Here is a 144,179-nt window from a genome sequence, read left to right on the forward strand (position 1 = left end):
TTCTGGAACTCAAGTCCTCAGGTTTTACGGATTATCTGCTCAGACCCTCTAAATACCTTTTTAATGACAGAGAGACATCCAACTGTTGGCAGCTGGCCTCCAGGGATGCCCTTGCCTTGGACTCCATGTCTCTTCCCATGCAGTGCGAACTTGATGTGTCCGGGGTGGGGCAGTACATGTGCTGAGGGAGGAAATGTGGGGCCAGGAGCCACATGAGCAAGTCCGTAGTCTGCCTTTCTCTGCCCTTCTAAGCACACCCTCGAGGCCTGTAGCTGTACCCTGCTGCTAGCCCGCAACGGATCTGGAGCCCCAAGTCATTCCAAGAGCCTGGAAGTCCAACCTTCAGAAACTGGAGACAACAAAGGCTGGTTTAGGTCACTACCTTTTGAAGGGTGGGGGATGTCGTGACACAGCAGAAGCTGACTGGCACAGAGCTCATGACCAGGGAACATCCCTGTCTCAGAACATACCCCTGGCATGACCCAGGGTCCAGCTCCCACCACCCTCCGGCAGCCTCCCTACCCTAAGATGCAGCCCACTCTCTGCCCCAGACAAGCATTCAGAACAGCCCCCTTTTCCTCCCCAGCCTGAGCATCGGCCAGAAGAAGAACGCTTCCTAACCACGGACCCCAGTTCCACAAGCTCCACCTGCTTCAGTCAGTCGCCCCAGCAGGCCAACTTTCCCACAGATCCAGTCCTGCTGGGGTCACAGACTCAGGAGGCAAAGGACCTAAGTCCATGAAGTGCTTAGCAGTGGTCTAAGATGCAACAAGATCAAGCCTTTTTTTTTTTTTTTTTCCAACACAAAAGGCCAGCTTCTGTCTTTGTTTAAATTCTCCTGATTGCTAAGGGGAGGTGAAACTCTTATGGCTGCCCACTTCCTCACGAGGCAGGGCGGGGGTGGGGCATATAGAGAGGTGAAGGGGCTTTTCAGGACGCTTTCTCGCATGTTTCTTTCGGGGGACAAGTGTTTGTGCCCTTTATCAGACTACACAGGCACAGGAATGCCATCTCTCCCTGCCACCAACACATCCTATCCCAGCAAACACGAACTGTTGACAGGGACATGAGGAACCCATCTCTACGTAGTCTTTAAAAAAATCCCAACAGCCTGGCTGGTTTGCGGTCACACTTTCAGTAGGAACAGAAACCATGGAAACGGGGTGAGTGCACCCCATAGGGCATCAGAAAGGGGTGCAGAAGAGGGGCTCTCTGACTAGAGTATGGGTGGGGTTAGTGAGGGAGGGGTTTGGAGCCCTGTACAACCAAATGGAAACTGAAAAGCTGCCAGCAAAGCTCTAGTAGAGAGAGCCAGAAGGCACACGGGACGCTTGTTGAGGAATTGGAAGGACTGAGGCATCATTAAACTAACTTGCCTGGGCTTCCAAGAGACAATGGGATTCATTTAATGAGCGAGGCCCCAACACTGCAAAAATCTAAGTTAATTCTTTGCTCAGCAGCTCACAGGGGAGGATGAGAAAGACGTCTTCAGAAATCAAAAGAGTTCTCTCTCTCTCTCTCTCTCTCTCTCTCTCTCTCTCTCTCTCTCTCTCTCTCTCTCTCTCTCTCTCTCTCCCAAGATAAAAGTCAGAGGGGAAAGAGGAAGGGGTAGAAAAAAGAAGGAACCAGAGTGGTGGGAAGTGGTGTTTTTATTCTTGAAGTGGGAGTGAGAATTTCTCAGTCACAAACAAACTTTCAAAACCAGCCCAGCCCTGTGCTCCCCCAGGATTCGTGCAGAAGTCTCTGGGGAAAGCTGTTTCTTGGGACCCCTGAGACTTCCATCGCCTGCGGCTGGCCTCGTCCCCCAAACTCTCAGTTCAGCTGGCCGACTCTCTGGCTGGGTTTTCTCCTTGTGATTAAAAACACACTCATCAATCTTTTCCAGATGCCTGCTGTTGCTTTACTGTGATTTGGGGCTTTCCTTACCAGGCGAACAGAATCGAGATGAAATTGAAACCTGCCAACATGGGCAGGTCCCCTTTCAAAGAGTCTAACTCATAAAACACGGGTGCAAAGAATACTCGAAACAGCTGGGATGGGTTTCTGGAGCCACGGGTTCCTGGGTGTTAGAGAAGAGGGTGGGCCTGCCCTGCAGGATTCTGAGGGTTTCTGTGTGATTTGTGCCTTCTCAGAGGAGTGGGTTCAGGTATACACACCTAGGATGAGTCAAGCTCACCTATGGACTGGATGCCTTTACTGTCTGGACTTATACACAATACTTGCCACCCACAGTGCAATTCTGATTGAAGACAGAAGACATTTTCCAAAAGTGAGCCACCAGTCCCTAAGGGTATTGACACCAGTCCTCCCTCTCCTGACTTCCTGCCTTGCCCTGGCCTATCCAAGGCTTCCAAATACAGTGCCTAGGCTGGTCCCTCCTACTCCCTTCCTCCCTCCCCCAGGTTGTTGCTCTGGGCAACATCTTCCCAGGCAGGCCTCTCTTGACCTCTGTACTCTGCATCCCCCCCCCCACATACACACACATACACACATGGCCTCCAAGAGACCGCAGAGCTCAGATTTCTCCAGTTACAACAGAACTTCAGACATCAATCCGCTCTTCTGAAGTTTCATTTCTGCTCTGCATAACCTAGAGGCCAAGCAGCTACACATGACCACTGAGAAATACATGTGTCGCTCAGCTGGCAGAGTGCTTACCCGGCATTTCCAAAACCTCCTTCAGCACAATCCAGGCATGGTGGCTCACGCCGGTCACCCAGCACTAGAGAGGTACAGGCAGCAGGATCAAGAGTTCAAGGTCATCCTCAGAAACTTGGCAAGTTTAAAGACAGCCTTTAGAAACCTGAGAACCTGTGTCAAAAGAAAGAAAGAGGAAGGAAAGAAGGGAGAGAGAAAGGAGGGAAGGAGGGAGGGAAGAGACTTAAGTTCCCTGAAGGCTGAAGCAGTGGGGAGATACTAACTCATCTGGAAGTGTCTGCTGCCTCAGGCTGCCTCCACCCACCTCCAGAGCTGCCCTCTGCCCTGCTCCACCTCTGTCTGACTCCCTGGCTCCCACGCCTTCCAGCTCCAGAAATAGAAAGCCCGGCTTTTCCCTATCCCTGTGCACACTGGGTGTGGCTCTTACCTTTCTGCACTCCCTACCCTCCTTGCTCTGGATTCATCCCTTCACTTCTGTTTTTGAGCTGAGCATCTTTGCCATTGTTCTTTCCAACCTACAGGGTTATTTAAAACCCTGCGTGCTCTACTGAGTTCGTTCCGGCTTTGGCCACGGCCCCTGGGTTTGTTTTCCCATTTGTGGCTTCCAAGAAGTCCTTGTTCCAGCTGTGACTTCTAGGACTGAGCATCAACCCTCTGGATCACCCAACCCTTGGATCGAAAATGAGGAATTTACTCCTGGCCAGGGGTGGTGACATGTGCCTGAAGTTCCTGCTCTCGGCAAAGCCAAGGCAGTTAAGAAGATGATGAGTTTGAAACCAGGCTGGGTTTGGTGGCTCATACCTGTCATCCCAGCATGAGGGAGCTGAGGCAGAAGAATTGTCTTGAGTTCAAAATCACCCTGGGCTACAGAGTATGAAAGACCCTATCTTTAAAAAAAAAAAAAAAAAAAAGCAGGCTGAGTTGGTAGACAAGTGTAGCATGCACACGGCCCTGGGTTCAGTTCCTATCACTACATAGAACTAGGCATATGGGGCCAGGCGGTGATGGCACATGCCTTCAATCCCAGCACTCCGGAAGCAGAGGCAGGTGAGTCTGAGGCCAGCCTGATCTACAAGAGCTAGTTCCAGGACAGCTAGGACTGATACTCGGGGGAACCCTGTCTCGAAAATCCAAAGGGGAAAAAAAAAGAAAAGAACTTGGCATATAGTATACTATATATACTTCAGCATATATAAGCTGAAGGCAGGCAGATCAGAAGTTCAAGGTCATTGTCATAGCAAGTTTGAGGCTAGGTTTTGTAGCACAAATTCTAATTAGTCTTAATAAAAACCCGGAGTTAGAGATCAGGGTAAATGCTGAAAGGTCAGAGAAGTAAAGGAATCAGCCACTTGAGAGACCTTTTATCTCTACCAAATCCTCAGACCAAAGCAGGCAAAATCCTGTCTCCATGAATCCTCAGACTCAATGCAATGAGCTCCTGTCTCCTCCTGCCTTATATTCCTCTCTCCAACCATACCCCTTTCTGTCTCCACCTCCTGAGTGCTGGGCATGTGACTCCCAAGTGCTGGGATTAAAGGTGTGGGCCACCACTGCCTGGCCTCTGTGGCTGACTAGTATGGTTAGCTCCACACTCTGATCTTCAGATAAGCTTTATTTGTTACAGCCCAAACAAATATCACCACAAGGTTGGGCTACCAGAGACCTGGGCTTTTAAAAGAAACAACAAAACTGAAAGCAAACCTGACAACCAGGCAGGGCTACACAGCAGACCCTGTCTCAGAACAAGTAATGCCTCTGCACTGAGCACATGGAGACTTCGCCGTCTTATGTGACGGCCACCACACAGCGTTATAGCTGAGAGGGGAGCTGAAAAGGGGATTGAGAAAAGTTTGCTTTCACAGTGCCTACTTACAATAATTCTCAGCCTACGAGGAGATACCAGTGGACCATCCTTCTACAGGGAATGCTCAATATTCCCACCCTGTGCCAATGCTTTGTAAATCAGCCATTGGAAATAATGTGCAAGCAATTTCCTAAGTCTATAATGTGCGGGCCAAACGCAAGCACAACACCATACACACAGTAGACTTGAGCACTGGCCTACAGCCCATTCCTCATGCACACCAAGGCACTGCCTGGGACCCTGCCAATAAAACAAGGGCCTAGTTCAGTGAGTTTTGACAAAGGTGTCCACCTAGATAAATGACCACCCGTTTGGAGACACAGAGCCTTGCTCATCTTTAAGTTAAGTGATTATGATCAGCACACAGCCTGTGATTTCTTCTGAACTCAAAAGAATACCCACCCAAAAGAACTATGTTTGTCTTTTGTTTGTTTTGTTTTTTAAGAAGGGGTTGGATTGACTTAGTGAGTAAAGGTGCTTGCTGTCAATCCAGATAATTCAACCCCCAGGACCTACATAGTAAATAGAGGAAACCAAATCTCAAAAGTTATCCTCCGGCCTCCACACATGTGCCATCATGTGTTTGAGGGGGGTGATTACACACTCACACACACACACACACACACACACACACTAAATAAAAATAAATATAATTTTTAAAGCAACTTAAACCTCCCCCCAGGGAAGATGTGCTGGGGAGATGGTTCTGAGTCTGGATCCCCAGGAGTCATGTGACAAAACCAGGTGTGGTAGGGTAGGCAGAGTTTCTCTATCCCACCAACTGCCCCCCAAATAACCACACAGAGACTTAACATTAATTATAAATACTTGGCCAATAGCTTATGCTCATTTTTAGCTAGCTCTTATAACTTAAATTAACCCATTTCTATTAATTTATGTGCTACCCGAGGTTTGTTTACCTCACGTACATACTTCCTATCCTGCTTGCTCTGTATTTCACGGTGTCTCCTCAGACTCCACCCTTCTTCTTCCCAGCATCCTCCTAGTCTGGCTCTCTTGCCCAGCTATAGGCCAGTGGCCTCTTTATTAGCCAATGAGAGTAGTACATATTCACAGTGTACCAGGATTGTTCCGCAGCCTGGTAGCATGTGTCTGTAATCCCAGCACCAGGGAGGCAGAGACAGGAGGGTCCCTGGGGCCTGCTGGCCAGCCAGTCAAAAGGAATCTATATGTGCCAGGTTTAGTGAGAGACCTTATCTCAAAAACTAAGGTAGAGAGCAAAAAGAAGGCGCCTCACGTTAAGCTCTGACCTCCACATATACACATACCCCAACACATATGTGCCTATACGAGTGAGCAAGCACACCACAGACATACACACAGCATCCCAGGTGGCTTTCTTCAACCCACCACGGACTCTGATTGGGCTGCTTGCCCTGTTGTCAGGCATTTTGTGCCTGCCCCAACTCTCCTGCCCCCAGCACATGGTCAGTTTGTGGCAGGGAGGGCCCCATCCTCTGGTTGTCAGCCTCCCTGGGTGGACAGTCCTCAGTGTGGTACCACTTCTTCTTGCTGACTCCAGGTAAATAGACTCTCCCTCCTTGGGCCCTGGGAGCCCACACAGATGAACACATGATTTAAGGTCCCTTGAACTAGGGCTCCTCTATGCAGTGGTACAGTTCAAAGAAAGATGAGTTAGATTGTCCTTCAAGTCCCCCCCCCCACTCCCCAACACCTATTGACCTTTCTGTCGGGGGGGGGCTTGAAATATGCAAATTGCTGACAACAGGAAAAGAACAAAGAGACAGGAAGTCGATGGGTTCAGTCAGGGCAGCAGGCGTGGATGCAATGGGATCCCAGGGCAGGGCACGGTGTCACTGCTTCTTCAGGCTGACAAGGGCCTGAGGTCCAGTCCAGAGCACTTCCCAGGGGACATGGGCTGCAGTCCCTGCCATGTTGCTTGTCTGTCACTGAGCCAGCAGCAGCCCCTGCTGAGGGATGGACAGGTAGCTTTAACACAGAGATAAATAGATACTCAGTCTCCTCACATCCCAAAAGCTGGGCCTTGGAGGATGCACAGCGCACCTGCTGGGAGGGAGGACCAGATGCCACACCACCATACAGTGAGAAAATACTGTCCTGTCCGGCTGGGGCCGCCACACTCACTCCAGCACTGGTGGGCCCTTCTGGGCCCCCTGGGAGGTTCTTGCTCTGGTTTAGAATTGGGTGTGACTGGGGGCCCTGAAGGAGTCAGCCCTCTCTGTCACCTCCACCACCCTTCGTCCCAGGATACTGGCTTCTTGCTGCTTGTGTGGGCCAGGCATTCCCTGCCCCCTCTCCTCCCTGTGTGTTCCTGTTCCCCGACCCCACCCCCATCCCCTGCCTTTCTCCAGCCACTCCAAATAACAAATGCGAGAAGACCTGAGAGAGGCCATGAGCGCCACGGAACTCTCCTCTAATCCTTTCTTTGGCCTCAGTTGGATACTAAAGTACCTTTTATACCCACCAAACCAAGCTGATCACCCTCTCATAGAGGAAAGGGACAGGCAGGGGCTTCTCGTAGGCACAGCCCCTGTTTAGGCCAACTGTTTTCATTTCTATGGTTACCTCAGAGCTGCAGTCCGCTGGCTTCCTATTTACCACGGTGATGGGGTTTTGTTTTCAATAGAAGTGATTTGGTAAGGACAAAAACAACCTTATTTAAAGAAAAAAGAATGCAGCAAACCATCATCCAAGGGATGAGTAAACACAGGGCATGAAGAAATGAGACCAGGGAATGTTTTCACTTAGCAAACAGTGAGTTGTTCTTGGAAGCGTGGACCCCAGGTGCAACCCAGAGGCTACAAGCCCTCCTCTGACCACCAAGCCCTGTCTCCTGACTGAACCCCAGCTACCTTGGCTATGAAGTGAGAAGCCAGACCCCTCTCGCGGGCTCCCAGGAAGAATGATGAGGTGGTGTGTGAAAGACTCCGCACAGAACCACCAGCCAGGAAGCATCCTCAGGACCACCACGGGGCAGGTAGGAAGAATGTCCCTTAACAACGGGGTGGAAGAGGCTGGGGGGACAGGACTGCTCACAGTCCAGAGACATGAGACTATGAAGCCTCTAGGCTCGGAAAACATGGTCTTAGGTCGAAATAAACCCAGAAAGCCAGGGGTACTTTGAGAGTTGGGAGGAGGAGGTGAGGTTTAGAGAGGGAGGGAAGATGGGATGGGGTTGCTAAGCAACACATCCTGAAGCTGGAGTTGGCAGAACCGGCTGGGAACCAGGACGCCTGTAAAATCACACCCCCTGTGTTGCTCCATTGTCACCAGTAAGGGAGCCCCTCTGGGACCCTGGGAAGGTTGAAAACCAGCGAAGGGAACTGGCTGGGATGGAAGGAATCTCGAGCAGGAGGAAGTTCAGGACCGCCTGCTCTCAGACCAGCAGCTCGCTTGGTCTTGCATATGGGCCAGGCTTCCTTACACCGTATTTTCAGTTCTCTGAGCCAGTAGTTCTACCTCCGCCTTAGACCACTGGTTTTGAATTTTCTACATTTCAGCACACAAAAGAATCCCAGCTTCCAGAAACCAGAGCACGTGAGCGTAATTACGCTCTCGTTTAAGATAGGGAAATGGGGCCCCACCTTGTACTCTTTGAGTTTTGATGCCGTTTACCTTCTTCCTCCCAGATACAGGGTACTTGTTCCCTCCCCACCAATGAAAATGTAAAAAGAGACAATGCTTGTACTCGATTGGCTGCATATTAACTACAAAGCAGACTGGGAAATGTAGTCTAATGATGTAATATAGTAGAAGCCCCTGGGTTCCCCGACACGATGACACATGGAGGGACATTCCTAGAAGTGCTAAGAACCTCAGCCATGAGTGGGAAAGACGGCCATTAAGTCCCACAGCAGTGTGACAAGGCGTGCCTACCACACTAACCTGGATGGCCAGGTTCTTCCTTAGGAGGGCAGAGCCTGGCTCTGGTGGGATCAAGCGCTCTGCAGATGATCAGGTGAAATGGGTTTAGACCACAAGTAGCTATGGGATCAACATCTCCTGGGGCCCCTTCTTAGGACATCCAGGGAAACTGGGGTCCTCTTCAGTGCAGCTGGTCCTCATCATCCTGAGTACCTGAGGCAGTGCTGACCTGAGGAGACACTGAGCAGCCGCTCTGGGTGTGACTGGAGGCTCCAACCTCTGCATACTGTGCCCCTGGATGCCTGCTAAAAACACACCTCTCCTCCATCCACAGGTGTGGCCGTCAGGGACCCGGGCTGTTTTCAGCACTGGGCAGACAGGTGACAACTGACTTCCAGATCCACAACCTGTCTGGCTGCATATCCAGGAGGGCCACACATGGACAGCAGGCCAATCAGAGGAGGTGCCCTAGCCCACAGGCTGAAGGGGGCTCTTGTCAGATGGCCCAAGATACCCAGAATAACAGACATTTGACACACAGACAGGAGGAGCTGTGATGGCAACCGAGGGGGAGGGGGCATGAGACAAATCCACCCAAGAGGGAGGGGCAAGGAAACAGATGAGAGGGAGGAGGGGGTGGTGGGTCCTGGAGACAGTGGGGAGACACCCACAGGCTCTGAAAGATGCCATTCATTCATTCATTCATTTACTTGAGCCCTACACTGTGCCGAAGTGGGGTGTCAAAGGCAAGCACGATCTCTGCCCTTGTCCCCTTGGCCCCAAGTCAGCTGGGTATTCAGCCAACACATCCTGAGCCAGCACCTGCCTTGGCATGGGGCACCACAGGGAGTGTCACTCCTTCCTTTCTGGAGCTGAGACTGTAATGAGGGACCCAATGACCCTCTCCAAGAGCAGATGGGCATGAAATAATGACGAGCGTTGAGCTGAAGGTTCTGGAGACCTTAGGAGTCAAATCAGCTGCTCGGTTCGGTTAGGAGAAGCCAGGCCCCTTGGAATTGGATCCATTTGTACCCCTGGGTTTTGGCGCCAGATGTGTGCAAGGGGACGCACATCATGTCAACATGTCTTCTCTATGGTATGGTTAAGAGAAGGCTTTTATTGGGCAGAATAAAAAAATAATCCAGAGACATCAGGAAGCATCCATATCAGAGAGAAAAGAAACAAACTGGACATAGCCAGGGCTGTCTGCAAGGGGATGGGAATAGCAGGAAGGGAGAGACAGAGACAGAAAGAGGCCATAGAGAGCTCTGAGGTAGAAAGAGGAGAAACAGAATAGCAGGGGTGGAGGGAGGGGGAAAGCCTTGCCTTGCCTTTATAAAGAGAATAATTGGGTATCTAGGAGGAGGGAAGCCTGGGGGGCTAATGTGAACTTTGAAATGTATAACAAGTACTTGTGAGTAGGGACTGAGGGAGCCTGGAGGGTGGAGTAGACTTTGATATGCAACCACAGGTATATGTGAATGGAGCCATGTGTCCCTTCTGTCAGAGGTAAGGGGAATGACTTCTTTTAGCGGATGGGAACTGGTTTTAAACATTCCTGAGGAATCTGGCTTTTATCTGACCACAGAAGTCAGAGTACATCTCTAGACATATGGAAAGCCTGTGAGACCTAACAGTGACTTTCTTACCTGGCAACATTTTCTTGCCTCCTCAAAGCTTAGGACAAACATGGTCATTTTTGTCACTGCAGCTTTGGTTTAGGTTTGAAAACTGGGAAGTGTGGGGCCTCCAGCTTTGTTCCTCTTTCTAAGACTGGCTTTTGGGAGTTTCGTGAGATTCTGTATGAATTTTAGGATGAATTTTGTTTTTCATTTCTGCAAAATGCATTGCGGGTTTTTAGTGGGGAAGCTGCTGGATCTGTCACCTTATTTGGGAAGCGTGACCTTTGCCAGGCTATGTCCTCCTACACAAGAGAGAACGAGGGATATCTTTGAGTTTGCTGTGTCGTCTTTAGCCTCTCTCAGCACAAAGTAATTTTGTTTTTAGTGCATAAGCCTGTCCCTCCTTAGAAGATTTCCCTCGGTGTTTTATTCTTGTGGATGTTTTTATACACAGGGTTGCTTTCTTCGTTGCCCTTATGAGCTGTTCATGGTTGGTTATAAAATGCACTGTGTGCTTGCGTGCGTGTATGTGTGCGTGTGCGTGCATGCATGTGTGTGTTCATTCTGTTTTCTACAATTTTTCTGAATCTGTTTCTTAGTTGTAATGGATTTGTTTGTTTGTTTTAATAAATGGAATAAAGGTTTTCTGTGTATAAGATCATATCATCTAAGAGGAATATTTCTTAGACGAGCCTCTCTGCCAATGCAAAGAATTCCAATCAGACAGAATTAAACCGAATTAAGAGACACCCATATTTAATGCAATGCTCCCGGGTGGTACAGGGAAAGCATGGAGAAGGAAAGAGAGAGAAGGGGAGACCACACGAAACACAGAGACCACATTCATTCTCTGGGGGGTAGATTAAGTAGCCTGTGGGAATGGTCTTGACCTTCCCTGGGGAGGGTTTACCATTTGGCAGGCCTTCTTGACCCTCCCTGGGTAGGGTTCACCATTTGGCGGGCTTTCTCAGAGGTGGAGTTTGGACTAAGGCAACTCCCAGGGGAGGGGGCTTGAAATGGAGTTTCCTGCCAAGTATTCCAAAGATGGATGCCAGGGTCTGGGATGAAGCCCCCGATTAAATATCTCAAACACTAAGAACAGACAATATTTCACTTCCTCCTTTCCAATCTGCATGGCATTTATTACCTTTTCTTGCCTAATTGCTTAGGTGAGGATGTCCAGGATTATGTTAAATAAAAGCAAGTACTCGGTAGTTGTTGGTTTGTTTGTTTTCTTGGTGGATTCCTTTCCCTCCCGTCTCTTTGCAGAGGGCTATCCTCTCTCCAGGACCCCAGCCCTGCTCCCACGACTGCTCCGTCCATACACTCCATTTCATACTCCAGATGAGCTGAGCTTGTGTGATTTGTTTAACTGTTCACTTCCCGTCTCTGCCTTCTGAATGTGGGCTCCACACACACAACATCTGTTGTTCTTGATACTCAGTGCATAGATTTTCCTTGATACATGCTAATTGAATAAATTGGCCAAGAGTGAGCCTGAGCACGGGCTGATGGAAGCTCCCCGCCCCCTGGCAACACTTCCTGTTCTCTAGACTTGCTTTTCTGCCCCCACACCACAAAAGGTCTCATCCAACCAAGTTGGTCTCTCACCATATCCTGCAGAAGCCCAGCATGATGAGGTCAGCCATCTGAGGACTGTGTTACTGTGGCTGGGACACAGCAGAATAGCGTTGTCATTGTCGCATCTACCACCTGCCTCCCCGGAATGAAACAGCATTGTCCCCACAGAGGAAGATAAACAGCCAGGAAGGGGGAGAAGGGAGATTGCGCAGGAGTGTGGGCTAACTCTGCCAACAAAGCAGCGGCTGATGCTGCTTCTGGGTCGGGGACCAAAGAGGAGATAGAGAAGAAAACATGCACAAATACGGCAGTCTATTCCAGGACACACTGCCTGGCTCCGCTACACTCTCGATGAAAAATCTGGTAGGAAGAGAAGAATCAAATCAACGGGTCTGACCTGGGACTTGAAGCAGGCATCTTCTGAGTCTGGCCACCGGGCAGTGCTGCCATATGGGCATGTCACAGGGGAAGTGAGGAATGCCCTTCCTCCCACGGCACTCTCCACTTCCTTTAGGGATAATTGGCATTTGACAGCCTGTCTCTTGAGAGCAATTAGAAGAAGAAAAGCTACTGAGCACAAAGCCACAGCCCCAAGGACCTGCAGAATCTCTCTTCCTTAGGCCCAGGGGTGACTCCACAGTTGCCTGTTGGTGGGCCCCTGACACTTGCTGCATGCTGGGACTGCAGGCCCCAAGGCTCCAGGCATGCTGGCTCCCTTACTCCTCACTCCGATGAGGACAGATGGACTGCTGGAAACCCCAGCCTCAGGATGAACTGGGTGGACAGAGTAGGACTGGTTTCACTGGAACAACAGCTGCCGCACAGTGGAGCCGGAGTCCTGGGCTACTAGCGGGCATTGGCCACTAGTGATAGGTTGCTGGTCACTGACTGTGCTCAGTCCCTTGGTGATTGGAAGAGAAACACAGCAACATCTCAGACAATAAGACAGGACCTCCCCCCCCACCCACAGGCCTCTAAAAGCACTGTTCCTTTCAGCCAATGGATGCAGGGACATTGAACCAGACCAGAGCAGAGGTAGCAAAACCTTTGTATTAAGTATGGGAACAGGGGCTGGAGAGATTGCTCAGTAGTTAAGAACACTGCACTTCCAAAGGACATGGATTTGGATCCCAGAATCCACATGGTAGCTCATTAAGTGGTCTGACACCCTCTTCTGTACTCCGTGGGCATCAAGCATGAATGTGGTGCCCAGACATACATCAGGCAACACCCCCAGTATGGGAATAGCACCACCCAGTAGAAATGCAATGCCAACCAAGCTCAAGCACCTCTACATTTCTTAATAGGAGCCAGACGTGGTGGTACGTGCCTTTCATTCCAGCTCTTGGGAGACAGAGACAGGTGGGAGCTCTGTGAGTTCAAGGCCAGGCTCAAACTACTATATAGCTAGTACCAGGCCAGCCAAGGCTACATAGCGAAACATTTTTTTAAAAAAAAAAATCAACTTGCCAATAAATACAATATGGGCATTTTATTTTTTTAACCCTAGGTACCTCTAAAATATCAATTTCACATTTAGTAAATATAAAAGTTCGGGTGTCTTGCTCTTTTACAGGTCTGCAGTACTTAGTGAGAAGTTCCTAGCCATCGCCTGTCTGTACTCATCAGATGTGAACTGAACCCCCTGCTGCTTTGGTGGCTGATGCTGAGGGTGGTGCATGTCCTACCGCTAGGCAAGCACTCTACCACTTGCCGGTGCTCCAGCCCACACGCCCTGCATTCAGACCTCAGAAATTTCCAGGTGAAAACGTAGACCCACACAAAGAATGGGTCATACCCATCTAAAAGTTCTCCAGTGGAGGAGCCACACGTCCCCTTTTGTTCACGTAATGAAGATTAAATGAATCTGAAAGTCACTCTCAACCATTAGCTGCCTTCGATGCACCTGTGCCATGTGGTGACAATATGGGGCTGTGTTGTCCCAGATGTTTCTGCCCTGCCAACTCTTTCTCAATGACGTGGCTTGTCATGAGGACAGACGCTTCCCTGTCATCAAGCTGCAGTCGTCCCCAGGCTCGCCCCTTTGTGAGGTGGTTGCCGGTCTGAGCACAACCGGAACGGACAGGTTTGGCAGAAAACTTACTCGCTGAGCAGGCCACGCCCTGCTGAGCTCAGAGGCGAGCCCACTGCAGGCTGCAGCTCCTGGGGCTACGTGCTCCCGGGGCTGGCTGAGTTTTGTGCTCAGGGTCTGAGTTCAGAGGTTTGCCCTGGATGCCCACTCTGCACCAGAGCTCTCAGGGCAGAGAGCTGCAGACATGGCTGCTCTCCCTGTCACTTGTGCATGTCTAAAGGCATACTGACACCCCATAGCCCTGCCCAAGAGACTGTTACACCTCTGTCTTCAGACTCATAGAAGCCTAACCAGGTTCTTGACCCCACATCCACGCAGCCCTGTGGTTCAGGGGACACCATCAAGGTCCTCAGACCCAAGCCATCTTGATGTCATTCACGTCTAGAAATCCCCTGGCTGTTGTGAGTGGTCCAGGCATGGACGCATGACCTAAGGAGGCTAACCTACCCAAAGAGAAAGCTTCCTGTAACTTCCATTGCTGCCGGTAGTCATGTGACTGAGAGGGAGCGTGACTTGAGAATGAAACCACAGCAGCTGATGGATAGCAAACCAGGCAGCCCAGGCAGCCGGGCTGCAGAGTGCTGAGTTAAGCCCCCGTCTGTCACGGGAAAAACAACGTCTCTTACCCTGTGAACCGCACTCACTAGGGACTTTCGTTATTATATCCAAAAGCAAACTAGTTCATACACAACCATCCCAGAAGCCCTCTCTAATGCACGCCCTGGAACCTCTCCCTTGGCCGCCAGTGCTTACATTTGTGTGTGTGCCTCCCCAGCAGCCAACAGGTCTCCTGAGAGCAGAGTCTCATCCATTCTCTCCTGCTTGTCAGATGTCACTAGGGTGAGGAGGGGATGGCTCAGCAGTGGGCCTGGGACTGTTGTGAGACCTAAGACTACCTTTTTCACGAGTTGCACAGGGATCCTGAAGCTGCAGAGCCAGGGGCCACAATGAGAGACACAAACAACCAGGAGCTACCCACCTTGAACTGGCCATGGAACACCTGGGGGAAAATAAAAACAAAACCTCAGGTTTCTCTGAGCAAGGAGGGGGAACAGGGAGAGAAAATGGCTGAGGGCTTCTGTCACTAGCTCTCGGTATCTTTTTTCCTACTACACTCTCAGCCTTTGAGCAGGGGTTAGGAAAGTCACCTTTTCAGGCCTCTGAGTCTGAAGCCTATCCTGTGTAAGTCTCCCTACTCACTCATAAGAGATCTGTCAAATGAATAAATGTCTCATCAAAGCTGTCGTCCACAGCTACTGGCTGCCCCGGCCACCTGATCAAAGTTCTTTCCCAAAAGCTCCCCAGGCAGGCAGCCTCTGGGCCCTGGAAGCCCCCCTCCCCTTTCCTGACTTCCCGCTCTGAAGTGACAATCTGGGATCAGCGGGATCAGCGCAGTCTGTGGGTCACCCCAGAACAATGCTTGCTTAGAGGTCTTTGTGCTATCTCCACGCTGGTTGAGGCAGACAGCCTGTGGCCACTGATCTTCACAGTGTCTGCTAATGGCTCACCACGGGTGGCCTCTGTTGAAGGCTCTCAATTCACTAACTGCCTAAAGAGTCAGCGCCAACTGGGAAAGCCAGAGCGGGGCTTCTGCATCCTTATGAACCTACAGGAATGCAGCTGCCAGCAAACCGCACACACTCTCTCTGCCTTTGCCACGGGGAACTTTTGGAAAACCGCTGGTGTGGAATCTGATGGATGAAGGGGAGGCTGGCCCTGCCAGCATAGCTGATCCTTCTGTGGATGCTGCAGGCCTGTTTGAGCCACTGGACAGTTCCAGAGGTAACCAAGAAAGAGACAATGTTGGTAGCCATGGAGAAATGGAGGACCAAGGTCACACAGCAGAAGATGGAACCATCAGCTCCGGTCAGATCAGTTCTACTAGGTGGGCAATGGCCTCCTGCTTTCTGTGAGAAGGTCAGAGTGGGACTTTGATCTTGCAGTTACAAAGTCTGCAGAAACATTGCACAGGCTGTGACAATGCATTGCTACTGCCATGTCTGTCTATGAACATGAGCCTGTGTGTTGAGGACTCACTCTGCTGCCTTAGCCACATAAGTTCACTTGGGATTGAAGCCAGTCCGGCCCAGCATCAGGGCCCCCAGGAGGCAGAGGCTGGGGAGGGAAATCTATGTCATTTTCTATGCAGTTCTGCCTTTGGAAGGCTGGAAAACATTCTAGAACCTCCAGCAAGTCACTTGCCCACTCTGTTCTGTGGTTCCCTAAGAATAAGCAGGCCTAGGGACAGGGAGCCGTGAGTGCCCTGGCCAGGGCTTGTGTAGTTGTAGGATGTTTGAAAGCAGCCATTGTTTTCTCTTGTGGCCACCCGATACCTTCACTATACATTGTCCTGTCTCCACGACGGTCCCTACCTTCCCAGGCCAATTGCAGAAGTTCAAATTCCCAGAATTCCTCTGTGAATGGTTGTGGTCACCTGCCCTGGATGCTTCCATATAAGATGGGAATGTGGAGCCTTGAAAGGTGGTGGCTGTGCCTGAGCGAAGGCTTGGGGAGTGGCATGGTGGACGTGGTGGCCCTGGCGTGTGTGTCAGGGGTCCTCGAAATGCAGCTGTAGGCCTTGTGTCTACACGACTAAGCCAGACCCTGATCCTCCAATAGACAGGCACTGATCAGGTCCTGCTTTACCCAGCCATGGCCAGTTTACTGTTGGCAGGAGTTCCTCGGCACCGCAGTGAGTGGTCGGGATCATTCTCATTCTCGTGCCGCTTTCTCCAAGGTGATGAGGACTGAGTGGGCTGAGCCTGGCTTGTCCCAGGAGCCTCTGATTCAATCCTGGCCGGCTGCCCAGCCCTTGTGGGCACCAGTGCCAGACAGAGCCACTGCCAACCAAAAGTAAGCCCAAATGATGAGTCACCACGGGTACTTACAGGGCCAGGGTGGGCCCGAGTGCAAGGTACCCTCAGTAGATCTCGGGGCTATGTAGCCTTGGTCCACAGCCTCCAGAGCTTAGGGACGCCAGCCACTGGGTCCTGTTCAGCCTTGCTGAACACTCTCAGTGTGTTCCTGCTCTAGCAAGGGACTCACACAGGCCTCACACTGAGTCCCCTCAGCACCCTCCGATACCCACCATCAACTCCAGTCACTGTCCAGGGCAGAAAGACTGCATACATGTACCGAGAGCACTCACACAGAGTTCCCTCGCAGAAAAAGGTGTGAATCATGCCCGCCATCCCATGAAGGAGCAAAAAAAACTCCTTTTTGGGAAAGAACACCATTTTGGATAGGACCTAACTGGGGGCGGAAGGGTGGTGGTAAATGCAGTCCAGCAAAGTCATAAACACTTCCAAGACACTGTGCCTGCCTTGGTCAAAGTGACCCACCAAGGTGTCCAGACAACATCTGCTTGCTTCAAATGTCCTTGCAGGTATCTGATTAACCGCTGTTCTGAAATTTTTATCCGCTGACAGTCACTGTTTTGAAATTCTCCTATACCTGCTGGGCAGTGGTGGCGCACGCCTTTAATCCCAGCACTCGGGAGGCAGAGGCCAGCAGCTCTCTGAGTTGGAGGCCAGCCTGGTCTACAAGAGCTAGTTTCAGGACAGGCACCAAAGCTACACAGAAAAACCCTGACTTGAAAAAAGAAAAAAAAAAATCCCCTACACCCCAACCAACGAATTCAAACTCACAGAGATTCTCCTATCTCTGTCTCCCAGGTGCTGAGATTAAAGGTGTGCACCACCACTGCCTGGCCAGAATCTATGGTTTTGAGTTCTGGTTAAGATCCTTGTTCAAGTCTTAAGAGGAAAAGGGGGTGAACGCAATGACAATTATCTCCACAATCCTTCACCACTTACCAGAAGAGACTTGGCTTCACTGTGAGCCTGTCTAGTTCCCAGAGAGGAGCTGTGTGGCCCCACTGTGAGCTTGTCTGTTTCCTAGGACTCCAGTAACGATGACCACATGCAGCTGGCTTTATCTCCCTTCAGTGCTTTAGGGACCAGAGTTCCCAGAAAAGCCGTGGTCAGCACCACCTCCCTCTGAGGGCTTCAGGAAGGAGCCTTCCTGCCTCTTCCCACTCCTGAGGTCTGCAGGAGTCCTGGGCTCCTTGGTTGTAACTGCATGGCTCTACTATCACTTATCCTTAGCTTCACAGAGCTTTCTTCCTGGGTCTCTCTAGGTCCCTACTTCTTCCTCCTATGAGAACCCTGGTGGTGGGATCAAGGCCTACACCAATTCTGAACTCATCTTAATTATTTATATCAAAGATGATTTTCAAGTAAGAGTGCCAGGTTCTGGGTTGGCAGAAACTTGAGGCTGAGCAGTTCTGCCAGCACAGTGGGATGAAGGATGGGGTTGAGCCTATCTCGCCTCACAGTGCTCCGTCAGCCCCCAGGTGAGACACCATCTCCCTCACGGTGCCACTGTGAGGGACCACGGACACTGTAGATGTGAGTGAAGGGGAGCCCCATCCATCATCTATATTAGGTGTCTGCTGCCACAAGAGTCATTCTAGATAGAGCCAGAGATTTAGAGAAACCCAATGATTCCATCCCATGATCTGACCCAGCAGACCCAGGAGGCTGCCTCACCTGGCTGTGAGTTTGCAAGGTGGGAAGGGACTGTTTAATGGACATGCCAAGAGTCATTGGAAGCCCTGTCTCTGGCCAAACATGCCCACAGCATTGCATGCCAGTTCATTCGATTTCATAGCTGCCTTGAGGGGTGAGTCCTCTCAGAACCCCCTTTCTACCTAGGGAATGTACCTAAAGTCCTGGCACAGGGTCTCAGACGATCAGGGCCAGAGCTGAGGTTCAAGCACAAGCATTTGCCTCCAGTCTGTGTTCCAAAACAGAGTGAGCCACCTGCAGCCCACGGGCCGGATCTAGCTCCTCTGCTTCCTGTGGCTCAGAGCCTAAGAATAACATTGCCATTTTTAAATAGGTGTTGAACAGAAAAGGAATATGTACAAAGACTCTCTGTGGCTGGCAACACATACCATTTACTACGTTGTGGAAAATGTGTGTCAGTTCCCTCCAGTAACCACACTATCCAGGCCCTGGAGTGCCCAACAGAGGTTCCAGTAAGAGTCCAGAGGCTGTAGGCAGATGTGTGCCCTTACAGCTTCTGTGTAGGATGTCTGCTTTATGAGTCACAGTAGACACAGCTCACGGCTCAGTCCTAGGACAGAGAGGATCCTAGGCTCAGTGAGTAGCTATTTAGATTGAGCATGTGAAATCGGCCATTTATGGATGCAAGCCTGTGAATCTGCCAAGAAACAAGGCTTAAAAGGGGGTCTATAGGTAAAAGGCATCCGGAGCAAGCATGAGAATCTGAGTTCAAATCCAAGATCACAAGGTGGAAGGAGAGAATGCCTACTGTGATGGGATATTCCTTTACACGCTGTGAGGATGCATAGCTGTGGTTGGTTTAATAAAAAGCTCAATAGCCAATAGCTAGGCAGGATCTCCTGGCAGAGAGAGAACTCTGGGGAGAAGGCAGAGTCACCAGCCAGACATGGAATAACCAGGATAGGCATAATAGAGATGAGGTAATAAGCATGTGGAAGAATGTAGATTTAAAAATATGAGTTAATTTAAGTTATAAGAGCTACTAGGACAAGCCTAAGCTATAGGCAGAGCTTTCATGATTAATAATAAGTCTCCATGTCATTTTTTTTGTGAGCTGACAGCCCAAAGAAAAGTCCAGCTAAAAACGGCACCCAACATGGGGCATGAACCCATAACCCTGAGACTAAGAGTCTCAAATTCTACTGGCTGAGTTAGCCAGGTGGAGAGAGAGACAGACAGACAGACAGACAGAGACAGAGATACAGAGACAGAGAGACAGAGAGACAGAGAGACAGAGACAGATGCAGGAGGAGAGGTAAAAACCATGAGTCTTGTAGCACCACACAGATGAATAGAAATGGGTTAATTTAAACTCTAAGAGCTAGGAACAAGCCTAAGCTATAGGCCAAGCTTTCATAGTTAATATTAAGTCTCCAGGTTGTTTTCGTGAGCTGGCGGCCCAAATAAAAGTCCAACCACAGCCTACAAACCTGTCCTCTGACCTCCACATGCCTAGCACCTATGTACACCATACACACACATAGTAATAATAACTAATAAGTTTTTAAAAGAAACACAGTTAAAGGACAGGAAGAGGAGGAGGAGAGTTCTGAAGGCTGAAATAACTGAAAGTCCACGTGCAGCAGGGCTCACTTCCTGCGCAGCTTACTGAGCTAGGCGTTCACAACTGAATTCACTCCCTAGCACTCGTAAGTTACCACACACAGGATAAACCACCACCATTTGTTTTCCTACACTTCCTGAGAGCCAGGAGCCTGGCTATGGGTTTCCTGGGCCTCTGCTCAGAGCCACAGCAGGCTGACAGTGGGCAAGGCAGGGACGGCAGCTCCTCAGAATTCAGTTCCTCCTGACTGTAGAGCTTTGATTTCCAAAGGGTTTTCATTCTGAGAGTCTCATCTACCCCAGGCTAACTTCAAACAGTCTTAACCTCCGTATCCTCCTGCCTTTAACCTCCCCACTGCCAGAATTACAGTCATGTACTGCCACTCCCGGCTTTGCACTGTATTGGGATCAAAGCCTGGCGAGCACTCTACCAACCAAGCTACTCCCCAGCCCACGATTCTGGAATTTTGTCATCAGACAGGGAAATCTGCACCATGTGGCCTCCGAAGACAACAGTTTATCCCTCCCCCACCCTTAAGGCCAGCTAGAGAACATTCTTCTAGAAAAAGAACAACACCCTTGACACTTATGCCTGATTAACGAGGCCCAGGTAGGGCAATCCCCTTTCCATTAAATTCTACTAACTGACTTGGGAGATTAATCCCATCTGCAAACTCCCTTTGCCTCAGTCTCATTCTGGTTTGGAACCATTACTCTCATAGTCCTGTCCACACCCAAGGGGACAGTGGGATTAGGAACTTTGGGGGCCACGTTAGAATCCTACCTCCCTAACGCAAGCTGCCAGTTTCCACTCCCCACTCATTGTGGCCTCTGAGGCTCCCATGTCACCAGTAGCAGAGGCCAGCCTCCCTCAAATGCACAAAATAAAATCCCTAGCCTGTTCCCATGGGTCCACCAAAGGATCATGTGCTCATATCTGACCAATCACTGGTCCGAATGCAGAATGCCTGCATTTGCCAACCCTGAGTCACATATGCAAAACTGGAGTGGGTGGGGCTTAACGAGCTTTTCATCGCTGTGAAAATACCAGAAAGGACACGTTTAGGGAGGTGGGTTTCTTTTGGCTCACAGTTCCAGAGGGTTGAATCCATCATCAGACAAAGTCTGCTTACATCATGGCAGCTAGGGAGAAGGAGAGAGAGAGAGATGAGGGAGGGAGAGAATATTGTGCCTATGGCTCTAGGCACCACCCCCCATCCCTTTTCAGTGGCAAAGAGTTTATTTCAGTTCATCAAGGCAGGGGTGTCAAGGACACAGGAGCTGCCAGCGTCCCATGCACAGTCAGAAAACAGAGAGGGACAGACTACCATGTCCTTTCCCTTCTCACTCTATCCAGGTCTGCAGACTATGGGATGGAGCCACAGTAGGCTGCATGCTCTCTCCCTCATTAGCTGCTCATCTCTGGAAAGGTCCTCAGGACACACCAGGGTGCCTTACTAACTGACACCCCACTGTGGAGAGTCAAACAAACAAACAAACAAAAACCAGCGTCAAAGCTGTCTCTCCTGAGGCACCAGGAAGTCAGGGAGAGACCATTTTCCCCAAAGAAAAGTAGGGCACTTTCTCCACCATTGGGTAAGTGGCCCTTGAAAAGCCCTCTCTCCCTTCTGACCACCCCACCAACAAACACCCACCTCACACATGTATTTCCGGGCTATGTTGTAGTTCATGTCTGAACTTCCAATGCTGTTCTTGCCTTTACTAATTCATTTTTCTTGTTCTATGTGTGTACGTATGTAATGCACATGCAGGTCTATGTGTGTCTCTGTGTGTGTTACGTACGTGTGTGCAGGTGTGTGCTGATGTACACACCCAGGAGCACACCAGGGCCAAAGGAGGATGCCAGGCATCCTGATCTATCACTCAGGTTTATTCCCTTGAGAAAAGGTCTGTTAGTCACTAAACGGGAGCTCGGCCGGCAGCCAGCAAGCCCAGCAATCCTCCTGTCTCCGCCCTCACAGCCCTGGGGTTACAGGCACCCACGCAGCCACACCCAGCCTCTTGCATGGGTGCTAAAGTCCTTGTGCTTACACAGCAAGGGTTCTTACCCACAGAGCCACCTCCCCACCCCTTAACTTATGCTGAAACTTAAGCTCATGACAACTTAAGCTGCAAACCCTCTATGTTCCTGCTTACGAGCAGCCAGTGTTAAATGCCCATTGTTAAGAGGCCAGGACTGAGGCAACATTCCTGCCAGAGCTATGAGACAGCAGAGTCCCACTGCTGGGTCCCCCTTGTCCCACTGGGAGAGAGGTCTCTGTCCCCTCCTAGGCGGGCTGCCAGGTCTCCGTTCTGTGAGAACCTTCAAACTATAGCCTCAAAGGCTGAAAATCAAAATATTTAACTACAGGCTCTGGCCCATCCTACTAGATGCCAGCTGTCAGCCAGCAAAGCCTTCTCTGGGCCAGAGGTGGAGCTGGCTGGTTGGTCACTTGGCATGTGGCCAGCAGTGAGGCAGCATCCATGCAGCCAGCAAGCTTTCCCAGGAGAGGACCACGGGGAGGCAGTTCAGTGAGAGCCAGTGAACAGCCAGGCGGGCTTCAAATGAGGGGCCCTGACTAAGCCATCTCATGTTCATCAGAAGAGTTAGGGGCCAGTGACAAGGTTCCCCCAGATCGAGATACAGGCTGCCAACCCTGCCAACCTGAGTTTGATCCCTGGGGCCCACATGGGGCAGGGAGAAAATGGGCTTCTGAAAGTTGCCCTCTGCGACTGGAGAGATGGCTCAGAGGTTGAGAGCACTGGCTGCTCTTTCACAGGTCCTGAGTTCAATTCCCAGCAACCACATGGTGGCTCACAACAGATGTGTAATGAGATCTGGTGCCCTCTTCTGGTGTACAGGCATGCATGCAGACTTTATACTGTAAACATAAGAAATAAATAAATCTTTTTAAAAAAAGAAAGTTGCCATCTGAACACATACACACACACACACGTATGTACGTAAATAAATAATATTTTCAGTTCAAGAGAGGCTGCTAGTATAAACCAGACACCATTCCGTGCATGTGGTAGAGACAGGCACTATCCTCATTAGCAGGAAAGTGAGGCCCATGGTGACACACAGCTGCTGAGTAACAGCTGTGGTACCAGAGTTTAGGGTTCTGTCCCTAAATACAGGAATCCAGATCATTTTTACCACCTCTTCTGTTTGGAAGCCTGATCTACAGCTTATTCATTCATTTACCAAGCGTCTAGGGATTACTGTGTGAGAACTGATATTCTGGACATTAGACTATCACGGTGACAGACAAAGCCTCTGCCTTCTACTGCTGGTGTTTGGTAGGGCACAGGGAGGGGAACACAGCCAATGGCCATGGGCCAAAATAAGAATGGAATCTCAGCTAGATGTAGTGGCACGTGCCTTTAATCCCAGCACACGTGAGGCAGTGGCAGGTGGATCTCCGTGAGTTCAAGGCCAGCCTGGTCTATGTAAAGCACTCCAGGCCAACCAGGGGAGAAATAAAGGGGTGTCAGATGATGGTGTATTATAGGGAGATGCTAACGTGGAGTGATGGGTGAAGAGTGGCCAGGAAGTTGTCTTTAGGTAAAGCATCCAGGGAAGAGTCTTGGGGGAGGAGGCATCTGAGTTGAACCCTGTGCTGGCAGAGTGAAACCTACTGAGTTTTCTAGGAGAGGCCAGAGCAGGTGCAAAGGCCCTGAGGCAGGAAAGGGCTTGAGAAACAGAGAAAAAAAAATACTTCTGGGGCCCTGTTAATGGGAGCAAGCTGGGAGCGATTACAGAATTACGGTTAATTTCCTTAGATGCCATAATGATGGGAAGGCCAACTGGGAAAGCAGTGTATTCCTTGGAGATGCCCGCTCCAGTGCGGAAGGGTGATGGCGTCACCGTGTCTGCAGCCTTCTGCCAAGGGACCCAGTAGCGTATCAAGCCCACATGATAAACATAATCAACTGTGGCCTCAAGCGGAGGGTTCACACGCAACCACTGTATCGTCCTCTCGGTGATTCTGTCCGACAACTTTATCATAAAAGGAGAGGTGAGCGGCACTGGGGAGATGTGTACCTGAGTCCAGACCCCTGGCCAGTCTTGCAAAATCAGTGATTTCCGGGCTCAGTGAGAGACTCTGTCTCCAAAGATAAAGTGGCCAGCACTAGATGAAGACAGAGGCCAGAGATTAATATCAGGTGTCCTCCCTGATCACCCTTCCCACCCCCACCCAGCACAGGAATTACAGGCATGCAGCCATACCTGGCTTTTTACATAGATTCTGGGGGGTAAACTCAGGTCCTCATGCTTCTAAAGAAAGCATCTTCTCAAACAAACCACCTCCCTAGCCCCCCCCATCTCCATTCTTAAATGAGAAAACTGAGTGGGGGAGGGGAGGTCAATGGCAGAGCCCAAGTTGTTAGACACTTGCCCTGGAATAGCATCGAGCATTGCCCCACCATCCAATAACCACAATCTACGAGCTGTAATCAAAGCTCAGGAGTGATTTGCTGGATTTTGATCATGAAACTAGATATACTGTCCCAGAGAAAGCCCTAGATCAAATATCACTTATGAACAAGTGGATTGTGCTTTTTCCCTCAAGGCAAAGATCCCAGGGGTGGAGTGATGGCCCCTGCTGCCTTTGCGGAGGATCGAAGTTGGGTTCCCAGCACCCATGTCAGGCTGCTTATAACTGCTTTTAACTCCAGCTCCAGGGGGACCTGATGCCCTGTTCAGGGGGAATCTGACGCCCTCTTCTGGCTGCTGAGGGCACTGCACACAGATGCACATACCCACACACAGACACACTTGAAGATAATTTTTAAAAAAATTTGAAAAGAAAAATCATTTTGTTCCACTTTGTCTGCAGAGAGACCTCGGCTCTACTCAGGGCCTCACGACTACTTTCATTACCAGCTCCACCCGTCCTCACACTGTTGGGGCACCCTCTTTACCAGGGCCACGTAGGTGACACAGATTCATGCATTTAAACTTTCTGGCCCGTTTCTCTAAGACAGACCAACGGTATAACATTAAACAATGCATCCATTTGTCTCCATGACCCATGGTCTTTGAAGAGTGTCTTAACTGGGGACTGTCCCACGCTTTCCCTGGTAAGAGTTCTCAGTAAACACCATCACTCTTCGCGATCGCTCACGGCAATTATAGTGGTTTATAATTCTCCTCCCTCTCAAACTAGCCCTTGATCCTAAATGTGCACTTTCAGGCGTCAGGCGTTAGAATAAATTAGACTATACAATTACATGCAATTAAAGGGGGGAAACGGCCGTGGCGATGCGCAGATAGCTGTGTTTTGCTGAAGTAAAGCCTGTCTGTGACCGTGTGCTGGCCCGGGGAGGCCACATGAAATACAATTAGTGTTCTGTTTTAATGGGGACTTATGGAGCTGCTCTCATTATCACAATATCTGAAGAAACAGTTTCTCCCTAATACCAGGGTATTTCTCCTGACAAGACAGCTTGGGTTCTAAGGAGGATTTCGGCACAACAAACCACAAATTCATACTGTTTTGCAAGATACTCAAATTTCTATTTTAAAAGCCCGGCACAGCCCGTCTCCACTCAGGAGCTGGGGGGGATGGAGCTCGACTTGGAGAGGGGCTGCAGGCTTCTCTTGGAGGAGCAAGTCACGGGCCAAACTTGCATGCATTATTAAAGCCACCTGTGCCCCAGAGCGTGAGGCCTCAGCCAGAGCCTCCAGTCTCCAGCCATGTCCCTCCGTTTAGTGTTTCTCCTTTACACGCCAATTTGTTTGAGACATGTTAAAAGGTTGTCTTTTATAACCCCCATAAACTACCATCGACTCTGGCCCAGATGCAGTCAAAAAAAAAAAAAGTTTAAGCAATCTGCCTGGGTTTCAACCTGTGGGCTAAGATGCAGAAAGTCTCAGAAAGAGGTGTCTGGGTTCCCACCATTGCCAGAGAGTCAAGGAGGTAAGAACGGAAAGGACCCTATAGGGTGAGTAGAACCCACGATGTCCTGTTTAACAAACCCCCAAGGAACTCCCAGAGGGGAAAAGCACGGGGTGTCAGAACAAAGGGTGTCCAAGTTAAACTAATAATGAAGGTGGGGGGACAGCCTAGCAGCCTGGGGAGCTTGCAAGGCTCCACAGCTGTCCAGTTGGGGCATTTGTAGTGATGGATGCCATCAGGGGCACGGGGCATGCAAAAGAAAGCTGGCCTAGACCACGTGCTTAGAAAGGCGGGGACTGGAGACTCAGGAAGTCCTGAAGGTCTGGGGACTCTGTTTTACCCTTCCCTGGCCAGAGTTGAACTGTGGAAGAGGTCATGACTCCCCAGGCTGGGGGACATCTGACGCTGAAGCCCCTCACATTTTTAGATAGACATAGAAGTTCTTGAGTGGGGCTGGGAGTCCTCAAAAACCTGGAAAGAGCCTGGGCCACAGCCCAAGGCCCAGGCCAGCAAGGTTGGGAGTTAACGAGGACTTGGGGAAGACACGTGACTGGAGAGACTTTGCAGACCCTCGGGGTGCCTTAGCTGTTGTTCCTTAAACTCTGACCCCTCTTCAGTAAAGAATGAGGCGGGGTCAGGTGCCGTTGTCACCGTCTCTAAGTTAGACCTTTCAATTGCAAAGCAGAAAGAAAACATGAAAGAAATCGAGTGTGCCATCTTCCTCACAGGCCCAGCTGGGCCACTGTGAGCCTCCTTTCCTGGAATTTCTGGGGAACACACCCAACTACGGAGAGAACCACCTTCTGAAGGACAAGGGTGTGGTCATACTGTGGTTCTTGAATTGTTTTGTGGTGTAAATCTCCAACTTTTAGAACATTCTCCAGAACCTCAAAGCAAACAGGATGCAGGTTCCTGCCCTGACCCTCCCTCCCTTTCCCGCCCTAGACCTTCATGGGACACTGGAAAAATCATTGTTGCAGTGAAGTACCCGGTCCAATGTCAGGCGCAGCCTCTGCAGTAGGGCTGAAGGGAACAGGGGACCGAAAGCCACCATCCCATTCACGGTGGCCAAGTGAGCTGTGGGCAAGACCCTAACCTCTCTGAATAGCCATGTTCTCCAAAGATTGTGGATGAACATTTCCAGCGATGACCAGGTGCAGATGCTCTTCAGTTAGCCATAGAACCTGCTGGAAGGGTGCTTTCCAGGAGGAGAACCCAAGTCACGTGGGGCACACGGTGTGGGGTGTTGTAAATATAACATTACCTGCTGCCGAGAAAGAAAAGAGTAGAAAAAGACACCATATAACCTTGTTTGGTGTTGTTTGCACGCCTGTGAGACAGTATCATTATATAACCTGGTTTGACTTGGGGCAATCCTCCTGCCTCAGCCTTCCTAATGCTGGGATCACAGGTGTGAGCCGTGTCCGTGACATCAAAACTGATTACACCTGCTTTTCTACCTGTTTTAATTTTTTTTTGTTTTCTAAGACTTTTCTTTTTTGTTTTTTGTATTTTTTTTATGGGTCTCCTAGACCTCCAGCTGGTCTCTGACTCACTGTGTACTAGAGGGTGACCTTGAATTTCTGATCCTCCTGCCTCTGCTTCCCAAACGCAGGTGTAAGCCATCACACTTTCTAGTGCCAATTCTCAGAAGTTCCCAGTTATAGGAGCAGCCTGACACGCGCACCACTGAACAGTGCCCGGGGAGTGTGGCCCTTACACACACACACATCCACTGAACAGTGCCTGGGGAGTGTGGCCCTTACACACACACACATCCACTGAACAGTGCCTGGGGAGTGTGGCCCTTACACACACACACACACACACACACAAACATCCATTGAACAGTGCCTGGGGAGTGTGGCCCTTACACACACACACACACACACATCCACTGAACCATGCTGTAGGGAGTGTGGCCCTTCTTATGCAGCACTAATGCTGGAAGAAAGGGGAGGTATCTTTTTTTGTTGTTGTTCCTAAAAGTGAATACTCCAACATTCTGTATCCAGCCATAACTGCACACTGGCCAAAGGTGAGACCTGCCCCTGGCTTGGAAAAGCAAGTTCAGGATTAGTACAAAGAGGAGCCTAGAGCCCCCAACCCAGTCAAAACAATTTGTCTGAACTTTAGATAAACAGTAAAGATTTTTCTGTTTGTTTTTTTTTAAAATCTCCATGGGTGCCCTGTTATTTTTACTTATTAAACTTGACAACACTATCCATCAGGAAACTAGAAAAATCCCACCAGGGAAAGGAGGATTTGTAAGTACAGCCTGGGATTTCAGATATTATTCCGGAGCTTGGTTTCTTGGGTTTAGATCCTGATCCATTGCTTGTAACTGTCTGACCTTGGGCCAGTAACTTGGAACCGCTCTGTGTGTCTTGGTTCGATATCTATAAATGGATAGAATACCATGGAGGATTTTCAGGGTTACGTTTCCACCCAAGGCCAGCGCTGTTCCCCTGCAGGGTCAGTTCCCTCCAGCTCATCGGCTGCACTTTCTGCAGCTACTGGTGAGCTCTGTGGCGGCTCTTCGCCCTCCCCAGGCAGCCAGTGTCCCTCAGACCTCTGGTGGCTTCGGGACGGCAGAAATCGCGCAGACAGCACCACCTGGAGTCGAGTTTTCTCTTTACCAAGGGAGCCGGCCTCTCCTTTCTTTCCCACTCCCGGCCCATGCCTGGGCAACGCTTCTGCTTTCGCTTGAGCTCAAGTTAATTTCTCAGAGAGCTTCGGAGAGGCGTGGGAAGGTCTCGGGCGCGTGGGCAGTTCCTCCCGCGATCTAGCTCGGGAATCGGCCCGAGCCGGCGTCTCCAATGGCAAGTGTGTGCGTGTGTGTTTAGAGGCGAGCTTGGGCTTTCAGCAAAGGCAGCCGGGTGTTTGCAAACCAGGGCGAGCCCCTGTGAAAGCGGATAAAAGAAAACATTTATTAACGTGTCATTACGAGGGGCAGCGCCGGGCCGGGGCTGTCGTACGCCTCAGGGAATACTTGGCTCCTCGCGACTGGGTGGGAGGAGGACAAAAAAAAAAAAAAACAAAAAAAAAAAACGGAAAGAGGCTGGATTCTCTGCGCGCCAGCCCCGGGGCCTGATCCATGGCCCTCGCGACTTCGCGCGGGTGTCTGGTGGACTAAGAGATGCGCCCCCGGGCCGAGTGGCACACACGCGCGCACACACGCACGCGCGGTCCCGGCTCGCCGGCAGCTCGCTGCTCAGCTTACATCGGTTTCAACTCCGCGCCCAGGGCGAGCGGGAGCGGGTGCGGGTGAGTGCGCCAGGGGCCCACGAGGGTGCGCGCTCGGCGGCGGGAGCGCGGCCGGCCACCGGCTCGGCAGGCAGCAGGCCGGGAGCCGCCGGGACTTGGGGCCGGGGCGCAAGCGGGGCGACCGCGGAACCGGAGGTGAGGCGCGATGGCTGGGTCGCAGGGTCCCCGGCGGGGCGGGAGGCGTTCGGGTCCCGGGTCCTGGAGCACGCGGAGCCCGGGGCGGGCGGGGCGGAGCAGAAGCCGGGATGCAGCGGCGGCAGCCGGGGCAGCGGCAGCGCGGAGTCCCCTACGCCCCGCGGCCCGGCTGCGGCAGAGGCGCGGTGAGGCCGCGGGGGCCGCGCGGTGAGTGGGGCGCGGGACCGGGCCGGGGTCACGGATTCTAGGGCGAGCACGGCTCAGGTGAGCCCAGTGGGTCCCCGCTGCTTCGCTCCGGGAGGGTGGCACCCGGAGGCTTCGGCGCCGGCCAGCCACAGGGGGCTGACCGGTTTGACCCCGTTTGTGAGGCTGGGTGGCAGGAGGGAGGACTTCTCGCTGCGCTCCGGTGGTCCCCGGAGAAGGGCGCCTGGACCCGAGGGCTGCAGGAGCATGGCCGGGTTGACCCCTTGGGGTTTAGACCCAGAGGGCCAGCTAAAAGCCAGGTCACGTGCAGCTTGTCTGGGCAGGACCCAAGCAAGCAGGGACTTGGAACTCGCAGAGCCGAGGACAAATGAAATCGGAAAACTTCTCCCGCGCCAGGTCAGAACCCATCGCCCAGCAGACCAGCGTCCGCCGCGGGCTCCAGAAGCCCGAAGGGGACGCTGCAGCGGGGACTGCGACTTTATTTAGAGTAGTTCATTCATTCATTCGACAAGCATTTGTGGAGCTTTAAGCGTGCCAGGCACGGAGTGTTACCCCGGAAAGTGTGGATGGTAGTGTTAGTCCCTGCGAGGGCGGCTGGGCGAGGAGGCTCAAAGCGGGCAGATGGAGGGAGCCACCCGCGGACCGTAGGTCTGCTTTGTGGCTTCTGTCTGGCGGGGACCCTGAGAGCCTGTCTCCCCACACAGTAGGATGGTCTGCATAGAGCGCGACTGTGGTGACCCCTGCCTCTCCCCACTTCCTGAAAGTTCTGAGCGGCCCCACCCCTTCTGAATTGGCTCTCTTGCAGCCTGTTTTAATCACTTTTTGAGTTAAAAGTCAATATTTAATTAACCAAGTAATTACGTTCAGCTTACGTTTGATTCTAGATGTTTGCTGTGTCTATGGGGATGCCCGCCCTCTCCCCTCCATCTGTCCCTGCTCCTTTCCCACGGTGCACCCCCAGTCTACTCTGGAGGTGAGTGACAGAGAGCAGGTGACACTGGCTTTCCCTGGGGACACCCTGGATTCTCTCCCCCGCCCCCTCCAAATTGTTCATCTTGCAGTTTATGGGGACCATCACCAGGTCCAGCTCCTTGCCCGCAGGGGATCAAGTAAGATGCAACCACTGATTAAAAGGGGGTGGGAGCTCCCTGAAGACCCCTCCCCCCAAGATGCTCCACCCAGCCTGGCTAGTCCTCAGGAAAATCAAAACAACCTGTCTCTTCGCGGTTTGGTGTTGTAATCAGCAGTTGGTTGATGATGGTGTTTGTTGGGTTGGCCGATGGCATGCTGGACCCGCTGTCCTAGCCCTGCCTGAGAGGCAGTGTGGCTTTGGACTTTGTGTAACCCTCTTGAGGTTTTTTTTATTTGAATTTATGGCTTTTTTTTGAAACCTTAATAGCATGTTAGGTTTTCATAATTAAGGGTGGTGAGACAAGGCTGGCCCTGAGGGAGGAGCTAAGTACACCCATGTGCAGTTTCTGTGTGTACCCCTGTGTCCCCCTGGCCCACGCGGCTGCATCCAAGGACCCCATCCCGTGTGCAATTTCACACCGGATGTTCAACATGCCTTTTAACTGGGGAACTGAGTCTCTCCCCTGTGTCTGGCCTTGCTGGCTTCTGGCCCCTGGGTCAGCGGGAGATTATCACTCAGCCATTATCTAGTCTTAGACTCTGCCCTCTCTGAGGCCCTTCCTGCCTTTCTGACCAGTTCAAAGGAGTTTCCTCTTCACCTCAAAGATAGCAGCCAGGAAGTGTTGTAGGCCCTTAGACACGAGTCACGTGTCCACACGAGTCACGTGTCCACACGAAATACCGTGCTCAGTGGTACGTTCCTCAGGCTCCAGGTCCTCTGAACCACTAAGCCCTTGTCCTCTGGGGGCTTAGTTATCTTCTAAATGTAGGGGGCAAGAAAGACCTGACCAGTGAAACAGCAAAGCTCTGGAAGCTGGAAGCCCCTCCGAATCCTTTCCCTCCTCCGAGAATCTCATGTTTTGGGATGGAGGAGGGAGGTGTCCTGGTTTGCATTGTTGCTGTTGTTTTCCTCTGGTGGTTTTTTTGCCCTCTTTTCTTCCCCTTCACTGATCTAGATGCAAAGGTTCTCTCAAATGTGGCCAATGAAAAGCATGCTGAGGTTAGGATTTTTAGCTCTTCAAAAGCACATGGAACGAGGTAGGACACGGTGGGAGTGAGACCCTCTTGTGGCTGCTGGTGGAGTGGCCTCAGAGGGGGTCCCAGGCACTTGGTTTCAGGCTGGATTCTGTGTGTCAGTGGAAAGGAAAAAGTGAGCCTCTCCATGGTGACCTGCAGGCCAGGACAGTGGCTATGGCCAGCCCCAGGGACTGGCCTAGTGGGGACCCCGGCAGATGCCCATCATCCAGCAGGCTTCAAGGCGCTATCTAATTGGGAGATCATTAAGATCATTATAATTAATTGGCATCCTGATAAATGGCGTGATTGCCTAATTGGGGCGGTTGCTAGGGAACTAGACCTCACTTGGAGCCTAGAGGGGAAGAGGCAGTGGCTGGCTGCAGTTGGGCGCTGGGGTTACAGACCCTGCAGTTCATGGGCGGAAAGCCAGAACCGTTTCACCCATATCTGCCAGCAGCTGCCGAGTGCAATTGCAGATGAAATGTGGGCTCGGGGTGTTTTCTTCTAAGGGCTCCAATCAGGACCCTTTCTCTTCAAGCCATTGAAAGAGAGGCTCTGAAATCACTCAGAGGCAAAAGAAAAATGTCTGATGCCTCTCACGGGTCCCCAAATCCTAAGGCATCCCTGGCATCAGGTACTGCTGGATCGGGGCTCAGCAATTGCCATAGACGCCATTCTTCCGTCTCCGCTCTGCCCTCCACCTCTCTCTGTGCCTTCTTCAGCACTAGAGCTGCAGTCTCTGGCAGCCCCAGGCTGGGTGTTGAAGACAGCCAGTCTGTCTGGCCACCTGCCCAGCAATGGCATGGGGGCGTGTGACTCAATCGTTATATGCCTCTGTGTTCTTATTCAACAAGTGACGAGGGTAAGTCCTCACGCCCTTCCCTGAGTCTGTGGACCGGGGTGAGATCATCATAGCCGCGGTAGCTTCTGTCCCAGGCACACCTTGACTGTTATCACCCTGGAGATGCCCGGCAATGCCACTGAGTGGCTGCCCTCTCACCTCTGTGGTCACAGCCCAGTAGAAACAAGCCTCTTTGCAGCGACAGCCCCCTGGGCTCCCAGATGCCCTCCCATGAGATCATTGACCTGAGATAGTAAGTTACACATGCCTCAGAGCACAGTCTGGATGGGGGGGGTGGCTGCTGGGTCCCATAAACTGGGGGTCCTCTGGAAAAGCAAAGCTTGCCATTTGGGAAGCCAGGAGCCACCTGTATGGGCAGCCATGGCCAGAGGAGCCTGTCCGTCAGCATCCTGGCTGAGGTGAGAACCACAGGGACATCACCACCTTCGCTTTTCTGCTTGCGAACCAGAACCCAACTTAGCCACTTTGGTGGAGAAAGCTGCAGCCTGGCTTTGATCCAGGGCTTTCTGGGGGCTGAGTTTGCCTGGCCCTCCACTGTAAAAATCATCTTGAAGTGTTTGTTTAAAAAATGTAAAGTCCAGCAAAGCATCCTGCATATGTCCAAGCCGGCAAAAGGTTTGGAAGAGGGCCTTGTCATACGCGTGGGTGCTCCAGATGAGAACAGGAGTAGAGAGGTGTCAGAACGTACCCTTGCCTTGAGCATGACAACCTTCTGGGCGTTGTGCAGGCCCTATTACTGCAGGATCCCACTGCCACACAGGTCCCAGTACCTCATGGGTCTCAGTACCTCAGGGTCCCAGTACCTCGCCAGTCCCAGTATCTTATGGGTCCCAGTACCTCAGTGTCCAGGTACCTCGCGTGTCCCAGTACCTTACGAGTGCCAGCTGTCCCTAGTAAGCACCTGACAAGAGCCAGGTGCTACCTGAGGACCTAGCCCAGCAAGAGAGAACCCAGTCCTCCAGAGGGGAAGACCCCCAACGGCAAGCAGTGATCAAGGCCGTTCATAACAGGCTCCAAAACACAGCAGTGAAATCCAAGGCAGTTTCACGAGTGTGGAGCACAGAGAGGAAACTTCAGGCAGGTGGTCCAGAGAGGCCTCCCTGCAGAGGAGACCCTCTCAGCCATGGCCTGAAGTGTAGGAAGAGACTGGCCTCGGAAGAGCTGAGGAGAGAGCATTTGAGGGGGCAAAAGCAGCCTGTGCAAAGGCCCTGAGGTGGAGAGGACACAGATGCCCAGCAGAGTAGGGAGCCATGAGTGAGCTGTGGAGGGGAGGACAGAAGTATGACATTCAGACTTTATTTTAAATGACATGAAAAACCATAGAAGATTTTCAGAAAGCCTATCTGTGTTTCAAAAAACTTTGGCTAACACTTTGGCTTGATGCTGAGGTGGTGCAAGGCCCAGGACCATCAATAGCTGTGGGAAACCGAAAGTGGCCACAGGACAGAATCCCAGGGATGGTTTGGGTTGGTGCAGTGGAGAGAGACTTGGTGTGGAGCCCCAGGGCTGGAGTGGGTCCAGAGTCCCGAATGGGGAAGAGCCATTGATTGTCTTACCACCCAGGGAACATGCAGCAGTTGGTGGAGACAAATTTGAGGGCCACAAATATGACATCTGGGGATGGAAACCACTGGTGCTTCAAAGCATCTTCCCCTGCTCGGGAAGGCCCCACCCAAAGAGTGGCCACAGTGTTGAGTATGGTGACCTAGTGCGGTGGCCAGCTGGCCTGGGACAGGGTGGTTCCTAAGCAGTGTGAGGAAGACCAGGAGGGAAGGCTAAGGAGGACTGAGCCAGCTGGCTGTCCAGGTCCGTGCTCACACCTCAAGTCTTGAATGTGTGAGTCTGTAGTCTGCTGAGGTTGATGACCTGGATTCGGGCACCATTGTGCTTTCTGGTTAGTTTAAGCTGTGCCGTTAGACTCTCTGACAAGGGAGAACTCACGTTTCATTCCCTGGTGTGGTCCCCTGTCCCCCAGAGCATGTCACACACCTATTTGATGAATATTTTCAGACACTCCACTGGCTCCCCTTTGACATTCCTGGGAGTGTTAGAAAGCGCTGGCTGAGCGTCCCAGGATGGATTCCTCACTGCTGAGTGATTGGTAGAGGCCTTCTGGGAATTGCCTGGGGCGGTGGGGCATCTCCACCATGGCAGATGGCACCGTGCCTCCTGAGGAGAGTGGCTATCGGCCCAGCCTTCCAAGCCTCCTCTGCTGCCACGCCTAGCACTTTGCTAGATTCTCATAAACCGTTGTTTTACGTTCCCAGTCTCTAGGGGATTGCAGAGCACGCATGGGCTCAGTGATGGGGGCCCCAGATTCATAGCTGCATGTTATGAAAAAGTGTGGCTCCCAGCTTTACACACAGGGGCCCCCTGGAGACAGCCCTCCATTCTAGCCCAGACTGGAATCCTTAAGCTAAGCATGTCTGTGAGGCCAGGGGGTAGGGGAGGCCGAGGCCATCCGCTGGGGACCTCAAGCAGGGACATAAGTTGTGTTTGGCCAGGTGGATGCCAGATGTGTCTGGGAAGTGTGTTGCTGACAGCTCTTCTTGTTGGCTCATGGCCAGAACTCCAGCAGAAGTCTGACCCCACCTCGGTAGTCAGAGAGGCGGGGATCTGAGCATACAGCCCAGGGAAGTTAGGAGGAATCTGTGCTTGGTGAAGACTGCCTAGCGCCACTCTGGAGACCGTGCTGTCTGCACACTTCTGAAGGACAGCCACTAAGCTGGCTGTTTCGAAGAACAGGGAAGCCGACCAAGATCGTTACGATAGCTCAGCGTCTAATCATTTGGACGTGGCTCGTGATGCTTGACTTAGAGTAAAATGGAATGCCTGGCTTAGCGTTCTGGGCAGTTGAAGTTTCTATTTCTCACATAACAAAAAGTTCCAAATAGGGGAGAGTTTGAGTCTTGTCTTTTGATAACATCTTCAAAAATCCCAAGATTCTGCTGTCCCTCTCTCCTTAGTATGCCCTCTACCTTCTGGTCTCTTGGTTTCAGTGTGGCTGCCACAGCTCCTATCATCCAATCTCCCTTCAAAGCAGGGAGGGATAGAGGACAGACTTCCCTCTATCTCTTATTTTCTAAAGAACAAAATCCTTCTGAATACACCCTGCAGCAGGCTTTGCTCTTTGTCTTGGAGGCCCCTTTCTGGGTGTTCTACTGGATTCTAAACCAAACACCGGGAAGGATAAATGGGATTTTGTTGATGGCCTTAGCTCAATGCTTCCAAACAAACAGATCAAACACCTCTGGTTTTAGCCAGTGCTTTGAGGGTAGGGTGACCTGGAAGGAATTCGCAGATAATGTTATCTACATAGTCATCGGTGAAATACCCTGATTGGAAGTGAAAGGGAAAACAAAGGCAGCTTGGCTTATAATTAAACACAGTGGACACACTGCGGCCCAGCATCTGGGCGGGACACCTAGGCAGGGCTGGTACAGGTGCCCACCACTGAGGGGATGGGCACCTCCCAGCAGCCAGTGCAGGTGGGTGTTTAGCCAATATGGCCATGAACATTTTTCTGGCAGCCGAGGAGACGTTGGTGGGTAAAGTGCATGCCGGGGAAAGCTTAAGGACTTGAACTCGGATCCCTAGCACCTGTGTTAGGAGGAAGGCGTGGCTGCAGCGCCTGTAACTCTGGCACGGGGAGGCAGAATCAGGGGGCATCTGTGAGGCTCGCTGGCCAACTAGTCTAGCCGAATTATTGAGCTCCAGGTTCCATGAGAGGTCCTGTCTCAAAAAGAAGAGAGCTGATGTCGGTCTCTGGTGGTCGCGCTCACAAACATAGACACACACATAGCCTCATGCCCATAAGACAATGCAGTTTTACAAAAGGGTGGACAGTTGGTCAGATTTCCCAAGTGAAACAGGTTTTGGTCTTTCCTTGGTTTATTTGGGCGTAGGGTAAAAAGCACGCAAAAGCGATCGTGTTGTGGGCCAGCAGTCATGTTTTTCTTTTCTGGTCTTTTCCTTTCTTTCTTTTCTTTCTTTTTTTATTTTTTTGAGACAGGGTTTCTCTGTGTGTTGACAGATGTTTCTGTCCTGCCTGGTTCCCACAGTCGTTAAGGTCTACATTAATTATAAACCGATTGGCTTATTAGCTCAGGCTTCTTATTAACTCTTATAATTTAAATTAGCCCATAATTCTTGTCTGTGTCTGCCACGTGGCTTAGTACCTTTTTCAGCGAGGCAGTCACATCTTGCTTGCTCTGTGTCTGGCTTTCTCTGTCTCTGGTTCACGACTGCAGACTGACTTTTCCTCTTCCCAGAATTCTCCAGTTCTCATTGTCCCGCCTATACTTCCTGCCTGGCTACTGGTCAGTCAGCATTTTAGTAAAACTAATACAAGTGACAGGGTCCAGACCATTGTCCCACAGCACTCCTCACCTTTTTTAAACAAGAACTCTGAATCTAATATCCTTTGTTTAGCTTTTCTCCTGACTATTAACCATAACAACTTGTAACCAACATTCTAAACAAAGGAAATATCCATAGTCCATTTTTTGGGAATGTGGGCATAGTTTTCCAGGTTACTTCTTGGTGATTGGGGGCGCTGAAAATCTTATGGGGATCTAAAGAAAATTTAGAATTATAATCAAGTCGTGACTGGAGTATCCTGTGAGGCTTGATCATCTAAGGCAGCATCTTGAATCTGTTCTGGATGTAGAACTCAGGCCATCTGTTCCTACCAGAGATTTCTCAGGTGGTTTTCCTTGCTCAAACCTGATTTTTCTTAACTCAGAATGAATCCACAGCCGCTCATTTCCTGTGGAAACAAAAGCAAAACCTCTTCTCCAAAGTAACATACCTTTTGACTTTTGAAGTTAAGGTATTTTCAAAATACTTATCTTGGATTAATTCAGCAGCATTTATAAACAAATATCTTTCAGCAACTGTTGCTCCTTCCTCAGCATTCAAACAATTCAAAGAGAACATAATAGCATACAGTATCCAGATACTCTGTATATTTTCCATCTTTTAAAACTTTGTTTCTTTTATCTTTATTTTTAATTTTTGGCTTCTTGAGACAGCGTTTCTCTGTGTATCTTTGTCCTGAAACTCACTCTGTAGACAAGGCTGTCCTTGAACTCACAGAGATCTGCCTGCTTCTGCCTCCCAAGTGTTGAGATTAAAGGTATGTGTCACCACACCCAACTACTCTCTTTTTTCTTTTTTATTTTAAGGACTTTATCCTTTTTTTTTTCTTTCCCAAGCCTACATATATTTTTAAACACACTGTAAATTGTTTAGAGACTTTTTTTGTCTGAAACTATCTTTACTGTATCTCTCTTTTTCTGGGTCTCCAGTTGTCACGCTCACAAACATAGACACACACATAACCACATACCCATAAGACAATGTAGTTTTATAAAATGGTGAACAGTTGGCCAAATTTCCCAAGTGAAACAGATATTGGTCTTTCCTTGGTTTATTTGGGTGTAGGGTGAAAAGCACGCAGAAGCCATCGTGTTGTGGGCCAGCAGTCATGTTTTTCTTTTCTGGTCTTTTTTCTTTCTTTCTTTCTTTCTTTCCTTCTTTCTTTCTTTCTTTCTTTCCTTTTCTTTATTTTTAGTATTTTTTTTTTTGAGTCAGGGTTTCTCTGTGTAACAACCCTAGCTGTCCTGGAACTCACTCTGTAGACCAGGCTAACCTTTAACTCACAGAGGTCTTTAACCTCCCGAGTGCTGGGATTGAAGGTATGTGCCACCACCGCCTGGCACCAGTGACATTTTCATCTGCAACGTTATCTGGCAGAAGTTAGGAAATTATACTGGAGCTTGGTCTCTTGGCGCATGCTTGTAGTCACAGCACTCTAGGGGCCGAGGCAGGAGGATCATACAGACGGAGTTCGAGGCCAGTATGGGATCCATGAGCTTCTGTCCCTCCAAATCAAAACACCCTCCCCCTAAAGTTATGTTGGAAATTAATGGTTTGTTGGGTGTGTGCTTTAAACAGCCCAATAGTCCTACACCTCTTTAGCACTCCGGTCATTGATGACTCAGATGTCCTCACACATTCCTGGGGTGCCCCCTTGGGCAAGGAGAGCCCCCCTGTGAAAATGGGCTTACAACAGTGCTGATTTGGAAGGGGTCTTTGCACCAAAGGCTTCTACCCCAAAGATGCCTGTAGCTCCTCTTCTCACACTACCCTACTGTGACACTCAGCAGCACAGTCAGCAAGACCAATCCAGCCTTTGCTAAACTGGGCCACATGTTCTATAGTTGGTCTTGAGATCATTAGCTCCTGCCCAGGTTGAGCTGGACCCGGGCAGAAGAGACATCCCAAGTGGCCATAGTGTCTGTCAATGATAGACACAGCTCTAATCAAAATACCTTGCCCAGCTTGGCCTCTCAAGAGCTGGATGCAAATGGACAAGTCACTCTGCCTCACTGAGTCTGTTGCCTCCCCTGGAAACTGAAATAGTCATAGCAGCCTGCTCCCCAAGTAGCTGTGGGGACCTAGATCAATGTCTGGGCACTATGGCCTGGGAACAGAAAAGCTGCCTTCTAGTGGTCACTGCCTATTCCTGCTCCTATCTGAGAATCCTTCCTCAGCTTTGGAGCAGGGTTGGCTGTGTCCTTGGGGCACTGTCTCTAGAGAAGGCCATTTGCCTCCCTGTGACAGGTGATCACAGTTTAGTGGGTTCAGCAAGAAAGGCAACTGTCAGGTGTGTTGCTTTTGTTTATGCTGCATTTGTTTAACTCTGTGAAGCTGTGATTCTCTGCCTGTCTCGACCACCTGATGCTCTAATAAAGATCTGAACAGCTAATAGCAAGGCAGAAGAAAGAATAGGCAGGGCTGGCAGGCAGAGAGACTATATAGGAGGAGAAAACTGGGAGAAGGGATTCTGGAGTAGTAGCCCCAGAAGAAGGAAGACATCAGGGACCAGCCACCCAGCTACACAGCAATCCACAGAGTAAGATTTAAAGAAGTAAGGGAACGGGAAAAACACAGAGGCCAAAGAGTAGATGGGATAATATAAGTTAAGAAAAGCAGGCAAGAAACAAGCCAAGCTAAGGCCAGATGGGTATAACTAAGAAGAAGGCTTCATGTGTGATTCATCTGGGAGCTGGGCAGCCTCCCAAAAGAGTCTAAAGAGCATAACATCATCTTACAACAGGAATCATCGGCTTACTCTTCTGCTATGCTATGTCTGCTCTGGGCCCCATGGACACCAGCCCAGGGAAAGAAGCCAAACTCAGGTCCTGGAGCCTGTCCTGAGAACCCAGGATGGCACCTGTCACTGTGAGCCCCAAGCAGAAAGATGGTTGGGCAAGGGAGATCCACACCGTCTCCAGAGGACTTGGAATCTCCCAGTGCCCTGGCCACACCCTGATGGTTAAGCAAGCGCTGTTGGAGCTGGGCGGAGGGGGGGGGGGGAATCACAGTCTAGGTCTCAAAGTGCTTAGCAGCTGCCCAGGGAATGCCAGTGTTCTGCACCATTGAGAACCACAAAGGCAGGAGAGAAGGCGCAGGTGTGCTGCCTTCTGCCAGGTCCTAAAGGGGCTCCTGGAGGTGGCATCTCTCCTGAAGTGACCTGTATCAGGGCCTGCCATTCCTGTAATAAAACCCAGGCTCAGTTCACCGTGCCCTGTCTGCCTCTGCCCCATTTACCTGAACTCTTGAAGCTTATTGCCTGCCTCCCCGTATCCCCATACACTGGCTACCTCACTATTCTCAGAGGCTGGAAGCTTTCTTCAACCCCAGGACCTTGACACTTGCTGTCCCCACTCTCTGACCCACTTTTCCTCCATAACTTCCCTGCTGGCTCCTTTGGTCTCAGCTGTGGCGTCTCCTCTGGAATTTGTTCTTTGTTTCCTCTCCGCTTGCTAAAATGTAAGCCCTGAGTAGCTAGGACTTGTCTTCTTAGAGGCCCAGGCTGCAGGTGCCCAGGAAGGAGGTCTGTGGATCGAGACAGGGAATGGAATGCAGCCTTTGTCCTTGCTGCAAGGTGACTGCTCCTGGCCTGGAAGTCCAAACCTGTTTGTCCCTGGCCGAGAACAAGCTTGAGGTGGAACTGGTTGGACTCATACATGCCCGCCCGTGACTAGTGGAGGAGGGGTCATCTCCCTGGTGAGGGTCAGCAGGTCCCGCACAAGAGCTGGACACTCTTGGGCCACTGGGAAGTGAAAGTTCGCCTTTGAGGCAGGTACTGGGACCATCGGGGCTGAGCCGGTCTCATCACCTCTGCTCCTAGTATCTAAGCCCATTCCAGGATGACCTCTGAACTCTGGCTGAGCCCCTGTGGACCCAGGATGTTTTGGGCTAGAGCACCACCATCTGCTTCATGCATGAGGGGCCTGTGCCTGCAGACCCAACGTACAGGAGGACTGGGAGTTCAGGGCCCCGGCTAAAAAACAAGAAAGCGGGGAGGGCATCCCAGGCTGCCTACCAGGGCCTGAGTTTGGTTCGTGGAAGCTTTGGCTGTTGTTTTCTTCATCCATGTGTCCCTTTGAACCTTCTGGAAAATCAGTTAATAGATTGTTGTGGGGTGGGGGTGGGGAATGACAGGGCCTTGCTATGTAGCCCAGGCTGACCAAGAATTCACAATCCTGCCTCTGTCCACCTCCCAAGTGCTAGAATTACATGCATATTTTAAAAGTGAGTTTTCCGTTTCTTCTGAAACTTGATGGCTGGGATGTAGGGGGGGCCACCTGAGTGCCTCTTGGGGACTTAGCCTGAGGCAATGACTTGAGTCCATCTGCCTCTGTTCTTGTCGTCTGGTTGGTTTTCCCAGTGGAGCAGGCCTCGGTTCGGTTCTCACACCCATGAGAAACAAAGCCTGAGAGGGGGGTGGAGAGTAGTGGCCCCACGTCAGGCCCACTCCTCCCAGCTACAAGGCCCACACAGATGTTTGCACCCTGCTGTGACACACTTCAAGGGACTGTACACCCCAAGTGTGTTTGTCGTGATATTAAAATTTTACACCTAGCAGGTAGCTCACATCTGTCATCCTGGCACTCAGGATTCGGAAGCCGTAGGATCAGGAGGAGTTCAAGGTCACCCTTGGCTATATATCAAGCTCAAAACTTAGCTTGGGCAACGTGAGACCTACTTTCAAAAGTAAAGAAATAAGTTAATTAAATTAAATCTGCCCTCCACTTATTGCTTGACACTTAGTCATCCCACAAATCTTTAGAAGCAGGAAGTCAATCATCTCTCTTTAGTAAGGGGGACACTGAGGCACTCTGTGGACAGCTGCTGCGTGGGTAGTTCACTGAGCTTGGTCGTCTTTCCACCTCCATTGCTGGGCTTCAAAATGTTTGGTGAACGTGATGGCAGTTCCCCTGTGTTCTGGGGTGCTGTGGGTTGCCAGTGTCTGCTTTGAATAACCCCAGCCTGGAAGTCCAAACTGGGCTATGCCTAGCTGACCCACACCTAGTGCTAGTCACAGGCATGCGTCCCCCAGCCATGGTAAATCCCACGTGTCTACGTGGGCAGCCTCATGACGTGGTGTTCTCTGCATAGTCTGGCTTCAGGGTGCAGAAATGTGAGCTGTGAAGTCTTAAGCCTTACACTGGTCCTGTATCGTATTGGCATCTTTCACTAGGTCAGAGCAGGGAGTGGAGACTGCACAAGGGTGTGGCCGCTGGGCAGAGGCTACCAGCATAACAGCTCACCCGCCCCAGTGCTTGCCTCAGAAACAGATTCATCTGGAGGGTGCTGGAAGTCTCAGGGGTTCACGGGAGAGCTGGGCTTAGGAGAGGACAGGACACGGTCTGGAAATCTCTGGGGGACTCTGAGCAGGAGCTGCTAGCCTTCTAGAGAGACTTTAGGGGTACCTCTCACCTGTGTGGGGGGACAGAGAGGCCTTGTCCTGAGCACTATCTGGGAGGCCTGAGCTCAGTCTCATTGGCTGGCCCTGGTCACATGGTCACCCTTGGTAGAATATATCCTCTAGAGAAAATTGGGGTACTGTTTTCCAAAGAAGGAGGGGGAGTGGATGCTTCTTGGAGAGGAGAAATGTGAGTCTGTGTGGCTTTTGCCTACGTGCTGCAGCTCCATCCCAAAGGATGGGTTTTTTTAAAGGCCAAGTTCTTTTAAAATCCCGTGGCAACTTTTCTTGTTCTCGGGACCTGTACTGAGGTACTGATGGGGTCTGGAAGGTCCTCTCTATAGGGCAAAGTCAACTCCTGACATCCTGCTGCATCTCAGTGTCCTTGTCTGGAAAATAAAAATGACTGTCGAGAGTTCTTCCAGCACCCTGGATGTCGGACACGCCCCAGTCCCAGCCTTGTTTGGATCTGACATGCTCACCTGCCTTTCTTCCAACCCCAGAGTGGGCCTACTTGCGGACACCCCAGTTGATGACTCACAATCCATGAGCCCCAGCTCACAGGACCCACAGCCTCCGCCCTAACGGCTTCCTCTCAGATATCCATTAGTCTGCGAGGCACACGAGGTAGGAAGCAGGGCCCACATACTCTATCCATCCCATTGCTAGCTGGTTATCTGGTCAGAAGGACTTCAGGCGGCTGCCCCACTTGTGTGTTCCAGCCTCTGGAGTGACCAGAAGCATTGACCTGTTTATATTGGCTCGGGATGGAGTGCTCAACCAGGCGTCAGGCAGAAGTAGGAGAAATGACAGGGCTATTTATCCCGGCAGTCAGAATGCCCCTCTGCTCCTGGATGGTCTTCCTAAAGACCACAGCAGCATCCTTAGCCAGAAATCGCTGTGCTGTGTGTAGGGCATGCACGGGGCAGGGCAAGTGTGGGGCTGAGAGATGGAGCGAGAGGCTGGGACGGGCAGTCCCACTGAACACCAGCCCGCAATTAGGCGTGAATAACGACTCTGTTCTTGGGCTTTATTGCTTTTGGCTCGGGGCCTTTTTCAGAAATAACTGTAACTCCTGCCAAGGAAGCTTTTGTCCTCAGCTGAGAGGAAAGAACAAAGAACAGAGGTGGGAATGTCCTATCTGATTCCAGTTCCCCGAAACACCCAGGAAGGACAGCAGGCGTGGCTGCCACAGGCACGGGCTAGGGTACAGCTGTGTCCACTCTCAGCTGGGCCGGCCACTCTCCTGCATGCTTCTGACATGCACGTTTTTGTGCTTAATCCAGTCACGGGGCCTTTGCCTTTATTAGCATTCTTGTGTTTAGTGTGGGTGGGGGATTGGGTACCACAGCTTGTGTGCAGAGGTCAGGTGGCAACTTTGTGGCGTCTGTTGCATCTCTTGCCTTCCTGTGGGTTCCAGGATCAGAACCCAGGTTGACCAGCTGTTGTAGTAAGTATCTTTGCCACTGAGCCATCCCACCAGCTCTTTCATGTTGTCCTCACCGGAACACCAGTGTCTGGAGCCAGCCCAGCCTCTGTCATCCTCCCCAGAACGCCAGTGTCTGGAGCCAGCCCAGCCTCTGTCATCCTCCCCAGAACGCCTGTGTCTGGAGCTAGCCCAGCCCTGTAGCCCCAGCAGCACCCACCCACACTGTGACTGACACTTAAGTCAGTGCTTAGGAAAGAACCGATGGCCTCGAAGGTTCACTCACAGTTAGGGGCTGGAGAGATGACTCTCAGCCGAGCTGCAGAGGGGACTCTTTGTGTGTGGGTTTAGAATGGACTGGCTTCTCCCTGTGCCCGGTCTCCTAAATCTAGGTCCTTTGTCTTTTTTAAAACATTTAATTTTAAGTTATATGTCTGTGGACAGGGGTTGTGAATGCAGTACCTGCAGAGGCCTGAGGCAGAAGAACCCTCACTAGCTGCTCAGTGTGGATGCTGGGAACCGAACTCAGGTCCTCCAGAAGAGTAGTGTGTGCTCTAAACCGCGGAGTCATCTCTCCAGCCCCTAGATCTTTCATTCCAGTCTCCACGTTGTTCCTGGGGGATCTGTGCCCATGTCCCCAACTATAGACAAAGGCCACCGAAGACAGGTGTCTTTTTCCAAAAATAATATCTAGACTTCTTGCAAGGCAGACCCTCCCAAGTTTGCCTCCCCAGGTCACATCCCACCCTGTGAGAGGGTGTCTGAGCGTCTTGTCTCTTACAAATGAGAGGGAGTTTAAATCAAAGCCATGCAACAAAATTAATGTTTTCTTCAACTTTAGGTATGAAAATAGTTCTATCTTTCCAGGATGTCATCAGGAAGGTGGGTTGGGAGAGCCTAGCAGGACAGCCTGTCATCTACCTGGGGCAGAGGCGGGCAGGTCACTGCCAGGTCTACATAAGGAATTTCAGGCCAGACAGGACCACACAGTGAGATCTCTCTCCCTCTGAGAAACAGAAACAAGGTCTGGGGATGCAGCCCGGTTGATCGAGTCCTGTCTAGCATGCACAGAGCTCTGGGGTCCGTCCCCTGCACTGCATACACGGGGTGTGGTGTGTATGCCTGTAATCCTGGCACTCAGGAGGTGGCAACAGGATGGTCAGGAGTTCAAAGTTACCTTTGGCTACTTGGTGAGTTCGAGTGAGACTTTACCCTTAAAAATATCAAGTAAACAGATTGTCAGGGTAACTCACACCTGATGTCAGCCCTTCCTGCCCTCTGGACTCTGGCATCGTGGCTTTCTGTCTCCTGGGGAGAAAAGAAGAGAGAGCTGGGGATATTCGATCACCCAGACTTCCTGAGGCATGGGACAAACTTATACCCCAATAGACAGGCAGCTCTCACTTAACAGTAGGGCAGAGACACTGAGGTATGGCCTGCGGGCCCTTATGCTCTGTGTTTTTTGAGAAGGGCCTGGAACCCCCTGTGTTCATCTATACTGCGATCTCTAGACTCTTCCATGGAAAGGAAAGGTTTGTGTCCTCTGACCTCAGATCAGGCCACCTACATTGCACACATCAAGGGAATGAATGGCAGGATTACAGAGCCGTGGAGGGAACAGGCAGTGAGATACCAGCTTTGGAGCCCTCTCTTGATCCACCCAAAATCCTCCAGGCCAAACACAGGCCACACGCAGCCTTGCTCAGCGGCCAGCACATAGCTCAGGCACAGTTCTGGAGCCTTGCCAGCCATGAGCACCAGCAGAGCAGAGAGCGGCCATTCTCCACTAGTCTCCCAAAACGAGTTTGACTAAGCATCGGGAGGAAGCTGACCTTACAAAAAGAAGAGCTCATAGCTGAAACGGGGGAGGGATCTATTGACTCTGAAAGACCTAGATATCAGCCTTCTCCCTTCAGGCTTAGCTGGAACCAGGCTTCTAAGGTCACTGAGTTGATATCACTTCCCAGAACTGGCCTCTTCCTGTGGTGGCTTCCTTCTCCATTCTGCAGGAGGCAAGAGGGTGACAGGATCCCTCTGTTTCTATAGAATGGTATATACTCAGTAGGCCAGACAGAGTGTTACATTCTGATTAGGGAATTGCTAAGGCAGGGGGATTGAAAAGCTCTGCTTGGATCAGGTCTGGATCTCATGGTCTAACCTTAGACCTCTGTGACTGGGCCTGAGCATTAGAAACCAAATGCAGGAAGGAAAGGATGCTGAAGTGAAAACTGGGAGCTGTTGCCGGGGGCCCGAAGCCAGCAGATGAGGCTTGCCAGCATCAACTGGGCACTTGCTGTATGCGGATCTACTTTTGAAGGCTGTTAGCCATTCTTCCTTCCTCTCAGCTCTGCGTCGTGAATGCTCTTGTTTCTCCCACTCCATAGATAAAGGTACTGAGGCTGTAAGAAATGACACACCTCCTGGCATCCAGTGGGCAGCAGAGCTGGTTCAAAGCCGGGCAGCCAGTTCCTGATCACAGTTCACTCCCCTCAGGGTGCTCCCTGCTGCCTCCTCCCACCCGTGTAAACTTCCCTGTTCGCCGACCATCCTCTCCCTGCTCGGTGGGAGCAGAGATTGGGGTACAGTTGTTTTTACTGGGCAGGAAATAGTTCTGGCATAGAGCCAATATGCAGGTGTATGAGTCCTGGAGTCCCACAGCCTGTCGGCCATCTGCTTCTTTGGCATGCAGACAGTCTGGTCACTCTGTTCCCCGAGACTTTGCACATGTTGCTTCTAGCCTCTCTGAGTGCCAGCTGGGACCGTGGCCTCGACACCATTCCCATCCTGTGTGTTGCTCTTTACACACACGCATGCATGAGCATACACACACACACACACACACACACCTGGAGATGCCAGCTCATCAGAATGCCGGTGCCGTGAGGACAACTGCTGTTCATAGAACCAAGAACTGTGCCTGGCGCACAGGCCTTCCTGAATGTTCCATTGCCTCGATGGCTTTGTGTTTGGCCGTCACCCTGCTGGAGCTTCTGGCCCCTTTGTCCTGTTTTCTTCGTTACTGAGCTACCTGTCCATACACTGAGCCTTGCCTGGAGACCCGACCTCCACCCCTCAGAAGGGTCCTTTTGTAAAACCCTGTCCTGTTTGAAGGCCAGTTTGGTTCTGTTGTTTCCAGCTGGAATCCCAGAAGGCAGCTGGTGCCAAGACCCTAGACGTAAGAAGGGGACGTGGGAAACTGTCCCAAACTCCAGCAGTTCCCTCAGAGACCAGAGAGCGCTGGAAGGAACCTGCACCCAGGAAGCAAGGAGATGCCAGGGTCAGGGACAGCTTGTACTCCAGCTAGGCTACTCCCTGACCACATGTTCCTCATTCTTTCCCCTCTGTCTGAGGCCACACCCTTTACCACTTCTTCCTACTCTTGCTGTGCCCCAAGGCTTCTCTGACCTTTTCTACCTATTGAGTATCTCAAACTTGACTCTTGCCCCCTCCTCCAGGCAGCCTTCCCTTACTGCCCCACAAGCAGTTTCCCTGTGTTCTTCCTGTTCACTAAACATCAATCCTGGGTATTGTTTGTGGGGGGTCATAGGAGTGGGGCCTGGGGTCATGATATCTGAGCGCACAGCTTACCTCTCTCATATGAGAAAAAGACAACTGTGGGCAGAGCTGTGGCTCTCAACAGAACCACGGGGCTTAGGGGATCCCCAAAATACATCACACACACACACACACAATACACATACACACCATTCAGAGCAGGGTCTCTGCGGGCCCCCAGTATCTCATTGGTCAGACATGTGGCACCTGACCACCTCAGTGGGTCAAGTGGCCCTCCCTGCAGCAGCAGCACTGAGCCACGGAGGCCTCTGGGCACAGTGGAGGGCTTGTTACCAGGAGGCAGGTGGGAGGACATTCTCTGCTAAGTCCAGGAAATAACTTGAGCACCTGCTGGTGTTGGGGACTATGACACAGATCTGGGCCTTCAGGGAGGGGACGTTCTGTAGGGAGATCGGCAGGTAGAATGGCTGGTGTGCTTCAACTTCAGTATGCAGAGGTGGAATGTGAGCAAAGACCAGGGGGAAAGAGGGACGGGGCTGGGGAGATATCTGAGTGAACAGCCAGTGCAAAGATCCTGGGGTGGAGACGGGCCAGGCATGTACAGAGGCCGTATGGATGGAGCCACGTGTAGGAGTGGGAAATGATGGATGGAAAGGGCCGGGCCAAAGGTCAGATTGTGTAGGGTCTTGGTGGCCTCTGGGGACTTTAGGGTTTTACCCTGGGTGGGGTAGAGCACTGGAAGAGTTTTTCAGTAAGAATAGGCTCTGGGTTTTGTTCAGTGGCGTTCTGACCGCTGTGTGAGCAAAGCAAGGGCAGAAGGAGTGGAACCCACTAAGAGGTTGCTTCACTGTCTTGGTGGGACTCTCCTGCTACTGAACACTTCATATCCAGGAGGTCCCCAGTATGTGGCAGGGCTCTGCTCATGGTTTCTAGGTGTCTCTGCTTTTCTTTCTTCTACCTCCCAGGGGAGTGTCTTCCCAGACTGGTCCCTCCTCCGCTCTGACCTTTCATCCCGCCCTGTCAACTACATGCGTGTCTCCTTCCTTCTTGTGGGACTTGGAGACCCACAGAAGAAAACAGCCCACCCATGCTTTTCTAGGTGCCTTTAATGAGACCTGGGAATTCCCCAAAGCTGTCCTCTGTGGGCCAGGGACCTGCCACCACACCAAGATCTGTTCCCACGTAGAGTGGTGCATGGTTCTGGAAGTATCACGGTATCTCCACGCTCTTGGGACCTTAGGTGTCTCCAGAGATAGTTAGCTAGGCTGGGGCTCCTTTGCCAAGGACCAGCAAGAAGACCCAGGGAGAAGAGAAAGGGCTGGGCAGACTTAGAAGGAGTTGATGGGCAAGATGGCGTGCGCAGTGACAGGACGCTCTGTGCCAGAACGGGACTCAGAGGCGATCTGTGCCGCTGCTTTGCGTCCCCTTACCAAGAAAGGGGAGACAGACTCTTGTGTCATTGTTAATTGATTTCTTCTATGTCCAGAGAGCTGGCACAGAGCCAGGAGAAGCCATCGGGGTGGAGGTAGTGGGGGGATTCATCAAAAATCGACCCACAGATGGCTCGGCTGGTAGATAATTAGCCCCTCTCATGCCACAGCTCTGGGTTGCGGAACTGCAGACTCCATCCGGAGGGAGGAAGGGCTCCTTGAGACCAGCATGCAGAGCCAGAGCTGGGCCTGCAGCCCAGCAGAGGACATCTGCCTCCACCCCCACTACACTGATAGCTTTAAAAGGCCCTGAGGGGGGTGCCTGCCCACCCTTTGGGCAGGGGATACTACGCTTGGGAGCCTCTTAGGAAGCCGCTTATAAACCTGCTTCCAGAGGGTTCCGTCAAACTGATCAAATCCAGCCTGGGTTTGAACCCTTGTCTGTCCGGAACCTGCAGTCTGGGGAAAGTGATTTTAGCATGCTGTGTTTTCCTTTTCTCATCCACAGCGTAGGTATGATGTCACTGGGCAGTCCTGCATGTTAGATGGCCTGGCAGCTGGGAAGCTCTCAGAGTGGGGCTGCCCCAGGCATTATGAGCTGGGAGTCTCAGGAGTGTTTGCTCATGTGAGTCCTGGTTGGCCAGCTGCCACTGGAGGCCCTGTAGGGCAACTTGTGGGGATTCTCTCAGAGCTGTCTCACTTCCTGGTGACCAGGTAGCTGTAGAAGCATGTGGGTATATTTCTGGAACTCTTGTTCACCCACAAGTCTGTGCTTCTGGATAGACCCAGCCCTTTGGAAGGCCGACCCTGATTGGGAGTAGTTCAAGAGCCAGCACCATGAGGAGGAGCCCTCTCTGTTCATGTGCGGCCTCCTGTTCCCTCCAGACTGAGTGACCATGTGGGTTGGCTTCATCCGGCACCAGCTGGCATCCTCACTCAGGAGAACAGAGTGTCTGAGAGGGGCCCTGGTGGGGAAAGCTTTCATTAGCTCCGTGTGAGCCACTCCTCAGGGAAGGGATGGCTGCTTCCAATCACACTTGGCGAAAGAGTTTTCCATTCCAGAAGTGTGCGTTTGTTTATTGATTTATTGTGGTGATGGAAACTGTGGCTCCAACAGGAGTCAAGCTTGCGATCCTCCTGCCTCAGCCTCCTCCTGAGTGCTGGGATGACAGGCACATGCTGCATCACTTGTCCTGTATTATGAGTTTGTTGTTTGAAGATGTCATGGACAGTTTCCGGCTTCTCTAGTATGTGCACACCCTGGGCTTGATCCCCGGCACAGTAGAGACCACAGTGATACACCCCTATAATCCAGCACTCAGAGAGTGGAGTCGGGAACTTCAGGAGTTCAGGTCACTTTCGGCTACCTGACACATTCAAGGCCATTCTGAGATCCTTTCTCCAAAACAACAGAAAACCTGCAGTTGGTTAGCAAGAACTAGTTGGAGGATGACAGGAACGGGGAATGTGGCATTGGATGGAAGAAGTTGCGGGTGGGGGAGGTGACAGCTTTGGGATAAGGAGAGGCACCAGGCAGTCAGGAGGGCAAGGTTCAGATGTCTTCTGCTGTCCTCTCTGGATGCCCGTGGGGACAATGAGTCTGTCTTCTTGAATGTCATGGGAAGAGGAGAGCCCATGTCCCCGGGGTCACGGAAAGGACTGAGAAACCCATGCAGGAAGGTGACCACTGCCCAGAGATGGCTCACACTGCAGTGCGAAAGCTCTGCTTCTGCCTCTGGGTGACCTGTTTCATCCCTCACTCCAAGATATCTGATAGGGAAACTGAGGCACAGCAATGTTAAGTGACTAGACAAGAAACTCAAAGGTCTGTGCTCTTAACTATCACTCAGGGTAGCTCAGAGAGGCCACTGCATTGGCTCTTTCTGGTGGCAGATGAGGGTTGTAGTATGGCAGGGAGCCGAGGTAGCCAGTGTCTACCCTCTTGGGTGCCACCCTCAGTGACCATGCCAGACTTCGCTTCATTCTGTGTCCTCAGTGGCCTGGTGCCATGACTCTCTCCCCAGCTCTCTGTGGAGCTTGTTTTGCAGGCCAGCCCGGGACTTGGGGTAGGCAGTGGGAGCCACTCAGTCCTGTCCTCCCCCTCCCCGCCCAGGGGAAAGGCAAATGCTCAAGGAGACATTGTCCCTGTCAGCCTATCGGTGACACCTGGGTTGGAACCAGGTACTCAGAGCACAGTGGGAGAGATGACCACAGTCAAGAGGTCAGGAGGGCTCCACCAGCAGCAAGGAGAGTCTCTAGGGCTCTCAGCAGGGAGGTCCATAGCTACCCTGGACCAAGAGACAAGAGGAGGGAGTACCCCATGGGCCCCCAGCAGAACTGTGGTCACTGATGGAGGGATACTGCCCTGTGTGTGGGAGGCAGTGGCAGGGGGGGCAGAAGGAGGAAGAAAATCTAAGTCCAGCTGGCCCTTACAGAGGTGGAAGCAGGCATGACTCCTTAGGAAGAAGTGGGAAGGGTGAACAATGCCCACCCAGGCCCTCCCTGGGATCTCTCTAGTGATAGCACCATCCAGAGAACCAGCATGGTGGGTTTCTCCCTGGGGGCCCTCGGAAGTATCTGGAGAAGCCTGTGGGTGCCCTAGGCCTCTGAGATGAGGCTGTGGCATGGCCCTCTAGAGTCTGGCAGACCCCACTCTGCAGAATTCAGAGTTTCTTGGAATCTCCACTCCTCTGGTTAACTATTTCTTTGCACCAGCACTGCCCAAGGTACAGGGGACCCAGGTGTAACCAACGAAAGTCCCATCTCTCTCCTCGTGGGGGATGCAGGGGTGGAATGTGTGTGGATCACAGGAAGTAAGCTCATTTCAAGGTGTGGTGATTGATTGAGGGACATCAAGCAGGTGATAAAATAGCGCTGAGGTGGGGGGGGCTGTTGTCTGAGGAGGTGGCATTAGTTAGTGCCTAGACTTGGCGGAACAGAATGAGCTGGCCAGACGAAGACAAAGCTCTTACCGTGATTACAAAAGGCCAGGATCAAAAAGTCAGGGGGTAGAAATGACCCCATCTTGTCCAGCAACAGAAGGAAGCCAGTGGGGATGGAGAGGTGAGTGAGAGTTGGCGCTCAAAGGAGGACATTTGAGACTGAGACCAGCCAGGGCCTTGAGCCGGCACAACCAGGAGCAGGTACCCCATCCCCCACTTTTGCCCTACATCTGAGTTGCACACAGGGCCCTGCTGAGTCAGGGGATCTACTTGCCATTTTAGGAAGTTCCCTCCGGCAGCCCTGAAGCCTAGAACACCCCTGGGCACTCTTACAGCCCTAGGGCGGGTGTGATGGTGGCAACAGCATAACCCTGTGGGGCCAGAGGATCCACTGAGCGCCCTGTTGCTGGGTTCCCGACCTCCATGGTCAGCAGGACAGGCAGACTCCTCCAAGGTCACGCTGTGGTGGTGTGTCCTGACTTCTTGATGGCTTCTCTTCTCTTCCCTCCCAGCAAAGTGGGTGCTGAGGCCTCTCTGAGGGGCTGCCGTTCACATCTCCCTCACCCACCTTTGCTTGAGGTACAGTCGCCTGGGCTTAAGGATGACTTGAGACTAGAGTGGGATGTACCAGTTCTTCTCCCTCAGCCTTCTCTTTCGTTGTTGTGTTTACTCTGCAAGTTACCTTGAGAGGAGCTCTTTCACCCCTGTGCACATGGCCCTGTCAGGTTGAGTACTTAGCTTGGGCCCTGGGAAAACTGGGGTTTCTCTGTTTGTGGGGACAACAGCCCCAGAAAGGCGCGTCTAATACAGGAACTAATGGCCACACAGCCCGAAGCATCCCAGCGACCCAAGCCACTTGTTGCTGGGACCAGAAGGGAAGGGCCAAGCAGAAGTGTTGGTGGCCTGTCCCCTTCTGTGTCTAAGTGGGTGGGTCAGCCAAAGCTAGGCTGACCTACCTGGGGACCCTCCAGGAGAGTCCCTGTGGACACTTTTGCTGCTGATCTGTCCCCAAGCCAACTGTAAACACTTCTCTAGTTTAGGCCATACTGCATTCCCACTATTCTAGAACATGGGCAAGACTGCCCTTGCCCACACTGACCCTTCTTTGTGCGAGGCAGCGTGCCAGCCCAGCAGGGGCAACTGTGATGCCAGTACACTGACTCCCATTTATCCCTCTCCTCCTTCAGGTCCTGAGGGAAGAGGGGAAAGAACCCCATCCACAAGACACCACCGCAGCCTCTGCATCTAGGAGGAAGCAACAGACCAGTGAGCCACGCCAATGGCACCCCCTGGCCTGCCACTATGGCTGCTGTCCACCGCTCTCCTGTTCCTGCTGGCTGGGAGCTCAGCCTTTCTGTCCCATCCCCGCCTGAAAGGCCGCTTCCAGAGGGACCGCAGGAACATCCGGCCCAACATCATCTTGGTGCTCACAGATGACCAGGACGTGGAGCTGGGTAAGTAGCCGAGCTGGCCAGGATACCTGGGGCTCTAGAGGTGACATGTCCCCACAGTCCTGCGGAAGCTCCGGGTGCCAGGCAGTTATGTGGCTTCTAAGCAGGTATTAGTTTGGGTGCCTTGAGAATGTGGGTCCCTCAAGAATGGGGTCCCCAACTTCTAATTAAGAGTGGTTCCCCAGTTTCTACAACATAGGGGTGAAGAGACTGAGATGATTTTGTTCTTGTTGACCACTTTGCTCTCCCAAGCTACTGGGCCATGGCCTTGGCTGACAGCTAAGCCATCCCCGCTCCCTTTCTTTCTGAGCAACTGTCACAGGCTGCTCCCTCTACTACAAGAAACCTTCTTTCTGTTAGCACCAATAGGAAACCACAAAACTGAGGCCACCCGAAGGGGGCTCCAGAGTCAATCCAGATCTGTTCTTGTTCACCTCTGGGGCATCTCCCAGGATGCCCTATTTCTCTCTCCCTGCATCTTCTCACCCCAAAGTCACTGTATGAGTTCCTCCCCCTCTGAACCCACACCCATGCTGCCCCCTATGAACACTCAGCCCTCTGTATCCTCAGTTCTGCATTTGTAGACCCAATCAAACATAGATCAAAAGCATCAGAAAATGTACCAGCATTTTCCGTTCTCACTATTCCCTGAGCAGTACAGTTGGACAGCTGTGCCCAGCACCCAGTGTTGCCGGTCATCTCGGTGAATAACGGGGGTGCAGCTTATTAGCAAAGAGCACAGCCGTTAACACGACTGTCAGAACCCGGTCCCCCAGCACTGAGGGACAACTGTCTATCATGAGCCACAAATGCAAGTGGCTGGGGATGCAGCCCAGTTGGGTAGAGCACTTGCCTGGCTTGTGCCAAGTCCTGGGTTCCATCCCCAGCACTGCAGACACCAGGCGTGGTGACATAGAACTGTAATCCCAGCACTAGGGAGCTGGGGGCAAAAGGACTAAAAGTTCAAGGTCATCGCTGAATAGGTAGCTCGTGGGAGGCCATACTGGGCTGCCTGAGACCCAGAAATTAAAAAGAATAAACAAACATAAATAGATAAGGAAGCTAGTGAGATCAGTTGCAGTAACATTTTGTTTAACCCCATACGCAAACTGTACCTGAAGTGCTATCAGTCGAGCAAATTACTTGTGAATGCTTTGCCTACCTTACCTTGCTCTCAATGCCGGGCAGGTACGTGACTTGGTTAGGACTGGCCACCTCTCAGGGGCTCCACAGCCACATGTAGCTTGCGACCTTCATACAGCACAGTGTGCACTCACGTGTGATCTCCTTCTCCTGGGAGCTAGCTGTCCCTCTCATCATCTGTACTACTGTGCATTGTGAGAATCCGGGGCAAGTGTCCCCGGTGGTGGTGGAGGAGGCGATGCACGTGCAAAGGCTCTGGGACAGGACTAAGGAAGTAGATATGGCTGGAGCCTGGAAAGGGAGATTGACAGAGACTAGGGTTGTGGTTAGGACTGCCTGTTGCCGACCGGTGACAGGTGGGTTTTTTCCTGTCTGCTCTCTGAAGACATCAGGATACAGTTGGTGCCAATGAAGGGAATGACTTACAAGGTGGATCCTCGCAACTCATGCCTGTGTTTTAACTACTCAAAAAGGCCACTTGCACAAACTCGAGCCAGCTTTGGCACAGTGGGTGCTGAGAACCCCAAGCGTGGCTTCGTGTCTGGGCATTATCAGTGCAGAAAAAAGCCTGGAAGTGGTGAGAGTTCAGAGCTTTATCAACAGCTTGGCATACAGGGCACTGGTCTCCTGCTCACTGGGAGGGAGCTCTGCAATACAAGGCTGTGGGTGGGAGCCGATATGCTTGCAGTGGTACCTGGCCTCTGGCCTCTAGGCTCCTTCCTGTGGCTCTCAAGCTATTGGAACTAGTGTCACAGCACCTGAGGCACCCCACATGGCCACTCAGTCAGGCAGCACAGTTTTAACAAAAACACTAGGTATTTGCTCTGTAAGGTGCTGGGGCTGGGGTAGGGTGACTTTGCAATGGCAAATATTGAGGCAAAGCAGGGGGAACCACTGGGACCAGACCCATGGGGCATGTGACAATGTGACCACAGTGAGGGAACAGAGGGATCGTGGGTATTCTGGCTATGGAGCCCAGGTTGGCCTTGAGCTCAGATCCTCCTGCCTCAGCCACTTGAGTGCTGGAGCAACAAGCATGAGCCACCACACCCAGTGTCATTCTTAGTGAGGCAACTGGGAGGGACTATGGCCTCACCTGAGTTGCCACAGGAATCCTCTGCTGTTCGGATGACATCAGGGGACAAGAGTAGGAGCAGAGGGCTCCCAGTAGGCTCTCCAGGAGCAAGGTGGGTGATGGTGAAGGCTCAGAGTGGGGTGGGCAGGGCTGTATACATATATACTTGTATGCACGGGTGTCGGACCTGGGCCAGTAGAGACTAAATGCTGACTTTCAGGACAAGTCAAGGATCTGTGGGTGAGATGAAGTGGAAGAGGATAAACTAAGACTGACTATAAATATACCCATCCCCCTCCATCTTGCCATTGGAGAAAGTGAGGCACAGAGATGGCAAACCACATGCCTGGGTTACACAGATAAATTGTGGTGAAATAGGATTTTGAACCGAGAACTGGTGGCCTTGACCACTGCTCTGCTCAACCGGTTTCCAGGATGGGTGATGGGCTGTCCAAAGAGTGTCCATGTTGATGCTTAACTGTCGCAAGTACCTTCCCCTAGCAGAATCTGCAGATAGGCATCTTAATGGAAATTTCAGAGAACCAATCAGTGGAGACAGGGCCTCCCATATTCTGTACTACGACAGCTCTCTCCAGCGGCCCTAGATGCTAGAGATCGGTACCCACTGACCGTCACCTTCCCACAGGTAGTGTCCTAAGCAAGCCAAACTGAGTCTTTGTGAGGAATGTAGAGTGGGAAGCAGGTAGTTGGGGGGCTGATGGGCTTTTTATAAACCAGACAGACCCAGATCAATAATGCATGCTCCCCAAAAGCCCAGCACATTAGCTCACAGTTGGCCACCACCGGCAAGTCGAAGGTGGTCCTGAAAAATTCATCAACTGCTATTTTCTGCTTGTCTGTGAGGTGGCTCCACAGGGCCTCTGGCTGGAGGCCTCTCAGCAGAGCTAATCTCGGGCGGGGACAGCTGTCCACTCTCATCAGGACCCAGTGAGAAGAGGGGCCCCTTCTAGCTCATGGTTGCTGTTTGTGTTTACCTTGCTTCTCTGGCATGCCTCCAGTTCCCTGGTTGTCACCTGGGAGTGCTGGGTGATGGGGACTGGTGAGTGAGTGCACACAGGAGCATCAGCAGGACGTGGGGTTGGAGTCATACGTGACATCACAGTCCTGTCACATGCAGCGCTGCATCCATGGTGGCCAAGAAGATGCTGGGTTCTGCTAGTGCTGGCCAAGAAGTGAATTGGATATGGGCTAACTCCAGGACATCTCTAGGGCTCAGCTAGAATCTGAAGAGTCCAGGGGGATTCATGCATTGTCCAAACATGAGCTGTTTGCTATGGCTGATCCATCATAGGTGGCAAAGGTCAGCTTTGTGGTGCTGTTAGAGGGGACACTAAGGTGCTGTAGGGACAGGTGTCTCATCAAATATGACAACTCATAAATGAAGCCAGGCATCAGGCATAGTAGTTTATGCCTGTCACCCAGCACTCAGGAGGTGGAGGCAGGAGGATCAAAAGTTCTAGCCCAACCCGGGCTGCATAGTGAGAGTGTGTCTCAAAAACAAAGTCAGACAGGCACAGACGCAGCCCATTGGTCTTGACTCTTCCAGTTACTCTTTCAGTTACTGAGTTCTTCCTGGAACTCAGTTCAAGTGGTGTGGGTACAAACCAGGACCAGCAACTTACTGAGGCAGGGGAATAAAAGGCTCAAGTGTACTTGGAGCTTCAGATGCATTTGGACCCAAGCGTGCCCCTCCAGATGTCACCAATCTCTATGTGGCATCCTGCTTTCCTCCAAGCTGCCTTCAGACCAGCTCACTAAGCAGATGTTAGCATTTCCCACATAAATCTCAGTGCAGTCAGTAGCCATTACCCGGCCCAGCGACTCCCTGGACTGGGATTGAGAGGAACCGGGCGGGTTTCCCTGAAGGGAACTTAGGCATTGACTCCGGAAGATATGAGCAAGTCAGGAGGTACTCAGGATTCTCTCATACACGTCTTTGCAGCAGGATGCGCCATGTCTGCCGCAGGATGTGCCATGTCTGTGGCAGGATGCGCCATGTCTGCCGCAGGATGCGCCATGTCTGCCGCAGGATGCGCCATGTCTGCCGCAGGATGCGCCATGTGGACCACACTTGCTCCTTGCATCATCATTCCCTGAGCTCCTGTTATTAGCCAGAGTACTGAGCAACAAACAAAATCAGCAGAATCTTGACTGACATGGGGCTTGCATCCTAGGACAGATGCATGTCAATAACCAAGACAAAGCACATCGCATATGACATGGGACAGTGGTGAGAACAGAGACAGAGTCAAACACAGAGGGAAGGAGGACCTGTAACTTTATCCAGGGTGATCACATAGATAAAGGGGACATTGGATTAAGGTCAGGGAACTTGTCAAGGGGACTCCTGGGAAGAGCAGCCAAGCAGCAGTAACGGTTGGGCAAAGGCCCTGAGGCAGAGACGTTCCACAGCAGGCTGACAGAGCGGCAAGGCAGCCTGAGCCAGGGGACAGGAAGTGGGAAGTCGGAGGGGTAGTGATGGTAGCATGGGTCGTGCCAGGGCATGGGGCTCTGAGCCAGAGAGAGGACTTGAGCTTCAGGTAAGGATGGATGCCAGTGGCTAGCCCTGAGCAAGGGAGAGAAACAGTTGGTTTACATCTCAATCTGTGCAGAAGAGACTGCAAACAGAACAAGGCGGGTGTCCAGCACAAGGGGTCTACGGCTGTCCAGGCAGTAGAGGAGCCTAGCGAAGCCTCTGTTGCAATGGTGGGAGGTGCTGGTGGCTCAGAGGCAAAGCCAGACCAGTGGAGAACAAGTCCAAGATTTAGGACTTCAAAGCAATCTGGGTAAGTTGATGGGGACACTCAGTGGCAGTGGCAAGGAAGGAGCCGTTCCATGGGCAGCCATGGTCAAGTCTGAAGGCAAGGCTTGATTTCTAGGGTTCAGGCGTGGCGTGGGGAGGGTGAGACAGGGTACAGCTTCTAGGATTGTTTGCACCTCAGTGAGATGCTGAGGACTTCAGGTCCCCAGCTCTGACATCCACTTCGTATGCAAAGCAGGCCTGGGAAAGAAGGGCCTGGTAGCCCAGCTTCCCATGTTCCATCTGGGAAATGAGGAAAGTACTCCCAGGCTGCCAACTGATAACCAAGAGATGGATTAGAAACCCCAGGTTCTCACGGGGGCCAGATGGCAGGCAGCCTAGGACGACACACCCAGATTCCAGGCAGCAGTTCAGGGCAGCTTCATCCACCACTGACATCCATTCCCAGCATTCCTGCCCCCACTTAGCAGCGGAAAGAAGGCATGTTGGATGCAGGTTATCTCAGGAATGGCCCGCCCTGGGTTCAAACGCCCAAGTGCATTCCTATGAGATTTTTTATTTCTATTCATCAACACGGGGTGTTGAGGGGCACGGGATGGGGCAGGGTCCCTTGAACTCTAGAAAGAAAGCATGTCAGAATCAGGCTTGCCTACTTGGGGAAGAAAATGAGGCTTAGCATCGCTTTTCATCACACGAAGATGTCTGGAGGTCGGCGGTCCAGAATTGGTGTGGTGACATCAAGGATGTCTCCTACGCCCCCCCCTTTTCCACTCCACCATCCCTGCTGTGTCACATCTGTCTTCAAGGTCACCTTGTGCTCCAGAACAGCTGCTGGAGCTCCAGCTGTGACAGCCACGAGCCTGGCAACAGGAAACAGAGCAAAGGGCAGAAAGGGCAAAACTGTAAGTTAAGTCCAGTCTCTGAGGGCCACACCCAGCAGTCCCAAGGAACATGATCTTGGTTTGTATTCAGGTGTGTGAGGATAGCTCTGGATTCGGTGCAGTACCCTTGGGGTAGTTACCAGAACCCAGAGGCAGAGCTGCCCAACACTGCCATACCCTCTGCCCACACCACAGGGAGGAAGGAGGAGGAATTCATAGCCAAGCCTCGATTTCCTTCTCTGATCTCCTGCCAGGACCTCCCATGAGTTAAAAACCAGTGGGTTTGGGAGTTTGTTGGTGCTGGCCACTCTCTAGGGACAAAGGATGAAGAGGTCAAAGGTGATTGCTAGCTACATACTGGTCACAAGAGAGACCATTGTGGGCTAGGTGCACTGAGACGGAAGCGGACCCACAGAGAAGGAAGAAGAGGACGCAGGCCGTGGTGGGCAGCTGGGGTCTGAGCCACAACAGGCAAGGGTCCCAGCAGGGACAGTGCCTCTGCAGTGAGTTGTATGCACAGCGGTTGCCCAAATGGACGACAGTTCCAGAAAGAGCACTGTGGGCAGGGTGGCAGGTGCAGAGCCTCCTGGCAGGCACAGTCTCACCAGGGTCTTAGAAACTGATGCCCAGGCTGGGGAGTGAAGGCACAGGAGTGGGGAGATGTATAGACCCCATTGAGGGTCAAGATCTCGATACAAGGCCGATCGAAGATCTCTAACATGTACTGAGCAGGTCGGATACCAGGATCCCTGTTTGCAAAGGCTCTACCTGTGGCTGGGGAAGGGCCAACTTGAGGGTGAGAATGGGAAGTAGGGAGACCCACGGAGGGCAAGGGGGGCGGTGGGGGTGTGCTGGTGATGCTGAGCCAGTTGCTGAAGGAGGACAGCAGTGGACCCCCAGTTCTGCCTCTGGGTGGGCAGTGCATTGTGCTAGGCAGGGGGTACGGAACAGAGGGGAAGATTTCTAAGAGGGCCTGAATCAGATCAATCATGGCACCTCATGCAGAGAGAGGGCTAGAGGGTGAATGATGGTGTCTTAGCTAGGCTTTATTGCTGTGCTCATGAAACAGTGACCAAAATCAACTTGGAGAGGGAAGAATTTATTTCATCTTACAGCCTGCAGTCCATCGTCCCTGGGAAGTCGGGGCAGGAACTCAGCCAGGATCTGAAGCAAAAAGTCATGGAGGAATGCTGCTTACTGGCTCGTTCCCCTGGCTCACTTAGCCTGCAGCCTTTTAGGAACCAGGACCACTGCCTAGGAATGGCACCACCCACATAAATCATCAACCAATAAAATGCTCTGTGGGCTTGCTCACAAGCTGGTGGGAGCTTTTTCTCAATTGCTGTTCCCTCTTCCCAAATGACTTAGCCTGTGTTAACTAGCCAGCCACAGGTAGAATGAAGGCTTCCCACAAACAAAACTGCTTTGCAGGTGTTGTTTTCAGTGACTGGATAATTGGCTCTGTGACCCTCCCTCCCTTGCCTAACTTGGGGCAGCTCCAGCAAGTGCTATCTCCTTCGATACTTACCTGGCGTGGCAAGATTGCTGTGTCTGAATGTTCCTGGGTGAGCAGTCTCTCAGAGAGCAGGGATGAGTCATGTAGAGTTCACACCCTGCCACACTCCTCTTGGGGGTCTCTCAGTCCTCTTTCTCCACTGAGAGACCCCCATTAGCGTTTTCTCCTAGAAGCCTCCACAGCAGAGCGGCAGAGAACGAGGGGAAAGTTGACAGCGTGACTCTGGAATTTCATCTCCACATTCAGCAGCATGGCTTCCTCAGCATCTGCCTGATTGGTTTGGGAGTTTGTGGCACCAGCTTGGTTTTGCAATTCCTCAGAGTCCAAAGGGTTCCCTTGACACTGTCAGCCAGGAAACCACGTCTAAGGTGCTTGGAGTCCTGTGCCGTTCATTTGGTTCCTGACTGTGAGCCTGGAGCCGGCAGTGTCTAGTGCACTCTGAGCCTCGGCTCCCCCCTCCTCCCAAGATGTTGCCTCTGGGTGCTACTGGTTGTGTGTCTCCCTTTCCCCCCACCTCCCTCTCACCCCCTACCAGGGACAGAGCTATCCTGGGACATCTCATCTCCTAAAGTGGCTCTTCAAGTGTTTCTGGGGGCAGGTGGCCTAAAGGGAGATCCCTACAATATAGCCAGCCATTCCAGAGACACTTAAAGCTAGGTGAGGGCTGTCTCATGACCTCTGCGACCTTGGGGTGGGGCAGGACAAAGATGCTTCTTGCCCTTGGCCTGACCTTACATCCTTTCTTCCCCATCTGCACTCAGGGGTCTTGAAGTGCAGCAGGATGGTCCCTTCCACATCTACTTAGTGGTACCTTTCAACAGGAGTAGAAGCAGTCAGGCAGTGGGTGCAAGTGGTATTTCTAGCCATAACCAGCCCATTCCAGGCCATTGATACACAGGAAATGTCAGGGGGTTGGTTGGTCCTGAAGGGGTTCCTCTGGTATCTACCCACAGGTTCATCAAGAAGGGGTCATCAATTCAATTTCTCAACACTCCTTTAGTGTCTCTAAGTTCATGTGGTGCTGGAGTTTGAACCTGGGGCTTTGTGTGTGCTGGGCACAGTGCTCTACCACTAAACCACATCCCTGGCTCTGCTTTGTTTGGTTGGTTTGGTTTTTGAAATAACCTGGCAGCCTCCAACTTGCCATGCAGCTAAGGATGACCTGGAACTCCTGATCCTCCCCACCCCTCCACCACCACAACCAACACATTCACACATACACACACACACATACACACACACGCAGTCACATACACCACTCACTTGTACACACACAGACACACCACATACATACACATGCAGTTACATACACGCGCACACACGTGGTCACACAGAGATATACCACTCACACACGTAGTCAAACATAGACACACTATTCACACATGTATATACATAGACATGCAGTCATACACACATACACACACACCACCGCTGGCATTACAGGCATATACCATCACATCTGGCCTTTTTATGTGGTCCTGGGAATGGAACTCAGGTCCTCATGCTGCATGCCTGGCACTTTACCACTACCATGGCAGCACCTGGGACCATGATTCTTCCGCTGTAGTGAAAGGTCCTCGTGGTCAGAAGAAAGCGTTTAGATTGAGAGTATTTGCGTGCCCACCTTCATTTCCCCATGGCCTCCAAGCCGTGGTGTTTAGTTTTTGTTACAGAGGAAAAAGCTCACAGTGCCAGAAAGTCAAGTGCCCTGGAAGCCCTCACAATATCCCAGAACAACATCCTGGTTTTCAAAATGCGGGTAGGGAGCCACGTTCTGCCGACACTAAAAAGATGTGCCCAAGTACTCCTGCAGTCTGACTGTGACCTTTAGCTGTGACTGCTTCTGCTAGCCACAGGCACTGTGGTCTCCGCAGAGAAGGGGTCCTCAGCCAAAGGCTCCCACTGGAACATTCTATGCAGGGTTATCTGTGGCTAAGATTAAAAGCCGAGTAGAAAGGCCATGGGCATAGAGGCTCGCCCTCTGCCTGCCTGTGTGCTCAGTCCCTGATCCAGCCCTTGGAAACTTTGAAATAACTCAGAACAAAGACAGCCCTTCCTCCGGAGTCAGCGGAGATAAGCGGGGAGGATAAGGCGATTGGGCCCACCCGGCAGGAGCCTCTAAAGAGGCTCTATTTGAAGAAACTTGAATATAATGGGGGTTGGAGCTATGGCAGCTGGAACACAGGTCCTGAGAAGCCTGAGCTTCCCATTGTGTCAAGAAGGGTTTAACGTGGCCGGCTTGAGGAAAAGGTGGGCTTATCTGGACAGGGCTTTCCAGGTCCTTTCAGGTTCTGTCGCCAGAGGTGGACTTTGGCTCTTACTGTGAAGGAGGCAGGTGCCTAAAGGAACACGATGATATCACTTAATTTGTTAGAAATTGCTCTCTGGCTACTGAGGGGAGAAAACAGTGCTGATGACTTAAGTCTACGGCAATAGTCCAGGCAAGTGCAGATTAGCGTCAGGACTCTGAGGTTACTGACTCTGGTTGTGTTTGTCCCCCACCCCAGTCTACCTCCCACCACTTTCCCAAGGAGGCCCCACCTTCAAAGACTGTTTACCCACGAGGCAGAACAAGAAGGCATAGGTGGGCATCATCTCCTTAGGTACCATCCAAAGTGCCGGAGGGTATTGCATGGGGTGGTGCCCGCTCCACCCCAACCCGGGACAGCAGGCCTCTGGGGAAGGAATCTGACAGGAACTGCTTTGGCACCAGGAGTGGCAGAAGTTGGCTCATGTTTTCAATCCTGAAAGTCTCTGGGGTGGCGAGATGGCTCAGTTGTTAAAAGTGCTCGTCATGTAAGTGTGAAGTCCGGAGTTCCATCCCCACATAAAAGCCAGGTAGCACTGGAGAGGTCAAGACAGAGAAATCGTTGAGGCTCAGCCCCAGGTTCAGTGGAGCGCCCTGTCTCAAAAACAGCTGAGGGCACTCAGTGTCAACCTCCGGCCTCCACATACAAATGTGTTTGCTGCACACACGTCCACACACATATAAAAAGGAAGAAATCCTTAGTACTGCTAAGTCCCCATGGGTGGCCCTTGCTCTGACTCAAGTCTTTATAAGAACACATGAGGCTGAGGCTTGGTGCAGATGTCTTGTCTAGAACCTTCAAAGGCCTGGGTTCTCTCTTCAACACTAAAATAAACACAAGCAAACTCAGCCAGAGAGATAGACAATCTCATCTTCCCGCCTCCCCCGCCAAACGCTGAGGTTACAAACAAGTGTCACCGTGTAGAGAGATGGAAAGTGGCTTAGTGATCTGCTAGCCCAGTAGCCCCTGACTCTTGTTTGCAAACTCACAATACAGTGCATCAAAACCATGCAGCTAGGGCATTCCATCTGTCAGTTCAGGGCCGTGGATCAGAAGTTGAAGGGTTTCATCAAATAAAGACTCAGACAGAGCGAAGGAGGTGGCTCAGTTGGTATCGTGCCTGTCGCACAAGCGTGAGACCCCCCCCCCCCAGCACACATGTGAAGAAAGCAGGTGTGGCACACCTAGGCTCACCTGTAACCTTGTTCAGGAAGGGGAAATGGGAGGGAGGGAGAATAGAGACAGGAGACTCTCATTGCTTGATGGCCATCAATTTTAGCCTGTGAGCTTTGAGTTCAGTGAAGGCGCTGTATGCAGAGATCAGGTGAAGAGCAATTGAGGGAGACACCAGTCATTTACCTCAGTCTTCCCCATGCCTAAGTGCCCGAGTGTGTGCATGTGCACACACAGATCACACAAGTGAACGTTCACAAGAAGGGAAAGCAGTTGCGGGTTGTGGGGACATCTGGCAGTTAGGCGTTTGGGGGGCCCTGAAGTTTAAGTCGTGCTGTGGGGGAGGGGAGACTCGACACTAAGAGATGTTAGGATAACCTCACCCTGGCGCTGTGTGGTGGGATAGTTTGATCACAGAAAGAAACGATGCCTGTTTTGATCTGTACGTCCCCAGGTTTTTGTTGGACAGAGCACATTTGAGTTGGCTGGCCGCTTCACATGAAGCATGAGAGCTGCCCCCTTCCCCTGTGTGTGGCTGTGTCTTCCCAGCCAAGGGCTGTTAGCCCTCTGAGCCATTAGCTCATGTGTTTTCCCATTACAGAAGTGGGTTTTATAGCCCGACACTGGGCCCTTTCAGTAAAGCAGGTCACTGTCTGCAAGGAAGCCAGTGTGTGTGCTTTTCTGTACAGACCCCTGTGCCATTTTGGCCCCAAGAATTATTCTCCTGTAACTGACTACCCACCCAGCTCTTCCCCAACGGCAGCTGCCAGGTCTGCTGACGGCATGGCGCTCCCAAGGGGGCATAGAAGCCTCCTGAGCTTTCAGCCCTAAAATGTAAGAGGCAGCCCCAAAGCCTGTTGACTTTGTGTCAATACAGCTTTGGGGTGCTTCCTGAGCCTCCAGAGGGGGTCTGATGGCTTGTGGAACCAACTCGGGTCCCCAAATAATGAGACGCTGAGCCCCTGCTGTCAGCTGTTCGGTTCTCTGTTGGGAGGTCTGAACCATGGAGGGTCCATTCCAACCATGGCACAAGGGATCCATGGCAGAGAAATAATGCAGGAGCAACCTTGGGGTGTGGCAGTCCTGGTGTTCAGGAACTATGGGCAGGATGCTGGGGGAAGAAGAAGGGTGGCAGACAGCCACATGGGGCCACGAGCCCAAACCAAGGGGGAGATGGGAAACAGTGGGCCAGGGAGGAGAGCAGATAGCTAGGGGAGGTGCCACTGGGAACCTTTGAGGAAGATGGCATGAGAGTGTGTCTGTCTGTCTGTCTGTCTGTCTGTCTGTCTCTGTGTGCATACCTGTATGACTCTCTCTGTATGTGTGCATGTGTCTGTCTCTCTCCTCTCTGTCTCTGTGTATGTGTGTCTCTGTCACTGTGTATGTGTCTGTCTGTCTGTCTGTCATTGTCTATGTACAGCTGCATGAGTATTGGGAACTATAGTCTATACAGAGGAAAGAGTAGGGCTGGACTCTTAGTTGGTTTGTGGACAAAGCAGAGGTCCTGTGGCTGCAGAATGGTGAGATGCGGGTTAAAGTGGAAAGGTGCCCGCTACATCCTGGGGGTGTCACCCAAGTAGAAAACAGCGATCCTAATCCTGGGGAGAGGGGCTGTCACCTGGCAAGGTCCAGTGGTGGAGATGTGCTCGGAAAAGCAGAGGGCAGGCTCACCAGATGGGCAGAGCATTCGAATGCTGGCCCAGGAGCCGCCAGATGTTGCCTGAGTAGCTGGAGGGACGAGAGGGGCTTCTAGAGCTTGACCGGATGTGGCCCACCAGGTACCAGTGAACAACCAGTGACATCAGGAGTGGAAGATTCTGGCTTGCACCATGGTGTTTGCTAGGCTTCTGTCCCTTCCCAGTTCTCATCAGAACTCTACCACTATAACATGGGCGATCCATGTTATAAGCAACAGGCTCTTACTGCTCCCAGAAGCTGACATTGCTTCAAGTAGTAGAAGCCAGTTAGGGCCACCTGCCTGTCACAGTTCCACTCCCCGTCCCTGTGTGTGAACAGGTGTGGACAGCACACTCCCCTGGAGCCACCCAAAGGGGCATCTCTGAGGGTTGGTGAGAAGCCTTGTGGCATCCCATCAATGCCAAGGTAAGAGATCACTTCTGTCCCCAAGGGGCCCTTGGTAAAGCCAAGAGTCAAAGGCATGGGGACTCTGCCCTTCCCCAGGACACCATCACCAGGGCTTGGTGAAGGTGACATTCACCATTCTGCTTTCATCTGCCACCCTCCCCACTCTGTGGCCCCACCTGTCACCAAGTGCCATAGCTTCACTTCATGTTCAGAAAGGGATGCTTTGAAAAATAACTTTGTGTATCATATGTGCTGAACAATAGACAGCCAGCCCGAGATATTGCCCCATGTGTTAGAAATGCCAATCACGGAAACTGCTCTCCACCCCAGGGACAGGCCAGTGGTCCCAAAGCTCAGATCAATTAGCAGGCGACAATAGAGGCTTTCAGCGCCTGATGGATACATGTGATCTGACATCCATTGCAGAGTGAGCTGCGGAGTGTGGCCAACTCCAGAGCTCCTGATGTGTTTGAGCTAAAAGTCAGAGCTTAACACCCCACTGTGTGCCTGGCATAGTGGTGCAGGCCTTTGATCCCAGCCCTCCAGAGGCAGAGGCAGGTGGACCTTTGAGTTCAAGGGCAGCCTGGTCTACAGAGCAAGTTCCAGGATAGTCAGGGCTACACGGGTGGGGGATGTAGCTCAGGTGGCAATGTTTGCCTAGTGTGACAAGTCTGTGGGTTTCATCCACAGAACGGTATAAATTAGGAATAGTGATTGAGACCTGTAATCCCAGGACTCAGGACACGAGGCACGAGGATCAAAATCATCTTTCACCATAGCAGGTTTGAAGCCAACCTGGGCTTTGTAGAGTATGAGCTAGTTAGTAATGCCTTCACTGAACTCAAAGCTCACAGGCTAGAATTGATGCCATCAAGCAATGAGAGTCTCCTGTCTCTATTCCCCACCCCCCACATTTCCCCTTCCTGAACAAGGTTATAGATGAGCCTAGGTTTATTCACATGTGTGCTGGGGGGGTCTCACGCTTGTGCGACAGGCACGATACCATCTGAGCCATCTCCTTCGCTCTTTCTGAGTCTTTATTTGATGAAACCTTTCAACTTCTGATCCATGGCCTTGAACTGACAGATGGAATGTCCTAGCCTCACACCTTTAATACCAACACTCGGGAGGCAGAGGCAGGCAGATATCTGTGAGTTCGAGGCCAGCCTGGTCTACAAGAACTAGTTCCAGGATAGGCCCCAAAGCTACAGAGAAACCGTGTCTCAAACAAACAAAGATACTTAAAACCAGGTTTTTGACCAACATAGGTCTCTAGTGGGACTGAGACAGGGCCCTTCCTGGTTGGATTGGAGGTGGAGATCTGGCCCATGCAGCCCATGGATTTCCTAAGTGTAGCAACAACGAGGCGAGCAGGCCTGCTTTTCATCCCGCCCGGATCCCACACAGCTAGCTTTACACCCGAAATAACAACACACAAATTGTATTCATTTAAACACTGCTTGGCCCATTAGCGCTAGCCTCTTATTGGCTAATTCTCACATCTTGATTAACCCATTTCTAATAATGTGTGTAGCACCACGAGGTGGTGGCTTACGGGGAAAGATTCAGCAAGTCTGACCTGGTGGCTGGCTTCATGGCGACTGACCCAGAGAGGAGGGGCATGGCGATTGCCTCACTTCTCTTCTTCCCAGCATTCTGTTCTGTCTACTCCACCCACCTATGTTTTGACCTATCAGGCCAAGCAGTTTATTAACCAATGAAACAACAGATAGATAGAAACACTCCTACATCACCTAAGCCTGTCTGCAGCTCCAGGCTTAGGGTTGGGAGCCCCCTAAGTTGGTCCCCCCAGCAGACCACGTGACTCACCAGTGCCCTTTGCTTGCAGGCTCCATGCAAGTGATGAATAAGACAAGGCGCATTATGGAGCAGGGCGGGGCACACTTCATCAACGCCTTCGTGACTACACCCATGTGCTGCCCTTCTCGCTCCTCCATCCTCACGGGCAAGTATGTCCACAACCACAACACCTACACCAACAACGAGAACTGCTCCTCGCCCTCCTGGCAGGCACAGCACGAGAGCCGCACCTTCGCCGTGTACCTCAACAGCACAGGCTACCGGACAGGTGAGGACCAGGGTGAGGGGATTGGCTGAGGGGTCTCCTCAAGGGATAGGTGGCCTCTTGTGCCCTCAGTGAGCATCTCTGGGTGTGTTGCCCATACTGCACGGGTACCCATGATAAGTCTGTGTTGCAAGGAGGCCACTTGTTGGTTCCCAGTTGCTCGCCCCCCCCACAAGTAATCACACAGAAACCATATTAATTAAATCACTACTTGGCCCGTTAGCTCTAGCGTCATATTGGCTAGCTCTTACATATTAATTTAACCCATTGCTATTAATCTGTGTATCGCCACGTGGCAGTAGCTTACCCGGTAAAGTTCCATCTGGCTCCAGCAGGGCTACATGGCTTCTCTCTGACACTGCCTCCTTTCTCCCAGTATTCAGTTTAGTTCCCCCTCCCCTCCCCCGCTACCTAAGTTCTGCCCTATCAACAGGCCAAGGCAGTTCCTTTATTAACCAATGGTATTCACAGCATATAGAGGGGAATCCCACATCAAGTCTGGGTCACCCGCAGAATGGGTTTCATCCCCTATTGAAGTTCCAAGTTCATTTCTATGCATAGAAAGTAGATGTGTCTGCAGTGGGTTCCGAAAACGATCTTCTCAAAGAAACTGGGCTTTTACAAAATGGGGAGTCCAGGAAGATTGCAAATTTTCTGACAGAGAGGCCACAAAATAATCCCTGCATGAGTTTGATTCTTGTTTCTAAAGCTGTTCAGAACTGTTTTCTTGACTGAGACCAGCCATCTGCCTGAGAAAAGGTTCCAGAATATTGAGGTTGAAGTTAGAGAGGAGTAGACATGGGGACTCGTGGGTACATTGTGGGAGTAACCAGGATGACGAAGGAAGGGGTTGCCATGGTGAGAGACCTGCGACGACCGCACTGATATGTCAGAGGTAGGATGTACTGTGTTCCTACTTGACAAAGTTTCTGTGGAGTTTGAAAGGCCACTCACTAGGCTCGTGTCTGAGGTCACGCTATACTCCCAGCCTTGCCACTTCCCCCTTGCCAAATTCTCCAGACTCAACTCACTGAACTTGCTTGAATTTAAGAAAACCAAACAAACACTCTCCTACCTTGGCAAGCAGCCTGAACAGTTGTGAAACCAGATAATACGGCTCAGATGTTGCAAGCCCAGGGACTTACTTGCCTCTTAGTGCCATTGTTTTGAGTAGGAGTGAGGAGGGGCCAGACACCTCCTGTAGCTGACCTGCAGCGGTTGGGGCTGGGCAGCCCCTCAGATGCCCAGTGGGAGTGGGTGATGCTTACTCCCTATATGCCATGCTCCTCCCACCATGGGAACCATCCGAAAAGCGGGTTCAGCTGTAGGAACTGGCTCTTCCACATGAGTCAGCCATCACACACGGGCGTAAGGGTGCAGACCCTGATAGTTTGGGGTCTTTACAGAAGGTGTGTGTTAGAGGTCACGGCAGGCCAGTGCTTTAGATGGTTGGGAGGCCTGAACTTCTCTGGAATTGGGCTAGGCAGGGACATAGCATAGTGGCGGAGCCTATTGGAGGGTGTACCTGCCATTCAGGACTAGAAATGATACCCACACCGGCCCCAATTTGAAACCCTCAACTATCTCTGCATTTGAACTCTTTTTGATTAAAATCTCTCAATGTTGAGGAACTCTATTTAAAAAAAAAAAAAATTGAATGCTATGAGCCAAAGAAGATGATGTGGCTGTGGGCAGGTATGGTTCATGTGTCCTCAACAGCTCTGGCTGAAATGGAAACATGGAAACCAGGTGAATAGTAAGGCCCCCAAAAGTGTTCATCAGCCTGGTCACCTGGTAGGCAGAAAGACCACACCCTCACAAGGGTTCTGGAAGAGTCCTGAAGTGAGAAGTTTTGTGGCATGATCAAAACAGAAACTGATGACGGAGTGAAAGTCCATGCCGGAGTCACATGGGAAACAGAGAAAAGGAATGACCCGGAAAGCAGACGGTCGTCATGCCACGCCTGTCATCCCAGCTGCTAGGGAGGCTGATGCAGGAGGATCACAAGTTCAAGGTCATCACGGGCAAGTTAGTGAGACTTATCTCAAAATAAGAATATAAGCCATGGGCTGAGGCTGAGGCTCACTGCTAAGATTTGTATGACACGTGGTTTATTTTTGTACTCCTTGTGTCCCCCAGGGACAGAAGGTCAGTTGTCCTAGCTGGCTGTGAGTCAGGTTAAACCCAACATCCATGTGGCTTCTAGGGTTAGGGTTAATTCTGGCTGAGGGAGGTACCTGCTGCTTATGGCTCTCAATCTGAATCCTTTGCTGCGTTGTGGCCTCGATCCAGGATCTGGTCCACAGCTCAGCCCCCTATTCCTCCTTACTTCCCACTGGTGAGAATGAAGATCCGTGGGCTCACATGGCTACAGAAGAACCTGGGAGATGTAGTCTTCCTCTAGGTAGGTCTTTGTGCTGCTGAAAACAGTCTGTCAGTCACAGCCTCTGTCCTTAACCATTTGTATTAGTGACGCTCTTGACTCAGCTGAGCTGAGGAAGACAGATGCCAATGTTTCACAGTGCAGAGGGCTGCGAATGGAGCCAGCTTAAAGGAAATAATGAAGCTACAGTCGGGCTTGGTGATGCAAGTCTGTAATCCCAGCTTCCAGGTTGGAGGCCAGAGGCCTCAGGAGGTTCAAGGATAACCTCTGCTACATACTGAGTTTTGAGGCTCGTCAGGAAGAAATGAAGGGAAGAAGAAGCGGATGGAAGAGGCAGGAGGGAAAAGGAAAGGAAGCTAGCTGGCCTAGTACTTCATGTAACCTCCCAACACTAAGCGGTTCAAGGACAGCCTGGCTGTGGGAGAACCTATTTTAAAAAACCAATTTGCGGGGGGGGGGGGGGGAAGGAGAGATGGCTCCGCAGTTAGGAGCACTGGCCTTTCTTCTAGAGGGCCGAGGTCCAGTTCCCAGCACCATTTGTAACCCCAGTTCCAGGGCATCCAATGCCCTCTTCAGACCTCCATGAGCACCAGGCACACAGATGATAAACATTCATGCATGCAAGCAAAACACTCGTGCACATAAGATAAAATTAATTAATTATAAAAGAAAAAAGCACTTTTTGAAAATAACTTAATTTCTGAGGCAGAGACTTGCAGATGCTCCTCCAAATCATTGTATTTCCAGGACTGACCTTGAACCTTTGATCCATCCGCCTCTACCTCCCTGGTTAATGTGGTGCTGTGTGAGCCCCCACATGCTAGGCGAGCACTCTACCAACTGAGCCCCGCCCCAGCCCACACTGTTAATGAAGGTTTGGCTCTAACTGCAATGGGTTGATGTTTTGAAGCACACAGACTATGAAGTCTCTGTTGGACAACATGTAATTTGTGCCACAAATGTCAGGTGTCGTGACATGAGGTCCTCTCATGTCCTCACCTCAACATGTTTTCCCAAGGATCGAGGAGCCTGGTTCTCTCTGAGGACCCCTCTGGCCCCTGTTGACAGCCGCCTCCCCAGGCTGTGTGTGTTACCTTGTGGCTCTGTTTGACAGCATGCTTCACTGAGCCCAGACACAGACTTACTGTCGGTCACTGGCCCGGTGGTCTTCTGGCGCCACTCCAGTTAACTTCACGTCCCGCCTCTCTTAAAAGATCAGCAGGCTCACTGCTCAGCCCCTTAGCCTGCGTCTGCATCGCCCGTGTTTGTGAGGGACAGGCAAGGGTTGAAGCCAGAGGTGCTGGGTTTCAAATGGAAGTTTCTGGCTATGGCTCCCGTCGAATTAGAAGCTTGCATATCCTGCATAAGCACCCACAGCCTGTTCATCATTTCCCTGTGTTCCTGGCCCCCTCAACTCAGGGCGAGCCACCAGCAGCCCTGGTTGTGCTGCATGTCCCCAGCGTGAATCCCTGACAAGACACAGTGGGCTGTGAGGGAGGTAGGGAGACTGGAGCAGCGATCTCAGATTTCCAGATGCTGCTGTGGGGGATAAAGAGCCCTTTCCAGCACTTTCTACCAGCCAGATACAGCTAAAGTCTTCCCTCTCCATACAGCCATCTGAGTTCAGCAGCCCCACATAGTCCCATGCCTGCTAGACTGGAGTGGCAATGGTGGTGCACCCTGTGCACCCCTGCACTCGTGTTCTAGAATGTTTCTGGGGAACCTTGAGCTAACCATTCGTTAGAAGCTCACGTTCTGTCAGGCTCTCCTTGGGGTGCTGTCTTACTCAGGGTTTCTGTTGCTGTGAAGAGACAGTGACCACGGTGACTCATATAAAGGAAATCATTACTTGAGGTGACAGCTTACAATCCAGAGGTTCAGCCCATTATCATCATGGCAGGGAGCATGGCAGCATGCAGGCAGACATGGTGCAGTCTACATCATGATCAGAAGGCAACAGGAAGTGGACTACGACACTGGGAGTATCTTGAGCATAGGAGAGCTCAGAGCCCACCCCCAGAGTGACACACTTCCTCCAACAAGGCCACACCCACTCCAACGATGCCACACCTCCTAATAGTGCTGCTCCCTATGATACTATGGGAGCCAATTACATTTAAACGACCACAGGCAGTTTTCAGATTGTACTATGTAGCCCAGTTCTTTTCGTTCTTCTCACAGAGTTTGGGGAAGGACACCGACTGAGGGACTTAGGTTCCATCATTGATTGTGGGTGGCTGCCACACTGTAGCCTTGGTGTGCTAATACCTGCAGAGGCCCGGATGTGGAGGGTTTGTCACGAAGCACCCTGACAATCACTGCTACATGAAGGCAGTCATGTGTGTGAACATGTGCATAGGCCTCTGAAGAGGCTTTCGAGTCAGGATGCCCACCATATTACTTTCCTTCTGTGACCGCCCCCTCTCCTATCTCCTTGTCCTGCTGTGAGCTCCATCAGACTGTGTCCACCTGCCCGCTGGAATCTCTCTTGGGGTCCCCATGTGTCAACCCACCATGCCCAGCATGACCTCTGTTCGCTGTTTCCCCTCCCTGGGGCTGCTTGCTGGCTCTCCCTTGGCACTTCCAACTTGCCGTTCACTCAGGCCAAGGCCTTAGAGCCAGGCTTGATTTTTTTCATCCCATCCCCCGGGCTTCTCAGTCCCATCATCATCCCCAAGGTCTGTCCTTCCTGGTCCTTTTCCATCCTCCACACAGCAAGCAGGGCAGTCCCCATCAGGACCTCCTGCTGCTGTCTGCACAGACTCCCACCTGCTAAAGATGGAGACCCCCCCACAGCTGCATGGGGTCCCTAGGAACTGACCTCTGTCCATCTTGGCCTCCCCCATCCCTGTTAGTAGCTCCACCCACAGGGGTTCCTTGCTGTTGTTCAGTCAGTGGATCGGGCACACACCTGGGGCCTCTGTACTTTACGGTAGTGCTTCTCCACCTGTGGGTCATGACCCCTGTGGGGGTCGAATGACCCTTTCACAGGGGTCGCCCAAGACCATCAGAAAAATGCAGATATTTACCTTACGGTTCATAACAGTAGTAAAATTACAGTTATGAAGTAGCAATGGAAATAATTTTATGGTTGGGGGTCACCACAACATGAGGAACAGGATTAAAGGGTCAACCTTAGGAAGGTTGAGAACCACTGGTCTACAGAATCTTTAAAAAACTCTCATGACTTGCTTGCAACTCCCTCCCCCACACACACCCAGGTCTGTGTTCCGGTGTCCCCAGAGGACCCTTCTGTGAACACCCCGGTCCCTCATCTCCTTACTCGGTTTCTTTTCCTTCCGAGCTGTGGCATGACCCAGCCAGGATCTGTGAATCTGGCTTTCCCCTGTTTGTTACCCTCCCGCCTCTTGACAGGCTCCCTGCTCTGGATCTTGCTTCCTCTATCTAACCCTTTCTCCCACATGGCTTGTCGTCTGTGCTGACTTCCGGCTATGTCTCCCAGGCCCAAGAGCTCCTGGCCTACAGTGGGTGCGTGGATGGCTTCCTGTGCCCCTTCCACAGCCAGCAGCCCACCCCATCACCTCTTTCATCTTTCTGCACACGCAGGAGAGACTTCAGCTGTCCTGGACGCTTCTCGGGGCCCTGGTGCAGCTGTCCCCGCCTTCACAATGGCAGCCTTTTTTGCCCTTGGCCTCCCTTCTGCTTGTCTGCTGCTGGCTTCCTCTCCCCTGAGTGCACACAAGCACACAGGAACACACTCGAGCATGCGCGCTCACACACACAGAGCTCTCTTCTTGCCCAGTCCAGCTGCACATCACCCTGGTGCCTGTCCTGTGACAGCAGAGTTCCCATCTGCCCCCTACAGTCTGGGCTCTTCAGCAGTAAAGACCTCCCCTGAGGGACTTGCCTCTCGGCACAGGGGTCTGGGCCTTCCCCGGTCACCATCTGCATCTTGTAATTGAGCTCAGTATCCTTTAGCTGAGCCAAGCATGGTGGCCACTCCGTAATCTCAGCCCATAGGAGGTAGAGGATCCTAGGAGAATCTGGAGTTCAAGCTATTCTTGTCTATGTATTAAGTCTGAGGCTAGCCTGGGCCTACGTGAAACCATCTGAACAACAAAAAACGTGCTGGAGAGATGGCTCAGCAGTTAAGAGCACTTACTGCTCTTGCTGAGGACCCAGGTTTTGGTTCCCAGCACTCACATGGCAGCTCACAATCATCTGTAAACTTCAGTTTCCCAGGGGATCTGGTGCCCTCTTCTGGCCTCCATTTGCACCAGACATAGATGCAGTGCACATATATACATGCAGATATTCACACATACACACATGAAACCAATCCTGTGAGTCTCCAAATTCCCTTAAACCCTAAGTCCTTAAACCTTAAGCCCTTTCTTCAACATTCTTTAAGATCTGTAGAAGAGAGGGCACCAGGCCCCAGCTTCTAACATTACTTTGTGACCGAGTTGGGACCTCTTCCCTGAGCCTCAGTTTCCCCTTCAGTACAGCAGTGTTAGGACATGGTAAGTCGCCCCATGCCCATGATGTGCACTGCCCCAAGGATGGTGTGACCGGGTCCCCACAAACTCCTGAGGAGAAAGTCCCCTGAGAGGGAGAGGATGCAGGGACTGGGAGATGATTGTTCTGTCAGTAGTGTGCTTGCCGCTGAAGCATGGGGACCTGTATTTCATTCCTGGGTCCCCTATAAAAGCCAGACATGGAACATACGCCTCTCATGAGCCCTGGAGAGACCAGATGGGAAACCTCCTTGGGGCTCATTGGCTGGCCAGCCTAGCCAATTGGGGAGGTTCAGGTTCAGTGAGAGATGTCTCAAATACTAAGGTAGAGGCAGGAAAGATGGCTTCAGCCAGGTAAGATACTTGCTGCCAAGCCTGGTGCAGTGGTCTGAGCTTGATCCTCAGAACCCCACACGGCAGGGAGGTAGGGTGCAGGTTGGATAACTCCTGCAGGTTGTCCTCTGGTCTCCACAAATACACCAATACACACACACACACACACAAACAATAAAATACAAATAAATGTTGCCAACAGTTGGAGGGGGAAGCTGAGTGATTGAGGACAGATTATCCATGATCCTGGTCTCCTGGCCTCCATACTTACACATGATATATGTACACATACATATACCACACACAGGAAAAGGCAGAGGAAGCAGGTGTGAATGCCCTCAGTTGCCCTGAGCACAAGGTGTGTGGTGTAGGTGGTCGAGGTGTTCACTTGAGCCCTGACAGTGTCCCTGGGCCACGCCAAGTGTTCCTAGCATTGCAGAGAACAAATGTCACAGCCCAGGAAAGTAAGAGATTATTATCCTCCGATGGTTCTGGAAGCCAGATGTCCCAAATCTACTGTCCCCACGGTCAGGCTCTGAAAGTTCCAAGGGACTTCTATTCCCATCTCCTCAACTCTCCAAATCCCAGCGCCTTGTGGCTAGTGAGCACATCTCTCCATTTCTGTCTCTGTCTTCGCATGGCTCTCAGCTCCAGGTATCTCTGTCCAGATTCCCCAGGGCCACTCACCTGGAGTGGTACCCTGACCCTACTGTAACCTTATCTGAATTTGATCACAGAAGCCAGGGTTCAGATAAGGTCACTGTGCAGGTACCAGGGATGAGAGCGGGTATCAGGGATAAGCAGGAGGTACCAGGGAATGAAAGCAGGTCTTAGGGATGAGAGGGGGTACCAGGGATGAGAGAGGGGTACGAGGGGTGAGAGCAGGTATCTGGAGAGACACAGTATGGTTCACATGTTCACCTCCCACAGTCTGCTGCCTCCCTTTCAGAGCCACCCTCAAACCTGACTTCAGTAGAATGAGACAGAAGAAAGGCTTCACTGCCCAAAGCACCTCTACATTTTATTTGGTGTTTGAGACAAGGTCTTACGTAGCCAGGCTAGCCTTGAACTTGCAATGTGTCTACTACTACCTCCCCAGTACTGGAATCATAGCTGTGTGCCTCCATGCCTGCCCACTGGTTTTTAACTCTGTGACCACAAGGCTAAGTTTACACCAAGCTTACCCAGGGGAGAGATTAAGCCCCAGGCCATCTGATTTTAAGCCTTTCTCAAGGAAGCACAGACCCCCTATGGACCAAATCCATACAAGCATTTCTGGCAGTGACAAAGGATGCTGGGCTGCTTCCTGAAGCAAGGGACTTTTGTTTGGCTGCTCTGCAGTCCACATGGCTTCTAACACTTCCCACCAAGTCATTCATCTGCTGTGAATTATCTTATGCTTATTATTCTGATTCTTGAACCTGAGTTCTCTTTTGTCTATGAATTAGGGAGGGTTGTTGGGTTGTGTTTTTGTGCTTTTGTTTTTGGCAGCGTTTTAATATGCTCCAGTTTCCCAGCATTAGACGTGACAGGATACGATGTTATAATTGAATGCAAAACTTTCCCAAGAGTATTCCTCATTTCTGAAAACCCCATCCCCAACGCAGTGGCAGCCAGCATTTGAATTGCAAATGCCATGCGCCCACCATCCTGCACTGGGACTCTGTCTCCATGGTGGGCACCTGACTGCCAACCCCATGTCTCCTTGACGGGATATGCTGGGGAAGTTTCCTATTGAAACCTCCCTTTGTTTGAAACCTCCCAGCTTTTATTTTTCTTGAGGATTGCCGTTCTAGCGTTCTGTCAATCTTGGGAGGCTACTGGTTTAGGAAATTTTTTTCAGCCGTGAATTCTTTGGGGGGTCTTACAAACTGGTTATTATGGGAAGGGCCATTGGTGAGATGTCCCCGGGAGCAGCTTCTAAGGGGTCCGATTAGTGTCGCACCCCTGAGGTGATGTGACCTGCTGTCGCCCCTGAGGTGATATATGACTTACACTGCTTCTTGACTGATCCTCCAGCCTTGCTGTAAGGGTCCTGTGGATTCTCCACCCCTCCTCTGTCACATCCTTCTGCACAGGTCTGCACTTAAGAGAGCAGAGGGCTGAGGAGGTGGCCTAGTGGCTAGAGCGTCTGCTTTGCAAATAGGACAAGGGTCAGATCCCTGGCACCCTGGTAAAGTCAGGATAAATGAGCCCACCTATAGTACCAGTGTCAAGAGAAGAAGATGAGATCCCTGGAGCAAGCTGGTAGAATTGGCGAATTCTGGGTTCATGTGAGAGACCCTCCCTCAATATGTGAGGTGGAGAGCAAATAAGGAAGATATCTAACGTCACCTCTGAGTTCTCTCTCTCTCTCTCTCTCTCTCTCTCTCCCACACCACACACACACACACACACCCCACAGACATGCATACACACATGAAAAGAGAAAGGGTAGCCTCCTGTTGGGAGGGCACTCATCTAGCATGCAGGAAGCCCTGGGTTTGCTCCCCAGCGCTGCATGAAGGTGTGGTGGTTTCAACCACAATTCCAGCACTCAGCCTGAGGCAGGATTGAGAGGTCAAGGCCAGGTTACCCTGATAATGACTCAGCAGGCCAGGCCTCTCCCTGATGCTAGGAACTCCTTCCCAGCTCACTAGTTTGTTGGGGAATGAATGGGCCCTGTCATTCGCTACAGCTGCCTGAGTCCTGCAGGGAAGGCTGGAGCCTGCATTCATTTAGAAACAAGCCACCCCCTCCAGGTCCCCCTGCACCTCCACCCAGCCTTGGCCTGATGCCCTGGGGTCATCGACAACCCAGCCCCTCTCCATAGCACAGCCTCACTAGGAAGAGGCAGGTAGTGGGGCAAAGGTAGCCTTGATAGAATGGGCTCGCCCTGATGATTAGCCGAGCACCCCTCCTCCCCAAAGAGGACAACAAAAAAAAAAAAAAAATGGAAAATGGCACGCTGGTTAAAGCGTCCCCTGGCTGTTCTGACTTATTCAGATAAATCCACAGCTCCTTCTCGGCGGGCTTGCCGTTCACATCTCCCGCTGCCTCTCACTCTGAGTCCTGATCATGTGAGGCTCTGGCCCTCTCTGCTGGTTTTTAAGCATGCACGGCCGGTCCTGTCCTGGAACCTTTGCACTTGCCTCTGCCTAAAACACAGTTCACGCGCCTTGCCATTGGTAACTTTCCTGACCCCGCCCCACTCTTCCTCAGGAGTCATCAGCGCTCCCTACCCGCCCCAGCTGTACAAAGATGAGTACTTGAACGCATGCCGGGCAGGGAAAGAAAACATGTCCACCACAGAAACCTAGCAGTGGTCTGGGGCTGAGGTTGTGGCTCAGTCAGGAGCTGTGTTGAGGGCTCTGGATTTAGCCCTTGGCCCCACATAAACAAGCAGGCTGGCACATGCCTATGATTCCAGCCTTCAGAAGGTAGAGGCACAGGAGGATCAGAAGTTCAAGGTCATTCTTACTGACAGAGCTATTTCCCGACCAGACTGGGCTACAAGGGACTCGTCTCCAAAACAGGGAGGGAAGGAAGGCAGGCAGCAGAGGCCTCTCTCTCAGTGGGGGTGGCGGGGGGCTTTTCTGCAGCCTCGGACCCTCACTCTCATACCCACGGCTCCTTGGACTGGAACCATCCCCCGTCTTTCTCTCAGCTTCCACTCATCTCATTTCGAAACACTCCTGTGTCGCCATCCAGAGTGTAACCTTGCTGATTTAAGTTGATTTATCCTGCTCTCTGGCAGTTCACCATGCGAACAGAGTGAGCCGCAACAGTAGTCTCGTGAGCAGCAGCCCCGAGTGAAAGAGAGCTGGTTGTCAAGTCTCAGAAGAGCTGGGTGCAGCCTGAGACCATGGGGCTCCATCTCTGCCTCCACAGCCCAGACGGCTTGTCTGCCAAAAACCTGAAGACTTCGGGCCTGGGGCACATCACATGTAATAGTTACAGCAGCCTGGACTTTGTCAAAGGCCACCTTCTTATAACTGTTCACGGGGACCCCCCAGCTCTCCCAGCTTAGTGGGATTGTCTCTGCCGCTCAGAACAGGAGACCCATCCCCCCAAACCAGGGACAACAGGTCCAGGTTGTCCACTGCAGGAGCCAGGGGAGGGATCTGAACTCCTGGACCTACTTCCCTTCTGTTGGGTATGTGTTAAAATTACAGGTAAAGCCATTATTCAGCATGGCTACCGCAGGAAGTAGATGAAGGGGGAGGTGTACCTACGTCCTGGGATGGCCTAATCAGAAGTCACACATGTCTGGATGCCACTTTAACTTGTGGAAAGAAAACGCCAGAGTCACAAAGGAAGCAAAGTATTTTATAAACTGGTGTGGGTCTCCTTCCACACATGTATCCAGGTTGTATTGCTGCTGGTGGGCAGATCTGGGACCAGAGGTGATATTTTTAAGTGTCTGCAATGACTGTCCCATGATAGGTAGATGTTCACTGATTTCAGTGGTGATTGAGTCCCAGGTCCCTTTCATTTCTTTTTGTGCTTTTCCTTGTTTGGCGTGCTCACCTGCTTCATGAGTCCTGGACATAGGGGTTGGAAGAGCCCCTGGCAGGCTCTGGGGACTCGAGTACAGATCTTGAACACTGGTCTCCTGGTGGCTTCTTAGGACCTAACACCCTTTTCTGTCTTTAGGTCTCTGACCTCAAGGTGTGAGCCACCGTAAGTCCTGATGTCCCAGCCTTAGGCACATATGTGTCCCTGAGGCACAGGAGGGCGTGTTGAACTGATGATAAGAAAACTTGATAACTGTGGCACTAAAGTTGGTGGCTGTGGCTCTTCCAAGGTTATAGAAGGAAGGGAAGGAATGAGAAACCATGTGTGAATGTGGGTGTGTGTTGGCTTCACAATACGGAAGGGAACTGCCACACAAAAATAAGTATTTAATGAAATGTCAGCCATGCATAGTGTGATTCAGTGGGTCTGGCTCCTTAGTGGTTATTTATCAGTTCTGTTGGATGTTCATTGTGGGTGGAGGTTGGTGTAGGATATGCCTGTGCCAAAATTGCTGCTGTCCTTGAAACAGCTCTGTTGAGAGTTCTCCCCCAGATGGTCAGGGACCAAGGAAGGAGGAAGGGTCTATGCTGCAGGCTGAGCGAGCCCTCCAGTCAGCCCTGCAGCAGACCACGGGATGTATCGGGCGCCATCTCACCTTTCACAGGTGTCGGTCTCCTGCACAGCCATGGACCATAGTGCTCAGCCATCGCTGCCAAACCAAACAGAGGGACGATGCCCTCTGTGGTCAGTCTGCAAGGAGCTGGCAGGGCAGGTCCAAGGTACAGATGCACTCACCCTGCAGGATTACATTATGTCACAGTGCTTCCTGTGCCACAGGGTAAAGGGGAGCAGGTGCCATGAGCGCTCTCTCTCTCTCTCTCTCTCTCTCTCTCTCACACACACACACACACACACACACACACACACACACGCCTGTGTGTGCCCTGGGCTGGGGAAATGCTCAGAAGGGAAAATGCTGCTAGCTGATCATAAGGATCCAGGTTCGAATCCCCAGTGCCCACCGAAAAAGAGAGGTGGGGTAGCACACACTGGTCATCCTAACCCTGGGAAGCAAAGACAGGAGGATCCTGGGAGCATGGTGGCCAACCATGCTGACCAATTGGTGAACACAGTGAGCCAATCTACGGAAAACCCTATCTCAAAGGATAAGAAGAGAAAGAGGGAAATAAACGTCATGTCAGCCCCTGGCCTCCACAAGCACACACACCCCTACATATACATGTGCACATACATCCATACACCACACACAACAACAAACGTGTCCTCTGAGAGTCCCGTGTGTCTCCTCCATTACCTCACACCCACAGCCATGCCTCCTGTGCTCTCCAGTCCCAGGCTTCCAGCCAGCTCATCTCTATCCCTGGTCGCTGCAAGACACAGCGTTTTCCAGACCACAAATGCATTGTTATGAGGCAATTTGAGTTTGTTTCAGGGCTGGGAGAGATAACAGAAGGGCTTGTGCCTCCCATCAGTCGGTGAATGGCTCCCCAGCAGCCCTTAACTCAGACAAGTGGAGCGAGACAGCCCAGGAGGGGAGGCGTTTGCCAGCTGAGCTGCCTGCTCCAAATGGTAAGCTCTGGGCAGGGTAGGGCCGGGCAGAGCAGGGAAGGACGTGGGGTTGATCTCTCACAGAGGAAGGTGAGTGTGCACGTGGATTCCCACATCTGGCATCAATTAGAACCAGGTACTAACAGGCAAGACGCTGCTGGTGGGATGCGGACCAGATGTGGCTGTGATGAAGAAGTTGTATCGTGTGGGTTTTTAAGCAATATCCATGAACAGTCAAACAGTCAGGTTCCCCCCTCATCCTATCCCTACCCCTGCCCGCCATTTCTGCAGGTTCTACCTCTGTGCGTTCAACCACCAAGGATCAGAAGTGTTGGAACAAGTGTGTCTGTCTGCTGGGCATGCCTAGAATTGGTCTTCTTGTCATTGTAGGCCAGACTAGAGAGCATGACTAGCCATGGGGGGGGGGGGGGGGGGGGGTGGAGCATTATGTCATATTGCATGGGTATAAGGAACCTGGGGGACTGGCTGAAGTGTCCTGGACTCTGTGTATGGGTCTGTGGTCTGGAAGTGCTGTGTATCATATCCACAGGGACCCTGAAACCACTGTTAGCAGGCACCCAGAGGGAGACACTGTTATCTCCATTATAGATGGAAAAGCTGAGGTTAGCTAGAGAATGAAAGAGCCAGGCACAGTGGCCCAGACCACTAATCCCAGCACTCAGGAGGCTGAGCAGGAGGATCAAGTGTTCTAAGCCAGCCTGAGATATGTAGCAAGACCCTATTTCAGGAAATAAAGAAAGAATAAGAAATTTGCCGAGGGCACGCTGCCTTCAGTGCTGTGGGATTTCTGTATAAGTTCCTTTCACGTGAGGATTTGGGAAGTGATGGGTTTTGAAGTCGGTTTTGGTTTTCTTAACATTCTTGCGTGTGTGCGTGCATACACACACACGCAGAGGTCTGAGGACAGTTTCAGGAGTTTCTTCTCTCCTGCCACGTGGGTCCCAGAAATTGAACTCAGGTTGTCTGACATTGTAGCAAGTGCTCTTCGCAGAGACATTTTACCTGTCCTGTTTGGGGTTAATGTCGCTTCTTCGGGAGGAAGCAGTGTAATGCTTGCACATGGACCCATACAATCTGTCAGTGGCCCCGCGTTCCTTGTATCGTGTATGATCATTATTTTTGCCATGTCCACTTTTCTCGTTGATGTCACTTAGGATTGCCTTCAGCTAAGCTCCTCCCGCTGCCAGTGGTGTCTTCCAGGAGAGTGGCACAGCCTGTGTGTTTTCCGTGCCTGCCTTGGTCTCCTCCAGAGGACCTTTGTCGCTGAATTCCCTCTGGTGTGTCTGCCCCATCACTGGGTGTGGGGAATAGCACCGCTGCTAACCCTACAGTCCACTCAGGAAACTGAATAGCTTGTGTGGCAATGTGTTCTCTGTAGACCATGCAAGAAGGGACACATTTGACCTTGATCCCGATGTCCTGGCCACAGTTTATCCTTTCCACAATTAGTTTATGCATTTGGGTGGCAGGCGTGTACCATGTAGGAGAGGCCATTTGTACAGTAATATGCTAGCTGAAGCTTGTGCACCGGCTCCAGAGCCAGGAATTACAGCCACAGTCAGGACAGAGCACGCAAATCAGTTTCTCCGCTCTAGTGGAGGACCTGGACCTGACTCACAGGCAGCCTGTGACACACCCTTTCAGGGGATGTCCGTCTAACCCTGCTTCCTGGGGACAGGTATTGGCTTACACATTGTCTCTAGCCTTTCTTGACCTGCCATAGTCCTTAGTTTGCTTCCAGATTGCCCTGCCCCAGTCCCAAGCCCCTCCCTCAGGTACCATCTCAGCCACCACCACTCTGAGAGAGCAAGTTTCCAGGCTCTAGTTACGATCTGGGCTGCGCGCCTCTGGGCTGCGCGCCTCATCTTGGCTCTCATTCCAGCTTCTCTCTCTCTCTCTCTCTCGCTCTCTTCTCTCTCTCTCTCTCTCTCCTCTCTCCCTGCAACTCCCAGCCCCGGCCCACGCTAATCTGCTTCTCCTACCTCTACTAGTGCCGGAATAACCATTTTAAAAACTGCCCGGGGAAATCTAATCAAATGAGAGCAAAATCTAATTTGGCACTAAAAGCCTCTGACTGAAGCCCTGATTTGTGGGGCTTCGTTGAGCCTGGATAATAAGGGTCTTCTCTGGGTTTCACGAGGTCCCAGGCTGGAAAGAAGAAAGGACGAGAGGAGAAGACAGGAACTGTGATATTTCTGGTACGGCGGACAGGCAGGAAGCACGCCGCTCCCTGATCCCGCTAGGCAGGTCAAGCACTGGAGTTTGTGCACATCAGCATCACAAAGACCTGGGCCACTGATCTCTGGGGATCCCCAGCCTGGTACCCAGGAGAGCGGGGAGGGAACCCAGTGTTGCTGTGGGTTCAGCCACCTTTCTCTGTTTCTACTCATCAGCCACAGGAAGGAGCTGTTTTGTACTTCCTGGGCAAGCTATGGTCCTGGGTCTTTTGGGGACATGGCATTTTCATGTAAAACATGAAATACAACATCTGGCAGGTATGGATTCCATGAGGCTCTGGCCACTTTTTGTTGCTCATTGTAGCTTCCAGGAAGCAGCTAAGATCTAGCCCCTTTCCCTATGACATCACCTCCGCCTCCCCCTCTGTCTTCCTTGGTTTCTTCAATGTGCCAGGTTGCTTCTGTCATACTCCTTGTGCCTTGCTGTTCTTCCATGCCTGGCACAGTGGTCTTTCAGCCTGCCACACAACCAGTGGTATACCTGTCAAGCCTTCTCCCAGTGGTCCATGTGCCTAGTGAGGCTGCATGTTCCCATGGTGACACAACCTTCCAAAACAGCGCCACCTGCTGGGGATCAAGGTGTTCAAACACTAAGCCTGTGGGGCACATTTTAGACTCAGTCCTTAAACACCTCCTCAGAAAGTGCAGTCGGTGATCAACCAGTTCTGTAAGAATATGACAGGGGTTGTTGAATGGATCTGAAGCCATACATGCCCTGGGGCTGTTAGCTCAACTCACCAATCCATTTGATGTCATTGTGGTTTTGATTGATAACTGGCTCCTTTTTTTTCACCCTTGCTCCCAGTGGCTTCCAAAGGACATTTTCCCATCCCTATACATATATACTTTTCCATCTTTATTTTATTTTTTAACCATAATATGTTTTTAAATTGTATTCACATATATAATGTGTTTGTGTGAGGTATGCCACAAGTGGCAATTGCCCACCATAACCAGAAGAGGGGCGCCAGATCTCCTGGCGCCTCTAAGTTACATGTAGTTGCGAGATTGGGTGCCGATCACCAAACCCTGGGCCCTCTGGAATAGGAGTGGGTTCTCACTGCCTAGCACCTCCTGCACAGCCCTTGTATCCAGGGCTGGGGTGGGGGGAGTCTTCTTGTTGAAATTCTGAGCCAATACAGAAAGAAGAATGATAGCAGTAGTGGGCACCGACCTCGGTCTGGTAAAGGCAACGTGGAAAGGCTTCTTCCTGATGGCATTTGGGCATCTGAGCCTTGTTCCAAGCTCCAGCTGAAATACCCCCAGCACCATGCACATTCTCTAAAAATTCTTTCTTAAAACATCACCCCACCCATTCCCCTGCCCTGCCCATCGCTATCTCTATCTCTCTGTCTCTGGATAAGCCAGAAAAGGGTTGGGCTTCTGAGTTCCCAGTTGGTCCATTCAAACCCACCAGTTGTCTGAGCTTGTGGTCAGCAAAACTGTCTCCCGTGGAGGATATCCAGCCCTCCATCTGTTCTTAGAAAGGTTTATTGGGACACAGCCACATCCATTGCTGATGTCTTCTGTCCCTGTGTTCTACAAAGGTTAACTGCCACAGAGGTGGTTTAGCCTGTGGGTGGGCCTGCTGGCCCTGATGTATGTGGGCTCTCAAGCAGGAGGGGCAATGGGGAGTGAAGAGGCCGGCGTGTCATGGCATAGAACAGGTGAAGGCAGAGTCACTGCTATGAAGAGCAGGACACTGAGTCACTGAGCAGACTGATTAGATCTGGCCTGAGGCATCCCTGATCTCCTAGGGCCTTTTTAGCTCTCAGAATGTGGTTCCAGAACCCAGAGATGCTCCAGGGCTAGGTGATGGTAGCCTTTTTAAATAAGGTCACACTTTCTCCTCTTCAGCATCACTGACATTTTGTTCTGGAAGGTTCTTCATGGCCAGGAGGCTGCCCTAGGCGATGGAGGAGGGGTATCCATCTAGCAGCCCCTAGAGTCGTCCATTTTAACACTGGAAGTACCACCCTCTGAACTTGCCAGGACTATCTAGGGGACAAAAGCAGCCTGGATGGAAGGCCCACTTGGGGAACTGAGCACGGCAGGGCATCCTGACCTGGCCTTAGGCCATCCTGGCAGTGACCTTGCCGGCTCCATAGGAAAAGAAGATTGGGTTCTCGCTCTCTGAGAGCAGCCAGATCTGCCTGCCTCCCAGTATTCTGTCACTCTGGTTCCCCAGCCAGGAATGCTCGGTCGCTGTTTTGTGAGGCACCCATGGCCTAATCACATCTCATAATAAATACTGGAAGCTCCTGGGACTTGGAAGGCACAGCTGCCTCCTGCCCCCACCACCACCAACCAGGTTCCGTCTGTCCGACATCTCATAATAAATACTGGAAGCTCCTGGGACTTGGAAGGCACAGCTGCCTCCTGCCCCCACCACCACCAACCAGGTTCCGTCTGTCCATCTCTCCACCTCCCCATGGACGGATCCTCCTTCCTGTTTCACTGCTCTCTGGAGCCGTGCTCCTAGATCCTCGCAAGCTGTATTTCCTCCGCATCTCTCAGGAGCAGCCGGCTCTCGCCCTGCACTGAGGGGCCCTCAGCAGACCCCCTTTGTCCTGTGCCTGAGGGACTCTGGAATCCAGTGGCCCAAACTCCAAGGAGATAGTTCTCTCCACCAGCCCACCTGCCAGGTTTCCTTCGCAGCGCCTATCTCCTGAGGCAGCAGGCTGCTGCAGCTCTGTTCTCAAAAGTCCAACACACAGGGGCCCCAACACTGTCCTCTGGACCCACAGGAGCCTAGCCCCTCCTGTCTTCCCTATGAGCATTCCCTTCCAAACCTCTCTCATCTTGAGTATTGCACCAGTACCCACTGGGCACTCTCTGGTCAGGGCACATCTCCGATCTGTGTGTCCTTGAGTTCTCCTACCTTCCTACCTCAGACAGTCAAGGTCCTGTGCTGGCCTCCATCTTGGTGGAGTGACTAGGGACCTCGGCGTCTCTGTCTAGAAATAGAGGACTAGGGTATGACCTCTGTGCACAACCTCTAAGTCTGTCCCCTCATCCCCAGGGAGAAGCTCCATGTCTCCTCTTCTGATCAAGTACAGATTGGGGTGCTTTTGTTAATAGCAGACATCGTTGTTGACTAGTGTGACACAGATGGACACAGTGACCAGATGACCATTCCGCAAAAGTCACCAGTGGGGCCTCTGTGTCTGCAAGAAACAAAGTGGAACCGTGGGACTGCGGGACCGTGGGACTTGGGGCTGTGGTGTGCTAAACCCTCCCAGGCCCCTTCAACCTCCTCCCCTCCCTGCATCCAGAACGGAACACTGTGCATTTTCTTCTGCCCAACTTTTGAATTTCATTAAATTACAGCTTTTTTAGAAATATCACTGGGCCAGGCAGTGGTGGCGCATGCCTTTAATCCCAGCACTCGGAGGCAGAGGCAGACAGCTCACTTTGAGTTCAAGGCCAGCCTGGTCTACAAGAGTTAGTTCCAGGACAGGCTCCAAAGATACAGAGAAACCCTGTCTTGAAAAACCAAAATATTTATACTCCAGAGTTTCATTATCCATCTCCCCCGCAGTGAAGCTCTTACTTATTTCTGTTTGCCTTCTGAGTATGCTGCTCTCAACATGTCCTGGGTAACTCTTGATGACTGTGTGTATGCTTTTCTGTGGGTAAACACTCATGTTCCAAATTGCTGGGTCGGGGCCCATGTTCAAGTTGAACAGTCAGTTGCCAAAGAGATTCCAAAGTGTTGGGCCAGTCGGCACACCCCAGCTATCTGCAAGAACCGCAGTTGATCCCCTTCCTACCAACCCTTGGGAAACGATCAACTTTTCTGGGACTGAGCATCCATAGGCCTGAACAAGGGGGCTTCTTAGCCGCTGTTCTATTGCTGTGAAGAGACACCATGACCAAGGCAACTCTTATAAAAGAAAACATTGAATTAGGGGCTTGCTTACAGTTTCAGAGGTTAGTCCAATTATCATGGTGGGGTGCATGGCAGCGGGCATGGTGCTGGAGAAGTAGCTGAGAGTTCTACATCCTGGTTTACAGGCAGCAGGCATAGGGGGGTAAGACATCCTAGCATGGGCTTTTGAAACCGCAAAGCCCACTTCCGAGGCCACACCTCCTCTAACCAGGGCGCACCTCTTCCAACAAGGACACTCCTAATCTTGGCAAACCGTTCACTGAGGGACTCAGCATGGAAATGGAAGAGCCTGTGGCAGCCGTTCTCATCCAAACCTCCACGAGAGGTGACGGGGACACCCTTCTCACTAACCTACAGCAGGAACGACCTGCTTGCTCCTGCTGTGCTCACAGGCCATGAGCCAGAATCTGGGACTTTGTTATCCATAGGAAATCACTGATATTTTAAGCAGGATGTCGTGGTTCATAACTGTAATCCCAGTCCTCAAGAGGCTGAGGCAGGAGGATTGCCATGAGTTTGAAGCTGATCCTGTCTACATAGTTTCAGGATAGCTTGGGCCACAGTATTAGACCTTGTTGAGTGAGAAGAGAAAAAAAGGTGGAGGGAGAGAGAAAGAGAGAGGGAGGGAGGAAGAAGAGGGAGGGAAGGAAGGAGGGAGAGAGGGAGGGAGAGAGGGAGAAAAGGAGCGGGTGAGGAAGGGATGGGAGGCCACTGGTGTTCGAGGGCCCTGCTATAGTTTCTTGCAGATAGCACATAATTAAATACTTGCACTTACCACTACTTTGAAATTATCAACTCTTCAGCAAGTTTTGCTTTTGATATAGTTTTTATTTTTTATAATTTTTACTTAAAAATTATTTGTGTGTGTGTGTGTGTGTAGTTAGAGTCACAGGCAATTGTAAGTCACCTGTGCTGGGACCCCTGGGCCATCCCTCCAGCCCCACCCCCTGCTTTTGATCCCTTAATTTTTAAAGAACATATTATCTACTGTAAATTATTTTAGTGTTTCTATGGCCATATTTCAAAATACCTTGATGCTTCCCTCTAATCCTGCTGTACCTTTCATCTTGCACATGCGAATGCCGCAGAAAAGGAGTCCTGGGCTCCCCTCTTGCCGAAAGACAAGAGGCTGTGTATCGGTCTCTGGCTGTGAACACTCGGGTTGGTCATCCTCACCGAGTGATGCCAGGGCCAAGTCTGCTGCTCTCTCACGTGCCTCTGTTCCCTTCCAGCTTTCTTTGGAAAATACCTCAATGAGTACAACGGCTCCTACGTGCCGCCGGGCTGGAAGGAGTGGGTCGGGCTGCTCAAGAACTCCAGGTTTTATAACTACACGCTCTGCCGGAACGGGGTGAAGGAGAAGCATGGCTCCGACTACTCCACGGTAAGCTCGCCCCACGGTGCCCTCCCCAGACCCAGCCAGAGAGCCCTGCTCTCAGCTCCCTCCATCTCTCTAGTCCTAGAGTCAGCTCAAATGCCGCCTCCTCCGAGAGGCCCCCCTCACTGTTTCAGCCCAGTTTCTGGAGACCAAGCTCTAACATTTGTGAAACACTGAATAATTCCCTTCCCTGTGCCTTTATTTCTAAGTAGGGATTGTTACCATGCCCACTGTCTACAATTACGTGTAAGTGAACACAAGCCGGTTCTTGGCTGACCCTATTCAGTTGTGTTTAACACTGTCCTGTCTGTCGTGCAGGGTGCCAGTCCCTCCTGCCATACTCCCCCCCACCCCTTCTCCTACACCAGGCTTCACTTCTTGGCTCCCTTTCTGTTGCTGTGGAGACACCACGAGCACAGCAATTCTCATAAAGGAAAACATTTAACTGGGGTGACTCCAGGTTCAGAGGTTCAGTCCATTACCGTCATGGGAGGACATGGCAGCATGCAGGCAGATATGGTACTGGAGAAGGAGCTGAGAGTCCCACATCTTGATCCTCAGGCAGCAGGAAGTGAACTGAGACACTGGGTGTGGCTTGAGCATATATGAGACCGCAAAGCCTGTTCCCACAGTTACAGTGTGCCACTCCCTGTGAGCTTACGGGAGCCAGTGACATTTAAGCTACCACGCTTGACTGAAGCAGTGACCACATGCTACTGCTCAGTTTCCCCTCCCCACCGCACAGTCCAAGACCCCAGCCAGGGATGGTGCCACCCGCAGTGGACAAGTTTTCCCACCTCGTTTAAAGCAATGGAGATAATTCCATTCACAGACACGCTCTGGTCTGTCTCCCAGGTGACCCTAGATTCCATTAAGGAGACAATGAACACCGCCTGAAGTGGTATTCTGTGTACTGTATTTCCTTATCTGCTATCTGCCCTGCTACCAGCTCCAGGAGGGCACTTATCAGGTATAGCACGAATAATAAGCACCCAGAGACAGAAATTGGGGTTCAACCCGAAAACCAGAAAAGCAAAACAGCCAAACCACTAGAGAAGTCTTAGCACTGCCAAGGCTGGTAGACCGCAGACTAAACAGACTAAGCCTCTCTCTCTCCTCTCATTTCATATTTCCTCTAGTGCTGGGATGGGAAGTCTGTGACTCCCTAGGACTGGGGTTAAAAGTGTGAGCCGCCACCACCTGGAGTTGTTTCTGCATTGATCTTGTATAGCCCAGGGTAGCCTTGAACTCACAGAGATCCATCTGCTTCTGACCTCCAAATCCTGGGATTAAAGGTGTGTGTCACCATTGCCTGACCTCTAGTGGCTTTAATTTTGCCTCTGGTTTTCAGGCAAGATTTTATTTATCAAAATACAAATACATACCACTACAATCAGGGCATGTTCATAGCTCCGTTCCTGATGCCTACCTGAGTGTGGGACACACAAGCAACAGTCAAAATCCCCTGGTCCTCACCATCCTCCCGCCTCTCCCTCCCCAGGATTACCTCACGGACCTCATCACCAACGACAGCGTGAGCTTCTTCCGCACATCCAAGAAGATGTACCCACATAGGCCCGTGCTCATGGTCATCAGCCACGCAGCTCCCCATGGCCCCGAAGACTCGGCCCCCCAGTACTCACGCCTCTTCCCCAATGCATCCCAGCACATGTAAGTCTCGGCCCCAACATGGCAGCGTCACTGGTAAACATAGGAGTGGGCAGGTCAGGATTCAGCAGTGACGAGACAGCAACTGTGATGTAGCTAAGCCTTCCCTAGAACCCTCCTGGTTAAAGAACTCAAAGGCTGGCAGGCCACACCTGACAGGTAGAAACGGGATGGTCAAGAGTGCAGAGCCAGTCTCAGCTACTTAGACAGTTGAGGCTAGGCTGGATTGGTTACATGAGACCCTGTCTCAAAAAAAAAAATAATAATAATAATAATAACCGAAAACAGGGAATGGGAGCTGGGAAGATGCCTGAGTCGATAGGGTGCACCAAGGCCTCAGGAGTCCAGCTGTTCACCAGTTGTGGCTCCGGGGCACAGGCCAGCCCGCTGCGGAAGGTTTCTGGGCTGGGATCCGTGTCCTCACTCACCCTTATACTCTCTGGATCTGTACCTCAGGGGCTTCCTCCGTGAGCCTCTGTTTATATCCTACATTTAAACCCTTTCTTCTCAGACGGAGCCTGCAGTCTTCCTTCGTGTGACAAAATATTTGACAGAAGCAAGTTGGGGAAGGATTTGCTTTCTCTCCCAGTTTGAGGGTCCAATCCATCATGGCAGGAAGGGTGTGGCGTGTAGACCAGGAGGCCTCTGCAGTCAGGACAGAGACGAACAGAGCGCTGGCTTGCCTTCTCTTTATTCCGTTCAGGACCCCCAGCCTGTGGGACAGCTTTTCCCACATTCAAAGGTTCCTACCTAAGAAAACACCCCCCCAGGGCTGGAGAGATGGGTCAGCGGTTTAAGAGCATTGCCTGCTCTTCCAAAGGTCCTGAGTTCAATTCCCAGCAACCCCATGGTGGCTCACAACCATCTGTAATGAGGTCTGGTACCCCTCTTCAGGCATGCATGCAGACAGAATATTGTAAAAAAATATGAAAAAAAGAAAGAAAAAGAAAACACCCCCCATTTCCTAGGTGACTAAATCCAGCCTGGCTGCCAACACAGCATCTACAGTTCACAGTTCTGCCAGCTACTGGCTATGGTAGCCCTTTGGTCTTCATGGTGACCCTAGCATATCAGTTCTCTGTTGCTGCGTGACAAATGACTCCAAAGTATAACCCTATTAAACAGCAAGCACACATTACCTCATAACCCAGTGCCAGAACCTGAGTCGGTGCACTGAGGTCCTGACCCAACTGGCTAGTTCTTGCTGTGTAGGCCTCTCCAGAAAGCAATGCAGAAAGGGAAAGAGAAGTCAAGATGGAAGCTTGTAGTGGGAGCTGCGGGCCGCTTCGGCCCGCCCGGCTAGCTCAGTCAGTAGAGCATGAGACTCTTAATCTCAGGGTTGTGGATTCGAGCCCCACCTGCCCCGCCACTCCTCACTACAGAAGCTGCCATCCTTTCGACCTGGACAGGGTATACATTATCACTGTACCGTCAGAGAAGCCTACATCAGGGTATGAAGACCAAGGGGTGGGGGAGTCATCAGGGCCACCTTTGATGCTGTCACACTTGGTGTTCCCGTTTTACAGATGAGCACAGCACAGAAAGGCAGTAGGTACCTAAAGTCGCCCAGCTGCAAAAGGACAGAGGCAAGATTCAAATCCAGCCACCCGCAAGTCCTCCACCCAACTGGCTAGTACAGCTTTCTCCAAACTACCCTCAGGCTCAGCAGTGACACTCAGCCAGCCCTTGCTATGACATTCTAGGGTAGCAAGAACAGGGGCAATTTGGACTCCACCTGGATACCCAGGGTGTTTAATTTTCACTGCCGGTCAGAATGCGCCACCCTCCCCCCAGCTCAGCTTAGTTTCTTTCTGAGGGTGTGAAGCACTCAGAGGGGATAGCAGGGACTGGGCTGCAGGGGGGAGGGGGGAAGATAGTGAATTGCATTTAGAGGGCAGCCAGCTACCCTCACCCCGAGTGCATGGTACAGTCTCCGTACAAACGTGTCTGTCTGCCCAGCCGCCTCCACCCACTGCCCTCTGCCCTCTTCCCCAGAGAGGGAGGCCAAGAACACTCCATCCTGGGCCCCAATGCCTGTCAGCCAGGGTGTGTGATGTTTTGACACTGCCTGCTCCTGTGCTGACCCTTTGAAGTGACATGAAATGACCTGACAGCATCTGACAGTGGGGAGCAGCCCTCAGCCGCTTGCCTCGAGACTCCTCACTCCCCAATGGTAGCTCTGAGAGGCTCTGGTCCCTGGGAGGCAGCTGCTCCCAGACAGCTCTACAGTAGAATGTTTTGTAATGGTAAAAGAGAGGGCAGAGCCTCTGAGTTCCCTCCCCTCAGCAAGCCTGCTCATCCCTGCCACCTGGAGCAGTTTTTGGTCTGTGACAAGCCAGTGCCAGCCCCTGTTCACCCCTCTCCACCCCCCACCCCCCACTGCCCCACCCTCCCCACCATGCCACACACATGCAGACACTTCAGACACTGAAATATAGACACACAGGAATGCAGGCTACACAGCACATACACGCAGGCACACATACACATTCAGACACATACATGGACATAGACAGATACATGCACACAAGTACACATAGACGCACCATACACATGCAGACACACACAGCAGACACAAAGAACTCACACATAGACAAACACGGGTAAACACATTCAGGTACACACCAAAAAACATATGCAGACAATCAAATATGCACAGGCCACATACACACAAATGCAAACACACACACACATGACTAGGTGAACATATATGTACATAAGCTCCCACAGACATGTGTATATATACCTATCAGCCCTCAGCACATCTTCCAACATGTGACATCTAAGGGCAAGCCCAGGTGCCAAGCCTCACCCCTTCCCAAGACCTGTGGAAAATGGGAAATGCTGACAGACTGGGGTGACAGGTCACAGCCTGCTGCATAAAGGGTTCCCCTGACTGATACAGGGGTAACATTTCTGTACATCACCTAGTGTAAGGAAAGAGGATGGCCAGCTCAAGGTCCTTCAGAGACACCCAGATATTCCTCAGATGTTTGAGGTGCCCAGTCTGGGGCAGGTGACCCGCTGCATGGCACAGGTCCCACTCAGGACCCAGCTCTCAAACTACTGGCTCCATCCAGCCTCCCAAAGTGAGAGGGTGATGGATGTCACCCGCTGGCTCCCACCCGCACCACCTTCATCCCCCAGATAGGACGGATACCAACCTGACGCCCAGTAGAGTTGGGGACAGCCATTGTATCCTGGGGTCTAAGCCCGGATCACAGGGAGTGACTTCCCCACACTCCAGCTGACAGTGTGGCTCTGCCCTGCCCCAGTAGCCCCTCTGGCTCCCTGAGGTGAGGAGGTTTTGTTTCCAAGAATGTTCTACATGGAGGTCATGCCCTGGGCCAGCCGCGTGGGACACAGGCATTTCTCATAATCAAAGAACGCGTGGGCTGGGAAGGATTTAGTAGCAGGAGCCTGGCAGGAGCCAGGGAGCCGTGAGGCCCTAGCTTCATCTGCAGCACACAGTAGCAACGTCCTATCTGCTGGACTGCTGCAAGCTGCCATGGTGCCATCTCCGTACAAGACCCTTTTATGTGTGAGATAGTGCTGGGGTCCCCAGGCAGGGTCTGTGCAGGGAGAGCATTGTCTGTTCTGACAAGGTCTTCTCACAGACGCCCCCCAACTCCTCTCTAAGAATCCAGTGTCAAGCAGGAGACAACTCTAAGCCATAAAGCCATACATTGTGAGCTTGCTAAGCTAGGGATAGGGTCTCAGGGGACCAGTCACTCATGTTTGGAGACCCAGTGGACAGTGGCGTGATGCCCTCTTTCTGTGGATTAGTTTTGGGTTTTACAATTTATTTGTGGTTTCGTTCTGTTTTGTCTTGTTTCCCAGAGAGGGTCGAGTTACTGTGCCCAAGCGAGTCTTTAAGTTGTGATCGTCCTGACTTAGTCTAAAGGGAGATCAAACCATAAAACTGGGAGAATAACTGTGACAAAGAATCAAAGGATGGCATGTCTCACATCCCAGATGTGGACTTACTGGGGGCATCCTCAGGAGTGTGGGCTCTGCACGCATAAACAGCTGTGACATACTTGATTTTTACAAGGGTTTCTGGCTTTCTCAAACCAGGTCAAACACAAAGGGCTCACACATCTCTGGTCCTCCCTTGCTGATGTGACAGCCATTTGTGTCCCCTACCCCCCCGGGGCTAAGAAATAAACTCCCTGGGCAGTGCAGGATGGGCACTTAGCATCAAGTTCTGGGTGTGAGGAACATCTGAACTGGAGCCTCCTTAAAGGGTTGAATGAATTCCAAAAAGTTCTCAAAGAAGGATTCATGCCAAGCCGAGAGGTCACTGGCTGGCTCTCTGCACTTGGGGACTCCGGTCTACCAGATGCTCTGCCACCCCCAAAGGCTGTCTTCCCCCTGTTTATGTGGTTTAGTGGAGCCCCTCAGGTGCCAGTGACCGCTTGCCCCCACTGGAGCAAGCCACCCTTGGCACGGTGTTGCCCTTGCCCTGGGGCACTTCTCTTGACTGCCTGTGTTTGCCACCAGCACACCAAGTTACAACTATGCACCCAATCCCGACAAGCACTGGATCATGCGCTACACGGGACCCATGAAGCCCATCCACATGGAGTTCACCAACATGCTTCAGCGGAAACGCCTGCAGACACTCATGTCTGTGGATGACTCCATGGAGACGGTAGGCCCCATCCCTCAGCTCCTCAACCCCCGCCCCCAACAGGCCTCTGCCTTAACCCAGAAACCTAAATCAGAGGACCAAGCACTATATGGACTTGGGCAAGGGGGCTTGGAGCAATCCAGAGGGAGGCCTCTGCCCTCTTGAAATTTTCCCATTAGTCTATGCTGGTTAATGGAGTCACTGGAGCCTTGCTGCTTTTATTTTCTTAAAATAATAATAATAATAATAATAATTTTTTTGAATAGGGTCTCATTCTGTATAGCCAGGCTGTCCTAGAACTCAATGAGCAGCTAAACTGGCCTCTAACCCATAGAGCCTCCTGAGTTCTGGAATTACAAATAAAAGCCACCATGCCCAGCTGCTTCAGTCTCTTTAACAAAAGAAGGAGAAACCCACTCATAATCTCAGCAGCTTTACTGAGCTGTGCACTCAGTACCTGTGCACCGTGTGGTTCGCCCAGCTGAAGTGCACAGTGCAGTGACTGCTCCGTGTGTGCGCTGCCGTGGGAGCTGGGAGCTCCGTTTGCTTCTGTTTTTAAGACACAGTCTTCTGTAACCCAGAATGGCCTAGTACTCACTGAGGATGACCTTGAACCCCTGGCCCCCTGCCTCTGCCTCCCAAGTGCTGGGATTCCAGGTGTGCACCACCTGGTTTATGTGCTGCTAGGGATTGAACTCAGGGCCTGTGCATGCTGGGCGAGCACTGTACCCAATTAAGCCATGTCCACGGCCCTCTGGATTCACATTTACTCTGGGTTGTAGAACCATACCGCTGTAACGCCCCTTCTCTAACCACCCCCCCCCCCCCCTCTCAGCAGGTGCTAAGCTCTTCGTTACTCTGGACATGTCGTGCAATTGGATCATACAAAATATGGTCTTTTATGTGGGGTGGTGGTGGCACACACCTTTAATCCCAGCACTTGGGAGGGGGTATTGGCTTTTTGTCCCCATTTTACCTATCCTAAAGCATATATCAGAATTCCCAGGACCCACAGAATAGAGAGATCTGACTCCAAAAATTCTCATTTGACTTACATACACACACACACACACACACAAACTGGAATGCTAGAATGTACTTGTACACACACACACACACACCTTGTATTGAATCATACTCCTTTGTATGGGATAACAACTCACACACTAGGGATCCATAGCAATCTAAATTTAAATTAATTAAAATACTATAAAATTGAGGCTAGAGAGATGGCTCAGAGGTTAAGAGCACTGGCTGTTCTTCCAGAGGTCCTGAGTTCAATTCCCAGCAACCACATGATGGCTCACAACTATCTATAATGAGATCTGATGCCCTCTTCTGGCCTGCAGGCATACATGCAGGCAGTACACTGTATACATAATAAATAAACAAATCCTTTTTTTAAAAAAAAGTACTATAAAATTTAAATACCATTTTTTTGGTCACACCAGACTTAGTTCGTGTGCTCCACAGCCACGCTGGGCAGCGCAGACCCTCACACGGCCACCATCACAGAAAGTCCTATCCAGCAGCTCTGTTTCAGGCCACACACTCCTGCCCTGGTCACACCTAGCTTCATTCATTCATTCATCCATCCATCCATCCATCCAGTGTCATTTATTGAGGATCAGTGCAAGAGGGTCCCTGCTGCCAGGGAACAAAATAGCAAGACCCCCCTACATGCAACAAGACTCCCACCCTGTGGCGCTTCCATTGTAGTGTGAGGACTGTCTGTGGATGAAGGGACATTGACCCTAAGTGTGAGGGGGAAGTGAGCTTGTGGAGAAGTGGATTTGCCCCAAGGCACGGAGGGCAGAGAGAAGATGGGAGGGATGATGAGACCGGAAGGCTCCAGTCCCTTGCCCCTTGGTTGGCCAGACGCCTCACCTGTAGCCTCTGTTGCAGATTTACGACATGCTGGTGGAGACCGGTGAGCTGGATAACACTTACATCGTGTACACCGCCGACCACGGCTACCACATTGGCCAGTTTGGCCTGGTGAAGGGCAAGTCCATGCCCTATGAGTTCGACATCAGGGTCCCGTTCTATGTGAGGGGCCCCAACGTGGAGGCCGGCTCTCTGTAAGTATGTCACCTACACCTATACCCCAGGTCCCAGGCTCACAGGGAGACCTTGGATTCTGCTTGGCTCTAGAGCTTAGCCCAAGTCTGAGCCACAGTCCCCCAGGGACACAATTTCAGAACAGCTGAGCCAGCCGCACAAGCCAGGAGCTCTGTGCTGTTGTGAAAAGCAGCGAGGTGAGGGTTTGTGCCAGGAAATACCAGAAGCTGGGTGTCGCCGGTGCCTGGGAAGAGCTTTGATCTCCACCCCAACTGGGCAGTCCCTGGTCTGGTGGCTGTTGGGGAGAAACCTCAGGCTTGAGCCGAGAGCCATTATCAGCTGGGCCTGCTCCTTGTGGCAGCGCAGAGCAAGCCATCTGCCTTCCACTCCTTCCTCAAGGGCCGCGTGGGCCATGGACCTCAGCCATTCTCCTTGACTTAACCTTTGAGATGGCAACCTGCAGCAGAAATGCTAGCAGGAGGCAGAGATGCAAGGAGGGTTGGTAATCGTGGTGGCCTCATCCCTGTAACAGCTGAGGTGGGGGACATCAAGGACACCAGGTGTGTGCAGAGCACGGGGCTTGCGCAGCAGCCCTCGGCATGCCTTCAAAGCCAGCGAGGGGTGGACACAAAAGAAAACTCCAGTAAGACGGGGCTAACCACCTGTCCTCATACCCCGTCCCTCTGTCACCCCGCCAGCTAGCCATGGGCTGGGCTGGGCATTCTCACATGGATAGCCACTGAGTGGATTACCCAGCAGTCGTTGACTAAGATGTGATCCCAGGAGTGGGGGTTGGGGGTCCCCTTGTTAAGAGCTAAACGTGAAGATCAGTATCACTTGGCTGTCTGGAGGAAGCTCTTTCTGGGTGGAGGACAGCAAGGGCTTAGGGGCCAGACTATGCATTCCCAGCTAGTGTGAATCTACAAGAGGGTGGACATTTGCCCTAGAGGCACAGGGGGTGGCCTTAGGGCAGGTAACCTGGCCAGCTCAGCACCTTGGTAACAAAGGATGATCCAGCTGGAACTCCCCTCCGTGAAGGTCGGGGTGGCGTGATGGGAGCTTCCTCTCTCACGGACAGTCCTCCCTCCACCTCCAGCTGTCTCTGTTCCAAGCCAAGCTGTCCTCTGGGTGGCCAAGTCTCCAATCTCTCTGTCCTCAGGAATCCTCACATCGTTCTCAACATTGACCTGGCCCCCACCATTCTGGATATCGCCGGGCTGGACATCCCCTCAGACATGGATGGGAAGTCTATCCTCAAGCTGTTGGACTCAGAGCGGCCAATGAACCGGTGAGAAGGGCGCAGGACAAACCCAGGGAAGGAGGGGACTCCCTGGCCCATGTGAATTCAGCCAAACCATGGGGAACTGGGAAGGCCACTAGCATCAGGAACCTAGGTGCCCCAACACTAACCCATGAGATAGCAAAGATTCAACCCTCTCTGGGAGTTAAGGACCTTCCAAAGTTAAAATGGTGGAAAGCCTGAAGTACAGTAGCCACTGTGTAATCACAGGGGCATGGAGACCGTGTTATGTGCCCGGGAATCCCAGCAAGTTTGCCCCCATAGTTCGCCAGCAAAGGGTACTTACATTATCAGAGTCCTAGAGAGGAAGATGATAACCAAGAATTCAGACTCTTTGTCGTGATGACTATGGCTTTATGGCCCTGGTGATGGGTGGTGTGACTGACAGGAACATGTTCCAGGTGTCCTGAGGCTGCAGAAGGAAGCAAAGCAGAGCAGTGAAACAAAAAAATAAGTGGAAGGAAAAGATGGGTTGAGATGAGGGACCAGAAAGGCAGGAGCGACCCCTGGTGGTCAGGACTGGAAACTACCTGTCTGGCTAACAAGTCACCATGCTGGTGTCATCCTTTGCCCTGAGCCTTGCCCTGGCTTTCTTCCCAGAGAGCCCAGCCCTGAAGTCTACATTGGCTACCCTGAAAGGAGGTACATCCTCCGATTGAGAGAGCTGGAAGGATGTGAAATACTCATACAGAGTGTGGGGGGGCACACTCTGAGACACACCCTGAGAATTGGGGGACAGAGTAGAATGTTGTCTCTCAATGCCCCCCACCTATGAAATGGAGAAGACAGCACTATATTATACACACAGGCCGTGTACAGAAACCTGATCCTAATGGGTCAGAAGGAATTGACCCTCTACAGATAATCATTAGCCAGAACTTGGGGAGTGTTGTCTCTGCCACATTTTGGGGCCTAGGGCTCCTAGGAAACTCACACACACACACACACACACCACACACACACACGTAACCGAGGTGACTTCAACCAACACCAGAGAGGCATTCAGAAATACATCTTGGAGAAGTGGCCCTGCCCACGGGGCTGTGGGGGACCTTTCACCAGTGTCCACTGGTCACTCACAATGACTGCCACAGCCCTGGGGCCTGGGGCACCTGTGGACAGGGCTGGACCTGCTTGTTTCCTAGGTTCCACTTGAAAAAGAAGCTGAGGGTCTGGCGAGACTCCTTCCTGGTGGAGAGAGGGTGAGTTCGGGGCAGGGAGGTCGGGCCTTGCTAGGAGCTCCTGCAGCCGCAAGACTGGGAAGGGTAACATTGATTGCTATGCTGGTGACTGGGGACTCGGGCTGTCTGTCTAAAGTTCCAGTCATGATCAGGTGACTGATGCAGAACTCTAATCTGAAGGCTGCATGTCTCCCCCTTTCAACCTATTTGGCAGAGCCTGTATGGTGTCTTCCTTGCTTATTTATCCCAACTCAGTCCATCTAGAATGAACCACTTCTAGAATCTTCCCATTAAAATCTAGATGTGGGGCTGGAAAGATGGCTCAGTGGTTAAGAGCACTGGCTGCCCTTCCAGAGTTCCTGAGTTCAACTTCCAGCAACCACAAGGTGGCTCACAGCCATCTATACTAGGCTCTGATGCCCGCTTCTGACACAAAGATATCCATGTAGAGCGCTCATAAATAAAGAATACACAAATAAATTTAAAACCCACGTCCTCCGCAGCTAGACATACGTCCTCCGCTGTAGGTCCCCACAGAACTGAGTGGGGCTTGCAGTCTAGGCTAGCACAAGTCATCCCAGGGGTCCCCTAGTTCAGCCAGCCCCTCATCTCCCTCAGCAAACTGCTCCACAAGAGAGACAGTGACAAAGTGGACGCTCAGGAGGAGAACTTCCTGCCCAAGTACCAGCGCGTGAAGGACCTGTGCCAGCGCGCCGAGTACCAGACAAGCTTGCGAGCAGCTGGGGCAGGTGAGGAGCTGGCCCACATCCCCCTGGGCCTCTAGGGTGTGGTTCCTTGGTTACCGGGAGTCTCTGATCCCCGTCAGACTAGCAGTGTCCTCTGGGTGTGTGACCAGCAGGCAGGCTGATGGCAAACAGCATTGCCTTCCTGCTGACTTCTGTGCTGTCCTTTTTGTGGCTGTCTTGCCATTTACAGGGGGATTAGGTAATGACCTTCAAGATTTTTGTTTTGATAAATTGATTGCAAGAGAAACACTAAGAACAAGTGTAATCCAGGTGGTCTCCAGGGAGAGCAAGGGCTGGTGTTCAGAGAGCCCAAAGGAGGCTTTTCCAAAATGGGCTGTGGGGTGCAACAGTTCACTGGGCATGAGCCGCAGAGCGTAGGGAGATGGGAAGGATGGAGTGAGACAAGAGAGAGCCTGTGGGCATGTGGTGTGAGCAGGAGTGGGGCTCCAGGGGCACGAGGGCTGCAGGAAAGCTCTGGTATAATAGACTCTGGCAGCCAGGAGAGCAGATTGGTGGGGTAGAGGGTAGAACAAGACATAGGGCTAAGTATCACAGTGCCAGTTCCCCCCAGCCGTGTGACCCGGGGCAAGGTCCCGACTTCTCTCATGGCAGGGTGAGGGACACACGGGTGTGCCGGAAGAGAGTGTGGGGCTGAGAAAGAGCAAGGCCAGCAGGGAAGGAGATCCGGGCAGACTATACCAGGATTATCAGCCTGGGACCTAAAGATCAGGCCTGGGAAAGTTTTAAATGGGAGTGACATGACCCTGAAAGAGGACTGTTAGGCAGGCAGGAGCAGCCACACTGGGACTGTCTTGCTGGATGGCAATGGCAGGTCCAGCTACCTGTGAAGGAGAGAGGAGCAGGCCCTTGGAGGTGGCAAGGGTATGACATTTGCCAAGCTGAGCATGGGCAGGGAGAAGGGAGAGGTGGGTATATTAAGCAGGATGCCCGGGGCCCCGGTTACTCTGAAGCCCTGCTGTGTCCCGCAGAAGTGGCAGTGTGTGGAAGATGCTTCCGGGACGCTGAAGCTGCACAAGTGTAAGGGCCCCACGCGGTTTGGTGGTGGTGGCGGCGGCGGCAGAGCCCTCTCCAACTTGGTGCCCAAGTACTATGGGCAGAGCCGCGAGGCCTGCAGCTGTGACGGTGGCGGGGACTACAAACTGGGCCTGGCTGGACGCCGCAAACTCTTTAAGAAAAGTAAGTGTCACGGGCCTGGCCAAACTAGGCAGGAGGAGCAGCTAGGGCCCGGGCCATGTGAACTTTCAAACAATTCCAGACACTTGCCTCCAAGCCTGGGTGTGTCCTCGGAGCACATGACACAGCCAAATCTCTCCCAAGCCACCATTCAAGAGAGCAGCAGGGATAGGCTAGCCACTAGGAGGCTAGAAGTGTGGACAAGGGACCAAGGCCAAGCACATGGGGCCAGCTGGACACTCTAGGATGGGTGTCTCCTTCCAGATGGGACCCTGTGGTCTGGAGAGGGCAGAAATGAGGTGGTCAATTTCATGGTCTCAAATCTCTCTCACATGGTCACTCTAAAGGTGAGAGAAACAGACAGACAGCTGAGGGCCAGACAAGAAGCCAGGTGGCATGGACAGGCCTCTGTGTCAATGGAGGAAGTGGTCAGGTCTAGATGTGACTTGAGGGACAAGACATCGGACCATGTGGTCAGTCTACTTTCAGAGTCCACACTGGCAGACTCACCTGCTCCCAGAATGCACCTGTGACCCATATGAGTGGAGAGGGGGCATCTTGCAAGAGTTAACTCTCTCCTTTTACCACCTAGTCCAAGCAGGGAGGGGACTGGGGGGGTGGACTCAGATGTCAGCCCCAGGTGGGAGTGTCTTTACCCACAAAGTTGTCTCACCAGCTCTCCCGAAACCCTCCGGTCACCTGCTGTTCAGCCTGCCTGGTGTAACACCTCTCCAGGATCCAGGCCCTGCTTCCAGAGACAGATCTCCCAAGTCCACACATCAAGCGTCCCAGTCTTGATTGAAGACCCATGGCCAGGATACCTGGTTAGCCTGTCCCCAGCCTCTCTAACTTGTCCCCTCCGACACCCACAGAGTACAAGACCAGCTATGCCCGTAACCGCTCCATCCGTTCCGTGGCCATTGAGGTGGATGGTGAGGTATACCACGTAGGCTTGGATAGCGTGCCCCAGCCCCGGAACCTTACCAAGCGGCACTGGCCAGGGGCCCCAGAAGACCAGGATGACAAGGACGGTGGCAGCTTCAGTGGCACTGGCGGCCTTCCAGACTATTCCGCCCCCAATCCCATTAAAGTGACCCATCGGTGAGAGCCCAGGTGGAACAGGGGCAGGCTGGACCCTTCTCCACCCCTCAGGGCCACTCATGACCCCCCCCCCCCTCTTCAACAGGTGCTACATCCTCGAGAACGACACAGTCCAGTGTGACTTAGACCTGTACAAGTCCCTGCAGGCTTGGAAAGACCACAAGCTGCACATCGACCATGAGGTTCGGCTACTGGGGGCAGCACAGTCGGGTGCCACAGGCAGCATCCATAGGGAGGGCAGGGAGACCTGGCCAAGAGAAGAAGAGTGGTTCCCACCCCCAAATCCATGACCCCAGAACGGGAATCTGAGTCCCAGGATCTGATAGCCAGCCACAGGGCCAACTCAGACTCAGCTGGCTGAGGACAACATAGCCTGTCTAGACCCGCAAGATGTTTCTGATAGAGTTTGTCCTTTCTACAGCCTTGGTGAGCTCCCCTGGAACAGGAGGACTCTGGTCCTTCAGGGAATCCTAGCTGAGGGGAAAGGGAACCCTCTTCCCCAGGCAGAAGCACGAATGTAGGCATGGCTGTACCTTTGCCACCACCTTTGCCCTGTGATTTCTAGTTCATCTCCTGTTGCCCCCTCAGATTGAAACCCTGCAGAACAAAATTAAGAACCTGCGAGAGGTCAGAGGTCACCTGAAGAAGAAGCGGCCAGAAGAATGTGACTGCCATAAACTCAGGTGTGGGAGCGGGCAGGGTGGCACAGGATCCAGGATCCACCCCTCACCCCCACCTCTCCACCCCCACAAACACTAACTCCCCTCTCCTTCCCGGCCTCTTTCCTTGCTTTTTAATTGCATCTTTGCCTGTCAAGATTAAGGAGTCAATGATAACTCTCCCCGGGGCTCACAGACTCTGGTGGCAGCTCTAACAGGAGGCGAGGTCTTGCCTTGAACAGCTGGCTTAGGCAGGAACACTGCTTCTGCTCACTGCCTTTGGGAACTTCTGGGCTGAGGGACTCGAGGTCCCTGCTACCACTCAGGTTCTGCCCGTGAGAACATCCCACACGGAAAGATCCTGTCTGCAGTCACTGTCCGGTGTGGTGGTCATAGCACACATATGACTACGGAATGTGACGCCAGGATTTTACTTTACCCTGGCCGTCCAGGATCAGACCTCGAACTCAGCAATGTGCCAGCCTGTCTCCAAGAGTGCTGGAGTTAATGGTGTGTGCCACCTCCACCACCACCCACTCCCAGCTAATTTTTTTTGAGAATTTTACTCGATTTAAACTGAAGTAGGCATACTGCTCTGAACACCTGAGCTGACTTGTAGGGCCTTGAAAACTCAGGTTCCCAAGATCCCCTTCTAAGCATTCGGTACATGTCTTACTGGGAAGTGACCTTTCAAGGTCAAGGCTGAGACCACCTGAAGCACGTCTCAGCTTCCAGTCTGGATTCAATTATACCCACTCTGACCATGTATATGGTCTAGCCTGGGGCATCCAAGACAAGCGTGGAGCTGGCATGCTGGGGAGTGTAGTCCCACTACATGAGAGAAGGGCATAGGGGAGCCCAGGAAACCCATTGCCTACCTGCCAGAGTGCCCTGCGAGGCTCCTGACTCTTGGGGGTTTATTTATTTTGGGGGGTGTCTGTTGCAGTTACCACACCCAGCACAACGGCCGCCTCAAGCACAAAGGCTCCAGCCTGCACCCTTTCAGGTAAGGGTAGGGACCGACCACAGGGGTAAGGTGTGCGGCTCTCAGAGACCCGACATGGAAAAGACAGAAGACCCCCTTGATTTCCCCCAGGAGGTGAGGTCTGTGCCCCTTGGAGAGGCTGGCCCCAAGTCCATACAAAGACCTCTGGAGGCCTCACTGTGGCTGGTTATGGTGCTGCAGCCACACTAAGCACTGGGCACTCAGGAAGGGGGGCACATGGTGTGAGCCGGGATCCTGACAGCCACCTCACTTCGCAGGCTGCAGGGTGCCTGAAGGAAGCTAAGGGAGGAGAAAGGCCCTTGGGGTTGACAGTGGGGCTTAGAGTCCTTTGATGACTGCCCAACCCCGAGGGTGGACCACAAAGCTGGGGGTCATTGATCCTCTGTGCCCCCCCCCCAGGAAGGGACTGCAGGAGAAGGACAAGGTGTGGCTGCTGCGGGAGCAGAAACGGAAGAAGAAACTGCGCAAGCTGCTCAAGCGGCTGCAGAACAATGACACGTGCAGCATGCCAGGCCTCACGTGCTTCACCCACGACAACCACCACTGGCAGACCGCGCCTCTCTGGACGCGTGAGCATGCAGGGGCACGCAGGGGACGGGAGGCCTGTAGATAGCCACCTACCTTCCCCAGGCTTCAGAGGGCCAAACTTCTGGACCCTGGAGGTGTCTTAGAAACCTGTGCCTGGTACCAGCCTGTCGCTTGGCATTTGAGAGACTGGCTCAGGGAAGCTGGCAGACTTGTGTTTCTGCGGACACACTTGGAACATGCTTGCTTCCTTCCACAGTGGGGCCCTTCTGTGCCTGCACCAGCGCCAACAATAACACATACTGGTGCTTGAGGACCATCAATGAGACCCACAACTTCCTCTTCTGTGAATTCGCGACTGGCTTCATAGAATACTTTGACCTCAGTACAGACCCTTACCAGGTACAGATACTGCCAGAGAGATGGGGAGGTGGGAGCGCATAGCACACAGGCACCACCAGACACCTACACAGTCTCCTTCAGAAGGGCCAGAGACGTTTCCACCAGGTCCCTAAGACGGGAAGAGTGAGTTCCAAGGCCACGTGGAGTCTGGGACTCTGGCGAGTCAACGTGTGTCTCCCTCTATTACCCTCACTCTGATCTATGGTACAGCTTTTCCCTCGCCCTTGGCCACACACAAGGCTCAGCAGGCACTTCTGTGGACGCTTAGAGCAATGGAGCTACAGGGTCAGGACACTCTGGCCTGGCACAGGCTGTGCAGGCAAGCAACCCTCACACCCAGCATCCACTCAAGGCAAGCTCTGTGCCTTGCTTTCCTATGGCAAGCAACCTAGGCACAGATATGATTGAAATGGCTCTGAGCCACACGAGATAAGCACAAGCCACAGGGCACCTTTCCATCTTAGCTGTTTTGGAGAGTAGCCTCTGTAATGTCCAACTGTTCAACCGCATTCAAAAAGCCTGAAGCATCTTCATGCAAAGTGACTTCAGTAGCCACAGCCTGGCAGTCTTCCTTCTGATAGGCTCGGCCCGTCCATACTTTACCAATGAGAGCTCCAGACAATGTCAGTCAGTGATCATCAGCAGCTGCCAGACTAGGCAAGGCCTCCACACCCCTGACCCACCTTTGTACCTAGTGGCTGCTTTCCCATGGGGGGAACAAGAGCGGGCTTTACGAACAAGGCTTAGAAAGTTCTCTCCCAGCTAATGGGAAAGCTCCAGACACCTAGTGGGCAGCTCCAGAATTTCAAGGTTAAGGATATGGACATAGCCTATCTTCTCCATTTCCTATCCCCACGAAGCAGACCTGGCAGAGGGGATATGACCCTTCGTCTCACCCCTCCACACTGTGGCTCTTGCAGAAGTGGAGCGTAGGTGTAAACAGTATCCCCATAGTGCCTCTGCTCCCAGCCCACCTGAGTTAAGTGCCATGGTTTGAAGAGGAGATGGAGGTACGGGGTCCTGTAGCACAAATAATAAAAACCCAGAGACAGATAATGGGGTTCAGCCTGAAGATCAGAAAAGCAAAGCAGCCAAGCCACCAGAGAGCTCTTACCTCAATGAAATCTTCAGACTGAAAGAGAGCGAGTTCCAGTCTCATTCCGTCTTATATTCCTCTCTAGTACTGGGATTAAAGTGCACCACCACCACCCAGCCTCTATGGCTAACTAGTGTGGCTACTGGATAAAAGGTGTGTGCCACCACTGCCTGGCCTGTATGGCTGACTAGTGTGGCTGCTTTGCCCTGACCTCCAGGCAAGTTTTATTTATTAGAATACAAATGAAATATCACTGCAGGGTCCCAGGACCTTCCCTGTTAACAGCCACCCTTTCCCACCAGCTGATGAACGCAGTGAACACGCTGGACAGGGATGTCCTCAATCAACTGCACGTGCAGCTCATGGAGCTGAGAAGCTGCAAAGGCTACAAGCAGTGCAACCCCCGGACCCGAAACATGGACCTGGGTAAGTAGGGGTCCCAGTGCGGAACCTGCAGACAAGAGCTTAGGTCATGTCTGACCCAAAAGTGAGCCCAAAATCACAGGGAAGGGTCCAAGTCTCTTCTAAGTCTAGACAAAGGATGGGGAAGGCTATAAACACTTTCTGGCTTTCACGGGGCTGTGCTTCCCGAGAGCTGAGAGCCTTTACCATCGATACCGGACACAAACTTCTTTCCCACGTCCTCCCTTTTGTTGACTATCTAAACAGAACGTAATCCTGTGAGTTAAGGAAGCAAATATATGCGCGAGATACGGAGCTGGCATTCTGCTCAGAGCAAGGGTCCATACGGGGAAGGCTTTGGCTTGAGTGGAGTGAGACAGGATCACTGGGGCTCTGTGATAGATCAGGGCTGACCACCGTAGAGGAAGCAGTCACCTTTTGAGAAAACATGGCATCTGAGAAGTAGAAGAGGCATAAACAAGCCCAGTGTGGCGGTGGAGAGTAACATGTGACATGCAGGGTCAGCCAACCATCCTGTACAGGCTTTGCAGGCCACGGAGAAAGGTTTAGACTTTAATTGAGATGGCTTCAGGAGCTGATAGGAGGGTTTAAATTTGGGCAGTGAAAGTCAACATTTAAAAAAAGGACAGTGATTACTAAGTAGAGGATGAAGCTGGATCCAGTATAAAGAGCAGCACATAACAGTTATCCACGGAGACTTGGGGCTGTGACTCAGTATGAGAGATGATAAAGGACTTGAGGTGTGGTACTGAGGGCCACAAGACATGGGGGTGGTGTGGAGGTAACAGAAGAGGGGGAGATACAGGCTACTCCTGGGTTTTCTGAGGGGTAGGAAGAGGGCAAAGTCAGCAGCAAAGTTCAGGGTGCCAGCTGGATGCATGAAGAGGGGAACCATTAGGAGAGTGTCATGTGCGTATTAGTCACAGCCAAGTGCAGAGGGGACAACCGCAGAACCCTTGGTCGTCTGTCCTGAGAGGCCCCCGATTCCCATCAGGAAAGTGGGAAGTGGAGCAGACAGACCCAGATGTCGCAGTCTACGTTATGATGTGGGGAGGTCCAGAGTGGCTACAGTGGTGGCAGGAGACACCTGACCCTACCCAAGCACTTACTGCTACTTGGTGGTGGCCATGCAGTCTCATCTAAGTACTGTGCTAAGCACAGAACCAAGTGATGCGTGGGAATTCTGAGGCAACCCTAGCCCCAGCTCAGAAGTGAGCAATGTGAACCCAGTGACTGACACATGCTCGGGTCCTCTTATCCTCAGGAATTCAGAGTGCAACCAACAAGGGGCCCTCACCCACCCACAGCCAGTGAGTCCCGTGCGGCACTAGGACCCACACCTGTGCCTACTTCCCCACTAAGGCCATTGAGAATGAAGGTGTCCACAAGGCCACCTAGCATACTAAAGGGGTCTTCATCATTCACCCCACTCTACTTGAGCAAGGGACGCTAGTGACATCCTGGCACTGGCATTTGTGACAAGCCAAAGATGGTTTACCTGTCTTCCTTAGCAGTCACAAAGCCTGCTGATGCTCTGTACATTTTACCTTAAACGGTTCCTATTCTGTCCATCTCTCACTTAGGACTCAAAGATGGAGGAAGCTATGAGCAATACAGGTATTTGGTTTTGTTACTTAAGTTTGGGCTAAGTTTCCCATCTTGACTTCTATTTTTATGATTGTACCTATTGAGAAACTGTCTACCGAAGTGTCACCTCAGACAGCATCTTTGCACAGTTCGGGGATGGGAGCTGAGGGGGGGAACGCAACGGTACAGGGGCGGGGCTGAGGGGTGGAACACGACGGTACAATCTTAGTGATAGTTAACACAGATCTTCCTTTGGCACCTGAAAATGTAGGCAATTTCAGCGTCGAAAATGGCCAGAAATGAAGCAGACCTTCTTCCAAATCACTGTGAGTTGAAAGAACCAGTCTGCAGACAGGCAGAAGTTGGTTCTGACTTGCTAGTTTCTGGTTTGTTTGCTATGGTCTGTTTTTTTGTTGATTGTTGTTGTTTTTGTTTTGTTTGTATTGTGTATGTGTGTTTTCTGGTACTAGGGGTTGACAGCCAGGAGTCATTCATGCTAGGCAAGAGCTCTACCACCCAACACCACCGCAGCCTTGTCTCCTTTCTCTGGGGCTGTTCTTCATGGTAGTATCTTCATTACCCTCTGTTCCCGCACTCGGAGGGGAGCAAAGTAATAGCTGTTTTTCCTGTAAGATAATGCGAATATTATTTCCTAATTTGAAAATTAATAGCCTCATCCTAATAGGGCGCTCTGTAGTAATTCTGCATGGCTGAGCTATGGACAGTAGTTCGAGAAGGGACTGTCGGAAGGGGCAACAGTGAACGACACCCTTGAAGCCGTGGCTGCAGTGTATGCCCGTCTCAGCGGAGTGGGCGGTCACGGGCCATGTGGGAGAACCTCAAGTCTATGGGGCAGCCAATTGGCTCCAAGGGGTGTAGATACAGCTTGCCAGATTCTCCCCAAAATGCAAATGGTGTTTGCTTTAGACTGACAGCTCACTTGTCCACTCCCCCTCTGCAGTGATCCACCCTGGCCCACCCATATCCCTCCTCATGCATGTCAATCTCTGTGGCTTCACGAGGACAGTAATGGGTCAGCTTCCAGAACATGCATCTCAAATCCTTAGCCCACAGTTCTACCCAGACCCTTAACAAATATCACTGAGTCGCTAAGTGAGCCATTAAACCGTGAGGCAACTGGGTGGAACAATTCCTCCTCACCAGTACAACACTCCTGTCCATCAGCCACACCCCTCAACCCAAGCTTTAAGTGTAGGGCTGGTTTAAAGGTCTGAACAGCATGGCAAACCAAAGGCTGAGAAGTGTGTTTTGTTCTGCAGGGGACAGCTTTGGGAAGGCTGGGAAGGTTAAGCGGCTATAGAGAGGAACCTCCAAAACCAGAGGCCTGTGTTGGCTGCCCAGGCCGGTGCAAAAAACATGATTCCCAGTGCTGGAACTGGGAGGCCTGACAGGAGGCAGGGCCTGCTCTCTTGGACATGAAATCCTTGAGGACTGCGCCCAGACTTCTCCGGACCCCATTTTTCTTTTTGCCCTGCTTTGCTTTGGATCAAACTTCACCAGCTGCTCAGAAAACATTCTCACGTCTGGAATCTCTGTCAGCCCCTCTCGGAGCTCTCGGACGGACAACAGGACTGATTTCCATGGATCTCCTCCAGGGATGAAGTTGCTGGGATGTTTTTTTTTTTTAAGTCGTATAAGAAAACAAGCTTGTTTTAACCTCTTATTCTTGGAGAAAAGCACGGATATGGGCAACCCCGGGTGCTGCCGACAAGGCAGTCTGGCCGTGAGTCAGTAGCACAAAAAGCAGCACGTTCACCTGGCCGGATGACCCACTGCCTCTGAAGCTGCCTTTACTGTACATATGTGACCGCTCACATGTAACCAACACAGGGACTTTAGGGGAATCTCACTAATACAAAATCCCGTTCTCAAGAGTCGTGGTGTCAATAAACGCTCTGTGGCCAGTGTCAACAAAAATCCCTCGAGCTTGTGGACATTTCTGTTCCCACCCAGGATCCATTCCTTTGTTATCCAGCCCAGAACTCATGTTTTCTAAGGTACCGAACACCCAAGCTGATGTGTGTCCTGTGTTTTAATGACATTGTATTTGTAAAGAAATTTTGTAGTATAAGCACCATCTTACAGTGTTCATACCCCCAGCCAATGACTAGCTACTGGTATGAAAAAAAAAATCTTTGAATTTTTGTAAAAGGTTATGTTGGGACTTTTCTTTTTGCTGTCTTTTATTTTTTTACTTTTTCTTTAAGCGTTCAGGATACTGCCGGTGCCTCTGGGAAAGGGCGCACCTTCAGCTGCAAGGGCTTTGGAGAAGCAGAGGGTTGCACGTTAATATTAAACCTACCATGCTTCACGGGGCTGCACAGGTAAGTCCACCAGCTCTGGGGCATCTGGAAGTCTGTTTCTCGGGCAACAAGGCCTGCACTCATCCAACCCTTGTTAAACCAAGTAGGGTGACCCGGTCCACGTGACTGCCAGAAAGCTAGGGTGGGTAGAGGTGGGAAAGGTCAACCCACCCCATGTCCAGCAGAGGGCACTCATGTTTGTCTAAAATGCTTGAAAGGCCTGTTTTGACCTCACAGACACATGGGTGTCCTTATTCCTTCGCCCTCTTCCACCCCTGACCTGGACACTGGAGGAGAGGACCAGCATGCTTAGGCTGAGGTTTAAATAGAAACCTTTATTTACAAGAGCATCCAGACAGTCAGCAAGGCATCCAAAGCTCACTCCAACTGAGTCACCCATGGGTTTCGATTCCTTGCAGGGTAAAGAATGGCTCCCTTTTAGTGACACAACATAAACTTGATTAACCCCAAATTTGTTCTCAGTGGTTGTCACTTCCCTGAGAATTTACTGCTCTTGGAACAACATTCATCTTCTTCAAAACTCCATATATTCAAAGGAAGGGAAAAGGGGGGAGGCAAGAACAAAAGAGAACAATGCCCTGCTTTTTAAGTCATCCGCACCGGAGGTGAGAACACCCCCCTGCTGCTTCATATGGCAGGATCACAGGTGCAGCTAGCCTAGAGACTAGCTCCTGTAACACCCCACTCGGGAACAATTCACGGCTCCCTCCCTCAGATAGAAAGGGCATAGACTGGCATGTGGGTAACTGGCAACCCTCACGATGGTCCAGCTGCATCTGCCTCAAGAAAACATCTAGGATGTGAAGCCATCATCTTCTGCAGTACCCACTGCTACACACCCCCAGCTCCGCTCAGACTTTAATCCTGATGAGCGGAGATAGGGCTGCTTGATGACAGGGCATCAGTTCAGAGAGAAAGCGGGGTCTAATACCAAAAGGACAGCTTCATTTATTTTTGAAGAAACATGTTTCCTTAATATCATTTGATCTTCATAAAATATATTTTTTATTTATATATCTTTGGATTCAGCAAAAAAGTAGGTACTGGGAATGTCCCACATCATAAAAGCAGATGGAAAGATAACTTATACTGTTTGCCCAAGAGACACCTAGATTTAAAGAGGGGCCAGGGAGGAGGGGGAGGCGAGGTAGGCAACAGGAGTACAAAGAGAATGATCCAAAAAGACTAAAGGGCAATTCAGGTAAAAACAAATGATCCCAAAGACTATTAAAGAATTTTGAATTTGCACCAATAAAAATAAGTAGAAAATATAAAAACATAATAAACTTCCATTTTTCCCCATACAAAAAAGGGGTGCCAACCAGTTAGCCTGGCATTGGGGTGCTGAGGAAAGGATCACAAAGTTGGATCTTAAGTGTCTTTAGAAGAGATGGGAGCACCACTGTGGGCTACACAGTCTAAGCAAGGACGTCTCAGCCACACCAGCCCAGCTCAGAGAGTCACCCGTGAAGCACAGAGACACAATGGAAGCTTACGGATTTACAATCTGGGGCAGTAGGTCAGTCACAGGGGGAATCCCATCATGACCTAACGTGTTGGAAAGCCAAGTCCATCCTTGAGGTGGCTCTAGAAATGTAAGCTTCACTTGTTTGGAGATAGAAGAGTGAGGTGAAGCTCCCTTCAGGGATACCGAGAACAAGTGGCTAAATGCGTGGCTTTTAAAAAGTAACTGGCTCTCAGAAAATGACACCGGACTGGCAGAGATACCTGAAAGCCATACATAGTCAGGAATCGAATTTCACTTCATTGTTTGAACCTAAGCAAACCCAAATAAAGGGCACAAAATTTGGTTTTCCCCTACTCCAAACTGCTAGAAGAGGCAAGAGAAGTGGCGGGGAGGGCTAGCGAGGCTCTAGGCCCACCCTCTGACTCAACAGCACGGGCAGGGCCTGGTTCTGACTCAGCATCCTGGTGCAGAGAGGTAGAGAGAGACCCCATTGAGCAGGACAACGGGAGAGCTGAGCAGACTCGGACCACACGGCAAAGCCCCCCAGCAACCAAAATCACTCATCAGAGATGATGGGCTGCATACTCAAGTTGTCTGAAACGATTATCAATTAATTTTACGGACAGCTTAAAATGCAAAAAAAAAATTTTTTTTTTTCAATTTGCTTTTTTTTTTCTTCCAATTCTGGGTTGTTTTTTTTAAAAGGCTCCATTTCCCCTATATCTATTCTTTCCCCCAAATTAACAAAGTGCGTAGTTTTTCTGGTAAAAAGTTTTTAAAATTTTAAATGCTACATCTAACAAATGATCACTTTAAAAAGTCTTGGATTAGGAGGACTGAAGAGTGAGGCCTTCACTCTTAGGGTGAGGCAGGAAAGCTTGCAAGCAGCCCGTCCTCCCCCAGGCTGTGGCCTTCTGGATGTCTACTCGCTTGTAGCCTCACTGCATGGAGTTCACAGAAATCGACAATGTTAATATTAGCTCACAAACTCTGTAAAAATGAGCTGCTGTGACCTACAAAAAAAGGTATGTACATATTTTTTACATAATACAATATCTTAAAAGATCATATTACAAAAGGAAACCTATTCACCAGAAAACACTGCGAGCTTCTGATTCAGAGTGCAGTACCTGGCCTTGGGTTTCACAAGTTTATTTCAAAGCATTATTGCTCTACCATATAGGCAAAGGGTGACGCAAGCAGTACTTGAAAGAAAACAACAAACAAACAAAAAACAATCATGTTCTTGTCCTAACAGATTAGTGCAGACACAAAACCAGGAATGTGGCTCGCCATTCCTCCACACCCTTGGGGAATATTGCATTTTCTCCACAATTTCTTAAGTAAAGTGCACTTGGCTGCACCATTAGCATGGGAAATTAAATATTGTGATCTCATTTTCCCTTCTGCAAAGCCATTTAACAGCAATGACAAATCCTGAGAATTACAGGGTATTGGGACCTCATCAAGAGAAACCTAAGACGGACAGACTCTAGGGACCACACCTGTAAAGGACAAGAGCACAGGAACGCGGGTTCCCCTGGACAGAAGAGCGACACAGAACTACTACTCGGTGACAACACTCCTTAAAGGCAGGACTGTGCTCCCCGCCAGTGCTACAGGACAGAAACCCTAGCCACCTAGATTATGTGAAGACTTTGGCTGGTGAGGCAGGAGGAAGTGACACAGGAGAACGGTTTGCTTACGAAATTCCTGTCTCCAGAATCACGTCCCCATGAGGCAGAACACCATGGCCACACGAGGCAGGGCATCAGGTAGACAGTGCGCTTCAGCTTGGGACCCAGTTATGCTCAATAACAGCACTCGGGACACTCGGTGGTCAAGCTGTCCGCCTAGACAGTGACTCGTTACCCCAGATGAGCCTGTGCAGTGAGGGATTTCCTTATTGGTTCCCAGCAGGGAGATGTCAGCAGTATTTCTGTTAACAAAGAAAACAGTCAGCACAGCGGGAAAACCATCCCTCCTTCTGCACACTCTGCCAGGCACCACTGTGACTGGTTCTTTAGAATCTTTAGAATCCAACACAAATACCTAATAAATAACCCAGGACCTTCAAACCAAATGCTTTTCAAAACTGTAATCTGTGTAAGTTATATATCCTAGTTAAGTTACACAGACCACCTTGGCAGGGTTTCTGGGTCTAAATAGAGAAGGAAAACCCTTTTTGGAGAGTTAAGAGTAGATACCCATACCTGCTCAGGACCCATGGGCATGCCAGACATGGGCATGGGGGTCATGTTCATCTGTCCCAGGTGGCCGCCACTGTTGTTCATGTGCACCATGCTGTATGCTGCAGGGGTCCCTGGGGAGCAAACTGCTGCTGGGGAAAGGAGCTGGAAAAAAAAGGGGGGGGGGGGGATGCTGCTTCCAAATCAATCCAGACTACAGGGCACACAGACTATCACAGATGTCAGATGTCCCTCTGCCTAAGCAGAAAACATCAGAGAAAGAGCATGTGGTTCTTGTTTTGTTATGGTCTTGGTGGTGCTTGAGACAGGATCTCACTGATACCTCTGGTTCCCTGTGTGACCTCAAACTCAGAGATCCTCCTGCTTTCTGCCACCCAAGTGCTGGATGACTGCCACCACTCCTGGCCTGAGGAAAGTTCTTCTGGTGTTCACAGCTGTTAGGAACTCAGCTTGCTCACAGAAATGGGCATGGGACAAAGCAACCAACCCGGAGTAAGCCAAGCCTCGTTGATCTCTCCCGCCAAAGTGTGACTGAGAAACAGTCCATGCCTCCAGCGCTAGGGTGTAAAGATAAGTCACACTCCTTACCTGCTTTCTGGCCAGGTTTCCCTGATGGCCACCCCTTCATCTCTGAGGACTGATACATGGGTGCAGTCTGAGGATGCTGCACCATGGCATTCTGGGAAGGCCCCATTCTTGATGACAATCATTGCACTAGGAGGACTAGACACTCGACCAAGGCTGGATCTGGTGGTTGTCCCATTCCTTGAAGACATAAATAAGAATCAGTGTTCAAATGCTGCACCCCTTGGGATCTCAGCATCCTAGGAATCACCGTGGGTGGCAGAGGATGGTGAAAAAGGGACGGGACACAGCTACAAGTAGCTGCTCTGGGTGGTCTTGCTTCTCACTAAGATGACAAAGTCATGGGTTTAGTAAAAAAGATGTCATCTGCTTCATGACCTCCTGTGAGACAGACTCCTTCGCAGAGGGCAGGGCTGCACAATGGAACCGGTACTCTCCCGATAGGACCCCCTTATCCCAGTCTCTCCCAAAGGCAGGGCTGAAGCACAGTGTGCTTAGTATAAGCATGGTAGGCACTCAAGCCCACTCCTGGTCTCTGTCCTAGCAAGACTGTCCAGAGATGACGCAGCACTCACTCTTCCCTGGGACATGAAGAATAGGCAGAGGAATGGTTTGTAGGGTGCTGGAGAACACACTCACTCTCCCCGTTACTATACACAGCAGCTCTGTGTCCTCATAAGATGGAGGTGAACAGTAGTCTATTTTTCAACACAACAGACCCAGTGCAGCTTGTGACCTCAGTAGCGTACTTTGGAAAAGGCACAAAAATGCCCAGGGTTTACCATAATTTGTTGGATATGGAACTGCTGCGGGGGGGCTTGTGGCATTGCTGATCCTGCCAAAACCCCATCCATGCTAGGGGAAGCGGTGGTGTGACATTGGGAGGTGGGCTGAAGGCCTGAGGCTGTGTGGCTGTGACATCATCATCGCCATTCTCTGCTGCTGCAGGTGATGGTTCATCAGCTCTCTTTTTTGCTGGGCGGCCATCTGAGCATTAAAGAAAGCCTGCTGAGAGACTCATACAAGAGAACCAGTTCAGTTTCACACAGTGCCACTCAAAACACGAGCTGTCAGAGAAAAAGGCACCCAGTGTCTTCTCTGTAATTAAAGGAATAAGAAAATTATCAAAAAAATCTCATAACTGTGGCTTCTAAATGTTGCCCAGTAAGCACATCCTCACTATCTAGGATCAGAAGCATTTGCACATTCCCAGAGGCCCAGTGGTTATCTTACAATATAGCAACTCATGACAAAGGGACTCCATCTGGGTGATTTTAATGGTGATTTTAATGAAGGAATCTCCCCAACCCCTGACTACTAACAAAGAAGAATAAGTATAGGAGCTAGCGAGATGGCTTAGAAGCTAAGAGCACTGGCTGTTCTTCCAAGGACCTGGGTTCAATTCCCAGCACCCACATGACCACTCACAACCACCTGTAATTCCAGTCCCAGGAGATGTCACATCCTCTTCTGGCCTCCAGAGGCATTGGGCATGCACGTGGTGCACAGCCATGAAGGGAACATACTCATAAACAGAAATAACTTTTTTTAAAAAGAGAAAGTATGATGGAACCAATTCCTACAAGAACTTCAGATTATTCTCATTTAGCATGGACTGAGGATTAGGCAGAAGCCACCCTATGATGGGACTGTGGAGGGCCCCACCCTCGGCTAGGAACTTACCTGGGGCTGCATCATGGGCCTATCACAGGCAGCACCACCAGTAGGGTTTTCCATTTTCATCTCAAGTGCCTGCCGGGTCTGATTCAAAAACTAAACAGAGAGAAGTTAGTAGGGTCAAGTGTTAATGAGCCCCAATCAGCTTTACCAACTTTTAGCACGGACCCCAGTGAGAGGATCTCTCCAAACACACTGAGCTGGGAAGCCAGCCACATTTAAACTCAATGGTTTGTTTGCCCTCTGCAGAAAGAGATACGGTCAGCAGCTCAGAGCGTGCACTGTGCACCCCAGGGACGGCCGGGCCCCTTTCACGGCACTGACATGGTTTCGCAGTCGCTACCTCCAGCTGCAGGGGGTTCCACACCTCTGGCCTCTGCAGGCACACGTATGTTTTTATATGCACGCACGGCGCGCGCACACCACACGTACTAAAAATAAAGTAAATCTTTAAATAAAATAGACGAGAAATTGCTGACAAGTCCTTGCCTGAGTGTGGAAAGCTTGTTCGGCCCTGGGGCAAAAGCCAAAGAGCAAGCAGTGAGAGGCTGGAGCAGCACTGTGACAGGCGCTCAAGGGACCCTGTCAGGTTTCTCTAGGCCTCGTCCAGACCGTCAAAGAACAACTAACTTGACCAGGTAACAGTGAGCACTTAGTAGGAAGAAACCCACTTCAGGAACAAACCGTGCCTGGCTCTGGCCCACTGGACTCAGCTCAGCCACTTATCTACTCAAGTGATCAAGTACCACCAGATGTAGTAAGCACACTTATCCGTACTTAGTTTCTGCAGCCAATTATGTTTCGAAACAATTATGTTTTAAAACAACTGGGAATTTAAAAAAAAACTAGGGATTAAAGAAAACATCGGGAAGAAATGGAAGTTCTAGTTGAAATATTAATTATTTTTAAATATTCTTATTTTAAGTATGTCTGCATGTGGGTGTGTGTGCATGAATGAGATTTTTCAGAGATCAGGAGACATGAACCCCTGAACTAGAGTGAGACTAGGAGTTACCCAGTGTGGCACAAGGAACCAGACACAGGTCCTTTGCAAAAGCAATACATTGTTCTTAACTGCTGAGAATGTCCCAGCCCCAAGTTACTAAAAGCTTTTTAAAAATATCAAAAAGCAGTTGCCATTAAATGCTGAAATCAACAGTGGTAGCACACCACCTGCAATCTCAGTATGAGAGGTTAAGGTAGGAGGATTACAAATTCGAAGTCTGCTTGGGATTTAACAGGGTTCTGTCTATATAAACTAAAAAGCTAAAATCAAGATTTAAGTATTTGGTCATCATACTAAGAAAATGCCTTCCAAGGCTGCCAAGACACGCTGTTCCTTCTGGGAAATCATTTCTGACATTTTAACCTGCTATGTTCTGTTCTGTTTGAAACAGGGCTCACTGTGTAGCCCTAGCTGGCCTAGTTACTTACTGTGTTAGACCAGGCTGGCCTGGAGAAACTCACAGGGCTCCGCCTGCTTCTGCCTCCCAAGCGCTGATTAGAGCTGTACACTAAGCAGAGACTAAGGACTAAACTAGGTTGCCTGGCTTGCATGGAGCACTTTTACACACTGAGCCATTCTGTCACTGCTAATGTTATACCACAGAATATAGAATATAGAAAAAGATACCCAATTTTAACACACCACCCCCTCAACAAGGAAACCATCCACACCACCAAAATAAATCTAGAACAGAAGTGAAAGCAAAAGGAATTCCTTTAGTTGGCAAGGAGTGGAGAGCCGGTGACAAGAGTTCTGAAGAACATAGCCTGAAAGCCACTAAAAGCCTGGGCAAGCACACAGCTGGCTCACTGCTGGCCCTGCAGCCTCTGCTGAAGCTGCATTCTCAGCTGCTTGGGGTGTTTGTCCTTGGTCTCGTGATGCTGGCTCTGGGGTGCATCCCTTGGAGAGGAAAGCTGCCTTGCTGGCTAATCTGATCATCACAGAGATAAAAGATGACGACTGTCCCTGGAGGCTAAAGCCTCCTTGCATTGGAGGACCCTGGGGCTGGGTACGTCTGTCCATACAGTGCTGCCTTCTGATCCATCATCACTGCTGCTTCTTGACCTTGAAAAATATCTTGTTGGCCTCCAAAACTTGCCCCTTAAACATCAAACACAAATGAATAGTGAGGTACATCTGAGAAAGCAACCAAAAGCAAATATCCCAAACAAGGTTAAAAAAAAAAAGTCAAGTCAATACATGTGAACAGTAATGGCTCAAAATCCAGAAGCCAATCGAGGTTCAGGCCTGAAGTTCCACAGGACAAGCCTGAAGTCCCCCTCTGTTGGGAGCTGAGTCCCAGCACAGAGCAGACACACACACTCAGCCTTTCCAGTAGCTACAGTATAGTCAATAGTGGAAGAAATACTATTTGCCCATAACCAGTAACAACCACACCTCTCAAACAAAGCAGACAACGCATCAAAATCACAGTAGGCAGCACGCTCTCACGCTGACTTATCCCATCACCAGTCTTGGATTCTGGGCTTCGGTGTCTTTAGGACTACACAACTTGTTTGTTTTCGTTTTCTCAAGACAGGGTTTCTCTGTGTAGCCCTGGCTGTCCCGGAACTCACTGTCGGCCAGTCTGGCCTCAAACTCTGAGATCCCCCCTCATAAGAGCCGGGATTAAAGTGTGAGCCACCATGCCAGGTCTCGGTCTACACAAACTTTTCTGGGCTACTTTGGAACAAGTGTTTGAGGCAAAGAGCCAATCACAAGTGCTTAGCATCCAACCTCGACCTCTTCCCCAAATCTTCTCAGTTACGCTAAGAAATCCCACCCAGACACTAAGGACTGAAGTAGGTTCAGTCCACAAACATGAATAAGAGACCTTCACACTTTGTTCTTATTCCTAGTACCAAGCTTCCTTCCCAGTACAAGGACCTTCTGGGAGAGCAGAGGTGGCTTTTCCCTGTATGTGGAAAGGAACAGGAACAGACACCATCAGCTGAGAGAGAATAGCAGAGATAATAGCAGAGAGAGCAGCAGACAGAAAGGGGATCAGCCACATATGATCAGAGAGAAGCAAGAACTGTGCATGCTCCCAGATGGAGCCTTCTGAGAACGCTACGCTAGGGAGTAATTCTAACCAGAGTCCCTTCAGCTGTCTTCCACTGCTCTTCCTAATGACGAGTAAGTAATGGCCCAACTCTATGCTAGAACAAACTAGCAAATGAATTCTGCAATGTCCTTTTCCTCTTGCTGTTTTTGTGGGGTGAGGGGAGGGTTGGGGATCCCCTCCTACCTTCTCAACAAAAGTCTACAGGGAAGCTGTGGTGTGCATGCTTAGGATGACTTCTATATACTTTTACTTGGCTAGACTCAAAAGAGGCCCAGTCTTGTGTGCTCCTGAGTGGTCCAGAACTCATCTGCAGCATGGGACAACCACAACTGGAAGGGATGGAAGAAAATGCAGGAGAATTTGGTTGAATGTGAATAGCAAGTGTAGGTAATTAGATTTCCTAGTTTTCACACATTTTCAATAAAAGGAATCAGCATATTATCTCAATTTTTAGTAGCAAATAACTGTCTATAGCAGAACTGATTAAGTAAGTTACGGGATGTCCAGGTGACCCAACAAGTCAAGGTGCCTGCTGCCAAGCCTGACAGCCTGAGTTCAATCCCTGGCTCCCACAACTGCAAGAACTTTCAGACTCCTGAACATTACCCCTCTGGACTCTGCTGTGGGACAATGGCCTTGTACCTTGTAAAGTTTTTGTCAGTTGTTACTGTTTTAATAAAATGCTGATTGGCCAGTAGCCAGACAGAAGTACAGGCAGAAGCAACCAGAACAGGAAAATTCTGGGAAGAGGAAAGGCTCAGTCTGCAGTTGCCACCCAGACACAGAAGAAGCAAGATGAGAATGACTGCTAATTAAAGGTACCAAGTCATGTGGCTAACACAGACAAGAATTATGGGTTAAGGTAAGTTATAAGACTTAATAAGAGGCCTAAGCTAATAGGCCAACTAGTTTATAATTAATATAGACCTCTGTGTGGTTCTTGGGATGAATGGCTGCAGGGACCGGGCAGAACGAACCTCTATCAACAGGACCCACATGCCACATGCATGGCATGGCATAAGTGCATGTACACACATAAAATGTTTTAAAGGTTTTTGGCCTGGTGAAATAGCAAAAGGCCTCTGACACCCGTTTTGTTTCCAAAACCTACATGATAGGATAGGCCTGACTCCACAGGCTGTTCTCTGACCGCCATGTGTGTAACGTGGTGTGTACATGCGTGGACAGATGCACGGACATGAGCCCAATGCACAAAATTAAATAAAATGTAATAAAACTACAAATCTTTCCTTTAATTTAAATAAATTCTCACAAAATTCATGACTAGCAAGAGGTAATTTATGTACTAATGGGTAAAATAGGGGAAAAACCACTTCTCGTCTCTGGAATGCACTCCCAGCTAAAGTTAAAAGATCATAACCAGGCACACACCTTTAATTCTAGCACTCAGGAAGCAGAGGCAGGTGGATCTCTGAGTTCAAGGACAGCCTGGTCTACAAATTAAGTTCCAGGACAGTCAAAGCTACACATAAAAACTGTTTTGGTTGGGGTGGGGGGAGCAAAAGCAAAAGGAAGTCCTCAATCACTATTCCTCAAGTGCTCTCAATGTAGGATCAGGCATCAATTCTCTATATGCAATTCTCTCTCTCTCTCTCTCTCTCTCTCTCTCTCTCTCTCTCTCTCTCCTCTCTCTCTCTCTTTACAAGGTCAAAATAAGTCCATTCCTGTTTTCTGTAAAACTGGGTTTGACTGTCTTGATTATTTTCTGGAATTTCACATTCCACACCCCTATACCCTAACCTCCACCCTGATAAGATGTTCTGCCAGATAATTGAAATGTTTCTGCCAAGTTTCTACATAACTCAAAATCCTTGAAAACCCCCAAGCCTTGCAGTTTGGGGGCTAATATAAACCTCATATTCTCCCATGTTCAGTTCAATTTTCTAAAACCCCACTTTAGGGAGCTAGCCCTGTCTGACAGAAAATAAAGCTTACTTAATTTGACCAAAGAATCTGGGTAATGGTCTTTTAGTGAGAACAGTCTTTTAGTCTTATTTAGTGAGAATAACATGCTACCTGGCCTTTAACTCCTGGAATCATGTACTTTTTCTTGACTTGCTTCCAAAGCAGCTGGAGCACCAGGTTCATATCACCTGGGTCACTCACTATCTCTTAAGGATGCACACTCTCTAAACCCTTTTGCTTTTCTCTTATGATGGAAAGAGCCATGCTCAGTTTCTATCAGCTGAGTGCTGGCTGATAGCAGCCACTGTGACAGGAAATTACATCTACAGATCACACAAAGGCTTAAAGGATGGCCTGATATACACAGCAAAGACCACATAGTGAGACCTTTGACAACAGACACCCTTGTAAGCATGTACACACACTCATAGATGTTTACCACACGTACCATTTTAAACCTAAAAATGTATGTCCACAGTTATTAACAATGTTCCCCATGCTGCTCTTAGAGGGTTTTAAAACTGTTGGTTTTGTTTTATGTTTTATTCTTTCTATCTGTCAGGGTCAGGCATCACTGGCATCTCCTAACTGCCATAGAACTGCTCAGTTTGTTTCCCCAAAATCCCTTAGAAACTCTATGAAAGGGGCTCGAGAAATGACTCCATGGTTAAGGTCACTGTTTGCTCTCTGTAAAGGACCCTAAGTTCAATTCCTAGCACCCACCACAACAAGTGGCTGACAACTGCTGTAACTCTAGCTTTAGGAGATCCAATACCCTCTTCAGGCTTCTATCGGTACTTATTTGCAGTGGCAGACACAAATACACATTCCCATACAATTCCTTAATATGTATGTCTATCTCCCTACCAACAACAGAAACCCCACTTTCAACTTATTATTAAAAAAAAAAAAAAAAAAACAAAAGGCCCTGGACATTGCAGCAAATATTTCAAATATTTGCAATGTTGGTAGTAGTGGCCCATGCCTTTAATCCCGTACTGGGGAGGGTAGAGGCAAGTGAATCTGAGTTAGAATAGCCTGGTCTACAGAGTTCAGGACAGCCAGAGGGCTACACAGAGAAATCCTGTCTTGAAAAACAAAAATACAATCATGAGAGCATATTTCCATGAGATGGATATATAAACAGAAGAGATGCTGATTTGGCCTCTGTAGATGTCGTTTTAAACCACAAGCGTGGACAGCCTGCCTCCTCTGCACACCTAACCTATCAGCTACACACTAAAGCTATGAAAGTAAACAGAATTTGGTGGGGCTGGAGAGGGGCTCAGCGCTAAGAGCACTTGCTGCTCTTGAAGAGGACCCAGGTTCAGTTCCCGGAACCCACATTTTCAGCTCATAACCATCTTTAAATCCAACCAAATAATCCAATACCCTCCTTATTTGTTTGTTTGTTTGTATTTTGGTTTTTTCGAGACAGGGTTTCTCTGTGTAACAGCTCTGGCTGTCCTGGAACTCGCTCTGTAGACCAGACTGGCCTTGAACTCACAAAGATCTGCCAGCCTCTGCCTCCCAAGTGCTAGGAGCAGTTAAGAGAACTGGCTCTTCTTCTAAATTATCAGGGTTTGTTCCCAGTACCCATTGTGTTGGCTCAACAGCTGTCTATAACAGTTCCAAGGAATACAAACCCTCTGAGAACAGGAGGGATCGGGAAGGCCAAGCTGGGGTAAGGATAGAGAGTGAGAGCACAGAAAGACCTATCTTGATAGAAGAAGCCATTATGAACGGGTTAACAAGAAACCTGACATTAGGGAAATTTCTAGGAATCCACAAGAATAGCCCCAGCTAAGAATCTAAGCAAATAGTAGAGAGGGTACCTTAACTGGCCTCCCCTGTGATCAGATTGAGGACTATATCTTAATTGACATCATAGAGCCCTCATCCAGAAACTGATAGAAGCTGATCCAGAGATCCACAACTAAACACTGGGCCGAGATCCTGGAGTAACTGAAATGAGGGAGGAGTGATAATATGAACAAAGGGGTCAAGACCATGAAGGGGAAACCCACAGAATCAGCTGACCCAAACTAGTGGGAGCACACTGACTCCAAATTGACAACTAAGGAGCCTGCATAGAACTGAATGAACTAGGCCCTGTGAAGGCAGGTGACAATGGGTGGGGCTTGGGCAGTGTGTGGCAGTAGGACCAGGATCTAACCCTAGTGCAGGAACTGGCTTTGTGAAGCCAATTCTCTATGGAGAGATACCTTGCTCAGCATGGGGTGGGAGGTAGGGGGAGTGGCTTGGTTCTGCCTCAACAAGATGATGGGACAGACTTAGTTGACTTCCCAAGGGAAGCCTTACCCTGTCTGAGGAGCAGATTGGGGGTGGAGTGGGGAAAAGATGAGGGGAGCAGGAAGAGAAGGGAGGGAAACTGGGATTGGTTTTGTAAAAAAGAAAAAAAACCCACAAACCCCTTCTGGCCTTCTGGATGTGCACATGGTACACAGATATGCATGCAGGCAAACACCCATAAACATAAAATAATATTTGTAAAATGAAGTTAAACTAAAAAATTAAGCAGCGTCTTAAAAAACAGTTGTAATTTCATTAGATCTTTTCTTTGGCCATAGGAAAACAAGATACAAATATGCACACTTTCTCACAAGGGATACAAAGGTAAACAGGGTCCTGTTCTAAGCCTATGTTTGTCTTTCATGAATATGCAAATGCAAACATATTTATTGGCAACTCTTCCATTTCCACATTAACTGCCGCTCACCTGATTCACAAGTTCAGGGATGCCCAGGGCCCTGTCAATTTCCTCCAGGCCTGTAGCATCTGTGTTGCTCAGGAGTGTGTGCAGCTGATCCAGCAGGGCTCTCTCATCACTCTGGCCTTCTGGGTTAGAAGGCGGTCCAAGCAGATCATCCAGAGAATTTCTAAGAAGAGGCCTAGAGAGAGACTTGAGTCAGCTTTAACGACGCTGGACTGGGTTTGATGAGAGCCTGCATTCCACACCCAGGACCACAAAAAAAACAAAAGAGTTTTAATAGTGCTCTTTTGTTATTGTTGTTTTTGTTCAGGTTTAAGTTTTCTGAGAGTCTTGCTAAATTCCTTAGTCTAACCTCAAACTCATATCCATCGATCTCTCCTGTTTAGTGCTAAATGCTGAGGGCTTACTTCAATGCTCACATTAACATCAAAGTCAAAATAGTCCACTATAAAATACGTTATGGGTGGGCACTTCAAGACAGGATTCCTCTGTATTAATAACACCTTGGCTGTCCTGGAATTCACCCTGTAGACCAGGCTGGCCTCAGGACTCAGAGGTCCACCTGCCACTGCCTCCTGTGGTAAGGATGGGAGAAAAACTGTTTTCACCTTTCTTTTAATTTTTTTTTTTTTAAGGAAAAAAAAGATTGTGAGTTTTACTTTTAATTTGTTTAATAAACTACCTACCACTAAGCAACATCCCTTGTTCACATCTTCTTTTAAGAAAATTGTGGTCAGTCTAGTCTCAAAAAAAAAAAAAAAAACAAAAAAAAACCAGAAACCTAATTTTCAGGAGCTGGAGAGATGGCTTAGCAGTTATGGTTCAATTCCCAGTACCCATATGGAGGCTCAGAACAATGTGTGACTCAGGTGCAGGATGATGCCTTCTTCTGGCCTCCGTGTGCACTGAACATACAGGATTGCACAGACACACATGAAGGCAAAACACCCATACATACTTTTAAAATAAGTAAATAAAACTTGTAAAATTAATTTTTTGAAGAACTGAGACACAGTATCAGAACACCATTTATAAAGCAGTGAGAACATGTCTTTACCAGCTGTTGCTCATGTGTACCGCCCCTTTGGGAGATTACTATTATGAAAGGCTTCGCCTCACAGAAGGCCCCTTTGGAAGGCTTGAAGGCTGAGCTGTACTTCTGTCTCCTCCACCCCCTCCCAGGAGACTCTGGTTGCTGCCTCAGCAGATGGCAAATAGTCAACTACAATGTTTCTCACAGACTCTTTCAGAACTGTTCCTGTTCAGACTCTTAAATCCAATGCAACATTTCCCACATCACAATATAAAGCCATACCTATTTTGAGTCCCATGAGGACTTTGTTTCCATAGACAGAATTCCCTCTGGCCAAGGAGCCTGGTTGGTTAGATGGTGCCTGCTTGGCCATAGGGGTTGACCCCCATTCCCATGGGAATCTCACCAGTTCCTGGGGGAATCAAAACCAGAGCATGAATTTTCCAAGAACCCAAAAGCAAAAATTGCCATAAAACTTTCCATTTTCCTTTTAAAAAAAAAAAATGAAAATGGACAGCTTACTCATTTGAAGCAGAATGTTGCTGCTGCTGCTGCTGCTGATGCTGCTTGCTGCTGCTGCTGCTGCTGCTGCTGCAACGTTGGTCTTGCAACCTGGCATTCTATTAGAACGAAGAGGCAAGGTGGGCACTGAGCCCCCCGTGGCAGGTCTTGGCAAAGTGGCACTGTAGTCTCCTGCTCTTCCCAGGGGACTTGATCCCACAGGTTCCATTCTGCTGGCCTTTGAGTTAGCTAAGCCCCACTCTCCTGAGGAAGAAGTTCTGATTCACAGCAACATTTCTGTTTGGTCCTCCTAAAAAGGAGTTAGAACTCATGAAGTCTTACCCAAAGAATAACAAAGTCTCATGTACAGGGAGAGCCATTATATACAACAGTGGCTGGGACAGTACCACTGTCATCTTAGAGCAGGGCTGGCTAACTACAAAGGACAGTATCTAGAAGCCACTACTCTCACACACTTCATATGGTTAGATAGAAGTCCTGAACCATTGGGAATATTTAAAGTTTAAATAATCAAAATGTAAAACAAAGGAGAGCGACACCTATGAAGGAACATTATATTAATAATAATATTTTTAAAAGATATACTTGATTTCAATGTTTAAATGTTTTCTGTATTTTTAAAGGACTTCAGGAAATCACTGCACTTACAAATGACCTACCCATATGGCACCGTAATTCTCCTGACTCTCCATCATCCTTGGGTTCCCAGTCAGGGTGGGCTGTTTTGGTAAACGGGGGGAAAGCAACTGACATTCTTCACTGGAGGGGCCGAGCCAACGGGAACGGGGCTATCTATATCTAGAGGACAAGCTCGGTTATACGGAGGACGCACAGGCTGCACAGCTGTGGACTTCGCAACCTGTGTGAAAACATAGAAACTTACCACATTAATAAGCCCTTACTAACTCAGTATTTTAAATAATCAAGTGCAAGAAATAAACACCACTAAGCCCCACACCAAAAACTCTTTCTCATAAAAACAAACACTACCATCTTTTTTTACAAAATAAGTTATGCCAAAAGAAAGAAATAAAAAAAATCCTGAACTCCAAATAAAGTACAAACAATAATCTGCATGTTAGCCTTAATGCCGGCACTCAGCTGTAGCCTAATATGGTCATGCATGATGTCCATATCACAGTGCCAAGTCCCAGGCTGAGCAGTGTGCTTCAGTGGCCCATGTTTTAGCATGCATGAAGCCCTGTTTGCAGATTCCCAGCAACCACAAAGCAAGGAGGAAGATGAGAAAGTGCATCCATGTTTTTAATTCCTAGAGACTCTTCCACATGTGTACTTACATGTGTATTCTCAACTCACAATTTTACAATAAAAGTAAATGTTATGCTGCCTTCCAAATCGAATAGGTAATAAATGTATATTTTTCTCCCAACCTTATTCTTTGTCCAACCTCTTTGACATCATCTGACTGTCCATTTCTGTTTAAGAACACAGTACAATTGAAAACAGTGAGTCTTCTGAGGGGTGGGAGGGAGACACTTCTAGGTATGATTTTAAGGCTAGGGCTACACAGATACCCTTTCTCAAAGACAGAAAGAGGAGAGGAGGAGACGGAAAAAATATAAGTAATGAAGTGGGGGGAGAAAGAAAGAGAGTAGAAATAATTAGCATGACTATAAATTATTCTTTAGCTCATGGCAACACACCCTTAATAAAATAATGAATAAACATACTACAATAGGGAAGAATTCGTGAAGAGAGAGAGAAGAGTCAGAGTCTCATGGTTATAAACAAGATTCTTTAAGCACCAGGTTATGACAAGATTTAATCCATTTTCATCTTTTAACCCAATTCTCCATGTACAAAAAAAATCATCTTCCCTAGGGAACAAATATGGATTCTCTAGTATCATGGCTACTGGTACATTAGAGGGAAGATAAAAAGGACGTTGCGACAGCTAGCCGCCAAGATACCTGCCTGCCAAGCCGGATGACCTAAGTTCCACCCCCACACCCAGGACCCACATGATAGACCAGCTTCCACAAGTTGCCTTTGACCACATATATGCTGTAGTATGAGCATCTACATATGTATACACACACACACAACACACACACACACACCAAAATAAAATTAGATTGTAATTTTTATAAAGGAAGCAGAGCAGGAAAAGAACACAGACATAGCAATGAGTGTGAGAACTCAGAAGGTAAGAGGTTGTGTTCTTAAGTTCGGTGCTATTGATTTCCTGGTCTTGGTATAACAGAACATGCTACTTGCCAAGCTTCTAAACCAAAAGCTAGCAGGGTGTTTGGGACATGGAGTTTAAGAGCATAAGTCCCTAGCAGTCTAGGCTTCCTCAGAAGACCCTGTCGTGACCCTTCTACCCAACTTCACCCCTCAAAAAGAAAAACTCTGGTTCTTCCTTACCCAGAGAACTTGGTCCTGGCAAACATCTGTTGTTTGGTCCCTGGATGGCTGCCATTTGTCGATAAAGGACTGTTGTAAACTCAGAACTAGTCAATCACCAAGGATAGCATCTAGATTATCCAGGTCTCCAGATACCTGAAAATGACATTTTCAGATTTATCCTGCATGGGATACAGATGCAGCTATCAAGGCATCAGCAAAAGAAACATGACCAAACAGGAACCACTAAAAACACAGCAGTGATGTAAGCGTGTGGTTTCACACTTAATCCCAGCACTCCAGTTCCAGGATACGCACCAGGCTGCTATAGATCTTCAGAATCTGATCTTAGAATCCCTAAAACCCCAAATCTATCGCGTAAATTGCCTTCACTCTAAGCCTGAAATAATACTTCAAAAATCACATCCACCACAACAGCTTCTGCTGCCCAAAGAGAGAGAACAGTTCTAGTGGTGAGAGCCACAGAGACAGACAGTGAGGTCCTCTCTCAAAACAAAATCAACCAGGTTGGATGGTTAGTGGCACACGCCTTTAATCCCAACACTCAGGAGGCAGAGGCAGAGGCAGGTGGATCTCTGTGAGTTCCAGGTCAGCCTGGGATACAGAACAAATTCCAGAACAGCCAGGGCAGTTACATAGAGAAAACCTTGTGGGGTGAGGGAGGAATATCAACCTAACAAAAACCCACAGGGGACAACTGCAATAACACTGTTCAGAACAAAGGCTGCTTTCCTACAACCTTACCCCATCTCTGCCTTCACTGCACAGATAGCCAACTCGATAAATCACTGACTCCAACGCAGTACTCTTTGCTCTGACACTATTTTCCCACCACAAGCTGCTGAGAAAGGTTCAGAGCTGGCAGAAACCTGCATCTACACATAACTTTTCTAAAATGCACCGGTACGTGATTTTTCACGAGGCATGCACAGGTATGCAGATGCAACGAGGAAGGCCTGTACCCTAGGAGTGCTAGTCTTTCCCTTTTCCCTAAAGGGTGCTTTCTCAAAGTCAGTGAGATGCACACTTAGAATGTGTTCCTATGCATGAACTCTGACTCGAGGGAAAAACTATGCTGCTAAACCAAAACTTTCCTAATAATGTCTACTGTGTCCTTAACAACCCAAAGCTACCCATTCCAACATAACCACTTCCATGAAAAAATTTCAAACTGGCCTCTTTCAGGCCAGGAAGAGGCTCAGCAGGTGAAGGTGCTGGCCTTCATACCTGACTGACTACCCGAGTTCAGTCTCCAGTCCCACAATGGACGGAGAAACAGATTCTGAAGACTGCCCTCTGACTGTCACAGGCATGCTGTGGCATGCTGTGGCATGCTGGCACCAACCCCCCATACACACACACATGCACACTCACACACACTCTCACACACCCTTCTCTACCCTCACACTCACTCACACTATAATAAATCAAAGTTATATAATAAATGTTACTAAAGGGGGCAGGAGAGATGGCTCAGCAGTTGTTAAAGTACTGGCTGCTCTTTCCAGGGGTCCTGAGTTAAATTCCCAGCAACCACATGGTGGCTTGCAACCATGTGTAATGAGATCTGGTATCCTTTCTGGCCTGAACGTAGAACATTGCATACAAAATAAATAAATAAATAATCTTTAAAAGTGAATAAATGTTACTATAATAAATGTTAAGCTCAAAGTTATCCTTAAATTTAAAAACTATTGGTGGTACTGCCAAAATCTTCTTTATAGCATAGACAGGAAACAAGACGAAGAGCTTGAGCAGGGTACCTTACCCTCCTCACTCGTCTCTGTCTTAATTTTGGACTCTTTGTCTTGGCTGGAGCTGGGATTGGTGGAGCTGCTGCACTGGCTCAGTTTTACTGTCACCCCCATCCGTTTGGGGCTGCAGCTCTTTTGCAAGTGAGTCGCTGGGGTCATCCCTGTCCAACAGGTATCTGAGAAGGGCATTATTCTCCTTCTTCTTGGGACTCAGCTGCTCCTGCCTGACAGTCCCTTCTCCACAGGAAGCGGTACTACTAGTAGTGTCTTTTCCAGTGGCTTCTGCAGTGATCTTGGCAACTTTCTGCTGGTGAGTTGCCATTCTGCAACAACTTATGCAAAATCCTGTGTTTCTCTGCAACAGAGACCCATGCACATTGGAGGTGGAAGATACTGCTCCTGATGTTGAGGAGGACACTCCAGAGGGACTGGTGGCACTAATGGAAGAGTCTTTGCAATTTGAATCTAGAGGGGAGTTGGTCGAGGAGGAATGGCCTCGGTCATCAGAGGAACACGTCAGTAACTGCAGCAGTTTCTCTTGTGACCTTTGCTCTCCATGGGACCCCTCTGAGTATCCGAACCCTCCCCACTGGTCTCCTTGCTTTCTTTGTCACTGGGGTGCTCTCTGTTATTTGACTGGACACACTGAACTCTCCACTGGGTTTTGGTCACAGTATAAGCCTAGGGGCTCTTAGAATCCTGCCTGCTCACTTTACTTGGTTGATTTACACTCATATTGGGAGAGTTGTCCCAATTTGGGGCCTGGTGAAGACAGAGTAGATAAAAGAGAAGTTCCCACACCCTCGCTGATGGCTTGCAAGGCACTGAGGGAGCTGCTGGAAAAGCTGTGACTCCCTGTAGTGCCAGCAGGATCCCATGGGAGAGTGCACACCTGCATGTGGAGAAAAATCAGGAGACAGTCAGACATTGCTAAGAAAAACAACTTCACAGCTCCTATGACTAAAAATGTCAGTGGTGTGGGCAGAAAGGCCCAAGCAAAGCAGACGCTACTGCAGATACCTGCGACAGGAGAGAACTGCTGTGAGGCCACCTTTGGGCTCCCGCGGTTACGAGGAGAAATCATGATGTTCTGCTGGTTGGGGCCGAGACCAGGACTGCCGTGAGGGGGGCTGCTCATGTTGAGCCCATAGCTGCTGTTTTGGTAGGAAGATGGTGACTGCAGGCTTTGTCCTGGGGTCAGCGAGGCTATGTTATTGGAAGGGCCCATACCTAGCTCCGCCCATCTGCCCCGCATTGTTGGGGGTCTGCCACACCATAGGTCCTGCTGCCCATCGGCCTGTATGCTCTGATTGGGAGACACACTCATGGTACACCCTGCTGTGCAGGAGGCCGGATGCCTTGTCCTACAGAATTGGGTTCGGTCTATATCCATTCTGTTCTCTGCAAAGAAGCACATCAGGTTTGGAGTCTAAAAACTGCAGCAAAGCAGAAAGGAGAAGCAAAGGGGAAGGGAGTGGAGGGAAGAGCTCAGGAGCACACACTAGGTGTCACTCCAGTACCAATTTGGATGCTGATCACGTGTCAAGCCTTCCTCTCTTCCTTTCTAATTGTATGTGCATTGGCATTTTGTCCTGCATGTGTGTCCTTTCACCACATGCACTGCCGAGAGCCCTGTGGAGGTCAGAAGGAGGCATCGGGCCCTGGGAACTAGAGTTACAGACAGTTGTGAGCTGCCATGTTGATGCCATGAATCAGGTCCTCTGTAAGAGTAAGTATTCTTAATACCTGAGCAACCCATCTTTCTACCCCTATTTGTCCTGTTTTGTTTTGTTTGTTTTTTTTTTTTTTCCAAAACCTACTTTTTATTTTTGAGACAGGATTTCATTAAGTTATCCAGGCTGGACTTGAAATCATTCATTAACGCAGTCAGAATCTGAGATCCTGTTGCCTCAGCTTCCCATGAAGCTAGGGCTACAGGGTCTATACCACCAGGCCTAAGGACTGGGGATTTGTTTGGGGGTTTTGTTGTTGTTTGTTGAGATGCATCCTATGCAGCCTAGGGTAGCTTTGATCTCACTACAAAGCAAAGGTTTCCTTAAACTTACCTTCCTTCCCACCTTCCCCTCCCCAAGTGCTGGAATCACAGACCACCACCATATCCAGTTTTCTGCTGCGCTAGGAATCTAACCAGGGCTTCCCTGCAAGGCAGGCGCTTTACCAGCTGAGCTGCAGTCCTAACCCCTAGCAGTTTAAAATGAGTGAGTTACACTGAGCAGCTCTAAGAGCCGTGGCCTCTGGAGCCGGGTATCCACTGTTCTCCAACACCACCACCCTCCTCCTCATCCTCCACACCCCACAACCTGGCCTTACCCAGGAAGCAATTATTTAGTGGAAAATACTAACTTTTAGATAAAAAATATAATCTTGAAGAAAACATTTCTAAGAATCTAAATTCACCTCATGGAATCCAACAACTTCCCTGCCTTTTCTCCCTAACACATCAGCGGCAAAGCGTCCTGAGGACAAGGGTACAATTAGTGTCCTCACCCTCTGGAGAAAGTGGGTCGAAACGAAGCCATGACGATCATTGGTTACAGGATTTCGGAAAAGCTTTGCTTTTCGTCTGAGCACTCACAATAGTTCCATCCGCCAGGAAGAAGCGATATACTGGGGTTTCTGCGTGGCCATGGATATAAGCTATTGGGGAAAAGGATACTGTCACTGGTACCTAAGACTAGACCAATGCATACAGAAACAGGAAGGAATCGTTGTTTCAAGCACAAAGCTTGTTAAGTCGGTGGACATGCACAAAAGTGAAGAACAGCTATGCTCAATCATCAATCCCTCTCCCACAACCACACAGCAGGCCAAGTGCTGTCCACCAGTGGACTACTTTACAGCATCATCCACCACAGCACCAAGATCGACTCAAATGCCTTTACCTTCTTGATAGTGACGCTTCTGGGACCATGAATGCCCATCATTCTGACTGAAGAATCTCTGGATACACCTTCGGATGGTATCCTTCAAAGCCAGGTCTCATGGAAGATCTAAGTGAGTTTGTATCTATATTGACAACCTTTCCTATTAAAGATAGAAACAAAAGATTTCAACCCTGCCCAACAAATACCTACTTGCTGCTTTAGCTCTGACGAGCACTTGTGAGATAAAGGGTTGAATCTCAGCCCTGCCTACTATCCTCACCACACAGTGGGAAGCTGACGGCAATCTGTGTCCTGCTGTGGACTGGAACAGCACACACCACCTGGTTCTAGGCGCAGCTCCTAGTAAGAAGCATGCCACTGTTCTTGATGTGCCTTTATAATGAACAGGTGTCGCCTTTGTAGTCAGGAAAGTCTTGGATGGAAATGGATTTTTGAATGCTAATCACTAAAATGCTTAAAGAAATTGAATGTAACTATTTAGAGGAGACTATCAACTCATGGATCAAATAGAGAGAGAAAACGAGAGTAAACGCTCAAGAAGGGACTGATTCCAAAAGATCAAATAAAAATGTATGCCCCTGGGATTGTGGAGACAGCTCAGTCACTAAAGTGCCAAGAAGATCCACATTCAATTCTCAGCACCCAGAAAAAAAAAGCTAGGTGGAGTGGCACAAACTCGTGATCTCAGAGCTAAGCAGGCAGAGAAAGGAAGATGGGAGGCTGGTCAGCCTGCCTAGCTGCAATTAGATTCAGTGAGTCTTTAAAGATGGGAGGGGTGCTCTGGAAAGTTACTAAGAGCACTGGCTGCTCTGGCAGAGGACAAGGTTCAACTCCCAGCACACACATGGCAGTTCACAGCCGTCTGTAACTCCAGCCACAGGGGATCCAACACTTTATTCTACACACCGGCAAAACACCCATACCAAAGTAATTAAGGTAGACAGCAAGGAATAACCAAGATCTTTATTCAGTATTCCTAGAGCCAAAAAGCAGATCAAAGCAGGAGTTTCTACATCAGAGTTTCAGGTCAAGCAAGGGCTCCATTGCCTTTTTTTTTTTTTTTTTTTATAATTTTTAAAAAAAAAAAAAGTGTAAGAAAATCAAACCTCATGTTTATGACAAGAACTACTCCCGGGCTGGAGAGATGGCGGAGAGGTTAAAAGTACTGGTTGCTCTCACGGGACATGGGCTGGGTTCCCAACACCCATATGGCAGCTTACAAACATTATAACCCCAGTTCCTAGAGATCCAGTGCCATCTTCTGGCCTCAGGATCACCAGGCACACCGTAGTGCACAGACAATCATTTAGGCAAAACACAATTGCATATAAAATAAAAATAAATTACCCTCATTATTAGAAATTCTATGTATTTTTTTCACTTTATTTATTTATTTATTTATTTATTTATTTATTTATTTATTTATTTACTTATGTCTTTGTTTTTCTTGGTTTTCGAGACAGGGTTTCTCTGTGGCTTGGAGACCTGCCCTGGAACTAGCTCTTGTAGACCAGGCTGGTCTCGAACTCACAGAGATCCGCCTGCCTCTGCCTCCCGAGTGCTGGGATTAAAGGCATGCGCCACCATCGCCAGCTCCATGTATTTTTTGAAAACTTGTTTCACTATAAAATGGCTTTGAAGTTACAGGAAAATAAACATTAAATTCTCACACAGAGTGCTGTTCTTGGGATGGGAGAGATGGCACACTGCCACTAATCCTGATGATGTGAGTCTGATACCTAGGGCCTACATAATGGAGAACACAAACTCTTCTACATTGCCCCTGACCTCCCAGCTATATTATGGGTCATGTACACACGCACTCTGTGTGTGAATAGATGGATGGATTTTTCTTTCATGTTTTTAAATTTTTTTCGTTCTGTGTGTGTTGTGTGTGTGTGTGTGTGGTGTGTTGTGTGTGTGTGTGGTGTGAGTGTGAGTGTGAATATAAGCCATGTTTGAGGTCAGAAAGGGACATTGGACTCCCTGGAAAAGCAGGTGAGATTAACCCCTGAGGCCTTAACTCCAGGTCCATAAATCAATGTTTCGGAAAGTGCTATTTGGCCTGGTGGTGGCAGTGGCACACACCTTTAGTCCCAGCACTTCGGAGGCAGAGGCACACAGATCTCTGAGTTCGGAGTCAGCCTGGTCTGTGGAGCAAGTTCCAGGACAGCCAGGGCTACAAAGAGAAACCCTGTCTGGAAAAAACAAAAACAAACAAACGAGGAGAGAAAAGGGGTGGGGGTATCTGAAGAACGGGCCAGGTGCCTTTACATTTGTGTTTTTTTTTTTTTTTTTTTAAATCTTTTTATTTTGGGAAATTTTAAGTGCCAACTATATTCAACTCGATTGCCAAGGTCCTTAGTGAAATTCTTTTATAGTCATATAATAAACCCAGACTGGGCTGAAAGCTGGCTCTCAGCAGGTGAAGTGCTCACTGATGACCTGAGTTCCATGCTTGCAGCACATGCATGTGAGAAGAGTTTCCTTCTGACTAGTGCATGCACTCGTGCACACACAGGAGTAAGAGTGCTTCCTAACAGTTTCCAGGGAAGGCACACAGGCTGGCTTTACCTGAAAGGTCATGCCTGGTGATAAAGCTCTCAGGACTTGATGGGAATGTCCTTTCCCCCATAGTCACTCGGCGTGCCACGCAGATCATACAGCACTGCAAGTCTACAAGTGACAAAGGTAATCAGGTTGGGTTACACGCACTTTTAGATATGATTCTTCAGCAGGTGGCGAGCAAGAACACTGTCAGCAAGAAGACAGGCCAGCATCCCTGACTCTTACCTTCCCCTTCTTCCAACATAGCTCGAGGTTGAGACAGGGCGAAGCACTGCATTGTCTCGTATCTCTGGCGAGTTTCAGGACTGGCATTCATGTCTTCCAAATATCGTGTGTTTTCATCAACATACGACAGTTAAATGTATGGCTTTTTTGTCTTCTGGGTCTCGTTATTCCAAAGAAACTCCATTAACTTTAGAAAAAAATTAAAATTGAAAATAAATTGAATTATTTTTTAGAAGCCAGGTAAAACTCAGTCAAAAATTATCAAGAATTCAAGCTACGGTTGGGGCCAGAGAGATAGCTTAGCAGTTAAGAACATCTGTTGCTCTCTGAAGGACCCATGTTTAGTTCCCAGCACCCACATGGTGGCACACAGTCATCCATAACTCCAGTTCCAAGGGATCTGATGCCCTCTTCTGACTTGGCATGCATATGATACACAAACATGCATGTAGGCAAAACACTCATCAGACACGCAAAACCTTTAAAAATTCAAGCTAGGGACTGGAGGGATGGCTCACTGGCTAGACTAAAGGGGTGGCTCACTGGTTACGAGCAGATGTTGCTCTTCCTGAGAGGACCAGAGTCTTGTTCCCAGGACCCATATCAGGCAGCTCCCAAGCACCATTTACTCTGATGATCTAATGCCCTCTACTGGCCTCCAACCACACTGCAGTCACACATGGCACACATTCACATGGATACATAGACATGATTTTTTTTTTAAATCTTTAATGCAGATGGTAAGTAGTGGTGCACGCCTTTAATTCCAGAAAGCAGAGGCAGGCGGATCTCTATGAGTTCCAGGCCACCCTGGTCTACAAAGTGAATTCCAAGACAGGCAGGATTGTTACACAGAGAAACTCTGTCTTGAGAAACAACAAACAAAGAATCCAAGTTATAAACTACTGAGTGTGGTAGAGCATGCTGCTGGCCCAGCTTCTATGAAGGCTGAAACAAGAGGACTGGGGAACAGACTGAGTAACACATGAGACTCTATGTAGACGACAGAAAAGAATCCATCTGTTTTCTCATCACACAAACTCCCATGTGATGTCACCTACATACTAACATTTCAGAACAACAATAAAGATGTCTGCGTAAGTTCAGCCTCACCAGAAGTCCCACTGGACATTTGAGCCCCTGGGAAAACTTTGAGTCTGCTGAGGCCATATTGAAAATGTTGCTGCAATCACTTGTTAAGCCTCGGTTCCTGGCTTCCTAAAAAGCACATTCAAATTCTTAAGAAATAACTAAGAAAAAATTAGACGTACTTAGAAGACACACATTTTATATGCAATATGTGTAGCCAGGTATGGTAGGCCACACACCTATAATCCAGCACATGAGACAAAAATAGGGGATCATGAGTTCAAGGCTTGCCTGGACCACACAGTGAAACCCTGTTTTCTCTCTCCCTCTCTTTCAAACAATATAATAAAACAAAGAGCGCACCTGTAGATTTGGGTAAGTGTTTAAGGAAGTCCTTCCGATCACTGTTCATGTAAGATGCTGTAGACACTCGTATTAACCAGGTCCTCCTGCTTGTACTGCAGATACTGTGTGACATTTTCTGACACAAATACAATGTTGCCATCTCGATTGACCACAACAGAAAACCATCCCAATGCCTACAGTGGGACATGTTAATAGAGGCTGTTATGAAAACTGTATCCCTGTGGCCCAAAAACAGTAAAGCCCTTCACCTCTTTCTGCAAGGGTTAGGGTTAGGTTAGGATTAGGATTACATTTAGGGCTAGGTTAGGTTATCCTTAGGGTTAGGGTTAGGTTAGGATTAGGGTTATCCTTGCAAATAGAGCCTTTAAAGAGTCAGTAAGTATTAAAAGCTGACCCCAATTCAGTATAAATGGTGTTTTCTAAGGACAGATAACAAGACACCAGGGACACACACTCAGAGAAAATGCCATTTTAAAGCATGGTAACAAGCCAAGGAGAGAGAACTCAGGAGAAGGCAACCTGATCACCACCCTGATCTTGAACTCTAGTCTTCAAAACCGAATAAATCAGCTCCTATTGCCTGAGCCACATGTTCTGTGCTATCCTAGCAGCCTTAGCAGACCAAGACTACAGCCTTCTGGTAAATAGAACTTCAAAGGGGAAAAACCAACAACACTAGCCTAATAATCAGAGTGAATACAAATTATCACTTCTATTAACAGACTATTAGCATGATGATTCAGAGCTTATAAAGGACTTTTTTAAAAGAGAAGGAAAAAAAGAAAGAAAGAAAGGCAAGCAGGGCATGACATAGCACACAGCTTTAACCCCAATATTCAGGAGGTATAGGCAGGAGCTAAGCTATCTAGCAAGTTCAAAGACAGCCTGGGCTAACATTACACACTGTCAAAAATAAATAAAAGCTTTCTGCCTAATCCCAAGTTAAAGTATAGGAATTATACTGTCCCTGAACAAGCATGTAAAAAGAATTTAAAATGATAAAACACAAAAGTAATTGCGATGACTCACTGAAAGAAAGACCAGTTGTCAAGTAAACTCGCTGAAGCGCTCGCCGGCCTGAAGTAGCACTGCGCCATAGTTAATCAGCTCTTCTCAAGGCAATTACTTTAAAAATATGCACATGTTAAATGTTTGAAATTGCCTCACAAGCTGGGTGCAGCTCCATCACAGAGCACTTGCCTAGCATGCATGAGGCCCTGGGCTCCCTCACCAGCACCATGAATAAAATTCTCCAAGAATACAGAGCTGAGGGCTGAAGTTGTCACTTGGTGGAAACAATGCTTGCCTACTGTGGTCACTTAGCATGTGCAGGCCTTTTTGGTTCAATCTCACGCACAAAAAAGAAAAGGTAAAACTGTGCAAGCAATCATGGAAAAAGCCACAGAAGGGTCTGAACGAAAATACACAAGTTCACAAGGTGACCTGTGAGTTTACGAGCTACTCTTCCTCAGGAACTTCTTGTGTGCGCGCCCCTCCCCCCCCCCCCCCCCCCCGTGTGTGTGTGTGTGTGTGTGTGGTATTTTCAGAACTATATATTTGTGATTGCTATAAGAATACTGAGCTATTTTCTCATTGCCAGCACCCCCCTGCATCCACCCTGCATATACCACATGGTAAAACAACCAAATCACAGCATGCTCTGGACAGCTACAATCTTCACATCTACCTGTAGTAAAAGTGGTCCTAAGGAGTCTTTATCAATGACCGCCTGTCCTGTAGAAGACACATCAGCTTTCTGAACATCATCATCACTGGAAATAGTTTTTCCTGCAGACACAGAAGGAAGCATCACAGTGAGCAGCACTTACCTCAGTGTGCACATGCACACTGGGAAGTAGGAAGTGTGTACACATGTACATGTACACATACATGCAGAACACAGTGTATGTATGTATGTAAGAGAATACCAAAACTTAATATTATCTAGCTTCGTGGTTCCCCACAAAGGCAAAAGGCACTCAGCTCCCTTTCTGCTAAAGGTGCCAGTCTTTAGGCCCCAGCTCCCCTCCCGCCAGCTTGTGGCATGGTGAGGAACTCTGGTCTTCTGCCACTTCTCTGGTAATTGTTTCTAAAAAGCAAAGTTGATCACTCCAGGGGCTTTGGGGGTGATTCTTGCTTAGCATGAGTGAGGCTCTGTTCAGTCCCCGTGACGCAACATGTGGGAAGGAGGTGTTTCCTGACTTTGTTATTACCTTGCTCTTTTATCTGACGTATCTGTCTCACTGTTTCCTTTAAAATCGCACATTTATCTGGCTTGACGTTGAAATTGTCAATATCGCTAAGATTTGCAGATATCAGCTCGGCCAGCTCTTCTATGTATCTGCTCTCCTGCTCCCGTCTCCACTTTCCACCACTGTAGGCAAGGCTGGAAGAGAGAGAAAAGCCACAGCTCGCAGCTCTCAAGAAAGCTGCAGGTACAATCTGCCCACCGAATGCCATTAGTTCCATGTGGAAACAAAACTCAGCCAACAAGAACTGTCAGAACGTAGCGGGACAAAAGCATACACTGCAGAAATTCCTGCAGCTTCATTCAGCGCTGCCTTTGATTAGTCACTGGCCTTGACAAAAATCAACCCCAGTTCCTCCATCTAAAAAATGGAGACAAATCACCTACCCCTGTCCTGGAGCGTCACAAGGCAATTTGCGTTTTCGAGACTCAGTGGCCAGTGGATCCAAGGAGCTTTCACCTAATCCACTCATCTTGAACACAGATCCAGCAACTAAGAAAGAAGAGGTAACAAGATAAGCACTAAAGCATGCATTTTCTATGAAAGTGTCATATGACAGAATGGCTGCACGCTGTGGTCCGGAGGCCCTTTTTCAGTGTACGTGTTATGGATGAGTGTGCTCACACAAGCTCAGAGCTTATCTGCACTGTAACCATGCTGGGTCTGGTGGTGCAAGCCTGTATCCAGCACTCAGAAGGCTGAGATAAGGGTTCTAGGCAAGCCTAGTGTAACGGCTTATAAAAAAAAAATGGCCCCCAAAGGGAGTAGCACTATTAGGGGTATGGCCTTGCTGGAAGTAGTATGTCACTGTGGAGGCGGGCTTTCAAGTCTCACTCAAGTCATGCCTCATGTTTCAGACCATGTCCAGTTGTCTGCCTGTTAAGATGTAGGACTCTCAGCTACTTCTCCAGCACCACACCTATCTGCACACAACCAAGATGATAATGGATTAAACCCTGAAAATATAAGCTACCCCAATTAAATGATTTTCCTTTTTCTTTTTTTTTTTTTTTTGGTTTTTCGAGACAGGGTTTCTCTGCAGCTTTAGAGCCTGTCCTGGAACTAGCTCTCTTGATTTTCCTTTTTAAGAGTTGCTATCGTTATGGTGTTTCTTCACAGCAATAGAAACCCAAATGAAGACACCTGAGACGAGTCTGGACCACAGAGTAAAACCCTATGTCATATCACAAAATAAATTATATTTAATGAGACTATCAAGACTCCAATCTAGATAAAATTGTAAATTTTATTTATATCCAAGCAGAAGAGATAAAATCTTATCCTGCGGTTTGGTAAGAACTCTTCAAACTGAGCAGCAGTGGTATATATCTTTAATCCCCGTACTCAGAAGGCAGAGGCAGATAGATCTCTGTGAGTTCGAGGCCAGCCTGGTCTACAGAACAAGTTCCAGGACAGCCAGAGCTACACATAAAAACCCTTTCTCATAAAAACAAAAAACAAACAAACAAAAAAAACTCTTCAAGTGGTGAACCCAGACTAGACTAGTCAGAATTTTTTTAATATTTATTTTTATTTTCTGTGCAAAATAAAAAATATTTGATTTTACCTGCATGTATATACATGCACCATGTGTGTGCAGTGCCCACTGAGGTGAAAAGAGGATGTCAATCTCCTGGAGCTGGAGTGAAGATGGAGTGGGTTGTGCTGGGAACGGACCTGTGGCCTCTGTCCAAGCAGCCAGTGCCCCTAACCACTGACTCATCCTCCAGTGCACAGGCTCTCTTTCTAGCTAGCGCTTCTGTACAACGGGTCATTTCTCTAATATTTATCACCTAATATTCTTCTTCTGTTAAGTTCAAATAAGCCTAGCCTATATAATAAACATTAATGTAAAACTCCTGTACATTCTACTTAAAGTCTTACATGGCAAGGGCTGCCATAAACTACACAGCAACAATTATTTACATACTGACTGGTGGAAAAAAAATAATATATCTTGATTAAGTTTCAAACACTAAAAAGATAAACACAGGGTATTTCCTTTTGAGCTTATACTGTGAGGTTCTATTAAGCCACATTTACCATGTTCTCATGTGTAATAAACTCTTGCTTGAACACGACAATCACTGGCCTGAAGAATTCTAAGTCTCTAATGTTAAAATGCATCTAGCATTTCAACCAGCCTGCCTACAGGGCATATGTCCACTAGGTGGCATAATACTACCAGAAAGGCCAATTAAAAGAAAACCCACACGTGATCAAACTTAAAATATGTAGGTCATGTTTGTTTTGAGACAGGGCCTTGTCGCACAGGCTGGCCTGGACCCCACTGTGTAACTGCTGCTAGTCCTGAGCACCCGGCCCTGCCTCTACCTCACACTGGGATGACAACCGTGAACCCTCCCATCAGGTTTCAGGCTACAGCATCATGAAGACGGGCACACTAGTGGGAAACAGCAAAGTCTGGTTCTGTCAAGGACGGAACTACAGCAAGTCTAGCTGTGTTACTGTCTGGCTTCATGTGTGCTTCATCTAAAGAACATTTTTAAACTAAGCAGCAAACTATGCACTGAGCACTAATATATCTGTTTTCACTTAGTTATACCAAATTTTGTGAAGCTGCACCCGAGTGGAGAATGGAAGACGTGCTAGCCACAGCAGGCCCAACTTTGCTGTGAAATACAAACTGGTACGTAGTAGCACATGATGGGGAATTCATAAATGCCACCAATAGCAGAAAAGCACTTTTGAATGCCTTCCCATGCCGTCAAAACCTAATCTAGGTCTGCGTTACTCAAATGGATCATCTGTGACAAAATTCAAACAAAACAAGAATCTGAAAGAGACTACAAAGGCAGATGCAAACACCACCCGCATCTCTAGCGGTCACAGCCAAGCTTGGCACCCGCTGAAGCACATGCATCCACCAAGTACACAGTAGGAAATGAACATCAGTGGAGCTATGCCAATTTAATGTAGCCGAACACAAGGACTAAGAGGACAGTTTTGGTATATTGTTTAACATTAGCCAACTTCCTTTTTGTTATCTCAAGATTCAGACAAGGGACAAGGCTTGTAAACTAGCCAGAAGCACAAGGGCACAGAAACAAAGATCAACAGGAATAGGGTGAGGAGGGCTCAGGGGGTATAAGCGCTTGCCTCTGTTCCTAACAACCAGAGATCATCGCAGGGACACACACGTTGTCTTCTACACTCCATTCGTACGCTGAGGCATCTGTGCACATGCAGGCAAACAAATGTTTTTGTTTTTGTTTTTTTTTAAAAAAAAGGTAAAACGAAATATATCAATAATATAAGCGTTCTAACTGAGCAAATTATTTTGAGGCTTAAGAAAAACTGTACCGTGCCAAAATGAGAGGGAGTGGGCTAGCTACTCAATGATAAACTAGCATTTTCCTGTGTTAGAGGCGTAGGGGAGGATACAGAACAGGATAGCACTGAACTTCTCACATACATTCATGACAACCCTCCCCCATACAATTAATTCTGGTTTTGCAGATAGGGAACTGGTTAAATAGCTTGCCACTAGCATCATAACTAGGTTCTGAATGGAAGAGCTATAACTAACCAACAAAAGGCATCAATTGTTCCTTGTATACATACATTTACCCCATTTTATTCCCCCACGACACCAGAATAAACGATTTATGCCGTAAATCACACTGCCCCCAACCAGTTAACAGGAAGTTGCTCAGCAAATCAGTAAGATCATAAATACTTCAGTTTAGGGGCATGAGGTAGGTACCTGGAAAGTAAGGGGTTACCTCCACAGTGATTATACCTCACCCCCTACCCACTACTTCCCAAGACACTCGCTAAACTGTGCTCTGGCCTAATACTACCCTTACTTCCATGTGAGATATGGAAAGAGTGGCTAACACAGCAAGAAAATCTGGGGTGAGAAGAGCAAAACTCTCTAAAATAGCCTCCAAGTGTCTGTTCTTGGGTGTGCTATGGTGAGTAAACACTGAGGCCAAGAATTGGCAATCTCAGCTGTGACTCAACTTCCCCCGGCTTGTATGCCAGGGTTTTATACAAGGTATGATTAAGTATACTAATTATGAGTCTTTGTAGTGCCTCTTTAGAATCACAGAAACTTAGGAAAATTGTTAAACAGCAGCTGTGGATTTGAAGAACTGCTTAGAGTGCTATGCAGAACCTGGGACTGCTCATTCTAAATGGGGGTGGGGTGGGGTGGGGTATGAGGAAGGCACCTGGAAAGAATTTACAAGACATCAAGAAAATTTACACATAAAGGTTTTGCCTAAAATACAAGTCCCAAATGGATGTTCCTATTCAGTTCAATTTAGTGGCTTGTCACCACCAATTAATCTAAAAACTTAATCTTACAATATCAAATTCAAAGGTTTTTACAAGTGATGGTGACTCACGCCTTTAATCCCAGCACTCGGGAGGAAGAGGTAGGTGGATCTCTGGAGTTCCAGGACAGCCATGGCTACACAGAGAAACTTGCCTGAGAAACAGAAGGGAGAGGAGGAGGAAGAAGGTGACCAACTCCCCAGGGCATGTGCACATGCACACACTAAATCTAATAAAACTTAAAATGAAACTCCCTGTCATGTATGTACTGGAGCCCCAGTACTTGAAAACAGAGAAGCATCTGGAAGGTAATCTTGACTTCCAAAGCAGTTTGAGTCTATCCTAGGCAGCACCACAAACCCTGTCTCAACACAAGTATGAAAGCTAATTCTACTGGCAGTGACAAATAACCACCAGGCATATAAACATGAATTCTATTA

The 144,179-nt window shown here is 50.1% G+C and overlaps 1 protein-coding gene across 1 annotated transcript; it reads left to right on the top strand.

The window, feature by feature from the left end:
- Window positions 1-28,394: 28,394 nt before the first annotated feature.
- On the top strand, window positions 28,395-110,498 carry Sulf2 (sulfatase 2). The gene is given in 22 exon segments (XM_042055091.1): window positions 28,395-28,564; window positions 52,638-52,904; window positions 67,715-67,954; window positions 88,594-88,745; window positions 90,241-90,410; window positions 94,911-95,061; window positions 96,946-97,121; window positions 98,261-98,389; window positions 99,547-99,603; window positions 100,201-100,309; window positions 100,311-100,331; window positions 101,318-101,525; window positions 102,395-102,623; window positions 102,709-102,805; window positions 103,212-103,306; window positions 104,229-104,288; window positions 104,688-104,857; window positions 105,073-105,215; window positions 106,614-106,737; window positions 108,318-108,351; window positions 108,593-108,647; window positions 109,602-110,498. Coding segments are annotated over 21 exon segments (2,724 nt in total). The 5' UTR covers window positions 28,395-28,564; window positions 52,638-52,729; the 3' UTR covers window positions 109,731-110,498.
- The last annotated feature ends 33,681 nt before the right edge of the window (window positions 110,499-144,179 follow it).

This window comes from Arvicola amphibius, chromosome 5 (assembly GCF_903992535.2).
Source record: "Arvicola amphibius chromosome 5, mArvAmp1.2, whole genome shotgun sequence".
NCBI classification, from domain to species: Eukaryota; Metazoa; Chordata; class Mammalia; order Rodentia; family Cricetidae; genus Arvicola; species Arvicola amphibius.